Source organism: Lichenostomus cassidix, chromosome 12, assembly GCF_008360975.1.
Source record: "Lichenostomus cassidix isolate B80296 chromosome 12, HeHo_3.0, whole genome shotgun sequence".
In the NCBI taxonomy this organism is placed as follows: domain Eukaryota; kingdom Metazoa; phylum Chordata; class Aves; order Passeriformes; family Meliphagidae; genus Lichenostomus; species Lichenostomus cassidix.
This window is the reverse complement of record NC_139493.1, coordinates 4,689,709-4,805,939: the sequence shown is the minus strand read 5'-3', so window position 1 is coordinate 4,805,939 and position 116,231 is coordinate 4,689,709. Positions and strand designations below refer to the sequence as shown.

At 42.5% G+C, this 116,231-nt stretch overlaps 1 protein-coding gene and 2 long non-coding RNA genes across 5 annotated transcripts; all 3 read right to left on the bottom strand.

Annotated features, from left to right (window-relative positions):
• Window positions 1-13,315: 13,315 nt before the first annotated feature.
• Window positions 13,316-18,420, bottom strand: LOC146431562 (uncharacterized). Its single transcript, XR_014854685.1, has 4 exons — window positions 18,247-18,420; window positions 14,697-14,909; window positions 14,308-14,580; window positions 13,316-13,816 (listed from the first exon to the last, which is right to left on the bottom strand). It is a non-coding gene; the product is annotated as an uncharacterized LOC146431562 (long non-coding RNA).
• A 15,917-nt stretch (window positions 18,421-34,337) lies between these two features.
• TAFA4 (TAFA chemokine like family member 4) lies at window positions 34,338-100,963 on the bottom strand. Of its 3 annotated transcripts, XM_085072326.1 has the most exons (6): window positions 99,946-100,963; window positions 77,024-77,159; window positions 74,344-74,459; window positions 41,800-41,958; window positions 39,078-39,202; window positions 34,338-36,168 (listed from the first exon to the last, which is right to left on the bottom strand). In XM_085072326.1, exons 2-6 carry the CDS (start codon window positions 77,101-77,103, stop codon window positions 36,157-36,159), a joined length of 492 nt encoding a protein of 163 aa, XP_084928452.1. In that variant the 5' UTR covers window positions 77,104-77,159; window positions 99,946-100,963; the 3' UTR covers window positions 34,338-36,156. The 3 variants fall into 3 exon arrangements, with proteins under 3 accessions (XP_084928452.1, XP_084928453.1, XP_084928450.1); XM_085072327.1 differs by lacking the exons at window positions 77,024-77,159; window positions 99,946-100,963 and adding an exon at window positions 76,100-76,231; XM_085072324.1 differs by lacking the exon at window positions 34,338-36,168 and having other exon boundaries at window positions 39,051-39,202; window positions 41,800-41,955.
• A 1,412-nt stretch (window positions 100,964-102,375) lies between these two features.
• Window positions 102,376-109,189, bottom strand: LOC146431560 (uncharacterized). The gene is made up of 4 exons (XR_014854624.1): window positions 109,044-109,189; window positions 106,684-106,756; window positions 106,301-106,492; window positions 102,376-102,991 (listed from the first exon to the last, which is right to left on the bottom strand). It is a non-coding gene; the product is annotated as an uncharacterized LOC146431560 (long non-coding RNA).
• Window positions 109,190-116,231: the final 7,042 nt, after the last annotated feature.

The window sequence follows — 116,231 nt, the reverse complement described above, 5'->3', positions numbered from 1 at the left end:
TTATTCCCAGAACTTCTTTACCTGTCTCAAGCTGCCCTTGCCCCAGGCAGCGTTGGATTTCGAAAGGAAACGTAGCAATTGAGTCTCTGGGACAGGCATGAGCAGTCCACAGTCTGCTCTGTGATGTCCTATTTCTGTGAAAATAACAGAAAGAAGATGTTCCCTGAACCAAGTTTTCAAAGCAATGCAATTATAAAATGGCTGAATGATAAAATCCATATATATAAGAAATACCGACAAAACTCACAGCCTGTGAAGCACATCCATAAAGAATTCTGGTATTTCCTTGCTTTATTTCTGTCACAAAAATGGGAAATTTAGAAAATCTTCCTTTTTCAACATCATAATTTGTCTTCCTCTATACTCACTACAGACCTAGGAAGAAAAGAGTTGAAGCCTCAATTACAGGAGGCTTTCAAAGAAGCAAAGGAAAATCAGCTTTATGGAGCAATCCTGCATGATGAAAAACATGTGGAGCTTAGGCTGAGCCTTTCATCTCCATGGGCTCCATGGACATGTGGACAGCAGTGCAAAGTACCCACTTTGTACTTCAAGCCTGTCATTCACCACATCTGCTCAATCAAATGCCATTGAAAGGTGGAAATGCTGATTTTGTCCATGATGGCTGAAAATGGGTTTAACACCTCCCTGGGAAAGTGCAGTAGGGATTGGCAGGAATATAAACCTTGTATTTCCTGAGGTCACAGTTTGCTTTTAAAATGGGATTTTTTTGCTGCTGTAAATAGGGTGAATGCTGAGCCAGAGCCATCATTGAGGTTTGCATGTTCTTGCTGCCCATTACGACACTTGTCTACATCAAAATCTGCACATAGCAGACACAGCAGGAGCCTGATAAACCAAATGTTTCTGAATGCAGTTTAACATTGGGCTATTATTTATTTTCACCTTATGAAGCTAATAATTGAGGCAATGTGCATTAACAGTAAATCAAAAGGTACCTTCACCAATGAGGATGTGGCAAGGACAAATGCTGTTGGAATAACTGTGAATGATTCCTGTTATAGATAGCAAAGCAAAGGATAATGTGTTTAGTTCAAAGATCAGATAGGCAGTACTTACACTTCGTAACTCTAAAGGGCCAGGAAGCCCCCTTTTTTTTTAAAATGTATTTGTAATAATTGACATTAAGATGGAGCACAAGCAAATTACTTGGTGCTCATGTTAACCCAGCCCAGCTGACCCTCCTCCTCCCTACTCACCTGTTCCCAAATATCACATTTGAGCCAAACATCCTCTTCACTGCTTTGTCTTCATTCTCCATCTTCCTCCTCATCCCGTGGTATCTCCTAGAAATGCCAGCAGCAAGCACTAAGGGGAGCATTTTAACAGCAAATTCAGGAGCACTTGCCTGTAACAAGAGCAGAGCTTTATTCAGAGCTCTATGGTCCTCATGGATGTGCATTTGCTGAAAATGTATCAAGTGGGTGCTGTTGCCTTGATGTTCTCTTTTTATGCCATTCAGCAAAATGCGCTTTTTTTAATTCAGAATTTCTGTCCTTGGGAAAATGAAAAGCTTTTTTCCATCATTCTCATCCCAAAATGGAACGGAAGACATCTTGAAAAGCCGAATTTTTTGAGCATAGATTTTCAACCTGTTTTCAGGAATGAAATAATGCAGGTTGGTGCAACAACCATCCTTGCTGCCTCACACAAGGTGAAGTTTTGTGTCTCATTTAGCCAGGTTCTGTTTCCTCACATTGCACAGAGGTGCAGTTTTGTGTCTCATTTAGCCAGGTTCTGTTTCCTCACATTGCACAGAGGACAGGACAGCATGTGGTGTTTGGTGGGAATTTATGTCCTTCAGATCATCAAGATCTCCTAAGTATGTTTTCTTTAGCATAATTCAGGTTTTATACACAGCCCTTATCTAAACTTTGCAAAGTTCTTTTCCCAGAAAACTTTTTTTTTCCCCCAGAAATAACTGATTAAAAATTTAACATCTTGTGAAAAATTCAAGAAAAACTGTTCCTTATAATTAAAATTTTAATTGATATCTGCTTGAATATGTTATCCGATTCATTATTGAAATTCTATTCTTGCTAAGCTTTTTTATTAAAAAAATTGCACGGTTTCATTAAAAAAAATGTGATGGGTCTGAATGTCTTCAAATGAAAATTATTTTGCATAATGAATTGTGTGGCATTCAAGCCAACCTCATGGTCTTCTCTTGTATCTCACAATGTCACGTGGTACAGACAGCCTCTCACATCCACAGACACATAATATTTAACACCACTATTTTTAAAATTGCTGTATTAGCATGTAATTCAACTGAGTTTCACGAGGATTCAGGATGAGGCTTATGGAATTGCCCAAGGGAGTAGTATGAATGATACCAACAAATCAACCAACCTACCCATGGCTTTAACATCTAGCAGAGAGCAATACTTGGTGATAATGCCAACTCTGAAGAAAAATCTAGCAATATTTGCTTCATCTGAATATGGAAGCCACTTTATTAATGAAGAGTATTTAACTTGCTGGTTGAAGGAAAGAAAATGTTTCATAAAAATAGCATGGGAAAAAGACAATTGCCTATTTCTGCGTAAGATGGTCTGTAACTTCTAGACAGTGTCCTGCTAATTGCAAAAAACATGATGCATTCAAGTCATAAATCAGCATTTCTCAAGGCAGCCAAAATAGCCTTTAAAATTCATTGGGGTAAGACTGCTTTATTGCAGGGCTGAAACCAGAGTTTCTCAACAGCAGCTCCCTATCCAATCCAATCATCTGTTCCAAGAGTTGGTAAGACAAATAGGAAAGCTGGGGCAGAAAACAGGGAAATTATGAAGAAAACTTTGCTGCAAATTATAAACAAAATGATTTTAAGTTATTTCAAGTGTATTTTGCCTCCACCACATCTCACAGTAACTCTTTCAGGAGGGCAGTTTTCCCCACCAAGAGATTCTTTAGGATTTCACACTTGCTGCTTGACACAGTGAGCAGGACCTGACCACACAGCAATTTGGAGATGACAACTCTATTTCTGGGGATCTTTCTCCCTACTGTTTTGCCTCATTATTTCTGTCCCATCTCTGATTTGATTTCTATCCCTTTTTCTTCCCTCAGCCTCTCCCTCCTGCCCATCACCTTCCTGATGGGGAGGAAAAAGTGATTATTCTGTAGCTCCTGCTGATCCTCATGCTGACACTCACACCCCATCACTTGGAAGGTTTTTCAGGGTGATGATTTCCAGCCCTCCTGAAACTGAGTGGAAATTAACACTTGGAACCCCCAGGATGTGTGTTCTGTTGATCTGACCCCAGGCAGAACACGGCTCTGGCTGGGGCTGTTTTACATCTAATCATAGCAGAAGAACAACTCCCACCCAGCCTTATTTGTAGCTTTTTATCTCACTGTCCAGCTAAGCCAATCAATTGCTGCAAACTGTGTTGTGCTGCAGGGTAAAGAATAATAGAGAAATATTCAGCCAAACTGTACAAAAATTCCTCCTACTGGTGTGTGTCTCTGTTGGAACAGCAGCCTGGCCCCTGCCTGCCAGGTAATACCACTGATCCTTGACAAGGCTCTCACAGCTCTTCCACTTTAGGGGGAAAAACATAATAAAAGACATCATTCACCTCAGGAAGCATCCAAGGAATAATTACTCCCTTTAAAACAATTATATCTGCAAAAAGCTCCTTTCCCTCAGAGGAAAAATCCTCGTGGAGGCTGTTCCCAATTAAGGTTAATATATGCCTCCATTTCTTCAGGAAAAGGGTTGTTCTTGTCCCCACTGGAGCCACTCAGAACCTTCAATGGTCTTTGAACCAAGCCCAGTGACAATGTGTCTTCATTAGTGATAGGAGTGCTCCCTTGTTTCAGGTTTGTCTGAGGTTTGGATGCTTTTCCATCACCCTGTGGCATGCTGGGACAGGAAACTGGACAGAAACTTACAGGAAGAACTGAGATTTCCTATGACTCTGTCACCCCTCATGCCTGACTCAAGGGCTGTGTGGAGGATGGCATTTGCAGGAACATTTGCTCTGCTGACACTGTTGGGATCAGTCCCTGCCTCCAGCTTTAGCATGGCTGGGGAATCACAGAATCACCAAATGGTTTGGGTTGGAAGGGACCTTAAAGCTCATCTCATTCCAACCCCCTGCCATGGGCAGAGACACCTTCCCCTGGACCAGGTCACCCCAAAATGGGGCTGGGCAGCTCAGTGCTGGCTCTGCACATGCTCCAGTGTCCTCAGCTTCCAGCTGGTGTCCTCTAGGCCAGCATATTCTCCTGAGTCATATGCACACTGCAGCAATCCTCAGTTTTGGGGGCTGGAAGCTACCAAGGGAGGGGAAGGAAATTAATAATTATGCAGCCATCTTTCTTGCTTTATACCTCTGCTAAACAACTTTGGAGTGATTTCTTTTTCAATTGCCCCACAACAACTATATCTAATGTTCCTAGAAGGAACAGGGATTTTTTTTTATTTTTAAAAAAATTTTTAATGGAATTATTGTTTCATTTCAGTGCCATACTAAGGAAAAAAACCCACCAGACTGCTACCCTGGAGCTCTCTGCAGAGTCACTCTTACCAAATGTTGGTAAAACTGAAGACAAATTCCCTCTGACTTTCATGGGCTCTTTTATCACCTCTTCCATGCTTTCATCACCCTGCTTATGTTTTCCTGTATATCCTATTAATTTTTACAGCAAACAGGGTGCAGTTGTTACTATCGATCACCATTCTTTCCCTCACACACAAACTGACTTCTCTCCCTCTCCCTTTCATCATACAGTTGTCAATCTTAACTCTCACCCTGGTTTAGGTATTGTATAAGCTTTTCTTTCTATTATCCCACTGCTGTTCAGTAAACAACTCCTGTAGATTGAATTTCTGCTACAAAATCTCTGCAATGTGCTGCTTACCTGAAGTTCCCTCTAATTCTTCCAGTGTTGAGGTTTCCAAAGATTTGCCTTCTTGCCTTGGCTGTCTGTGCAGCATTTCCCTCTGTTCCCTCACAGGATTGCTTCTCTCAGCTCCTCCAGCAGTTTAGGGTTGCCTTCCAAAATATCCTTGCTCTTCTATGGATATTTTGGAATATAAAATATTATTTTATGGCATCCAGGTGCCTGTAGCACCTTGCAATGGATGGGGGAAAACAAGTCAGCTGTGAGCTGCAGACAGGGACCCAGAATGAAGGGGTTGTGCCAGCCTTTAAATCAGCAGAGCATCTAAATGTTTGTTAAAAACAATAATAAGCACACACTCATCAAACGGAGTACTCAAAAAACTATTGGATTTTAATCAAGTGAGAACAAAGGCAGTACACAATGGCTCCCATTCATCTCGAGGCATCTTAATTCTGGCTCCAAGTATTGCTGAAAGTGAGATGAATGGGAACTCCTGGCACCACTGGCAGAGTCAGCTCTTGGCTCCTGATCACTCTTAAAGCAGCTCAGACTCCAATGCTCACCCATCAGTGGGTTTTAAGGCAAAGCCTGTGCCTTGGAATAATAGAGACATAAACTCCTTGGTATAAATATGTAGGATTAAGCCCCCATCTTCCTCCAGTCTTAAAAACTGTTTTGATCTGTGCCTCCGTCCAATATTCCACAATACCCGCCTGGCAGGGGAGCCAGCATGATCACTCAGGTTGTGCTCCCAGGGCAAGGCTTATCCCCTGCTCTCCACTTGTGTTTTACACTGGGTCTTTTTGCAGTTGGACCAGATGAACATTGCAGGGCCCTTTCAGCTGAACCACTTCCTTTGTATTCTATTCCATTCCATTCCATTCCATTCCATTCCATTCCATTCCATTCCATTCCAATAAAGAAGGAGCTGCAACAATTTCCAAACTTTGCAGCTGACCCTGGACACCCAACCCAGGTAAGAGCACTCTTACCTCCAGATCCACCTCTGCTGACTTTAACAGGTCTGGGTTGTGGGTCTGCAGCCTCCCCTGAAATACACTGGGGAGGTGCAGGGACACTTTGGGATTTGCAGTTTGGGATCCAGGTGAAATAAGGTGAAGAGCAACCAGGCAAAAATAACACTGAACTGCTTGGACCACACTGTGCAGCAGCACAAGAGGAATCCCACCCAGCACTATGAGCTGCCTGAGGAGTCATTTCCAAAACCACTGAGTTCCTCTTTGCTCAGATGAAAGCAATACTTGTGGACTATAAACCAGTAGTTGGATTTTATAATATCTGTATTGCTTATCAAGCTTCTTTACTCTGTGAGAATTATGAGAAACACATGTGAGAGTTCCTTGTGAATATACAATGAAATTGTTCCTTTCTGGGCAGCAGAGCTGCTTATCAAATAAATGAATAAAACAAAGTATTCCTTCTTAACATGGAACTTACATCTTTAATAAATATCAGCTTCATGTTCTCGTGAGAATCTTATTATACAACTTCCTTCACTGATTCATGTATTAATACCATTTTGTATTAAGCTGGTACATAATTGATGATGTGGAAGTGTTTTCATATAACAACTCCTTCACTGCATAATATAACCCACTTATCATATTTTCAGCTCAAAATTCAGAAAGTTCATGGATGCATTATACACTAAAATGAACACATTAACTGTATAAAAGTACAGTATATCATTTGCAAATTGCATACAAACCGAAGTAAATATACAGTGCTAAATGCTGACTTTGATACAGCTGATGTTGAAAGGCATAAATCAGCTAATAGAAAAAAAATTCTGAGCTAAGTAGAATGGAAAAATCCTATGCAGGGAACAGGACCTGGCCTAGTGATTTGGGTACAGCATGGACCCTCTATGGTTGTGATTATCATGTTACTCCTGACCCAAGAGACAGGACCTTACCTCAGAAAAACAGTTCTGTCTCTCAGCACCACTCACTAGGAGCAGGTGAAACCCCTAAAGAGATTTGACTTCTAGGTTTAGGGCATTTTTTTGTTTGTTTTGTATTCTTTGGCCTGCAATTGCCTAACAGGATTCAGCAATACTTCAATATCTAATGTGGCAAAAGTACATAAGGCTCAGGAGGTTGCTCTGTGCTATAAAAGCTATTTAAAACTAAGCCCAGGAAGACAGAGAAGGAAACCTTCTTCCTGCCAAACAGCACACCAGGGCAGTGACAGCTCAGACCAACCTTCCCTGTATTGACTTACAAGGTTTTCACCCTGTGGAGCTCATTTTACAGATGCTCAGGCAAAGCCATTAATATTGGAGAGCTCTCTGGAATTAGTTCACTGATAAAAGAGATGATGGTTTGCAGGAGGAGCACGTGTCCACTTCAGCCACGTGCAAACAGAGGGAGAGCTCACTTCTGTGCTGCTGCTGCTGTGTCTCAGGTGTCCCTGGGACACAGGGAGATTTGTCCAAAGGGACCCTGTGAGATGTCACTACCTGTCATGGGCTGTGCCAGCACAGGACTGGCTCTGAGTTTTCTGATGCTGTTCAATTCCTTGCTATCTCCACAAGGGAAATGGCTTTAAACTGAAAGGGAACAGGTTTAGATTAGATATTGGGGAGGAATTCTTCTCAGTGGGGGTGGAGAGGCTCTGGCACAGAGTGCCCAGAGAAGCTGTGGCTGTCCCTGGATCCCTGGAAGTGTCCAAGGCCAGGTTGGACAGGGCTTGGAGTAACCTGGGATAGTGGAAGATGTCCCTGCCCACAACAGGGTAGAACTGGATGAGCTTTAAGGTCCCTTCCAACCTAAACCTTTCTATGATTCTAGGTTGCACCATTAAAAATACAACAGCATTGCATCTCCTGGCTCTTCCCCCTCCACCACAACCCTGACTCATCACTGCTCTGCTGTAAGAAATGCTCCTCAAGACTCTGTGTTCCCTTCCAGCTCCCCTGGGCAGGTGAAAGCCACACCACCTGACCTTTTAACTCCCTCCCCTCAAAATGACCTGTCACTTCCCAACCCCGTGGCTCCTCTGGGCAGTAAAACAAGCCTTGCTCCAGCAGCAGTGTGATCCATTATTAATCCAGCATCACTATGTCTGGGACTTGGAGTCCAAGACAGAAATAAAAAGGCTGAAGCACAAACAGACTGGCAGTGCAATCAGAACAGCGTTTGTAATTTAATAGAGCTACCTGGAGTAATGCTATAATCTCAAACAACCTTCATAAGATGTTCAGAGAGAGATTCCCTAAATCCTCGAATCAGCTACAAATATATAGTTGTATTACTACCATGGATTTAAATGCCTTTGAAGTCAATAGAGAGATTCTTATGGATTTTATACAGGCTTATGTGGTATTTACATATATATACACACACGTAGAAATACATATAGATATATATATATAGATATCCCTAGGGGTTTAATCTGAATTGAGAGACCCCAAGGAACTCACAGCTGAGACCCTAAGGAAAGGCACAGTCAGAAAACTCTCTGTCTGTAGGATTTTATTATAATGTCTTTTGAACATAGTTTTTATTCCATTAACCACCATCTTTCTTTCCTTTTGTCAAGGCAAGACTTGACTCTAGTCTGTAATGCAAACATCTCCATCTCAGAGCACGTTCCCAGGGAGGCCAATTTAAAGACTGACAAGAAAATCACCCATTCTATTTGGACAGAGAGAAAATTATATTTTTCCAGCTGGAAAAAAAAAATCCTGCTGTTTAATCTTAATCAGGTTTGCTGGACAAATCAGGGACAGATTGAGGTTTTGCCAAAATGAAGATCAAAATTATGGGAAAAGGTTACTGAGCTTTGTTTGTTTGTATCATTGCACTAATTCTCCCAAATTCCTGTTTTTTCTTGGTGCAGAAGCCAGGCCAGTTGAGTGCTCACATGCCCTGCTCAGATTCACCCATGTCCCCACTGCCACCAAAGCTGGCCTGGGTCACTCATCCATTTTCCTTCCTGGTTTTATCTTTCCCATCCCTTCCCATGCTCTCCCATCACGCAATCACCTCCTCTTCCACCTTCTATTGAGCAATGTTCCTCCTCCTGCCTTTTCCCAGCTCCTGCTGCAGGGGCTGAGGCACTTCTGAGGAAACCACAGCAACAATCCTGACAGCCAAAAACACCACCGAGAAGATCACAGGAGATACTGACAGACAGAGGGCTGGAGGAGAATGTCTGCTGCAGGGCTCGACAGACAAAGGGGGGCGAGGCGAGAGACAGGTTAAAAATAAACACAGGTGTCCTGTGCAGGGCACAGATCACATCAGAAGTCTCTGACATTTTAACTGACATCTGTGAAAGCGTTTCCAAACGAGGGAGCAGCTTGCTCAGTGCTCCAATGAGGAAAAATCCTTTTTTTTTAAATTCAGTAAAAAGGAAGGTATTAGTAAACATTTTTGTTTCATACTGATTTGGGTATGGGGAAATTAAAATCAATTTAGAGCCTGCTTTGCAGGCTAAGGGCTGTTCCTCACCTCAGTGGTCCTGCCAGTTTGGAAGCAAATCCTTTCATACAGGGCCAGGATGACTTAGCTCACCAAGTCCTGCTGCTCACTCTCAGCAATGGCCAAAAATCCCATGGAAAGCCACAGCACCAGCATGGGTTTGTCTGCCATCACTGCAGGCTCTCAAAAAGCTCTGCCTGGGAATCACAAAAGGTTTAAGCTCCAGAACTAGGCACTACTGCCATACAAACACAGGGAAAGGTTAATACAAAAATTAGCTGGAAACCCAAGTGTGTTTCTTTAACCAAATTTTGCTCTATATTTCTTTGTTTCAATCAGAAGAGAAAACAAACAAACAAAAGACCCAAAAAACCAAGCAACAGAAAGTGCAAATGTAGACCAAGAACAAAAGGTGTGAGGTGTGTCTAGTGGATGAGTAAAGCATGAGTAAGGAGTAAGAAACCCCAAGCTTCTTAAAATGTCTTTCCATTGCTAATTAAAGCACCGTGCAGAATTTCCCATGGGAAGAATCATGGAAATTGAGCCTTGTGGCACAATTCTGATGGACGGCTAGGATACAACTGCCTCCCTCTCAGAGAAAATCCTCTCCCCCTCTTCTTTCCACCATCCTGTCTCAGCCCAGCTTCCCACACCCATCTGTCCACCCCTTCAGTGAAGAAGTGTTTCCTAATATCCAATCTAAATCTCCTCTGGCACAACTGGAGGTCATTCCTTCTCCTATCACTTGTTACCTGGGAGAAGAAAAGCCCCCACCCTTCTACCATCTCCCTCTGGGGAATGAGCAGGTTCTCCCTGAGTCTGCTCTTCTCCAGGATTTACACCCCCAGCTCACTCAGCTGCTTCTCACAAGGATTTGCATAGCAATTCCTCCCAGGGGTGTGTCCTGTGCTGGATTCTGCAGGTCAGGGGTATAGGGCACCTTTGCAATTCTCTTTTGGCTCCCAAAATCCTGACCCAGTGCAGCCCCCCCAGCACAGATCCCCTCCCAGCCTTCTCCCCCCACAGCCCTGCTCACCACCAGTTTCAATGCACAAATCCCAACCTCTGCACTTGCTGGAATAATCTTGTGTCATGTTCACAGAGATCAGACAGGATTTATTTCTAGATGAAACTCGGCTGATAATATAAAGCAAGTTATTAATCCACTCAGACCGGCCATCTAACACCCAAAGCCTGTTACTCTTGCTGGCTGGAAGGAGATACTTGATTGACTCAAGAGGGGTTTTTTAGCTCTGTCTTCTTGTTTGAGTCAGAAGCTGCTTAAGAATGTGTCTCAGGGGTTTGTGCCCCTGCATCCACCACCCAACAGTTGGCTTTTACCTGTGACCTGACCTGGTCTTTGCAGTAAGAACAGGAGCAAAAGTCAGCATTCAAATTCCCTCTGCTACATTTTCATTTAGTGCCAAAATGCCAGGACTAGAAATAAGGCCAGTCCTGATTATTCATGTAAATTTTTTTTGTCTTGAATATCCATTAAATAGCTCTCCCTTTCAGGGTCTGAGCTCAGTTTCCCTGCCTCTCCCTGGTTATGTCTCCCCAACTCTCAGTTTTCCAGTCTCCCAAGCTGATATCCCCACTCCCTCTGTCTGTTTCTCCATCCTTCATCATCCTGGGATGATGGCACATCCCCAACCCCTACCAGTCCCCAAGGCAGAGCCCCATGCCCACAGGCTGGGCAGGATGAAAGGCAACACCCTTCAACATTTACTGCTCTTCTGGTCAGAAAAAAGCTGCACCTTAAGAATTTCAGGGGGCACAGGATGTTTTGAAGATTGTTGTAGCTTCTAGCACTTGTGGCTTTGTACCTCTGTGCTGAAAAGCTCTGATTTCTCCATAGGAGTGGTTTAGATCTGTCAAAACTCTGTGTTTAGCTGCTGGTTTAACCAGCAGGGACTGGATTTTCTCTCCTTTTCTGTCAGAGGGTTTGATGAGAGAACTGGTATCAAGAGGATCAGCCAGAGAGTGATGATAATGCTTTTAGCATCTGAGCCAAAGCCCTACTGCCTTTAGAGAAAGCCTTTTCATTGACTTCAGTGGGGCTTGATCAGCCCTGTGCCTCACACAGGACTGGGCAGGCTTTGCTTTGAACACAGCTTCAGCATTAGACACCAAAGTTTCCAAAGGCCACCGTGTGGCCTGGTCACAGAACTTTGAGAACAGGCAGGGCAGCCAGGGAGAAAAGAATTATTCTTTTTCCCTATGTTTTCAGTTCTTTAAACACCTTTCTCATGCCTCTCCCAATATATTTCAAGTATTCCCCAACATCTCCTAAAGCATTCGAGAAGAAAAAAGGCATTGGCTCATTTTTAACAGAGAGATGTAAAAACCCAAAAGATTTTGTATAAACAAACAAATAAATATGAGGGGAGTGAAGAAAGTAAACACCAAAAAAAAGATGATTTAATGCTTTGAGGGGTTGACAGGAAGGCATTAGTTTAACTCCTCTCTCACACAGCCTGGAATCAGCTAACTGCTCTGAACGCCATTCTCCCCATCTCTGTTTATTGCATTATGCACAATTCTGCTGTCTGGGGAGATGAGCAGATCTTGACACGCTGTGACAAGCTGCCAGAGCTTCTGCAAACAGGAGGTTCCTGAGCAGCCTCACTGAACAAGGACAGCCCACATGTACTCCTAACAAGGGAGCACAGAGCTGTGCCCACAGTCTGCCTCCCTCAGCACTCCTGGAATGCAATGAATGGTGATGGAAATGCCTAGCAATGGGAGCAGCACTGGAGCAGCTGATGTGAACTTCCACATCTCCCAGTTGGTGCTGCTTTAAATCAGAAATTAAACGAGCAGTCATCATGGGCCTGTGACCATCCAAGGTTTGGACTCATTAAGATGCTGTTTGACTCCACCTATTTTTGGGGGGTGAGACCACAGCCTCAATTCCTTCTTAGGTTTTCTGCCTCGTTACACACTACAAACTGAAAGCTAATTAGCAGCTTGCATAGAATGCAGGAGGGGTGAGGGAAGGTGTGACACAGACAGGTGGCTGTCACAGGGGAAAGTCTCTTCCCACAGATGCTGGTGCACACCCACAAGGCTCCAGAAAACCTTGTCCCTGAGAAAATAAACCCAGCTGCAAAGCACGTGGGGTGTGCTCTGCTCCTGTGCAGCAGCTTCCCCTTTGCACCCCCAGTTAATTATAACTTTGAGGAAGAGCAGCCTATAATCACGGATGTGCAAACTCATTTCTCTTTAAGTGAAACCTGGCTAGCGGTTGCATTTTACTGGAGCAATTTTCAAACAAACAAGCTCTGAAACTTAAAAGGAATCTTAAACTCCATTAAATAACACAGTTCCTTCACAGGAATTTCTCCTGGGAAGGGATGTCTTCGATTCAAGTGCCATGTTATGACAAGCATGACAGACTTGATAGCGATCTGTTCCAACTCATGACATTGCTTAAATTAGGTTAGATAGAATCTGCACAGGCTTTCCAAGGAAAGCTCCTCTGGGTGAAAGCACTATTATTTTTGTTAATGGCACTGAATTATGATTTTCTTCTCCTAGGAGTCATAAACTATGTTGCTACGCAGTAGTACATCATGTAATGTATGTAATACATGATTCCTTAGTAGGAGAGGAAACTGTTACATTTGCATACATTAGAGCCAGAGTTGTAATCAGAACGTGTTTTCCCACTTCCTTCATTGAATATTTATGCATTTCTTTCCCACTTCCCCCTCTGCTGCACATGTCTCTCCTTGACCTGGTGTCTGGCTGTGTCTCACTCAGGCTGTGGAAGGGACACACTCGTGGCACACTCCTGTTGCTCTGCCAGCACAGAGAGCCTGGCTGCCTCTCAGACTGAGCCTCTCTCACTCCATGCACAGGCAGCCACAGCCTCAGCCATGTGGAAAGACAGATGGAGGCACAGAGCAGCTCCACTCCATCGCTGTGGGCTCAGGAGAACATCAGGCCAAGCAGCTGCTGATGGCACCAAGGACACCTGCACTAAACAAGGGGATTTTAAGGTTGTAGCAACACCTGAGCAAGCTTGAAAACACCACAGCCAGCAGGTGAGAGGGTAGAGAGGCACAGGGTGATGCCTGCAGTGCTGTGCCTCTGTTCTCAGTATATTCCAGAGTTGTTTCCAAGGGGTCAGATCTTCAAGGGTGCTCTTGAGCTCCTGAGTCACTGAGGCTTTACTCAGAAATCCTGTTCAGCAGCTCACCATCAAACCCACACCTGTGTTCTTCCACACTTCTAGCAATTCACATCTCGAATTTAAAGAGAGTCATTCAAGTGCAAACACAGATGATAGACTTGAAGGATTTGTTCTGAGCTCACATGAATATGCCTGCTTTCCCATCAATACAAAGCAAGACAGGAGAAGACTGACATGCATTTGTAATTTGCAAAGAGGCACAGGAGGCCATCTGAGCAACCTGGACAAAGAGGAGCAGCAAGTGCGCTGTTTCTGATGCTGCACAAGGTCGCAGAAACAAAACAAAGCTGGAAGCCTGTGAGAAAGATCAAGAGGCAGAAGAAATTCAAATTGCTTTTGAATGCTATAAAACAGCAAGAAGTATATAAAGGTCTAAGAAAGACGCTTGGAACTCAAGTACACAAACCCACACTTGGTTCATTTTGCTAAATACAGTGTCTACAACCTGTGCAACAGCACATCTCCAGCCTGCTCTCCAGAGAGCTTTTGTGCAAGTGTCTGAGGTCAGGGACAAATGAGAGGATGGGTGACACATCCCCCCTGACCCCTGCTGGAGCACTCAGCCACTGACAAAGGCTCTGATTAGGGATGTGCTCCCAAGCACCTTGGTGCTGATCAAAACAGAGCAGACCTTCTTGATGTCCATCATGCTGGCAAGGCTCAGCCAGGTTAAGAGGAGGTTTCACATCCGTGTGTCAAAAGCCCACAGTAATAACAGGCTGCACATTCACAACTGAGTTATTGCCAGTGCAGAGAGGTTAGAGAGAAACCAGGAGCATTCCTTACCCACTCAAACCAATTTAGGCTCAGGTTGCCAGAGTGACACGTTGTTATTTCTTAGCTGAGAGATCATTCAAGGGAAATTTGAACCCTGCAGGCAGCCTGGGGGCATCCAGCACACAGCCAGGGGCAGGGGCTGGGCTGTGACTGCAGGGCTGGGGACACTGCAGGTTACAGGCCACTGCCACCAGAAGGACACACAAAGATCTCTGTGCTGCCACACTGAAATGCTCTCTGTCTCAGAGCTGATTTATAGCCAGGCTGCCAGGGAAGAGCTGCCTGTAATGAAAAGGAGCAGAGAGGGTGGTTACAGTGTGAGATTCCTGTGTGTGCAGGAGGAGGTGGCAGCACATGGTGCTCCAAGGGTTTTAATACATGACCAAAGATGTACTTACAGCTAAAAGATGTCTGGGTGCCTAAAAATGCAGAGAAACACATGGGAGAAGGTCCCTGAGGAGGCAAGTTTTTCCTGAGGTGGGATTAGTGGAATTTCCAAGTCCTCCCAGTCAAGGGAAATGCAATGACAGGAGTGTGGCACCTCTCTGCTTCTTAAAGATGCAGAAATAGCTCTGCAGAGCTGGTCTTTGTGCTGAAGAACAGTTGCAACACTAAAAGGAAAAAAAAATTTAAATAGGATGTTGCAATTGATGTGCCATTGGGAGAGGCACAAAACAAAGAGTGTCAGGTGGTTTTACTCCCTACATTTAAATTTGTGACAAGTTCATGGTAAAAAAATATATGAAAAGCATCTTGAAATAACTTTGGCCTCTCTCTTCCCACATGGGACACTAGAAACAATTATCTAATAATTGTGTTAGAGTCATGTTCCATTCTGGGAGGGACAGACAGTGTCACTCTGCTGCTGCACTCATCCTGGAAAATTCGTTTATGTAATGCAAACAAGGAAGGGACATGCTTTAAATCACTATTCAAACTCCCAGTCCCTGAAGTTGGAGGAATCACATCCCACTGAACAGACATAAGTTCTGAGTTCCCACCCAGTTCAGGGCAGATGCTCCTGCAATCCCAGTGTATGGGAAAGTTTGCTATTGTATTGGATCATGATTTTACAGCTGTTAACCAGCAGACTGCAGTGCTGTTAATCTAAGATCTTTATGAAAAGAACATTATTTTCAAAGAGAACTCTATATTTATGGTTGATAAGTGTCATTTGATCATTTTTGTGGAATTAAATTTAAGTTCATACTGCATGCTCTCCAAACTACTCAATAAAATTACACTTAAAGCAAAAATTATATAAATCATAGACAAACTGATACAGTCCTTACCCCTTAAAAGTACTGCATGGGTATTATTTAACCATGACATATGCAAACAAAATGCAAATTAAATAGCAGTGGGTGTGGTATATATGCAAATTTCAAGCCCTCCCCAGTCCCAATTTCCCCTTCATGTACTGCCTACAGCTATAACTCAGAATTTATGAGCCTCTCAGCTCCTAATGCAATCTCTGTCATGGGAATGAGGCAAAAAGAATGGAAAAGGATACAAAGTCAACCTGCAGCCATAGCCCCCATTCCTACCCAGGGCTTTGGCCACCCAAGCAAGTGTTGTCTTGAAGATTGCCAAGGCACAGGAAGGTGTGGGACTCTCGAAAAAACTCAGGTACTGTGAGCACCTGAAGCTTTCTGTGCTCTCCAGCAGAGAGCTGAGACCTCAAGGGCTGCAAGTCACCAGTGGAAATCACCATGAACAAAGAGCTGCCCCACTGCTCTGCCCAGCAGCTCCCATGGACAGCTGACCAAGCTGACCAGGAGAAACCCCTGCAGCTGCTAAGCCCCTCATCCCCACTGCTCCAGTCTGCAGCCCTCTCCTCTCCATCACATAGATCTCACTTTCCCACTGCACAAATTGCTTTCATCAGCATCTCCCCACGGTTTCAGTGCAATCTGTCTCCTTGTTTTCCAGCAATAATGTGAAATGACAAATTCCATGAAGAGCTCTATCACACCTCTACCTAGAGGGGATATTTTTTTATGTTGCTGAGGCCTAAATGCCCAGAGTTAATTTTTATAAAAACAGAGCCCAGGTGTTTGGAGAGAAAATATTCCCTGTTTCAAGGCAAATTAATATTTTGGAGTGTGTTCACCCCCAGGGTGAGAGCTGGCTATAGAAATGACTTGTGTTTGGGGCACAAAGGTCAGTATTTTTCTAGAGGAAACATGAAAGTCATCCTTCTGGCTGACCTACCTGCCACTGACACAGGACATCATCACACCCACCCAGCACTGAAAGGGAAATGCCAACAGCTTGAGCTGAGCCCTACAGATGGGTGTACTTCAAACCCAGCCTCCCCCACACTGGTCCCAAAGGGAAATTTTCCATGCACTAGACTGACAAAGCATTACAAGCATTCTCCTCCATCTCTTCTAATACTTGAAGACCCCCCCCTGCCTTTGATTCCCTTTAAAATTTTCTTTTCAAGCATTTATTTGAGCTTTCTCTCAGAGGCTGTGGGCACTTTCACCCTGTGACAGCCTCGCTGCATTTTCCTCAAGAGCCTTCCAGCAGCTCTATTTCCCTCCAGGGCACTCACCAGGGAGCCAAGACATCACATTTTGTTTCAAGGGACTCGATAACAGAGGATCTGTCTGCCAAACCTGCCAGACTCAGACTTAACAGAGTTTTCCTTCACAGTTTCAAAAGCAATAGGATAAAGCAGCCCCAGAGTCTCTCCTTCACTTTCCTCCTCTCTAACTCACACGCTATGAAGGGAAGTTTGTTATTTTTCACTCCTTTGTTGGACTCATTGCATTTGTCTTCAAGACCTTTCCCTGAGGGCAAACCCAAAGACACACCTAAAGGACAGAAATTAAGGTTTTCCTTACCCCAGTGACTGAGGACTTGGAGAGGGAACAGAGCAAAGCACACCAGACAGGTCTGTAAGTCTGTCCAGTTCAGTTCCAGCACTCCCAGCTGTGGCTCACCATTCACAGCCCTGGCCACTGAGTGAATTTGCTGAATGTTATTGCATTTTCTACTCTGATTAGACCTTCACACAGCCTTCACAGGCACAGCCATGTAGAAAGGAAACTTAATATACAGAGCAGAGACAGGTCTCAGCGAACTGAGGATTAAATAATTAATTTTGCTTCTGAGAAAGCAGCTCAAAGAGGCTCAAATGAGAGCCTGCTTTTTAGTTCAAACTCAGTGAAGGCAAACTTTCTGTTCCTGGAGACTGGGAAAGTTGCCTTTTCCCCTGTGAACACCTTTTGGAGATAGCACACTTTCTCTGAGTCCAGAGTAGCCTGAAAATTTCTGCATGAGTAAAAGGTATTTGAAGAGGAAATCAAGGAAAAATGCAGCTTTGAGCACAAGGTGCTTGAAGCCCCATCCACTGCAAATAGAACACCCTAATTTGTGACTGCAGACCTGGGAGTACCACAATGATCAAAGGCAGTGTCTGATAGTGCAGTACTTGTGACTTGTTCCTGTCTGTTCTGTTCCCACCTAATTATCCCTTCCTGAAGTGAATGGAAAATAGTTTAATCTGTTTTTACAAAGCTCATTCCACCAAATTAGTCAGTGAGGTACACGGTGGAGTTACTGCTGGTAAAACCTACACCTAGGAACTACTGCAGGCAGTAAAACCATCTCTCAGTGTCTTGTTTTTTAATTTGACAAATTTAACCAGCTCCTGCAGGGCAGGGGAGGAAAAAATTGTGCAGGAAAATGCTCAGCAGACACGAGCTCCCTCTGGCACACAGGGGCCAGGATGGTGCTGCACATTTAACACACTGACTCCTTCATCCCTACCTATAGAAAGAAACAAACCAAAAGCCCACAGCACCTTTTCCTCTCCCCAGTCCTCTCCCTGCCCCTGGGAGCACAGGATTTCCAGTACTGATGGTTAGAGCCCACCAAGGCTGCTGTCCTACAGGATGCTCTCCTCAGCCCTTCCAACATTTCATGAGGAATGCTCACTCATTCCAGGGATTATGCAGCTCTGGTGAAAATCACACAGCTCCTCAGGGATGGAGAGAGCAAGCAGTGTTTGGATTAGCAGGGTTATCCTCCATTTAGGAGTGTGTTAGCCTATCCTTACCCTGGGAAGGAATTGCTCCTTCTCGAGGCAGGGTCTCCTTGGAGCAGGAGCAGCTCCACGTTTGGGAGCTCTCATTAGCAGTCAGCACTTACTTTATCAGCTGCTGTTAGGCTGCACCTGTGCTTTGGTCTCCTGAGCCTGTCAAAGTAATAATCCACTTGACATCTCCTCAGCCTGCTGTACATTTTATGGTTTTATAGCTTATTCCTCTATACCATCACCATGCACTTCAGGTGGGCTGACCTTGAGAGGCAAAAGCTACTGTTAGATAACTACACCCATAAATCCAGCTCAGCCTCATGTCCTGCTGATCCTTCTCCACACTGAGCCTCACCCAGGTCTGACTGAAACTCCTGGGAAACCTCTGGCACTAGACATGTTTTTCTTTATCCTGTCTTCATGCTTCTCTGACCAAGTAAGCTGCAGTGTTACTAAGCTTTCCATATAAAAACAATCCTTCCTAATTTGGAAATAAATTTAAAGCAGTGAATTAGGTAATTACAGAAGACAGACCCACAAGGGGACAGAAAAGGTTACCAGTCTGTTCCCCCAGTCCCAACAGAAGACCATATCTACTTAAACTATTCATGAAAGGTCTTCTTTAAGCACTTCTGAGAATTTCCAGGGGTGAATCCTGCTGCATTTGTACTTATACACAATTGTTTAATTATTCACATGGTTTAGTCCTTGCACAAATTTTTGTATCAATCCTAGGTCCATGGAAGAATCAAATCAAAGCTCATTATTTTTGGGGGTGTCAAGGGGTGGTGTTTGCTTTTAACTGGTGCATAAAATACACAAAATACTGTCAAAACAAGCTGGGAGTCTCTTTGTCTGCACTTCTCAGTCTGACAAGATTCCAAACTACACCATGCAAAGCACATGAAGTTGGAAAGTAACCTATGGGGAGAAATAATGAATAAAACAATTTGATGCCTTTCCAATCTGACAAAACAAGGAGGCATTCTGAGCAGCAGTTCTAAGGGACAAAAATCATTCCACTTTTCATTATATGTGTTAATTTATGCTTCACATATTTTAAAAAAACAGTGAATTTTTAACTCGAGAATCTGCTATTGCATCTCACTGTGAGTGACACTCGGGCAATACACAGAGAAGCACTGGTAGATCTGAGCACCAAAAGCATTTCCAGTTACTACCAACACTTGCTGGTTTACCAAGGGATTGGGCTGTGCTGAATAATTGTTTCTCCTAACCACAGATGGCCATCTCCTTCCTTCCCCAGCTCTGGCCTTGGTGACATCAGTGGGAGGAAAGCCTTTGAGCATTTGGCTCTGTCACTCCAAAGAACATCCAACACTTTGGAGTGTATTTTAGTTTGTTAAACCAGTTGCAGCCAATTGAGGAATAAGTGCAAATATCCTCATGCAGAGTCCAGAAGAGCAGAGAGAAGCCAATCTCACCAGGGCTCAGGAAGCAGAAACCACCAGGATGAAGTTTCTGCAACAGCAGTGCCCTAAACCCTCTCAAATTGCATAAAAATATTTCTTCCAACTTCACCATTTGTTGAATCACTTCTGAAGACAGTTGCTCATTCTGCAACACCATTAAACAGAGCAGAAAGGGGGATCTTGCTATCAGGTGACTGCAGGATCAGATGCCAATTAAACAAGTCAGACTAGGTAGGATTTCAATTTGCTGTATTTAGTCATGATTGCCTCACTGAGACGTGACTTGATGCTTTGGACTCTTGAAAAGACACCTCTGTCACCTTTGCTCCTTCTTGTCAAAATTTCTAGGATACATTTCACACTCTAGGATTTATTTTAGTACACACCAGACAAATGAAGAGGAGGGGTTAGCTGTTCCCTGGGTTCAGATGCAGAAAGCATTCCTGCATTGAATAATTAGAATTAAAAATAAATAAGTGAACCTCCCCCCCCCCATACAGCAAGAAAATCAGATGATCTGCAGCATATTCTGCTCCAATAAAAAAAGACTTCTGACTCTCTTAACAAAATTATAGATCAGCTTCCTACCACCACATGGAAACTTCATATGAAGACATTCAGCTATCATGATATTATCTGGGTTTTCTTATGAGGTGAACATATTTTGAATCATATTTTCAATACAAAATCCAAGATCTTGCATTCTGGAGGCACTAGAAGTCTCACACTCTGTTGGAATTATTACCAACTAATGAGAGCAGAGATCAGAGGTTAAACTACACACCAGCATGGCTGAGAACAACTGAAACTGTTTTGCCTTTCAAAGAAGCCTCAGTGTGTCCTAAGTGAACAAACCACTCAGAAAAAAAATCATTATATATTATTTTCTACTGTTTAGATGCCCTCACTCTGCCTATTCCCTTTATCCCTACCAAGAAGGTCACTCCATGAATCTGTAAGCCAGCAAGACAAAAAGTTGTTGAGAAGTTCAGCTTATTGATAAACTACATATAGCTCTTCCTGGAAAAGAAACTTTCACCTACTACCAAACTGATGTCTGTGTTCCTCTGCTCCAGCTAAGTTCACAGTTTTTTCAAAAAAAAAGCCAGGATTCAAAATAAATATTAAAAAAAAAATCAAGTCTTCGAAGTCCTTCTTTCAATGATGAATGATTTCTTGAACCTTTTCAAAAGCTGATCCTTGACCTTGAAGATTCTGAAGATTCTTGAGATTCTCCTCTCCACAGCTCCCTGCAAGCTGTCTCACTTTGGCCACCATCCTGCACAGAACAGAGGGATGGAGCCCCTGGAACAGCACAGACAGCTCTGCTGACACCCAGACCTGTTCTTGTGGTCACCACCTGCCTTCCACTCCTGGGTCAGTCTGTAGCTTTTGACACAAAATTTGAAGAAACCATTAATAACAATAAGTACCAGCAGTGGACAGTTGGAGCCCAACATGTCCCTGGTGTCCAGCAAACCTGAGAGTGGAGGCAGATTCTATTCTCCCATCCTTGAGCATCTCATATACATCCACATAACCCTTCCTCCTCTCTTTAATTAAGAAAGATGATTTTGAGAGCTGGAGAAGGTGCTGCAGGCTTGGTCACCAGCAGGCTGCAGCTGACAGTGTCCTCATTCTCCAGGGGTGCCACCACTGACACTCACAGCACACCAGAACACCTCCAGGAACACACTCTTGGAGAGGAGCAGATGGCTTGAACTGCATCCAAGAGGGCTGAAGTGAATGAATCCAAGCACAGGCAAAACGCAGGATGAGGAGAAGGATTTCTTTAAACAGCTCGTGGAAACATCATCTGCCCCTCTGTGGAAAAGCATGCTGCTCACATTTGTCAGAGCTGTGCCTTGGGTCTGACACCTTGCAAAGTCTGGCTGCTGAGGTGGCGTCAGTAATCCATGCATTTGTCACCTCTGGGCTGGATTATAATAACTCAATGTGTTTTGAAATTCAGTGTGGAAACTGTACACCAGCTCCAGCTGGTTGGGAATGGGGAACAACTGCTTATTCCATGGCTCTTGTTGCCAAGGGCATATCTGGTTTGTGCTCCAGTCTTTCCCGTGGCTCCCAGCCAGCATCTGATGCCAGCTGAAGGCCCTGGTCCTATTTTTCAAAGCAATTAGTGTCTCAGGTTCCAACCACATCAAAGTCTGAATTCTCATCCATGAACCCCCATGGCATCTGTGAGCCTTTGAGAGCTCTTAAAGCTCAGAGCAAAGCACCTAGGGGAGCTGTGAAGAAAACAAGGTGAGTTTTATCAATAGCTGGGGAATATTTTTCTAGTGGATACCAGGCAAGTACAGATTCTGGTACACTTCAGGCACATTTCTTTAAGACAGATTTACTCCTGATTTAAATGCACCACTCAGATAACTGTTCCATGCCAGAGCTCTTCCCAAAAACCTCAACACATCAAATGCCACAAGTTTCTACTCCCATTTGGAAGAGCTGGAAGAGGCCCTACAAAGTCCATTAGCTTCTCAATGCTGCCACTGACACTGACCACAAGGCACAGATGCTCCAGCAGTTTAATATCTTTACAGAAAGTACACAAAAGAAAGAGCAGGAAGAATGTGCTGAATGCTTCAATCCATCCTTGATGTTTTTTTGGATGACACTCCATACCAGAGAGGAAGTCAGACATTATTTTCATTTGGTACACACCTACCTGCTCACATCTGGTGGTTTTGCAGCTTCATCAGATGAATTCTTTTGTTCATTCCCCTTACAAATTATAAGCAGATTTGGGAGGTTTGTTATTTACTCCCCCAGTTTAAGGACCTTGACAACCATCCAGGGTGATGCTATCCTACCTAGCACACCAGCCTGCAGGAAGTCTGATTTGTCTCCAGTATCACCTAGTGGAATTACCCGGTTTATTTCCTTTGACAGCTTGGTTTTCCAGTTCTCCATAATTTTAAGAATTACAAAGGAACATTCTTTTGCAGATGGATGGGATCTTACACTCTTTATGTGTATTAAGCAGACTTCAAAATGCAGTTTCTTCAGGAGCTGTATTTTTTTTTCCCCAGGGCTGTTTTCACTCAATAATTCTCCTGCTGTTTTTTCCCCTTTCTTAGTGCAACCCTCTCCTACTGGATTTCCCAGCACCAAGCCCTGCTAGTGGTAAATGTGATTATCTTGCTGTTCCCACCAATGTCCATGACATCTCTTGTTAAAAAACAAACCCAGAGTAGCACAGGCAAACCCCCACATTCATCATATCCTTGCCCTTACTCAGACAAGATTAAAGACCTCTCAGTAATTAAAGATGGAAGGGTGTCATTGAAAGGCACAGGGTAGCTGGGGAAGGTGAGTTATCCAAGCAACACATCCATGATTCTCTTGTCTCTTCTGACCCCTTGTTCCAAAGGCTACTGTTTGTAAATCAAGATTAATGAGAAGAACAGCACTTAAGTGCACCTGATCATAAATCTGGGAGAGTTAGTACACTCTGTGACAAGATTAATATATTTTATATCTGACACTGTCTGTGAAATGCTCTGTGTTCAATTTATTACCATCTCAGACCTGAAAGTGGAGCACAGATTTCCTTGCAGTGCAAATTTAACTTTTGCAGAGTGCTCCATTTGCCATTTTCATTCCTCTTGAGGTTATTTTCATTATGAAATAAACTTTTAATATCATTCCAGTATAATTATACATAAACCAACATGTTGGCAAAAAGCCACAGAAGAGTGCTGTTGGTTAGATCATTAAAACAATTTGGGGATTTTTTGAGGAAGCATCAGAAAATGCCATTTCACCCAATTCAAAACATTGCAAATGAAGGATTGTTCAAGAATTTGTTAGTTGGGGAAAAGAACCTGTAACCTAAACTACTTTTTAATATACTTTTTTACTTGAAACAGACTGAATTTGATATAAACCTGCTTTCTTCCTTTGAAATTTATAATGATCAGCAAATACTTCATTTGCATTTTAAAAAGTCTGAACTCAAACTGCAGTAATTGCAATTTACTGAAACAGTTTTTTTTTCAACTGAGCCAGTTCCTTCCTTTAAATTCCCTCAGCTGATGAATAAAAATGGATGAGATTTTGGGTTTCTGTCTTAATTTGAGACAAAAGCAGTTTTCAAATCTTGAATTTTTCAGCAATTGGGAAAACAACTCCCACTGCACCATAATAACCACAAGAATTCCATGACAAATCTCAGATCTTTAGATGTCCAGAAGTTCTTGAGCATGGCCAGTGAACATGGTGATGAGCATTTCCTTGAGTTGTCTCCTCGGTGGGCTGAACACATCAGGGATCAGCAGCAAACACTGCTGAGAAAATTATTTTGTGCAAGGCTGCACCAGTGACAATGACAGCTGATATAACACAAAATGAGCAGAGGCAATGCCACCAAACCTGAAGCTGAAGTATAATGGAACAAGGAGAAATGGGATTCAGTCCCATTGTAGGAACTCCTCCTCATTTGTTCCTCCTGGAGCTGTCCCTGTGGTCCCAGTGAGTGACACCAGGCACAAATCCCACATCTGCTCCCATGGCCATTCCCTGCTCCCAGGGCTGTACTCACACAATCCTGTGTGCCAGAAAAACACCTCCTGTCCCCTTCTGAATGAGACCAGAGCTGGAGAGCAGAGCAGAGACCCCAGTTTCATTCCTCTGGAGAGCAACATATGGACACAGAGCATCCATCTGTGAGATGCTCCTCCAGTTCACACCACAGCTCCCATGGCCTCCAGGCTGACATATGCCAGGGGAAGCACACAGGACAGAAGGCAATTTCCCTCCCAAGGCTCATCCCTATTCACAGCTTCTGTCTTGACTCTGATCCTCCTTTGCACAAGCAGCCTTGCTCTCACCAGTTCCTGCCCTCTGACACCTCATTCCTAAAGCCAGCACCCCACCAAAAGTTCACTTATCATCATATTTCCTGCTCTTCAGTGCCACTGTCACCTCCTCCCACCATACCATATGTTCCTCATCTCTCCCCCTCTGAGCAGTCTCTGGTCTCTGAAATGTGACAGCTGAAGTGACCTCCCCCTCCTGTACCCAGCTCTGTCTCAGCAGAAGTCAGGGACTGCGGTTGGCACTCTCTGCTCTCCTCAGGAACTGATCCACATCTGCAAACAAGGGGAAAAGCACATCCTCATTCCACCCTCTCCTGATGCTGTGGGTTTTTTGGGACACAGAGGTGTCCTGTTATTTGGCTATGGAGTGCTTAGTGAGGTTCTAACACCTGATTGAGGTCACTGGGTGCTTCATAACAGAGAGCTGAACCTGATCCCCATATCACTACAGACTATCCATTTCTAAAGCCTTTTCATCACATTTTTCTCACCAGCACCACAGAAGAGTTTCTGACATAGAGTGAACTCTCAAAGAGATTCTCAAGACACAAGGTCAGACTCTTGCCCATAAACTAACCAGTTACTCCTGTTCGTGCTCCAGCTCTGCAGCCAGGACTAAAATAAAGAAAAGTCAAATTCTCTAATCTCCCACAGTAGAAAACACCCAGCAATCAGAGGCTTATTAGCAGATAATGATTTACTTTCTACCCACCAGTTATTTGCTAAGATCATCCACTCTCCCTGTCTGAAGTATCATCAGGGTTTCTCCAAAAGTCTACTCCATTTATCATCAGGAGGATTTACACTGTAAACAGGACAGCTGCATTACTAAGTCTAATTATACCCTGAGAAGACAAAGCACCGTGTGCCTACACATTGCTCTGGAATTAGAAGTCCAGGTAGAACAGGAGAGAGGCTTTTAATTAAACAAAGTCAGTTACCTTTCACAGAAAGCCTTCGATTTAATTTAAGCACACACACAGGAAGAACAGCAGGTCAAGCACCTTCCCCATCTTGTGAACCTCAGGCCTGTGATTGCCACACACAACACAATCATTTCTATCCACCTGTCTCACATTGCTCTTTAGGAGTATTTCATTCTCTTCTTGGCTTTCTTTCCTTTAATTAGGAGTAAGGAAAAGGTTGTAGTGACTTCATAACATGTCAGATTTAATCTGCATAAGACCCCACCACACATTGGGGGGATGTGTGGCAGGAGTTTTTAATAAAGGATTACAGAATGCACCTGCTGTGGCTAAAATATTGTGAGCTTTTTTGAATCTCTGGGAGGCCTGCTTTAGGTCAGCTTTGACTTAAACATTTACTACTTATCAACCTTTGGCACTGGGATGGAGTCTGGAGCATGGTGATGATGTCAGCTGATTGAAATTGCCAAAAAACTGATCAGGTTGCTTGCACAAAACCAGAGAAGTATTTGTCTAAATGGCTGTTGCAAAGATGGGCAGGATTCCTCTGCCCCAGACAATATTGTTTTTTTTTGTTCCCAAATGTCATCAGATAATGACTTTTATGCCAACAAGTTAATTGCAAAAGCAAAACAATGAAAATATATACTGAACCATAGTCACGTATTTTCTACATTTGCTTCCAATTTAGTGTAATGAACAGAGAGTTTTGTGAAGGAAGATTGCAGATGCCATGGAAAATAAATGCTGCTTCTGAGCAAAACCATCATGCAGCCAAATGAGCTGCCAGCTCTCCCCTTTGCTTGCACTGCTCATTGCTTCACCATCTTCAGCAGGGTGTGGGACATGGGCTCAGTCACTTTCCCCTGGTGAAGGAGCTCAGCCCAGAGCTCCCCAGGACACACCTTTGGCATTTTGGTGCAGTTTGGGATGGACATCCTCACTCCAACCAGCTGGAGCAGCTCCACACTGCACAGGCAAGTCCAGGGTTACTGGGGCAGCCAGGCAGCACCATACACTCTCCCATGTGTTTGAGGAACCTCCTGCTCACACTTGCTTTCCATTTTGTGGTTTTGAGGTGGTCTGAACAAAGAAAAGCTCCCTTTTCTGGCATGTGCAGCTGCACTGCCTGGTTCAGCATCTCTGCCAGCCCAAGCAGAGCCAGGAAGGAGAAGTTACACAGATCACTTCACCAGAGCTGCAGAGCTGCACCAAACACACCTGGGAAAGAACCACCTTTGGAGCATTAGGTGTCTCCCTTAGAATAAATCACTCGTCAGTTCATTGCTCACAGCTGCCACTGTGCACCAGGCTGTTTACTGCATCCCAGCCCTTTCCCTTCTAATGGCTCACAACAGAAGTGAGAGACATCCTGAAAACACGTGGAGCAGTGACAAGTGCTAATGGGGCTTCTCCCCTGCTTTAAAGCACTTCTATTAACACATTATTCTGCAACAGAGGGTAATTATTTCCAGGGGAAATGGCTCACCATGACCCAGGATAGACTCTCATAATGGTGATTAAGCTCACATGTGACTAATATCCATAAGACATTAGCTGAAGTTTGAGGATTTATTAAGATTTGCAGAGACATCTCCAGGGCCACAGAAGAGAGTCTCCTTGGGTTGCAGAAACAAAACACAAAGTAAGAAAAGTTCTTGTTGGCTTATGAAGATGAATAAATTAATTTCAGATTTTTGGTTATACTTTCAGTTATAAAGGAATACCTCTGCAAATCTAATGTTTTGTTTAGCAAACACATGAAAATGAAATGCTTGTCATAATATAATGACACTCATAATATATAATGAAACATTACATTTTACCTTCAGGTAATACTACTTTAATCTACAAGAGTGAAGAAGAAGATTCAAGAAATATTTGGACAACACTCTCAGGCTCATGGTGTGATTTCTGGGGCTGTCCTATGCAGGGCTAGGAGTTGGATTTTGATGATCCTTGTGAGTGCATCCAACTCAGGTTATTCTATGATTCTACCACTGAATATCAAGCTAATTTAGAAAAATTAGAGAGGAGGATAAAAAGAAGTGTTTACATTCCACTCTTTCTCATCTAGCATTGTCTTTCTCTTCCTGCAACCTGATGGCAGCACAGCATTGTGCATTCAACCCTTCCCTGCCATAAAAATAAGCAAAATACTGGTGAATGGGATTCTCCTTTTTCCTTTGCAGCACCCAACTGGCTAAGCCCTTGGTGGAGAGGGATGAAAGCCAGCAGCTGATTCCTCTGCCACTGGAAAATCTCCACCTATCTCCCCCCTGACACTAGTTCTCCACTACATCCCAGTCATGTATCCATCCCAGCAGGGGCTACAAAGAGGCCCAACAGCAAAAGGGAGAATGCAAGTTAAGCTGTGCCACCACTCTTCAGCCTCAGAGTGGGACAGCCTTGGAGCTGCAGGAAGGGAAATCCTTCCGGGGGTTCCACAGTGGCTTGATGTGAGCTCTGCCACCACAGACACCTGGGAGGGTGTCAGGGAGCTCCCAGCCTCCCACACCTCTGTCAGGATGGTTCTGCTTGCAGCTACAGAGCAGTTGGCAAACCTTCAGCCCTTGATGGGAAACCATTCTGCAGCACCTGTCTGTAAGAACCAAATGCTCTTGTGGAGAGTTTCCCCGGCAGCACAATACTGTAAATGTTCCTGAAGAACAAATTGTGCTCTTTTGGAAGGAAAAACTACTCCAATCTAATTCTGTCCATGCAAAAGCAGTGCTGGAAGCTTTAATGAATCCCTCTCCACTGCCTTTTGAATGTGTGTTTATACACAGTTTGGACATAAGGAGTGGAAAGAAGAGAACAGAAATGAAGAAAATTTAGATCCACATCTCGGGCAGAGTGAGCATAGCAGCAGCTTTTACCACACAGCCAAGTTTCCCACTGTCTGCAAAGGCTCACAGTAGCTGCACACAGTCAATATTTGACAGACAAGTTGGCAAAGCTCTCCCATCTCACATTACCTGCTTGCTACACAGCAGACTGAGCTGTAGGCAGTCAGGCTGCAGGAATCCACACTGGGGAAACACCACAGTCTGGCTTCTCCCTTGGAGCTGAGCCCTGGGGACAGCATGGGAACAGCTCTGGCTTCTGAGCTCTCACTGCCATGAGCAATAAAGCAGAGAGGGACAGAATTGCTTTTAGACATTCATGGAAAACCTTTGGGCTCCATCATTCATGTAGGATTTCTATTGATGAAGGTGCACACCAGGATCTCCACTGCATTTAACAGCCTGGCTGCATTTATTCAACCAGCTTGGCACTGGTTTTGTGCCACAAATACAATCTCCATGGCAGGACTGGCTACCATCAGCACCAAATCCAGCATTCCTCTGAAGCTGGCTACCCTCTTTCCTAGCCTCCTGACTGTCTGTCATTCAGGACTGACTGTCATTCATCAAATATTGATTGGTCCTAGATTTAGCCAAGGATGCAAGGAATCACACTCCAGAACATACTGTGCAGTGGTAGAAAGCATTGAGAAAAGAAATAGTTTATAATTTCACAAGCTACTTATTAATATATATATATGTATGAAGGGCAGCTATATATATAGCTACTTATCAAACAGGGAGAACACATTTGGAAGGCCTGATAATGTCATTCCTCCATTAAAAACACCTCTAGAATCTCCAAATCAATCCTAGTTGAATTGAGACTCCCCTAAGGAAAAAAAAGTATTGTTGGAGAATACAGGAAACATTCCTGCCTCTTTCAGCTTGTCTGACAGAACATAATTCCCCAACACCTATGGATCAGCAGATCAATGATCCAGGAACATAACTCTGTTGAAATATTCTTGATGTGGCGAGCATTAATGGCTCAGAATAGGCCTATAGGGTCTCACCCATCAGTGCACCTGCAGCAATTCAGAAAACTGTAGCATCTCTGAAACTGCCATCAGCCCATTAAACCACACAGCTACAAAAGCACCTCTGTCCAAAGGAGGAGCAGAGGCTGATTTGATTTGGCAGACTGAAATAGCCTCATCAGAACTATTAACTAAAATATCTCCAAAGGTGCTTGTGGGCTTTAGATGGTGTTGAAAAACCCCACACATTGCATGCCATGAATGCAGAACTGCAGTGGATAAATCAAGATTATATTCATGAATTCATGTCAACACAACACAGAAAAACTTCCCCACACAGCCCAACCAGCCTTCCCCATCCTTCAAGGTCTTTCCCCAAAGAGAGGATGTCCAAAAAGGACAGGATTTGTGCCACCACTGCTCAAGGGTACAAGGGGGAAAAGACACAACAATCAGAGTTATACCCAATCCATATTTTAAGGGTTTCTCTGCAAAAATGCTTACAGATATTTGGATAAAGCCTCTCATAGAAACTAAAATATTGATACATTAATCATAAATAAACATGTACCACAAATGCAGCTCTGTGAGAAGAGTCCTGAAAGTATTATAAACAGCTCAAAAAATTACTTCTTGCATGAACTCCAATACTCCAGATCTGTTTCATTGCTAGGCTTAATTTTCAATCTAAAAGAAAAAAAATGCAAATATCCCTGCACTTCATAAAAGAAAGTTCCTTTTTTGACATGATTACCCTAACCTAATTAAAAACAGTGCTTGTCACATCTTGGAAAATTAACTGTCTTCACACAGGGCAAACGCTATCATTTGGAGAGGTCACAATAAATTACTTATAAACAAGTAAACAAAATTAATTCCTGATCTAAGGACCAAATTCTTTGCAGACCTAATTAAAGAGCAAAAAATCAGCATCCTGAAGTGACTCTGAGATGCTAACACAGTTGTAGAATAGAAATCTGTGGGTTTAAGGGAACAACTCAATGCATTTGGGAAAGAGATGGAAAGCACCAAATGAATAATATAAAAGATGAGAGACAGGATTTTATGCAAATGCATTATGAATATCAATACACCCCAACACTGGAAAACATCATTATTGTGGAAACTGGGGGATTGGCTTTGTTGTCATTCAATGCCAAAAATCAATGCTCAGTATCCTTTTCTCATGACACTGTTACAATTCATAAATTATTAACTGGAGTCTTTTGTAAAAAGTTCCTGTTTACAAGGTTACTCTGTAAGTTAAAATGTTTGTTTGCCCTCAGATCTCTACTGCAAAGCATCTGTGGGTAGATTTACATGATGAAGTTGATAGATTTGTATTTTGACAGTACATCTGTCATCCTTGCTTCGTGTGTCAAGAGGTCAGGTGTGCACTTGGTGTTATCAGGTGGCTCATTAGTGTCCTGTGGGATGTGCTACCTTGTCTGCTTTGCTTTAAGTGACAAAAAAATGTGCTTTCTAGCCCTTGCTGCAGGAATTCACATCCCCTCTGCAATTGTTTGTGTTTTTTCTGACTGTCAGAAGATTGGAAAAGATTCTCAGCACACCAACAGAGGATGTCTCTGGACACAGCACCTTGTGGGGGGAAACCTCAGTCCTTTTCCACACACCCTGATCCATCTGAGGGTGCACAGAACCCCCACAGCCTCTTCTTTACAAGACCCAGAATGCATATTTAAACACTCCCATGGCCACATTACAGCTTGCACCATCCCTGTGTAAAAAATGTGCATTAATCAGAGCCAGCAAGTCCTGAACTCACTGCTTACCACTAACTTGTGCCCTCTGTAGGGACAGAGCCTAATCCTCAGGCTGTAAAAGCCATGGGCTGCTGTAGAATAAAGCAGTTTTCCCATTACCTTCCAAAGGGCCTGTAAAAGCTGTCGAAAGCAGCAGTACAGTCCTCTACCCTTCCTGCAATATTCCTCATGGATTTGCTAATGCCTCCTGCTGGCTGCAGGCACATCTTCAAAAGGCAGGCAGAGAACATCATTGTGCATTCATCTGGACCTGTGTGAACCCATCAGCTCCAGGAGCTCCACAGGAATCCCAGTGACAGCAGAGTTTAGTCCTGTGAATGCCAGGGCAGTTTCACAAAGCACCGATTTTATTTTGTTGGGAGTTAGAGTAATGCATTTTACATTGATTTTACCACTGTAGTAGATTACTTTGTGAGCTACTTAATTTAAAGGGTAAGCAAACAGCTGACAATTTTGCTTGCAAATCGCTTGTTCTGGTGAATTTTAAGCAATGGGCATGTTGAGGTAAAGTTGTCTTGCTTATGTCACATTGTCACTCTTCTGGCTTGCTGTCATTGACTATCATTTTGCATAAATGATTATAATCCCAATATGCTACCAATAAAATGTGTTACCAAAACTGCTCTTCTTTGGAGTGAGCCTAATTTCTATGTATTAATGGGAATGTCACACTCACACCCTGAGCAGGGCAGAATGGCCCCTGAAGTGTTCTTACTCAACATTAATTTCTCCTGGTGGGTGACTTTGTCCCCATAACAACAATAAAGCTGTGGTGCTTTATAAAATGCAAAAGGTCTCTTGAAGGTTGGTACAGGCTGTTATTCTAACCCATTTGTGAAATTTCATCCAAAGTAGAAAAATCCAGTAACTGAGACATAGCCATACAAGGTTCTAGACTCTAAAGTACAAATTTACTGCCAAGGCACTTTTTCATTTGTTTTTCTTTTTAACTAACTTCAATAGCAAAAGACACAAAGGAAAGTAATGGGAGATATGATGCTTATTCATCAAGGCAAAATCATCATTTGGGGAAAAAAATACTCCAAGTTTTATCATTGTTTAGTTAATCCTGCCCTTGCACATGGGATTCTGATTTCTCAACCAAGCACTAAGGTAACTGAAGTGAAAAAGAGTACATGCTTCATATTTTCAGGTGTAGGAGTCTAAATTCCAGACAGTAAGAATCCATGCAGTCTTAACCTTCAAAAATCCATCCTCCAGAACATAACCAACATATTCCAAATTCCAAGGTGAGCAGATCCATTCTGAGTCTGACCAGAATTACTACCCCAATGCACTCCTGGGAGACACTGTGCTGCAAAAAGCAGACCTTTAAATGACATTACTACAGTTTAGAGGCACTAATTTATCCCAAATAGTTAAATGTTTGTTACAGGATCATCTCTACTTCAACAGAAGCATCTATTGTTATGACAGAAGTCTTAACTGTTCTCTTACCTCAGGGTCTTTTCAGTCTGCAAGCAAATTGTGAGTCTTCAAAGCCATTTTCTATTGTTGTAGGTTTGTTATAAACTAACCCTTGAGAAAATTTACAGCAAGTGTAAAAAAATTTATTCACTCTCTTCAGATCCAGATTTGAACAAAAATCCTTGAAGATAGCAGACTTAGAGGTAAATTGAAAATGGAAAAAAATCTATCATGGATTTAACAGAGCTGTAGAATGCAAGAGTAACCTTGCAGGGAGTTATATTATGGTAATTTAATTTCTAGATAAATAAAATGCCATCTATCCGGTTTGATCTATATTTCCAATCATTTCTTTTGATACTAGAAATATTTCCTTATCTAACTGGAGAAGGCAAGGATGGTGGTAAGGAAATGGCTGAGGAGGGACCAGTGGCATTTCCTACTCAAAGTGAGAGAGGATGGAGTTCCTCACCAGTCAGTCCTGGCAGTGCTCAGCAGAAAAACCAGCAATGCCAGATATCAAATAAAGCACACAATTCTGGCAATCTGTGGAAAAAAAGTATTCACCTCAACTGCAAGGGATGCAAAGAGGGTTACAAAGACAGGCAGAGGGGAGAAAAAAAGGATGTAAAGAAGCCACAGTTATTTTATGGCTGCTGAAATGTCACCTGGATGAAAGGAAAGGCATCAGGGTCATCATAATAAGGGACAAAAAGAACACAGTTAAGAAATAAGATATAGGTAAAATCAGGATATGAATCATTTCAGCTTGGATATTAATATATCATCAGAGAAGTGAGTGTCTGCAACAATATTTCTTTGAAATTGCATGGAAAGACATTGCCACTTTTAGAGCAAGAGGATTATTCTCTGAACCAGGACAGGACAATGTCCAAAAGAAACCCTGGCCATGCTGACCCACAGGATTTAGCCCCACAGAAGATCCACAGCAGGATGGAAACTGAAGTTGCTAAGAGATGGTAAATATTGCTGCTTACAAAAACTGCTCTTCCAGAACCAGGAGTTAAACATAAATTTCCAGAGAGAACACACCAAGGCTGTGAGGCACTGATCTCTTCCACTCAAAGAGCTGCTGGCAAAGACTTTAATTCTGCTTTCTCTCAGCAGAAGGGCAGTGCTGGTGTCAGATGCCAGACAACAGCATCAGAAGCATTAGCAATCCTCCAAAAACAGAGACAGGCACACATCACAGCATTGGTGCAATGAGTCAGAAAATGCTGCAAATCAACCCAAGATCCTCTGGAACAAAGCTTCTCTAGGAATATAAAATCTCGGCCATGGGCTGGGGTTCTAGGAAGGCAAGTCACTCATTTGGGCTCTGTTTCACAATCCCATGCTATCAAATTTACATTGTACTTTTCTCCCTTCCTCAGTGACAGCAAAAGCACCTTCCAGGTGGCTTTTTCAGGGCATACAAAACACTGTATCCCTTTGGGGTAGGACTGAATTAGACATAAGATTTGTTTTTCTTCTCAATTCCACCACAAATCCACTGTTAAGATCACTGGAAAGTAACTTATTTTCTTTGTATTTAGCTTTCAAAAAAGACAATTTTTCTCTAAAACTCTTTTTTTCCCACCTGGGACATCTCAGCAATAGTTTTAACTAAGCCTTGCCATAGAGCACTTAGCAAAATAAATAAATAAATTCCAGTGGGTCAGCACTGCATAAACAGCAAATGAAAATGTTCTTCCCTGATGACACCATGAATATATATGCACAGAAACAATAGAAATAGTAAAGGTAATTTTAAAATTTAATCAGAAAACCAAAACAATGGAAAAATATTGGGAATGTAAAGCTCATTTGGGCAAGCAGAGTCTATTAACTGTTCAGCTGTCCAAGCACAGAGCAGAAAATCTCTCATTTGCTTATCACTGTGTACAATGACCACTATGATCCCAGCTGTGATCAAACACATCATTGGAAGTGACCTAAACCAAAGAATTAAAACCAAAAAACACAGGGCCAGATCTTTCCACCACTGGCTCTGGTGGAATTAACTGGCTGAATGCCCCCACTCACTCCACCAAATCAGAAGTTAATAATTGTGACCCTGAACAGCTTCCCACTGCTGTGGGATCCTTCCCACACTCTAGAAAGCTTATTCACAATGACCTACATTAGTACAAGACAACTTTTTTGGTTTTCCCCACCTTTCTGTCTGTATAAAAATTAGCTGTGTGTTTTTAGCCTGGTATTTACATAAAGCAGAACAATGACTTCAGTCCTGGGTCAGCAGCAGTTCATCTGCACCACTGCACTTCAGTCTGCTGCAAGGTCAGGGGGAACAGCTTGGCTCCAGCTTCACCTCTACCCAGCACTCTGTTCAGGAAGACTGATGGCAAAAAACTCCAACAGGCAAATAAGGAAAACAGCATGAAATGCATCTACAATAATAGGGAACAATTACGTGTCTCAAAATGTAACCACTTGGAAATTCAGTCTGTCAAGGAACTGGACATTTAATTATTATAATCATTCTAAACAAGAACTAATTGAAACTGAAGATTCACTTTTATCTAGAATTTTGCTTATGAATTTTAAGTATGTTACCTATTAGGATATAACCAAAGCTATGAAAATCCAAACAAATTACTCCCCTTCCAGTAAGCCTTCTTTATGCAGTACAAGCCTGCTCTCCTTTTTTTGAGGCATCCCAATGAATATTTCTAGCTAATGGCTAAATTCTTTTCCATATCTAGATTCAAAGAGGCAAGGAATATGTATACTTTGCTATTCCCCTAGAGAATGGATTTATTTTAGGACAAGAAAAACTATGCCTGCTTTCAAATTTTATCTCTTCCTCATGCTTTCCTGCCATCACTTATGAATGTAAAAGTTAAACTACCTAGAACTATCTAAGGAAATAAATCTAATTGCACAGCTATAACCAAAGTATGCCCTACAATAATTGCTACTGATTCTATAAGTTCCATCTTTTCACCTTCATACCACCTTGATAGGTACTAAATCACAGTTGAAAATACACTAAGACATAATTTACTAACACAGTCCTGTCAATTCCTTGGGATCAGCTTTGTATTTTTATGTTGGACTGTATGCAAGAAACACCTCAGACAAATCCATAGAATCATATAGGTTGAAAAGACCTTTGAGATCATCTGTACCAGTTCTAACACCAACATTTTCTAAGATCCCCTAAGTTACATTCATGACCTAAACTCATTTAAAACAATCTCACATATCTTTGTGTCATTAAGAAAGTCTTATCCTTGGTGCACCACAAGAAGTTTCGGTGTGTGCTTCCACAGATTCCAGCCAGGTCTCAGATCCTTGGGAATCCAAGGTGCTCTTCAAGTAGAACCAAATCTCCTTAATTTTTCTCGTGAAGTTATAATGTACCACTGAATAGCAAAATCCAGGCTGAGGAACTTCAGCCACATTTGAAAGGAGAAGTGTTGTCCTTTTTCATTTTGCAAGTTCAAAGGATTAAGTCAATAACAGCATGGCAAAAAAAGGTCTCTGTGTAACAGCCAAGGAACAGTTCCACATGCCAGAGTTCTGGGAGTGACCCACAGGTTTAGCCTTTGCTACCGTGTTACCTGGAAAAGAGGGAAAAGAGTTACCCACACAGAATTGACCAAAAAAATATATCAGATGCATTGTCACTGCGAGGGAAAAATACACTTGAATAGATAATGAATGAACTTGCCTCAGCCACACCTTTATATCACACAGAGAAGCAGAACATGTAAATGTTAATTACACTGTTATTTGATAGCATGAGGGGGATTTGCAGATTAAAAAATGGCTCTTCACCATTAAATTTACCACCAACATCTCCTGGAAATCTCCTATTTTATTTTGCTCCATGTCATTTTGAACACCAATGCCTCCAGCACAAGCGTAGGATTTACATCCCAAAGGACCATTCACACAAACTGTTGCCCATTCCCAGTGGTCCATCTTAAGGGAGGGAATCAAGAACCAGACAGCACATGATAGCAGAGGGAATAAATTGTTCTTGCAGCAGCAATCTCCCCCAGACAGCACAACTCCCCCAGGACCCTGGAGGATGTGTTTTTTCAGGGGCTGCAGGGATGTTCAAGCCTTAATGCACACACAGGGCACAAACCCAGCAGCTCTGGCTGCACTGAGGAGGCTCCTGTTGGATTTCCCATCCTGGAAATGGATGAGAACAGGCAGCCTGTGAGGAGGAAAGCTTTGTCAGCTCTGCTCTGCAATGTCTAATGTGTCACAAAACTAAACAGACACTCAGCATAGAGAAGTTTTTATTTCCTTCCCTCAGGGAACTGATGGAAGATGCAAACTCCTCAGCTTTGCACATTTTAGAGTGTCCCACTCAGCCACTAATTATTCATCTAAATACTGAGTAGCATCAGCAGTCTCCTGTGCTTCAGATATTTTAGTTACGTTATTTTTACTTATTTTCGTGGAATGAAAAGATAAAGGACTTAAACTTGATTAAATGGCATTTCCTCTTCACTGTATAATTAACCTGTGGAAGCCACTGTCCCACGTAGCACTGATCCCAGGGTCTTAGAAAGCTTTAAAAAATTGATTACAAATTTAAATGGTAATGAGATCATCTCTGGTGCATAACACAGAAAAGAATTAGTATGGAATGGATCTCAACAATTGTGTTTTAGACATAAAGGAGCTCTTAAACTGGAAAAAAATTCATGTATGTTGACACATTCTGTAATTGTCCCAAAGGGTTTTGCTGTGTCTGATTTAAGCATCCCAGAGCTGAGACTCACAGGTGGCTGAACAGTTTGGACTACTGGTCTGATGGTTCAAATATTCCTCTTTGCATAAGATTTCAATAATACACTTAAGAAATACTTTGTTTATTGATCTGAGACAAATCTCTGGTTTGTTTTAAAAATAAAAACATCATTTACGTCATACTTTCCTTTTCCCTGTTACAAGGGACATTTTCTTTCTGTTCTCTTTTCCTTACAACTCCTCATAGGAAGGAAGAGGCAGCTGTATGAAAGAGGGTTTGACACCTCAGGCCTTCAGTCATCAGTGCCAATATAAAAATATTTTTTCTTCCCCTTGTCCCTTGAGTACTGTGGAAGGCATCAAGGTTAATTAACCCTCCCTCAAGGATAATTAACCCTGACTTACTCTTTTCCAATAAAGTCCTTTTGGTATAAGTTTCCAGCTCTCTTCTGGTGTGTCCAGAGATGAAGTTGCCTTATTCAATATCTGGAATTCCTAATTCACCAGTGCCACCCTTCAGTGTGACACTACAATGCTATTTCTTATCTACATATGAGTAGTTAAAAGCCAGTGCTGTGAAAAATTTGAAAGGCTGAGGGGAATTTTTTCTTGCAATAACTGAGTGCAAGATTGTGATTCCAGAGCATGCAGGACAACTTCCAGGAGTAGTGTCCACCATAGGAGAACAGCAGGACCCAGGCATGCTATAGACTACATCTTTGGCACTTGGTAAATAACACTGGGCATAGAATCAGAGAATGGTTTGGGTTGAAAAGATTCTTAAAGAGCTTCTAGTTCCAACCCCTCTGCCATGGGCTGGGATGCCACTTCCTCTGTGCTACTGAGCAGTGTCCATGGCTGGACTTTAAACCACCAGTATCACACCACAGCTGCCCAAAACATCTAATTTTCTCTCTTCCATCCAGGAATTAGTGCAGTTTTCACTCCTCAGAAGAGCCTTTATTAAACAGCATTTGCTGACAGTATTGCTTATTAACTCAGACTGTAACCTAATGAACAACATTCTCTCCCAGCTAGAGGAGGCTGTAAAGGGAAAAGCTGAGCATATGTCTCTCCTTGCTATTGCCTGCTAAAGACTCCTGGTTTATGATGTATTTAGACAAGCAGTTTGCTGTGACTTGTTGAACTTCAATGCACTGAACTCATTTTAAATTGCTAAGCAGACAGAGGACATGGTATTTTCTCTCCATTAATTAAGAAATAAGATGGTGTAGTAAAGGTTGTTTTTTCTAAAAAAAACAGGCCAGCTACAGGATGGTCTGTAATTAAGAATATTCTGAACCAACCTGATTTCCAGTGGTGCTCAGTGTTGCACAGTGGTATCAGTGCAGCTTCCCAAAAACTTCCAAGCCAGGCTGGTACCTTCAAAAGTTAAAAGGGCTTTCCAGCACAGGAATTTAACTTCATGTGACACTGGCAAAGACCTTGGATCCATGGACTCAGTCTGCAAACTGAAGAATTGCTCCTGGAATGTGATTATGCCTCTAGCACTGATCACAACGGAATAGTTTCTTTGGCTCACTAAAGACTGAATCAGGATCACTTTCAGTTTGGCTGAAGGAGTGAAGGGGCAGTTCTGACCCAATATTTCCTCTCTGAGAACAAATTACATTAATCACAGCCTTCCAAAACACTGAGAAGGCCAGGACTGGTGCTCACACCCACAGACAATGCAATAAGAGCAATCAGTAGTCACCTTTACATATAGGCATTTTTAAATATAGGTGATCTCTGTACTTGCCTTTGTGGTTTTGACTTTATTTCCACTGCTGCAAGACCAACCTGAATAGTCTGGCAGTACTTTACAGTCCTCTCCATCCAAACAGGGGTTCATATGACACCACCACTTCTGTAGCACAATGGAAGCTAGAAAAAAAAAGAAGCAGGAAAGAGAAACAATAAAATATCTTTTTTACGACTGTTGGCTTTTTTGCAGGGAGGTTGTCTGTGCCATGTTCAATTGGTTGATTTCAAAAGGTAGAACCAACAATTACTGTTCTCATGGTGAATCACACAGAGTATGTTTAAGCTAAAAAGGTGGCTAAAAACTTCACCAGCCCTCAGAAGGGTAAATGCCATATGCAAATAATGAAGACAGGCAAGCACCACCAGAGACTGACTCCAGCATTTGAATTGACCTCTAAAAGTGCCTTTCCATCTCCACTGACTACAGAAATTACTTTTCTCCTTCATTTGCATGCTTCAGTCAAGCACCTGCTGTCTTGTTTCACCCACATATAGAGAGAGACTGGACAGAGAAATACCAGTTTCTTCCTTCACTGGGTGAGAAAATAGAGAAAATTGCACAGAGATGTAAACCTGGGAGGTCTGTCGGCAAACAGTGCAGGTGAGAATGGGGAAACCTCTGGCAAGCATTAGAATATCAACTAAAAATCTACTTGCAGTTACACTGCCACTTTTGCAGTATGTTTTGGAAGACTAGGTGTACACCTTAACTGGGCAAGTTTATTATTTTTCTATCCCTAAGCCAATTTCTATTAATAAGACCATGGCTATTGTTTTTAGAAATGTAGTCATGATTTTATAAACCTGTTTTTAACAACAACACAAACATCTGCATGCATTTCTCAGTTTTGTGTTTTTTGTGGCACTCATCAAATCACAGAGAATTATTATGAGATACATCACTACACAATCCTACATAATCTATATTGGATTTCAAAATAAAAATATGGCTTAAAATGTTGATTCAGCTAGTCTGAATTATGCCACTATGTGCACAAACTATTGAACTGCCTGCTTTACAAGATAACACATTCAGAAGAGATGAACAAAAATGATGGAGTCTACTTCTTGTAAAGCACTTTTTTCCCCTTTAATTTCAAGACATATTTGTTCTTCTGCAACCTTTAAATTAGGGTGTCAAGCAGGCAAGCTGACATTGGGATATTGCTGAAATGTTCATTCAATTACTTTTGTTTTGCACTTCTTTTGAAAAACATTATGAAAAAAATATACTTCTGGAACATCAGTTTGGCTTTTATAATCTTTCAGTCTTGTAACATTATAAAATAAGGGGCAAATTATAGGCAAATTAAATAAGCCTGCATTCAGGAAAAAGGTGCTGGAAAAAGACCCTAAATGTCTGTATCAGTCTGTAATATGCAAATTCAAGATTCAAACTATTCTTGCTTTGCCAGTGTAGGAGTCTACTGAGGGGTAGGTATGGAGTGGGAGAAAACACATCAGATCCTGAGGCTAAGGAAAGAGAGTCACAGTTTCTGTGCTACAGAATCTCACTGAAGTCCCAGATGGTTGCAAAAATAAGCAAAGCCTGCTAAAGCTTTACCCTAAGGGATGAGGGGGAATCAAAGTCTTCCACTTTAAAAATCAAAATCTTACATTCATAATATTTTGTTGCACTTAATTGCAGCTATACTTGAAGAAAAAACAGCTATTAAATTCCTTCAGCAGCTATTGACTGAATCAAGCTTCTGCAGTATTCATATATTTCTGCCACGGAATGGCAGAATCGTCTTGGCAGTCTTTAAGTAAGTTTAAAACAATGCCTGACTTTTATTATCTGTTATATGTAAAAATATTTCTCTTGTTTGATGTCACCTAAAAATACAGAAGATACTACAGATGTGACAAGGAAACTCCCTAAAAAATTGCTCAGTTTGTCTGAGTACTGCTAAATTACCAAGCATAAAAAGACTAAGCATCTAAAAATAAAAATCTACTTTCTTAAATATCTGTTTTGAGAACTTCATAATAGGTAAAAAAAATCTCAAAAAGCAAATACACATGTATTTAGAGTTTTATGTCTGACACTAAATATTTCTGAATATTAGATTAGAATTGGACTTTGAAGCTTTTTGTTTTATATTTAAGTGAACTGCTTGCAATTTTATGTGCAAAAGAATGAACACAGGATCTTGCTTACGAATTAATGAAATCAGGGATTTTGGTAACTTTTAAGATTTTTTTTTTTTTTTTAAGTCTGTCTTGGACTAGCTTTATTGCATTAACATGAGCAGCAACCTCTACAAGGAATAGGCAAAATAAATGGTGAGACATTAGTCTGGAGAACAGCTCTCCATAAAAGATGTCCCAGCACTATCTGCATGCCCAGTCTTGGGTTACATTTATTATCCAGTGAATTCTTAGCCAAGCTGCTAAGTCTTAAAACATCAGGAAGAGTTAATATCATAAGCTTGAATTTCTCGGCTTATGCTGTTTTCAAACTAGCTTTAGAGGAGAATTCTTGCGCGAAAAAAATTAAGTTTTATTGGCACAGACACGAAATGGACGAGTACATATATTAAGAGGATTAATTACACCAAGATTTATGCACAGACTCATTATCACCAACGCGCAGAGATGTTTCCAAAATTAACAAAAGGAAGGATTACGCTCTGGAGGCGGCGGGAAGTCAAACATCAAGGAGACTGAAGTTCTCAAACAACCTTAATGAGCCCAGAGAGGGCAGAGCTTCTCACCTTCCACGCAGGAGGGCTGAGCCCGGGTGGTGCCAGCCACCTGGCCCGGGAAGCAGGAGCACTTCACCGTCTGGGATCGCTCCTCGATGCGGTTCTTGTTGCAGCAGCGGTGCACTGCCACCACCTCACACGTGCCCTGCTTCACCTGGTGCTGGCCTGCTGTTCCACAGGGGAGGGATGGAGAGAAAAGCACAACGTCAGTGCAGGGAGAAGGAGGCAGTGTGTGCAGTCCTGCAAGGTATTGAATCTCCCCAACACCAGCTTAAATACCAGGAATGCAAAGAAGAAAAGCACCCTGTAGGATCTTGCTCATTCTCTGAGTTGATATAAAATTAGCTTTCATAAGTAAATTTTCATATCTTCCCTAGCCCTTACAAATCTACAGGGAGAAGAAGAGGTGGGAGAACTGGATTAGAATGAAGACAAAAAGACAGGCAGACAGAGCACACTCTTCTTCCTTTTTTTTTCCTGTCTTCCATTAGGTTTTATATTTAATTCTTTCCCTTCATAAATGGACACAATGGACAGGATAATATTTAATGTAAGAGGAATATCTTAAAGAGTAGGGAAATTTTCTAACACAACAACACGTAAACACTGCTAGCTCTGCCTGTCATTGCACGCAGGCTGAGAACAAGGTAGGCTGAAAACCTGTCATGGATAGCCAAGTTTTGTCCAAAAGGAAAAAACCACACCCATGCTGTATGGATTTCTCAAGCTCCCTCCCACACCATTCTGAACAGACCTTTGATAAATATTCTATCCTCTTGCTTTCCTCACGATTCACTCTCCCCTATTTCTCCAAGTTTATTTCCCCCTCTTTCTCCTCCTTTCTCTTGCCTTCCCATCTCACCTCCCTGCTCCTTGCACCTGACCATTTTCCTCCACTGCCAAACTCATCCTCCATCCTGCCTAAACCTTCCCTCAAAAACTTCACTTCACAAGCCTCTCACCTCTTTGCATACTTCATTTCCATGTCCTCACTTTCCTGAACAGCCTTCAAGTGCTTCGTCTCGCATTTGTCTTGTCTTATTTAGAGTAGAGCCTTGGATGGCTCTTATCTGTGTTTGTAAAGCACCTTGTAAATTAACAGCACTACAGAGCAGGGTGAGTTATTTCATAAGAGAGCGAGACAGAGAGACAACACTGAGAATAATAAAAATAGTCACCATCAAAGCAGTGCAGGCTCCTGGTATGAGAAGAGAGACAGCACAGATATTGGTGTAGGTGGGGCTGATATCAAAGGCACAGAGAATAAAGAAATGCAGGGGGAAGGCAGACAGCTCTCCACAAACAGGCAATCCTCCAAGTGGCAATCTTGGAGGATTATCCTGCTTCTTCCTCACTCCATATTCGCCCTGACTGGGGGGTTTTGTTTGGCTTTTTTGGGTTGTTTTTTTCTTTTTTCTTTCTTTTTTCTGCAATATCTGTTGCTAACTAAAATCAGACACATCCTTACAAACAAAATCTTACTGAAGGATTAAGGTCACCATGGGTTTTGGGTAGAAAATGTTGTGAATTGATTAGGTGTGAAATCTTCACCTTCACAAAGAGTTAGCAATGCAATTTAGGTTTCTAAGGAGGGGGTGCAAAAGAAAAAGAGTATTACATATATGTATAACTTTTTTAAAAGTTGGCTTGGCCATGTTCCTTGCTCTGTGTGTTTTGGTTTCACAAGTATTTCAAGCACAGATGAAACACTTGTGAAAACACTTGGCTGCCTGAGTTTTGTTGCCAAATTTGTATTCATAACAACCTCAATGGACAAGAAACTATGCATATTCAATCTTGGAGTGGAAATGTAGTGTTCTACTTGTGCACTCAACTTTTAAAGAAATTATAAATACAGAGTTTTTTTTTTCTTTTTTCCCTGAGGACAAAGCTACACTGCTTTTAAGCAAAATATGCTACAGCTGAAAAATGCATAAGGTGTTTTACAGAAAGTTGGCAAGATGCTGAAGACAACATAAGGGTATCTTACAGAGCCACTGTAACAAGTTTATTGGCAGACTGTGACTTTTCATGCAAGTACCTAATACTCATATCATAATAAACACGGAAAAAAGAGAAAACAGCTACTAGTGAAGAGAACAGCAGCTTCTCTCTAAGTCAATATAGAAAACAAACACACAAAAGAAAAAGTAAATTTGCCACTTCAGCCCAAAGTATGGTTCCACAAAACACCTGACGTGACAATGCTTGGAGAAAAGGTGGCACAAGTTCTGACAGAAAGGTTTTTTTAAAAATAAGATTGTTCATTTAAGAGAGGTTGTTAATTTAATGAGGTCGTTAATTTATTTTTTAAAATAAATTTAATATTTATTTAATTATCTGTTTATTAGATCTACAGCCTGACTCAAAACTCTCTGGAGTAAAGAGGAGAACATTTCCATTGGTTTCCTCCAATGCCCACTGTGGTGGTCTTTCATTCACTGGAGCAAACAGCAAAGTTTCTATTCACTTCAGGAGAGCAAAGTCAGAGTCTGGATTGTCTCTTGAGAAGGAGATTTCATAAGGGAGGGAAGAAAAAGCAAACATTTTGAACTGCTCTGGCCACATTTTTGTGTTTGCCACAAGTCTCGTCTAAAAGACCAAGTGGCCAAGTCTTGTCTTTAATTACAGTCATTATTCACCAGCTATCAGATGCCAAGATAAGAGAAGGCTTTCTTCAGAAGATACATCATAAGGATGCTCCAGCTCCAGCCATCAATACATAGCTGCCAGCATGTCTGTTTTCAAGCTCAAATCCTGCTTCCTTTGGGGGAACAGTCCTGTTAAGCCAATACCAAAAGAAATCAAACAGGCTGGCTCTGAGTACACAGCCCCAAAACCTGGGGCTCTCTTTCAACTACCTTGTTTGAGTTTTAAGGCAGTGATGGTGCTGCCCTGAAGTACCAGGAGCCAACAGACACACTGCTCTTTGCAAGAAGGCAAGATTAAGTTTGATTCCTGTTTTGCAGCTCCACAAGCAGGTCAGGGAGGGTGCCACCTCTTCATCTGCTGGCAGGAGTGGGATGCTCAGGTTTGAAAGCCCCAGTGCCACACGAGGGAAGGCAGAGCTCCCCTCCCTTGTCCCTAATGCACAGCTCTTATGGAGTGCAACTGAAGGCACTAAAAAGCCACAGACATCTGCATGCATCATTTGCATTAATTGGATTGCCCTTGTAATAGTCTTTCCCCTCCTACACGTTCCCATCGATATTTCCTCCTGCTTGTTCACACACATCCTGACACTTTTTATGCTGTTGAACACTGTATGAATTTCTCCTTAATATTCAGACTCATCTGTGAGCAGGTGCTGAACAAATGCTGAGGGTTAACGTGGTGCCTTTCAGGCCTGTTTTTTGCCAGTGTTCAGCAATCTAGAGGATAAATACTCTGGTTTGGAGAGCAGCTTTCACATTTAAGAAAACCCACAGAAAATCTTAGCCAACCCTAACTCAGTCTATTCCTCACCACATCTACTGAAACCTGTTGTCTCTGCATTCAGGCGCGAAAAAGCAGCAAAAATAAAGAATATAAAGATTCTCTACTGCGTGTTTTAATATTCATCTTGCACTAAATAAACCTTCATCTCTGGTTTAAAGTACACTTAGGGTGCAGTTGAGATTATACTGACAGAAACATTCAAGAAACACCTTAAAGTATTTGATAATCAATGGATTCTCTGGAAGGCAGGTCATTAGAGGAGCAGGGACTGAAGAGTTTTTGAAATGTGAAGGTCACAGTAAGTGAATTCTATGCTGGACACATCAGGAAAGCCATTTCAGGGAGAAATGCAGTGAGAGAGAGAGAAAGGCTGTGGAGAGCAAAGCCCATAAATTCATAGCTCATCACCTGTAAACCTATTCAGATCTGCAACTTAAGGGCTGTCAGTATTTGCGGTTGAAATTCAGTTACATCTTCACTTTTAAATAAGAAAACTCTCCAAAGGGAGAAACATTTTATCAGCAACACCACCACAGGAATGTTCCTGTCACAGAACATCTTCTGTATATTGCAGGGAGAACATGTGCCAGTGGGGAGCAGGGGATGAGTGCTGAGAACCATGGGGCTCTGTGTTTGCTCTGATCAGGAGTTTGGCAGGTGTATTGCCATCCATATCCCAATTTCTTTACAGCTCTGTTTCCCTAGAAATATCAGTGCTGTTCTGACTCACTAAGGACACTTTCTGTCAGCACAGGGCACAGACACAATGGGACAGGGCTCACAAATGGAAGCAACCTCCAGGATACTCCCTGCTATGAACTTTGCTGCTTTCCACAATGAGATACCTGCAGATAAAAACAGCCCTCAGGTGCCTGAGTCCAGAATGCCTCTTAAAGACCTCAACGAGTGGCCACAGGTAGGTCCTGTGACCATTTCTTTGTTATCTGTAGGATTTGCAGCCCAGAAGAAGGTGTTAGGAAGTTATTAGACTCTCACATTACAAGCCAGCACAAGTGTTGTGAGTAGAGTTGACTCAATAATCACCACTGAACTGCTTTTTCTCAGTGGCATTCTTAATATTCTTGGTATTATTCTTAATATTTTTTTTCTCAACAAACATATTAGACAAGACCTTATTTTCACTTTCTTCTTAGAAGTCAGAGGGCAGGTACTCAATTAATACTTCTAAAACTCTTTGAAATGCTCAAAAGAAAAGAGGGAAATACAATTATTGTTAATAAAATATCAAACATCGTCGTGATGCACTTCAAAACTCCAAGGAACATATCAAAGAGAGCAGGAGGCTTTCAGAAGGTTGCTAACCAATTCTGTCCACATCCATTTCATCTCTGTGACTAATTCTGATCACTCCCAGGGAGTGCTGTTTTTCAGTGCAATATCCATGCAGGCAGCATGCCTCTATCAGAAATCCTGAACAACCTCCTCTTTTTTCTCATTTCTTAGCTAGGAAACATAAGGAAAAGACCGATTTAAAGTGAGTTTTTATCTCTATTACACAAGCTGCCACCTCTGCTGAAGAGAGCTCCTGTGCAGTGGAGAGCAGCAAATCTGGAGTAGGCTGAGCCCAGCTCAGCACATTCCTCAGAAAGCCTCAAAACCAGCGAGTTTGGTCTGCACAAAATCAACTGCATCATTTATTTAGAGGGTAAGAGGATGGATGTCGATAGGAGGATGAACAGCTATGGAACTAAATATTGCAGACAACATTAAGGGAAACAAATGAGTTTAGAAGTCAGCAGTGATGCTGTTTGGAAGAGGAAAGCACTTTAAGAAGATTGGTGCCAGTTCATAGTTTGCCTTCATCTCATCCTGGCTTTTGCTTCCAAATACATGAGCACACAGAAGTACACACCAAAAGGCAAATATTGTTTAAAAAAAAAAAGTATTAGAGGAAATAATACTTGCCTTTTTTTGCCAAACATATTTATGAGAATCAATCCAGCTCTCAGTGCAGGGGGTTTTTTTGAAAGGGGAAAAGTGGAAAAGGGGTATTTCTAAAGATGACAATTCTTCTCAAGAAAAGAAGCTAAAAGTCACTTGGAAAGTAAAATTTACACAACATGTTAGAAGCTGAGAATATCAGTAGAGCAGTTTCTCTACTACCCTCCCATCAGCTACTGGATTTTTTTCATAATTTCACATTCATGTCACAAGGCTCTGACTTAGATGCTCTCCTTCCTCAAGGATGTACAGTACACACGTCTTTCTCAGAAATCGTCTCTGCATATACAAATCAGTCCAGTTTCACTTTTCAAGTTCAACCTTTTCACTTTTGGGCAGTAAGGGAGTACCTAGAGATAGTCCAGGACTGCCACCAAAGCTCAGTTCAGCTGTTCTAGGAAATATCTTCCCATAATCACCTGCCCACGGTAGTGGGCAAAATAAGATGTAACACATAAAAAACACAAACAAAAAAAAAAAAAGGAGCAAGGAATCCAGTTTGTTATTTAATACTGTTACAATCCTCAAATACACTCCAGTATCTTCCAGGTGCAGGAATGGAGGTTGAAGCTTCCACAATGTGCAGGTTTCAAATCAAAGAGCTTTTCTCAAGCCCATAAAGTTACAGGGTTTTTTTCAAATCGGCATTTGTGGAAAGCAGTGGTGTGGTATGAGCAAAATCACAGTCAGGATCTTATCTGGGGAATCAGAGAACCAGCCATGAACCACTTTAACTTATTTAGGTGAGAAGTGACACCCGAGGTAAAAAACAACACTCAAAACAAGAAAGTAGAGAGGAACACCAGGGGTACAGTGAGTGTAGCTGTATACTTGAAAACAGGTGAGTGACCTCAAACCCTGATAATGAGACCCAAAGAGTTAATGAAATGAAAAGCACAACCCCTCAGAGAAGGTGGAGGAACCTGCTGACACAGCTAGAGAATCCTGTAGCACAGGGAGTTCTGTGATGAGAGTCAGAGGTCACATCCATATGGAGATTAAAGTCCCCTGGAATAAGTAGCACAGGTGACCTTAGATCAGACACAAGCACGGAGTCTTTTCCCAGGAATGAAGCATTAAATCTGAGTGGTCAATAAATCAAAACAGCTGAGAATGTGCTGTAAATGTGAGGGGGGAGGAGGGAAAAGCTGCTGCAGATGGAAAGGTGGATGAAGGGGTGACCTGGAAGCAAAAGCAAATTAAAACATGAGTGTGTCTCTCTGCCAGGGTGCTCGCTGGAGTCAATCAATAAGGACTGCTGCCTTTCTGCTGGGCACTAAAATTCATCCTGGTTCAAAAACACACACATCACTTGTGCAGATGAAATCCTAGAGTGGAAAACCTCATAAGGCACCTCAGAGTAAAGCACTGCTAATCATTTCCTACAGGGAGCTTCCTGCTGTGGGGCTATTGTAGGTGAGGCAGAGGAGAAAATGCAAAGGAAAGATTTGGTTTTCAATCATAACTTGTAGCAAATGAGCAACATTGTGCTCTGTAATATAGAAGTATTTCCCATGTGCCCCATTAACATTCACTCTCGCTATTACAAGCGGACAGCTATTTTTCTCTCATTTGTTCCTTCCTTCACAAATTTATCACAAGAATAAGGGAAAGAGAATGAAACCAGTTCCCTAGAGAGATTTCTGCTTGCCTGGAGAAAGCAGGTATACACACATCCATATAGGCCAGGCTAGTGGTTACTCACCACTTTGTAAGCAAAAATTAAATTTTCTTCCTCAATTGAGAGAGGATTGCCTCTTGAAACAGGGTTTTTCTTGACATAGGAAAGCAAAAAGAGCATATTTGGGACCACAGACTGGGAAAGGCTGTCCCATCCCCATCAATAATGAAGCCATCCTGACCATGGTGTCACTAACACAGCCCATGCAGGCACCAGGAGTTCACTGCCATTTGCTCTCCACACCCAGTCTCAGGGCTGTGCTTGTACAGCTTATTACTGCTCATCTACAGCATGACAGAAGTTCATTTAATAGTATCATAATCTTTAAGAAATTAAAAAAAAAATCCAAACAAAACCCTTTTAAATCTGTCTCATGCATGCAACAAAATATATTTTGGGGATTAAAGCCTTTTGCCCTTCTGAGCATTCCTCCATCACCTGAAATATCTAATGATCATTTTGGGCTTACTTGTGTAAAACAAACATCTGTAATCTCCCAAATACCAGAGGTATTTTTAACCCAGTTCAAGGTCATTCATCAGACAAGGATGATATTTGTTTAGAGAATGTGAAACACTAATTGTCATCTAAGTCATTAGACTCTGCAGATTAAGTAAATGGAAGCTGCCAGAAAACAAAGTAGATGTTTGGGAAAGAAGCATTTTCTTAATTTCAAGTGAAAATTGATTCTTTATTCTCATGTCCAAATACAATCAGTAAAATTGAAGAGAGGAAGCAAGGAAACATGTTCTCTGCTCCATTTCAGTGCTTAAAGCAGCTCACACTTAACAAGGCATAAAGAACTTCTGGTTTTCTGGGGTTTCTTTTTTTTAACATAAAAGTTCATTTCCCTTCTTGAATTACTTTTATGGGATTATAAAATAATAGGACTGTGCCTAAATTTGACAGTTAGATGTAGGCAAGTAAATAATTGTTCATTATTTAACCGTCATTTGAGAATCTGCTCTAGAAAGATCCAGACATAACTGTTATCATTTAATGGTGTAGTTTATGAAAGCTCTTCTGGTTGTCCTGTTTGACATTCTTCATTGGAAAGACTGGCAGTGAATCCCTATTTCCACTAATTGCTCTGTGTTTATTAAAATCATACAGCAGCATTTGTTGCCACTATTGGAATTATCTGTTGAAAAAACCAGAACCAGCAGATAAGACCGTGAACTTGAATGATAGATTTCACTGCTGAAGTGGGATGAAATTTTCCTGTGATAGGCAAATCAGGCAAATGGAATTCTGATGAATGTTACATGCAATCAGATCAGTTAATGCACTGGGCACCAGGCCATCAGTTGGTCCTTAATCCCTGGGAAAAGCCCTAGGTCTTGATCACCACTGATGAATTATTTCCAAAGTTTGTCTCATTTTATATCAGCTTTTATACAGCTGTAATGATTACCTCGGGTTTATCCGGTGGAATAGACAAGGAAAGCCTCACAGCAGTCCAAATTTAAGATCCAGCTGCCAGATAAGCAATAACAGGTCATAAAACTAAATTGAACAAATGCATTTTTAACTCTGAGTGGCATGAGGACTTCTGAGTGGTTTCAGCATGCACAGACTCTGTTCAACCTGGCTGAACAGCTAATTGAACTTCAGCTATTTCCATTGCTATATCCATGAGTGCAAAGCATCAGTGAGGTTTCTAGAAGGTCAACATATATTTTTTAGTCAGCATTATTGAAATACAGGGATTTTTCTTATATGGAAACAAATAACACTGCAGACTGCCCACCATTCATGCTGCACTGTGACAGACACAATAAAATACAGTCACTGTGAAATACAGTGAGAATCAACCTGGTAACAGTTTCCCATAGGCCCAGGTTTAAACTCCTGACCCTGACTTACACTGCTAAAGGCAGAATAATAATTTAAAAGGTCAGAATTCAGAAGTTGTGGGGGTCTGTGCATTTCCTATTTCATACTGATTGCTCTCTCTCAAAGCTTCACCATTAATACTTCTTTTTCTTTTCAAGATTCTGCAGATGTCTTGAGTGTCTCAACTTTCACTTCTTAATCTTCTTTACTTAAGAATAAAGGTGCAAGACTTAAATTTTAACACTTCAGTTGCAGGCTGTAACCCAAGAAAATCCCAGAGAGATGCAGTTCAAAGAAGCAAATGTGGAAATCTTTGCTCTCTGACTGGGCATTCACAAGTGGGTGATGCCACAACTCACAAAAACTGTGCTGATCTCTCACCTTATTTCTTTCACATCATTTATATTATTAACCCTATTGTTTTAGGCAGCAAAAGGTGGTTTTGAAGTCAGTATACAGCTTGTTCTACCCAAATTTAACTTTTTTCATTTGGCAACTTGCGACAGTAAAGATATTTCACCCAGGTTTACAATGGGAGTTGCTATGGAATAGCTATTGGAATTGGTAAAAACAGAGTGTTACCAGAGCCTTCTCAGAAATGGAAGAACTATAGGTTAAAACATTATTTTCCTGTTCCACACATCCCCTTCAAAGCACCCAAGAACTCTTCTTCCACTCTTATTAAAATTGACAGTCCTTAACAATGGTTAGGAAGATTTTCCATTTTTATTAAACCATTCAGCTTGAAGTGAAATGTTAAAATATAACTTTAAAATAGCAGAGAAGCTGTAATATCCTCTATTATGTACAAGAGGAGCAAACTGGAGAGTAGCACCAAAAGCCTCCCTCGACACCATGTCATAGGTTGACAGAAAGAAACCACAACTCCTGGAGAAAGTCCAACAGTTTGATCCTTGAATCAAATTCAGTCCTCACTGCCATCACTCAAAGGACTAAGAGAGCTCTTGACTCTTGCAGTTATTGTATTTGGAAGGGGGGTTTGGACCATGAGATGGAAATTTGCCCCCCAATAACTGAGCACACTTATTTTGTGATGTAAAAGATACAATAATAGCATTTCCCTGTGCCTGCAGGAAACCAGACAGACACTGGCTTAGCTCCAGGGCACTTGACAAAGCATATTTGGATTGAAAGCTCAAAGGAGTGAGAATTGAAGGAGAAGTCTCAAATTCCCAAGGGTTTTTAAATGTGCCATTCTTATGTTGGCACTGAAATCTATTTGAAATCAACTGAAATTAGATGTTTAGATAGCAGATAGACACTTGGATATTTTTCTAGAGGTTGGCCAAAAAAACCCAAACCATCCATGTCAGTCAGAAAAGGAGATTTACTTCATTCACCACAGGAGAGAGGGATTGCCCTTTTTAGCAGGAACACTTGTCACAACTGGGCAAGTTTCAGAAAGGATGTAGTGAGATTGTCCCTCGAAAGCATCCCAGCCAGTTTGTCAGATTTGACAAAGTTTCACTCTTACCAGAAAACAACAGGTTTCCTCACCTGGTGAATTTTCCCTTGGCCCTAATAAGACTATCAGCAAATGCAGAGATGAATTAGAATAGTCATTAAGGAGGCAGAGCATAAAAAATGAGCCACAGGAAAGGTCAGACCAACGAGGGTGAATGAAGAAGAGCACATGCCCTGTCACCACCGCTGCAGATGTGGAGGAAACAACCAAGGGAGAGAAGCAGATGTTCCTGTTAGAGCTGTGCACATTTCATGGCTGCTTTCAAGGATAATGGAGCAGCCATAGGTGGCAGGAGAGGACATGTCATTACCTTCCTCAGTGCTGGTTAGGCTCCCCCAAGAGCCATTGACTTTAACAGCAATGCTCCACCATCTCCGGTCTGAGAAAGTTTAAAGGTGACCTGGTGCAGTTGTCATTAGTTCCACTCTCTCCACAAGGATGGTACTCTGAATAAAGCAGTGGGGTTTTCCTCTTTCAGTCAGCACATTACAAAGAGAAAACTTTTAACAGGTTTCTTCTGCTTGTATTCTCAAAAAAATTTCAACAACAGTTTATACTTAGGTTTTTTTACCTTTAAAAATTGTGTTGACTTTAAGTCATTAGAAAACAGTTTCTGCTAGTATGGTTGGATTTTCTGGATCTCAAAACATATTGTCTTGCAATACAAATTGTCAGAGTGGTAGCTAACTTTGAAAATCTGTGGACATTGTGAGATTATATATAGTGTCCTGATCCTTCCTTCAAGTCAATGCCTCAGCAGGGACAGGGTGGGAAGGGTCCATTGTTTGCAGCAGCTGTCCTACAGAGCAGCAGCAGTTTCATAAAGGCACATTCCTCTGCAAGACCCCTTACTTGAGGGTCCTGAGAACCCAAGGAAAGGTCAGTTCAAACTGTAGTGAATGCCAGTAGCAGGACTCAGTGACAGCAGCCCTAGTGCCACTGTCCCTAATGAGCTGCCAGGTCCTTCCCAGTGCTGTACAACTCACCTGCTGATAGCCCTTGCAAAGATTTCCCTTCCACTCACACCTGCTCAACTCCTTCTCAAAGCTTCTTAGGACACTGTGTGGGTTTGGACAGCCTCCCTCTCACTGCTCTTAGAGCCTTTAAACATGGACTTTACCAGTCTCTCCTTTAAACACAAACTCCTGTCCTGCTCTCCCTCCAGTGCCCTCCTCACCAGCAGACTCGTGTCCAGCAGCATCCTCTCTGCCCAGCAGGCAGATCCCAGCAGCAGGAGCCTGGCTGGAGTCACATTAATCTCCCTCAGTCACCACCATCCAGGAAAACAGCAGAAATTCTGTCTCCTATCTAGATAAGAGAGAAGGAGACAGCCAGAGAGAAAACCACAGCCGCGGCAATTTTTCTTGGGAGAATTTGTGCTTATCAAGAGCCCTGAGAGCTCCAGCTCACTGCAAACTGAGCACCTGTCTGAGGACAATTCCCAACACCACCAGGCAGATCTGGATCAACAACGACCTTGAGGTAAAAGGCTCTGCATCTCATTACTAATCCATCAAATCTTCCTGATCTTCTGCCATTGCATCTCATAATTAGTTGCAAGTGCCTCTTTTGAGCATTAGAAATTACAGGACTTTCTTTGTAGTGGCTATCCACCTTCAGAGCATGCAAACCTGACCAGCTGAGATTCAACAATATAATTAACAGATTTCTTTCTGCACTACCACTTCCCTGGAGAGAACTCAATTGTCAGCACACTGACAGTCCTGGCTAGTCCAGTTTAATTCTACCTTAGCAAACAGAACTTTCAAGGAAAATAACTCACCCATTTGGACTGCCATGACTTTTCTTTAATGAAATAGTCTGAGTCCTGTAATGTAAAAATACCTACATTTCTGCATTAATAAAAATATGGGGTTTGCTTAACAAATATGAAGTTTTATTGTTAGGGAACAGGCATGGTGGTATTCAATGTGACAATGCAGAAATATGAATGGCTTTTCAAAAGTCTTTTGTTACTTCATATGTTACTAAGTGCCTGCAAGCTTTCTATTTAAATAATCCTAACAAAGTCATTTACTTTTTACTCCTGTATTACAGGTGAAATATGTAATAATTTTAATTGCAGTCTCCAACAAGCTACATCTGAGAATGCAAAAATGGCAGTACAGAAGCTAAGGTAAAATTTTCCCTTTATTTTTGGGCAAAGGTTAAGGGACAGAGTGAAAATATGGAAGACTTCAAAGATTCTAAAATGAGTATCAGAAATTATTGGGTTTAAAACAAGGAAATACAGCAAGAGATACATTCCACTGTGAATCACTGGCTGTGATAAGGCAGGGTACATCTAGACTGAACATTTTAATTCATTCTGAAATTGGTGGCAGATGGCCTGAGGTTATCATAAATATGTACACTTTGGAAGTAGCCTTAGCTGAGAAGGGATCCAGCTTCAGCAACATAACCCCTGAAGATTCACTTGCAAACAAGAAAGCAGGTTTCTCACTATCCTGTTCCAAGCACTCTGTGCTCTGTGAGGCTGCAAAACAATGATTTCTCTTTAATCACAACTCAAAACTACACAGCAAACCAGACCAATGAGCTGACAATCAACATGGTCATGATTTAACCTGGCCATGGATAGACCATTCCTAACTCCAAGTTACACAAAGCAATGGTTTACAAGGCTCAGCACCAGAGAGAATTTGACCTTCAGATATTCAAAACCTCTGACACTTCACTTAAAATATCCTGCTTTTACCTGAAGGAAATTTGCTGTGCAAGTTCCCTAAAACAGCAGGGAAGCAGCAGAGCACACACCCATTGCCAGCACCTACAGTTCCATGGAGGTGAGTAAATGGAAAGTTCCAGCACCACCTTCTGCTCAGGGAGCCTTAAGTCTAACACACTCTAGAGACAAGAGCTGGACAACAAAACCATTGCAAAGATGGGAATCCCCCAGGTGCCATGACAGCTCCAAGGAAATGAACATCCATGAGAGTCCAAGAGCCTTGGATTCTGCACTGGTGATGGATGGAACAGTTGGAGAAAAGTGTGATAATCATAAAATCATCGAATCATCGACTTGGATTAGAAGGGACCTGCAAAAATCACCTGGTTCCAACCAGGGACCCCTTTCTCTACCCCAGATTGCTCCAAGCACCATCCAGCCTGGTGTTGGACACTTCCTCTCTGGGCAACCACCCTCACAGTCAAGAATTTCTTCCCAATATCTCATCTAAACCTGCTCTATTTCAATTTGAAAGCCCTTGTAAATAACCTCTCTACATCTTCCTCGTGGGCTCCCTTCATTCCTCACAAGGATTTCTCTGCTGTCTCTCCACAGAGCCCACAACACACTGAGTTTTGATGGACCCAGTGGGCAAATAATTCCCAGCAGAAAAACTTGGAGGTGATTTCAAGTATGTCTTCCAACCTGCCTACAGCAGTTGGGCACCTGAACCATTTTATTTAGTATTAATTTCACTCACTACCTGAGTTTTAGGTATAATTACCTTAAACATCAAGTACCCCAAATATCAATAGTAAAAATCTCAGACCACCAACGCCCTCCTCTAGCTACAAAGGCTGCCCTTTTTCACTCCTCTCGAAACCTATTGAGCCTGTGAGCCAGGGTGGATTTGTTCCCAGTGTTCCCTGGCTTCACATCCATTCTTTCACACAGGCGAGGCACAGAGAGCACTGAATTGCCACCTGTGGGTATCTCTTACAATCGAATGAACAGCAGGGTGTGTCAAAAGAAGAACTCAGCTCCCTTCCCACTGAGAACTATTCCACTTTTCAGTTTGTACTCATTAAATTCCACTAACTATTAGACATGAAATCAGACGTGTTATTTAGCAACAAACCTGACATCTACTTGCAATGGTCTAGGGGAAAAGCAGCATTATTTCTCCTTCAGGAATGCATTTTGCACTCTAAGAGTAAAAGGTGAAGTCTTTTGAAAATCATAACCCATTTATCCTTTTATTTTCTTAAAATCATTGACCTTTTTTCAGGAACTTCAGCAATATATTGTTATTCAAAAAACGCTGAAACTGGGTGAGAATAGATTTCCATTTCTTTTAACATTCCTGTCAGTTCAAAGCAGAGGGATTTTTTTAATTAATTTTTTGTGTCCATCAAATTTCAGAAAAAATTCCCGTAGAGTAGAAAAATCTGCTAATCTAGGCCCCATAAAGCCTGAAAATACTGCAAATGAAGAAACAGACATATTTTTGCATGAAACACCTCTTCAAAATTGGGACTACCCCCTTTTAAAGAGTTTCTCACCTCATATTTCTCCTTCCTAGCATTACAAGAACAGAGCTATGACTGATCATGATTCACTGCTTAAAGCACAGGTGAGTTTGAGATGAGAAGGAGATGACAATTACCAGGATTAATAGATTCTGTGTTAGAGATTCAACATGCTGCTAGTCTAACACGTTACCTTTCTCAGCTTTGGAGTAATTGAAGCACCTGTACAGAGGTGGATTATTAGGTAGTTTATGTTTTATGGCATGCAGACCATTTATGGGGAGTCTGTTAGAAACTGAAAACAGCTTTGTTTGCAGGATTCTCTGAATGGTTTGCCCAGATACCTTCACACTGAAAGGTGATGCTTTCACGGGGGCTGAGCAGGGACTTTTCTCTCAGCTGCCACCTCAGACCATGCAACAACATGGAAAGTGATGAAATAAAATATTGAGAGATGATCCTGGAGCAGGGAACAACCAGGTAGGGAAAAACCACAGAACCTGGCATTTTTCAGTAAGCAATCAGGCATTGGGTGTAAAGGTAAATGCAACCATTGTTTGTGTCTTGCCTTCAGCAGTACTGAAACCAAGACAGGCAATTAGGCAAGATGAGAATGGACTCAGTGAAACAATTTGTTATTTGTTTATTATACACTAACATCTGATAGAGATTACACAGAAACAAAATCCCTTCCTGGAGGTCTTTGCCTTGCTTAGAACTCATTACCCCAGAGACTGGAGATATCACTGATGCTATTTTAATCCACTAAGCTGCTGTTGCTTAGCTATGTGGCAAGTCTTATAAAACTCTGCACTTTACAAAGCAAAATCTTCTCTCTCCTGGCAAGAAGTCCTTGAACTTGAAGGTTTGAATCTCTAGCAAGTCTGACTGTGGCAAAATGACTAGTCATAACAGCAGTGCAGGATAATGCCTTATATTTTCAAATTTTAGGTTTTGCTGTGCTGTATTAGTGCACATCCAGCAGCTCTTGTCACCAATAATTACTATCCCACAGCAACTACACTAAAGTACCCACCAATTAACTAATTTCGTTTTGACAGTTTTAGAAGCAGAAGAGGAGAAATATTGATGTCTCCGAAGCACAGTCAGCAGCTGACACACATCTTCTCTCTATCCAAAGGAGCTGCTGTCAAATGAATTGCTTAAAAAGGTGTTTGAGGTGGTTCTATAGAATGCAGCAAGGATGCACTGCAGAGCCTTCTGCAAGTATTAATTCTTGGCGCACTGTTAGGATTGGTAAAAATGAAAAATCCTCCTCGGTGGCAAGAAATGACAACTTGAGAAAAGTAGTATTTATAGATGGCCAGTATTTTAAAGGCTGAGTTTTGAGACTAGAAATTTCCTCTAAAAAATAAAGCAAATCTTGACTTTTTCAGCAGTATGCACTAAATATTTAATAAGGGATCCTGGAGCTCAGGAAGGTTTAAGACACTGTGTTAGAATATTGAACTAATAAGCTCCTCCAGTAAGCCTCTAAATACGTATAGTTAAACATTACCTAGTTTATTTTAATTATTTAACACGGAGACTGAAGGAGGTTAATGTGACCCAGCGGACTTGTTTATGTTGAAAACTATTGCCTCTCCTTACTCAAAAATCTGCCTGCTGAGCTGCATCAGAGCACAGAGCTGCAAGGGAGCCATAAGGAGCAGAGGTTTACAGCTGCCTGCTAACACCAGGATGGGAGTGTTTGCACCAGGGCTGTGACTGGGTGGAGGCACAAGCCATAAACAAAGTCAGGCCCATTGATTTTATTTACATCTCTTGGAAAACTAATATGGTTAAATTAGAGGTATAGGTGAGAACACCCTTGATTATGGGGGATATTGCTCAGGTACAAAATTTAATTTTAGAGATGTGAAATTCCCCGTCATTTACCCTTCACTAATCCCAATTGCTAGTGGTTCTTCTCTTTGTTCAGACTATGGATGATATGTCACTTGGATCTTCAGCCTGGTCCTCCAGCTAAGACACTAGAGAAAGCTGCCTTCACTAAACCACTGAAAACAAAGGAAAAATTCAAACCATCCCAAAAAACCACAAAGGATAGAGGATAGGTACTAAATAATAGGAAGAGAAAACCAGCTTTGCAGTCTTCCACATCCATTCAAAAGAGGGAAATGAGGGAAAGGCAACGCTTCATGGACCCCACCAGGGAAGGGGGGGAAATTATCCAGTTTTAAGCAATACCAGCTAAGACCCAGTGTATTCACCTGGACATCTCTTCTTTAGAAAGACTAAAAACTAGCCTTGCATAAGTAAAAAAGTGCTTGAGTTTCATTTTAATCTGGTTTATCAAAAGAAATCTTGTTCAACATTTGTTTTCATTTGTCCTTGGGAATGCCAGCACAAGCTGGGGCTTATGTTCCTTCTCATCCATGGAATGCAAAATCATCCATCTCATGCACAGCATAATGCATCAATGAACAACGTGGTTTAGCTCTGCATTTCAGAGCAATGTTCAGAGTCATCATTTGGATTCTGCAAACAGGTATTTATAAAACAAAGGTTGTTATAAATACTAAGGAGAAAAGCCTCTGAGAGCAGAAGTCAGGGAACCCATGGAGGATCAGCTGGCAGAAGGAAGGCGTTGGAGTTCACTGTGCTAATGGAGCTATATGCACTCAGAAGGGAACACATAATGAAAATTTTGCATGTGGGTTTCCTAGAAACAAAGAATCCTCTGTGCTGGAGCAATCCTAGCAGCTGATCCAAGCGCAAAGCTCTGTGCTTCTATACCCCTGGAGATCTACTGGAGATGTCAAGCCTGCAGAATTCTGCCCAAAGGGGTGATAAACACCTATTTCAGCTCCTCAGCTCAGCACTGGCACCTCGATCCTTTGTCACCACCATCACCTTCTGTGAGGTTATAAACCTGGGTGACTATGACTGCGCTTTGTTTCTAACTCATTGCTCTGCTTGAGTGAAAGGTGTGGTATTTTTAAACCTTCCCAAGATCCAGGTGCTTAAATTCCACAGCTATTCAATTTCCAAGACTTAAATAAGATGGGGTTTGTGCTTTGGGGCTTTGCCCTCTAGAAAAGAAAAAACTTCATGAAAATTACTGATATCACAGTAAAAAAAAACTGATTTTCAAGCAAAGCTGAGGTAAAATGATTGCAAAACCTCCAGGTAACATCAGCATCATCTTCAATCAACTAAAAATCTCAGTACTGGGGAAATCAGTGGGGCAGAAATGCATCCACACACAAAAACCATAATAATTAGTGATTCAAATGTTTTATCTGAGAACGAACCCAGGGGGCACCAGAGTCTTTTTTAACCCCAGTCCTGAATAAAAATAGCACACTTAAGTCTTAATTTTGTTGGCTTATTTTTCCTTTTCTGCAGGAATTTCATTAGTACTTTCCTTTAAAGCTCTCCCAGGACTCAGTTATGTGCCTGGAGAGCTTTTAAAGGGAAGGCTCTTACTTGCTTGGCATCTCCTTCCAGCCCCTCCTAGCTCTAATTACAAGGTACAGATTAAAAATACAAATAAGTTTTACCATTGCATCCTTGGCCTTTTGGGGAAAAAAAAAAACAAACAAAAAAAACCCCACACACATGACAAAAACATAAACAAAACCCAAAAGAAAGCAAAAGTCAGCGGAGCTTCCAACCTAAGGTAAAAAGTTGAAGTCAGCAGCCTGAACTGGGAGAGGGGGGAAGAAGAGATAAAGGCCAATTAATTTAAAAAAAAAAAAAGAGCAGTACAAAGCTCACATGCCCGTGGCAGTCCTGCTTGAGTACAAAGTTGTGCAGCATGCAGGTGACATAATTAGGTCACTGGGGGCAAGGCTTCTTAGAACTATTATACAAAGAAATCCATAGAAGTTCTCAAATTACACGTCTCCCAGGTTTGAAGAAGGTTCAAAAGAGCAACTCTGCAAGCAACCTGAAGTCCTTCCCGTCGACACAAAGCGCTGCAGTTATATAATCTAACTAGTTGCTTTCCATCATTATTCTGTTCTCACTGTGCAATTATTTATGGGATCCTGCTAAATGTATGCTATAACTTTGTCACTGAACACAAAACAACACTAAGGAGATTAAAGGTGAGCTACTATTGGTATTTCCCTGTCATTTGAGGATGAGGAATGGCATTGCTCGTAAAACAAAAGTGGCTAATAAGAGAATTTTCAGACAGGGTTTTCAGAAGTGTCTAAAGGGAGCACTGAAAACAATGACCTTTCCTGTTCAGCAATTTTTGTGATATCTCATGGATGGTATTTAACTCAGTGGATGATACCTAATGCGTGATATTTCAAATGGATGATATCTAACAATCAAAATCTAATGGAACTGAAAGCAGGTGTGAGTGGGACAATCACACATGAGAGCAGCACAGGTTGTGCTGGGAGGGATGGACCCCAGGGTTGGGATCACAGTCTGACCTGACAACAGCCTCTGCTGGCCCAGCACTCACAAAAATTATTGGGGAGGCAGTGTCAGGTAGAAGCACTGTAAAATAACATCTGTCCTGCTCCTTTGGAACTTTCAGTCCTTCAGGGTTAGGAGGTGTTTGAAATTCAAGATTGTTCAACACATGGTTCCCTTTTAGGAAAGCATTGTGACATAAAATGTCTCACTAAACTCAGCAAACCACAGCAATCTCCTGTTCTCTGCAGCAGTCCTAGTTCCATTTACTCTGAAGCATTTAATCATTAATTCAGAACATGCTGGACTATTGCATCGACAAGTATCATAATAAACAAGAGCAAACTGAAAAAGCACCAACTAAAGGGAAGAAATAACTTGTTTAGGACAGAAAACAAAGCACTGTCCTTATCACCTGTAGCTAATCCCAACACTTGGACCAGGACAGCAACATCAGGATATATTTAACAGCAGCTTGTCTATACAACAGTTACAATACATAAATCATCTCTTGATTATACTGCACCATTTCATAATGAATGTACAGCACCAAATCCCAGTACACTTCTAAGCTATGCCCTTAAAACTTGCACACCCCCCTAAATCTCCCCAATTTCATATGCTTTATTTTATGTTTCTGCCAGCTAGAGCTGCTCTGTCCTCTCCATGGATATTCCATCATCTGTCACCTGGAGCATACACAGCACACTCCCACAGGGCCATGCACAGACCTAGATTAATAATGCTAATGAAATATCTTCCCTGGATGGCACAATTAACCCTAACTAAGGGACCTCTTTATTTTTAAAAAATTCTCCTTCAAAGCAGCTTTTCCTTTAGGCTTTCAATCTAACCAGATAAATCCAAGAGCTGGGAGAGTCCTGTAAGTCAAACAGCCCCAATTTCCATAGTGCAGCATCAGATAATACATTCAGCCAGTGCTGGTGTTGATAAGTTTGAAACACTTTTGTGTCACTGTATCTGCAAGCAAGTTCAGAAGGAGGTGAACAAGTTGCCAAAATCTTGTTTCATTCCAAGATTAAGGGCCATAACAGAGGTCAAACCTGTAGCAGCTCCAAGCTTGCATTTTTCTCCATATAGCAATTTTCCTTACTTCATTATCTCCATATTCTTGCCTAGAAACATCACGAAGACCTGTGGCTGGGATTAAGTCTCTTCTACATACCCAAAAGGAAATACTGTGGAATTACTGTTAATAATCCAGATTTTATAGCCCTGCTGTTCTAGGGAAATAGTCTGTTTTGATCTCATATTTCCTGCTTTCAACAAGCAGTATTATCTTTATTGCAACCACTTAATGCCATATTCACACCCTAGTAAATACAAGTATTTCCTCTTAAAAGCATAACCTTCTCTAAAGAAAGCAGGTGTGATATTTCCTAAAATATATCTCATTGTCATTTCAGCTACAGTATTTACTAATTGGCCAAGAACAATTAAAAAAAATGCATTGACTCTCAATATTTACTTGCAAGAGACCAGATGTTAAAAATTTAAAAGCTCCATTCTGGTGATTGATGTTCAGGCTCTACCTAGACACCCAAAATGTTATTATCATTAGAATATTAATTTGTGGGATTTTATCACGTTGAAGAGAGAGCCTTCACTGTACAAATCTCTCTTCTCTCACAGTACAGAGTCCACACACAAATAGCTAAAAAATACAGCACTGACACTGAGGTGAACTGCCCACACTTTCATCCTAATAGACTGTTAGCCTTGGAGGTGAGGTGGATCTCATTTAAATACTGGCACACATATAAAGTATTGCAGGTCTGAGCACTCAGCATAAAATCATGACATTCAGTTATGAAACATTTAGTTGTTATGTACCTTTATGTTATAAAGGCACAATGCTATACGAGATGTTGTTACAAATTTAAAGCAACATAATTTACATTTTAAATAGACTCAGAAAATCAGATAGTCCTTCCAACATGAGGATACTAACATGAGGAATGTGGGACTGCTCAAGGTCAAACCTAATTACAACGCCTGCTAAGATGAGGATCATTTTTTAAGCAGTGGGAAATTAAATTATTTCTCAGTGCTATCAGGCAGTAAATACCTGCCTGTTTTAATTGCCGTTGATACAGCCTAATAAAACTTGGAAAGGAAACTCTCCAGCTCAATTCCATTCCCCTCCCAGGTCAAGTTCAGCCTGACAAGAAATGGGCTGAGCTGGTCCTGCCTGGGGTGTGACCACAACAGGGATGTGTCCCTTTCTCCTCCCTGGCTCACCTGACCCCCTGCTCTTGGGAAACCTGCAGCACATGAGCTCAGACACTGGAGAAATACAGACCGAGCTGTGCCTCTTCTGCACACACAGAGGGAAAGGAAAGATGAGGCAGCGAGACAATCCCGTGCACATCTGGGCGGATGTGCTCTACCTTGGAGAGCGGCGCTGCTCGGGCAGGGCGCTGTGGCTGCTGCAAACAATTTGCAATATGCTGCCATCCAGCGGGGCTGCTGGGCACGGAGAGATGGAGAATGAGCTCGGGTGAGCCCCTGACACAGGGATGCTCCTTCTGCACCTCGCCATGGAGAAGGAGAGCTCGGGTGAGCCCCTGACACAGGGATGCTCCTCCTGCACCTCGCCGGCAGTGCCAGCAAACGCTAAATTTGTCAAGAGAAAGTCAAATAAAGCAGGCTCTGGGTAAGAAGAAGCCTCTGTAAGAGTCTGCACCTTCCTCCTGCCCTGACTCGCTCCTGGGGCTGCCTGGGAAATCTCTCCACAGACCTGATCCACCTCCATCCTGCAGCTGTTCAGCTGTTTGAGGATGCTGGAATCGACAGAGGAATGGTTACACAGAGCTTTGTGACGTGCAGGATCTTACACATCTTACACCAGCACAAATTTAAAGTCTTTAAATCTAGAATTTCATTGCAGTTAAAATGGAAGTTCAGCACCTACCTTGCACAAACCCATTTGAAAAATCCTACTGGCTGCTAATCTGCTGTGATAGGTATATAAATATCTTGTTAAATCTGGCTTTAAAAGCCTGTATCTGCTTTGTTTCAGTACTCAGGAGCTCAGAATATATCTGGAGCAAAATGATGCTTTGATATTCTGCTATCTACTTAGTATCTCCTCATAGATAACAGAGGGACTCAGAATTTGTAAATGATAGCATAACATTTTCATTATCAACATCATTACTTGTGGATGATGAAGCAGAGACAGTGACAACAATTTAAAGCCGACTCAAATTGTCAGGGTACCGTCTACAGGGCAATTTATGGAGAAGATAAATTTCTGATGCTAATAGGACTCTACAGCAAAACATCGATGGCACAAACTCCTCCAAATCAAGGAGAATGGGAAGGAAGCAGGGGGGAAGGGAGCTGACTTGAGACCAGGAGAGAGGAAAAGACAAAGCTTTCCTCAGCTGCACAATCAGTACTCTGCTCTGTGAGATGCTGGTGAGACCAAGAAACAAGTGTCAGTCTCTGTATTTTTCATACCTTCATATTGCCTGTAAAATTGCTACAAGAAACATAAAGTGATCATTTAATTCAGTTTTAGTATGACTCATCATTAAATCTCACTACACAGAGTTCTCCCAAGAGCAGCACTGATTTCATTTAGGATGGTTGTGTTCTCTAGTAAACAGATGTCCTTGATTTGCCTCTACATCAAAACACAACAAGCCCATTTACCTGGTAAAAAAGTTAACTGGAGCATTAAAGCCCTGGTAATTCACACACCCATACAAACATTGCAGAGACAAGACTTGCACAGCATCTAAGATGAAGAATAACCTCAGCCTTTGAACATTTCTACCATGTTTACTGCTTAACTGCATTTTAAACTTTAGCACTTTTTTGGACACAGGACAGCAGACTTCGTTGAAAATGTACAATATATTATTTCATTCTAGTCAAGAGGTTATGTAATCATTAGTGCAGACCTATTTATCTCCCTCTCATTTCATCATTCAGAAATTTAAATGTGATTTTTGAATTTCAATTGGCTTATCAAGTGCTCAGTGACATCATGAGAGCCTGTCTCCACTGAAAGGGATTTCTGCCTTTCTTCTTCCTTGAAGACTCATGTCCTGTTCACTCTATCATCCAGTCCTTTCACAAAGCAGATGGCTGAAGTCATCAGGTTTATGCAAAAAAGAATAAGTGGCTCTCATTGCCCCAGAGAGCACTTTGCAATTGGATGCTGTTTTTACACGCACTCTTAGTGAAGCACAGTGTTTATCCTTGTAATTTTCATACTGATTTATTTTTATATTCAGGATGTCTTTGTTTCATGCTTTATTTGCAGAGTTATGACATCAATGACCCTTTCTCTGCTGGAGGTCAGTAACTGCTGCCCCTCAAATCCAGGTACCTTGGTGTCACCTGTGCTTCACACTGCCCAAAATGATTGTCAGCCAACACACCTGAGACAAAAGAGCTCCATTGATTCTCTCCCCATCCCCACAGCCAAGCAGCAAACCAATTCCTGGTCACCATGCTGATATAAGAGCAGTGGCAATTAGCAATATCCACTGTCTCAGTAGAACCCATGGCTGAGGCTGCCACAAACCAGACATCTTCCTGTGGCTTGTCCCCTGACTGAATTCATCATTTCAAATCAGGCAGTTTTCTCTTGGTCAAGGAATGACCCTGCTAATAATATTTATTATCTAACAGCTCTCAGACTGAAAGGTCATGTCATATTTCACAGAAAAATATAGTGAGCAAAACCTAATAAATAAGAATAAATGTCCTCTCTTCTCAGGGCCTTTTGACCAACTCAGCTGACAGACTCTGGACCAAGAAATGCTGGAAGTAAATTTGGGAAGGATCTCTCCAGTCACCTGTCAGCCCTGAAAGATGTGTACCTGTGCTGACCAGCACAGTGCAATCATGGTATTTAAGTTTGTTTTTTGCATAAATAGCAGCCCAGCCAAGGCAACCTAAACCTGACCTCTGGTTCTGTTCTGCAGATGAGATCTGTTTGCTCCCAAGACATGGAAGTGCTCCCCATGCACACAAGGGTTTCATCCTCCATCTCTTCAATGAGAATAATCACACTTCATTTGTGAAGCAGTTCATGTTGCTGACAAACACCTTATATTGCTTTGATTTGGATGCCAGAGATCTACTCCAGCAGATCACTATTTAGGCTGCAGAATTTGGGGGAAAGACCTTCTCTTTTTTTGAGAGAAAATACTGAGAAAATGCTGAATCACCTTTATCCCCTTGATAAACTGGTCCTTCTGCAGGCATAGTTCTTTTTAATGCTGCTTTGATGCTGTTCTTGCAACAGCCAAAAGAAAAATGGAAATGAGTTTGCAGAAAAACCCTACTCAGATTTTGGGTTTGATCCAGATTTCAGTCAACCCAAATCCCTTGATACTGGGGAAGCGTCAGGAAAATTCTTTCCACAGTCACTGCTGGATTAGATTTGTTGCCCCAGAAGAGGACATGTTTTCAGAATAAACTCTCTTTTCTCTCCAGCTTGGCACAAACTACCATGTGATACAGTCTGATAAAAGGATGTTGCACTACATTAGCATGGCAGACTTATTTGTCAGTTGTTGACTAATTATCTTGGCTGCTTGTTTGGGGACTGTGGCATCCCTTGCAGTAAATTGCATTTTACTGAGGACAGCAATTTTACTCCTTTTCTAAAGAATGTCAATACCAAGTTGGGGGGGGGTTGTATTTCCAAATAAAATATTAAAAATAGTGTGTGGTGGGGAGACAACAGCACATCTGTCACAGTATTTCCAAATGAAATACCAAACTATTCCTTTTTCCTGTATAATTCAAACAACAAAAGCCATCAAACATAGATCTGATAGTAAAATCCACTATATTGTCTCCATAATTCTAAAACCTTGGAAGAAGGACAAAAGCTGAAAAATTAACTCTATGCAAGTAAATTATTAAACTCTATTATCAGTAGCCATTCCTAAAAACAGATGCAGTAGGATACCCAGCCAAGCCAAGTGACAATGCTAAAGAGCAACTTGCAGAGCAATCAGGCTTCTTTCTAAACAATTTGCATATAGAAACACCGAAATTAAATTATCAGCTACACTTTTTCCTCAGTGACACAATAGCACTAACTCCAACAGGGTGCATGTAGAGAACAGCAAGGACTTACAGTCAAACTCTTTTAGATGAGAAATTTCAGTTGACTTAGTTTTGGTTGGGTTTTTTTTGTTTTGTTTTGCTTTATTTTTTCCAGTTGGAAAATACCAGCATCTGCTGAAAGGACTCAATAGACAGAAATCATTAGCACAGCCACAATTCATGCCAGACACTCATGTTGCTAAAGCGACTTAAGCCAACTGACATCATCTACTCTTTTCTCAAATTGTATTCTGACTCGATTTTAATATTTTCAGTAAATTATGTTTTTTAAAGACAAATCTGAGAAAACTTATGAGTAGCAAGTGTCAGTGGCTACACACAGTCTTAAGATCTTCCTGTTTGATCTCCTCACCACGGCAAGTCAGGAGACTTCATGTCCCATTCAGAGACAATCCAGGGACACCACAAACAAGGAAGGTCAGTGTCTGCTCTCTATCAACCTTATTTCCTGTTATGTAGAAGGAAACCTCCTGAGAAAAGAAAGGAAGCTATAGAAAAAAGGGTATACAGAGCACAAAAGAGGCTTTAAGGTTTTACACCCAACCTGAAAATAAAATGAACCCAAAAGGCTACTTTGGTACATTTATAATTTTGCCTTACAAACACTCACAGTTTCATTTTTGCTATCAGGCAAAAACAGCCAACACAACAGCAGCCTACAAACAGCTGTTAACACACCCCTGATCTGCTTAACACAGATCCTGCCATTCCACCCCAGATAATTTTCAACAGTTTGTGCAAAGGAAAGACAGTAAAACCAATCTGCTTATTCCAAAATATTCACTGCCTCTTAAGATGCTACTTCAAGGAAACACAGGTACAAACCAGAACTGGCATCAGGAAAGTGCAGGCAGGAAATAAAGCTGAGAGAAATACTGCCTTGCACTTACCTGGTCATTATTTCTCAAAGTAACAACATAAATCAAAAGACTAGTGACCATCCATGGACTGCAAGGCATGTGGATGATGTCCACAAGGGGGAAAAAAGGGTGAAAATAAATAAAGAAAGTAAATAAATAAAGGCCAAACACTAAGCAACAGAACTGCTGATCCTAGAATTTTCCACTCATAAGTTCTGGCATTTCTGGAGGTGTTGTTAAAGATTGCCACCCTGGATGATAATGAATGTCAGGTGTAGCTTCCATCTCCAGTGGGATGAGGAGAGATTACCCTGCTGAAGCCTACAAGACATCTTTAATCTCCTGATTTAGAATCCATTGTCCCCTATCAGTTGTCACTCTCCTGAAGGAATGCAAGGATGCTGCCAAGCACTGAAAAGCAGACAGCTGCAGCAAAGGGCTACCAGCAGCAATCCCCAGGTGCTCTGCCAACAAAACACTTAAATGTTAGTTAAGGGGGAAAAAAAATTCCATCTCCAGGTCCTTCCATTATTAATTAAACATTTTCTGGTGTCCAAGAAGAAATGCTTGCTCAAACATGTCCTTGAAGCCAGGCAGACCAACACCACAAACTTTCAAAGTTAAAGTGGAAGGGCAGCTCTCTGGAGGGGAGAACATCATGCCACCATGGAGGTGGGACGTGTTTGATGGCACAGCCAAGGATGACAACAGATTTCCTGCTCTTGAACACAGGGTGAATATTCTGTATCTACCCTCAACCAAGTGGGCAAATAACAGCCAATGTGGAGGGTCTGCCTGTCCCAGGCTGCCTCTGAACCACCAGAAAGCACAGACAAAAACAGTCTAAATCATCAAATCAACAGAAACTGCTACCCATTTCCACAGATATTTAGTCAAGCCTGTGCAGCCACTCATTTGGGATGAAATGCCTTACAATGACACTGAAATGGGACTTTAAGTTTGGGACAGGCTCTGCACTGCTATCCCAATGAATGCAGCTGCAAGGCTGTGGCAGTGCAGCCCAGGCAGTGAGCACAGACCTGGTGATCAATAGCAGAACAGGCCCTAGAACAGTTTCCATCCTTCAAAATGGCAGTGATTTGCCAAGCACTGAATGGTGAATTCTGTAAGAGTGACTGGTTTAAGCTTCAATAAAATCATAACTATGAAGTTTAACTTTTCTGCTGAGACATATCCGGAGTAGGCTGGAAACTAAATCACAGAAGAATCACAGACTCCCACTTCAGTGGGGTCAGGACTTCATCTTAGGCAGGTCTTTTAATCATTTCAGACCAAGGAACTCGATGTAAGTCCTTTATATCTCAATCTCTTGCCTTCATCACTCTGGCATTCCTCCTCCCAAGGACTCAGCCTGTTGACCTCCACATAAACCCAGAACAGAGCATGTGCTGCTTTTTGTTGCATCACTTCACTCAAATGAACACTCAGGACAAGATCTTTTCCATTCTATTTGTGGATTTACGCTCATCCAACCATTTCTTTCTCACATTAGCACAAGACTATCCATTTGCAATGTAATTTTTTTTTTCTGTTATCAGTTTTAAGTTTGGGAGATGCAGATTTGAAAGAATAGACAGAGTAAAGAAAGCTTTCCTGGTTAGAATTTTGGTCAATGGAATGTAAAGGTTGTCATTTACTGCAGATGGCAATAATATAAAAAAAAAAAATGGTGAAAATGTAAAATGAATAAAATATAGACAGTATTTTCACAAATTTTCCCTGATGGCTTTAAAATAAGCTCACTTTGATACTGCAGGAAAGGGCTTGGTTTCAGCCTCCTGCTCCACAGTCTGACACACTGGGCTTGGCCATTTGTATCAAATGAGACTCTGTCTTCTTTTTATTACAGAGTTCCACCCCCCTCCACTTTTGAAACCATGACAGTTGATACATAAACCTGCACATGTTCCAGTTTGTCTGTAATTCCCACCTCTCAAGTCCCTGGAATACACAAACCTTTTCATATGCAATAGCATTCCATGCAGTTAAAGGGTACATTCATGGAAAATGACACCAGAAGCTACATTTTACCTTATAAAAGAGTAAATCAACACTGAGTTGTTACTTTCTGGTACCATATCTATGCATCTAATTTGAAGTCATTGTCAAAATCTGTCATATATACTAAAAGTTCTCACTGTTATTTAAGGAAAAAATAAAAGAGGAATACAAGAAATATTTCTTACGCTTTTTTTCTCCTCAAAAATAAATATACCAGCAAATTTCACACAAAGAATTCTGCTCCTTTTTGTCTTAAAGGGAACCTATTTCTCAACTGAATTGCTTTCCCTACCTTATTACTTGAAGAGATTACAGTCAGGGCTGTATATTGCAGCTACCCTATATTTAGAAGCTGGGTAATAAACCACATAAATAGCACACTGAATAAAACATTAAGACATAAAAGGAGTTAAATAGAACAAAGGGCTAAAGCTTATTGTGCAGTAACCATGTCTGACCCGTTGAAATACAAAGGACTCATAATTCTAGTTCGCAAAATGCAGAGTTGGGGTTTAAATCAGGAGGCAGCCAGCAGTGGCTGAGCGCTGGAGCTCCTTGCACAGCCTTGCAGGGCCCTCTGCTGGAAATGGAAATCCATCCCAGGGCTGCCCGACAGCACTGCTGGGAAAAATGATGCTCTGACCCCAAAATAAAGGGAGAATAAGAAGCCAGGGCTTTCCCTGTTTTCTTGAAAGCAGCAATATTTCTAATACAAAGCTGCATTTTTCAGCTCTCTTTTAAGGAGATTAAATCCCTGGAGCCTGTGTAAGTAAAGAGGTTTTCCTCTGACTCCAATGGGGACAAGAGTCTGTCCATAAAGTCCTGACTGCAGAGAAAGTCCTTAAAGTTGTGGAAAACAGCAATTGATGGGGAGCATTCTGCCTAAAAATTTAGACCCTTCAGCAAAGCTGGAAGCAATTTGGGTGAGCATCATCCCATAAAACAGCAAAAAGCCCAGCTGCAGCAGTAATTCATGGCAGAAGCTGCTCAGCTGGCTGTACCAGCTCAGGGTCTGCAGGTCCAGCCCTCACACGAGGTGACCTGACAAAGTGTCTCTTCAATGCTTCTTCATTTGTGACTTAGAGCAGTGAGGTGGAAACAAATCTTTTCTGGTACTAAATGTATGTTGCCTCATCCAGCACAGCATGGAGTTGATCTTTATATTGGTATTAGGTACTCAAGAGCCTGAAATACTGCTGAGGTTTTTTTTAAAAAGAGTAAGGTTGATGCTCATGCTTCCCTTAGCTATTGTTGGGGCAAAAGACAAACCCTTCAGAAGGATATTAACAGCAAAAAAGCCAGATGAACATTCTTACATGTCTTCTCTGCACAGATACACAAGGAGGCTGCTGAAATAATCTGCACAAGCAGCATCTTCAGTGATCTAATGGTGATGAGAAGGAACATTTCTCCTCTACCTTTTGCCTTTTGACTCTGCCAGTCAAAGCAATTACAGTGTTCCAATAAAAAATGGGCTGCAGCCTCCAAGCTGGATTCAAGATCCAAAGTTCTCCAGAGAGATGGCAGGATTGGCTTGCAGGATTGAAGAGTCTCTCCCCTAACAGGTATTTGATGGGGGTGAATATTTCACAGAACAAAAGAAAGAACCAGGTCTGTCTTACACTTTATTACAGTGAAGAGGCCCCATTGTCAAAGGGATTGCTCCATGCCATTCTCTCCCACTTTTCAGGAGCAGGATGGCTATTGGGTTCATAAGATCCAGGCTCTGTTCCTGCCTGAATAGTGCAGACAGCTGTCAAATCTCATTCTTTCAGGCACCATTTAGCATGACCTAGGTCAATAATTGTCTTTTCCCAGATTAGGCTCCTTAAAAATGGCAGTGTTTTGAAAAGAAAAAGTCAATGCCCACTTTTCACCTTAAATTCTCTTGTCTGCTCTTAGTTAATAAAGTTTCTTAGCTGTAGCACATACACATTCAAAGGTGTTGATGATGTCAAGTACATCACTTGAAACATTCTGATTATCAGGAGCAGACACAACCTCTCCTTAAAAACCAGGCAGGGCACCTCATCCCTCTCAAGCAGCACCCCACCTCAGCATGGACCTGTCAGGTGACAGCTGCTGGACCTCAGGGACACTGCACAAAGCCTTTGCTGAACCCAGAGCTCGGGTTCATCCCTCTAATGTGCTTCAGGACATTTAGCTTTGAAAAACCTGAATGCTGCCTATTGACTGCAAAAATTTTATCTCAATCACTACCCTAGAACATGCTAATTTGTATGAAATAAATGAGGCTAATTATTTGCTTTCCACAAAACAGGCTCTGCTAAAAGCTCTGAATTATTTGCTTTCCTGATGAACAAGGCAGCACCTTGCTCACATAATAGATTCCATCAGAGATTTGATTATACATTAGAAGGCCAATCTATGTGTTGTGTCAAGCAGCAGAGATAAGATGAGGCTGGGAAATGCAGGTCCCTTGAGGAGAGATCCTCAAACCCTCTGGATGCTCTGTGGTGCCAAGTGTCACACCTAGGGAGCTGCAGGATCAAAAATGGGATGGTTGCTTCATCAACCCCATGGAATCAGAGTGGGATGGAGTCACCTCAGTGTACAAATGGGGGAAACTCACATCTGGGGAAGAACAAGACACCTCAGTCTAAAAAGGGACATGCAGGCTTCAGCTTCAAGGGTGTCCATTGGAAAAACAACTCCACAATCAGACCAAACTGCTGATGAGGAGCAGGACCTTCCTTTAGCTCAGCAGAGAAATCACAACACACAAATGTGCTTAAATTCAAGCAACTTGACTGTGCTTTGTGGTACCTCTTGGATGTGGTGGAGAGAATTCCTGGTGTCAGTTATAAGTACCCACTCAAATATTCTCAAATTTTATGTAGAAAATATTGTCAATTTACATAGTGTACTATCTTCATCATACAAGCCCACAACACAAGATCACTACTGCCTTATTACAGGTGTTTCCCTTCAGTATACAGGCAAAGTGCATCTTGAAAGGACAAAAATGACATTTCTTCTGACAAGACCATTCCCAAATGACAAAAGGTGCAGAAGGCTGTTCACCAGTTTTTTCTGCAGAGTCAACTCTGAAATGCTCTGCTATTAACTTGTCATTGTGCATAGACTCCCTTTCCAGTTTCTAGAACAGATACCTGCAAAGCAGCAATATGGATCACCCTCCAACACTGCATTCACTGGAATCACCCTTTGGAATTTTGCTGAAAAATCCAGTTATCCTCCACAACCTGTGGCTGTGTTTTATTGCAAACACATCCAAGTGTTGCACAGCCAGGGAGAACAGAGCTGGTGATGGAGGAAGGCAGGGAGGGCGTTTGTAGCTCTCAGACACAGCAGGTCAGTCAGTCCTGCTTGCCAGCTCTGAAGATATTTCGGTGAGCACAGGAGGTGCCTTCAGCTCCTGCCTAGACAACACTGGAAGCAGCCAGGAAAGAGATCAATAGTTTGTCTCTTATGGAGGATGGAGCCTTCACCAAAAGTATCCCCACTTCCCAGCCTGAGTGGAGTGGATGCTAACATTAGACCTGGGCCCACAAGAACCTGGCTCAGAGCTAAGAACATTGCATATGGATTTTAGGACTAACACCTTATTTAAGAATAAGACTGCAGCACTTGCAGAAATTCCCAAGGCAGCGTGAAGCTGACTGTGGTGCTGAGAATGCAGAGCCATCATGGAGTTTGCAGACAGATTTTGGCCTCTCCCAAAAAGCAGCACTGACACGTGGCATTTTGTCACCTTACCTCTCTCTCCAGAGGGATCAAAGGTGGCACAGCCTTAGCAGAACCATCCCATTTCATTTAGGTCCTGCACAGACACCTTTGCATTAGCATTGGTACATCTGTATCTCTTTCAGCTTTCAAGCTGATGTGTCTGCACAATCCTACCAGTGATGTTGCTACAAAAATCCAGTCTGGCAGTCAACCCAGCTTGTTCTCAGATTTTTCTGTCATTTGTAAAATGATAACACATTGTGCCCTGTAGATATTTCCCTACTACAATAGTACATCCCTTTAAATGCAGGATCTTTGTTTGCCTCACTATGCAAGTAAGGAAAAGAAGGAGAGTATCACAGGCTGATCTAAAGCACAGGTCAGAATTTGTGTCAGACAGTGAAAGAACTGGCTAACATGAGTCTGAGGGCTTCGATTTATTGCCCACCAAAGCAAATGACACTTTTGTAAAGTCAGTTGATAACGACAGGATTAAGAGGGTGAAGATAAAGATACATCTCAGAATGTCTTTGGATAAGGATAAAGCAAAATAACACAAACAAATCCCAAAGTCCTAGCAGTCATGAAGTCACTCAAAAAACCACCTGGCAAGCTTCAGTACATAAAATTACCAGAGAAAAGCCATGAAAATTTACAATAACTCGTTTTTTCTTGTTGGTGCTGTATTTTTAACCTATTGCACTGATTATAACATGCTGTCAACAGCCTCATCAATTATCCATTGCTAGAAAGTGGGCTCTAACATGCTGCAAGTGTATTAATTGGTCTCAGTAGCACATAATGAGTTTAAAAGCTCCTACCTGTGTGCCCCCGGGGATGGTGACTAGAGGCGGACAACAATTTACAGCAGACCATTAACACATAGACCAGAAAGAGCCAGTCAGACAGAAGCATTGATTTGGCACAGAATCTCATCCTGGAGGCAGAAAAGGAAGCAGTTGAGTGAAAGAACAATGTGAGTAGGGAATAACACAAAAATGATGTGGGGAAGGGAAAGCTGAAAAGATGCTGAAGAATAACTAATGTGGTTTATTACAAGGCAACACTCACAAAATCATATTCGTCATTTGGTTGGGATCAATTCTTTGTTAAGGACATTTTAAAATTAGAAGCAGTGTCTATCACACATCACATTACCCACAAACACATATTTATAATAACACATTATGAGTGCAATACATTCTATGAATCTGAGATAAGATTCTTCTGAGATTCTTTTGTCTTTTATTAAGAACCATCCACACTCAAATTTAAATATACGTATTTATGAATTGTGCTACTATTTTTAAAATGCACCTCCTCCAATGATAGGAAAAAAAAATACCATTTTTACTTAACACTTCCCAGGACATATTTGCTAAAGCTACTAGCTCCCCTGTAGCCATGCACAGGAATTGGCTGGGCATCCCAAACACACAATATTTGGGAGATTTCCTGGAGATCAGCGAGTTTGCTGAGGGTAAAACACCCATGAAACAGCACCTCAGTCAAATATGCAAGGACTCACTTCTCTGCCAGGGTGTTGGAAATTCCATCTCAGAAAACATTTGCTCTAAAGAAGGTATTGTTGCTCTTATTCATGTTATTTTAAGATTGCAAATCCTCAGTAATTTTTCTGCAAATATCTACAATTAAACCCCTCAATAGCTTATGTTATGCCATTCATCATATAGAAAGGGAATCTAATCATCTTCTTAAACTCAGTTATGATGATTTATTGCTTGTATGATACATAAATGGGTGTTATGCAGTTGATCCCTTAGATACCATGTTCCACACTTTCAGCAAATTCTGTAAGCGGGAACACATCAAATTAATTAAAGGCAATTTATAGATTTGCATAAATTGAACCAAATACTGTTTTCATGGCAGTGACGTTATTCTGCAGTTAATCAGCACACTGGGATTTGAGCAAGCCTATCACAAGTTTATTTGCACCAAAAAGTCTTTTGGGAACTTCTTTCCCCTGCAGATTCCAGTTCAGAGTCCTGCAGCTTTTTCTAAAAAAAAATTTTCTGTATAGCTCAAAAATACCGAAGACTAGTGAGCTAACCCAATAGTCAAGTACTGAAGAGACTAGTTTAAAAAAAAGTCCCAAGTAACACATCTTAGACACCTCTACTGTCACAACCAAGTAAAGCACTTGGATGCTGTTTAAATTTGATAAACATCTACAAACAAAACTAAGACAGAGGCCATGTTTTCTTGTTTAAAAGTGCTTGCAAAATTTCCCCTTACACACTTTGCAAAACAATATTTTTCTCTAATTGTAAATGTTGATGAAGCCCAGACAAATCAAAAATGCACTTATTGGTATCAAAAGCTGAGAGACCAAAAGCCTGCTGCATGTAAATATATTTTAGCAACAAATACTGTTTTACACTTGAGAAAGAAATACATTGGTGCAAATCCCAGCACCTTCAGCCTACAAATTTTTTTTTTATGTTACACAAATATTGTGGGACAAAAAAACCTCACCATGTCTACAGAGTTCAGAAAATTAAAAAATACACACAAAGAAGCCACACTTTAAAGACTGATTTGGGAAAATGGTACCTTTTCTGGCTTTAAGAAGATGCTCTGTTTGGAGTCCAATATGTCACCAAATACAGGAACAAACACCCTGATGGTCTTTTACAGCTGTATTTAGGAGCCTTCAGTGAGCATGACTCAAGCCCAGAAGACAAAGGTGTCACTGCTCCTCACCTACCCCACAAGTAGCCTCTTCTGGAGCACTCCCAGGCTAATTCAGAGGAGCTGAACCTAATTCACCTCTTGCATCAGCTGAACCACATCATGTCCCTCAGTTAATGGGACTGAGTCACTGTGAAACCAGCATAAATCTCATTATTGCTGTTGATCCACTATTAGCCCAAGAAAACTGCCTAGAAAGTTCTGAAATCAGTGTGCCATTTCAGATTTTGTTCATCCAAATCTTTCCCAGGTGAAAGAACCTCCTATTTTTCAGTAGAGATCTGAGCTTCACCTTAGTTTTCTTGGTCCCTCTGATTTTTTTCCCCCCAGTTGAGTTTGACTGTTTTGAGATATTAAACAAGGAATGTGAAACCAGGGCTCATCAGGTTAACAGGGTAATCTTACACCTGTGTAGGAATGTTCAAATCCAGGAATAAGTGTATCACTGCACAGCATCCACCTGGTCAAACCCAAACTAAAAGGCAGCTCAAGGGACCCAGTGCCATCCAAATGACACATTTGCAGACCTCAGTCTGCCTTGCAGGTAGACAGGACACAGGTTTTCAGCCTGCTAATGTAAAGAAGTACAAGTGGATCTTTGAGAAGGCAGGGAAAAAATGAAATTTGGCAGACAGATGCAGCAAGGGGTGCTGAGCCCTTCAGCGTCAGTGGGCTGCCGCTTTCAGAAATGTCAAGCCTTCATTCTCTGTTGGATTCAAGTGGATATTGTTGCTAACCAGAACAGAGAATCTTCAGTGTCATTTGAAAGATAAAAAGTGCTCTTACCTTGGGGACTTTGCAAGAATTTTGTTCCAGTCAAACACAATTATTTCAGTGTGTTTTTCATAGTTATTCCAGATTCCCATTTGCGGCAGCAAATAAGCCTTTCTGCATCTCAGAATTTTTCCTTCACTTCGGGGACCTAGAAAGAAAGCCACGTTACACTGCAATTAACGTCTGGAATGGTGCTGTAAAACACATCTTTGTTACCAAAATCTTAGTTTCACAGTGCCACCTACAGTGCAATCTGGGGCAAAAGGCAGCAGTTGTGTTGCTGTTTTCTTTGTGAGAACACAGAGAAGCTGTGGTGAGGCAGCTCTGAGTTATCACTGCATTAACCAAAGTCAGAGTTTGCTGTACTAGGAGTTGCAAACAGGAAGTTTGTCTTATCACCGTGTGCCCTCTCAGCACCCAACTGCTGGAAAAGCTGTGAGATCTAAGGCTGCACCATAGTGCAAACACATTTCCACCTGATTCCGTGAAACCTCCAGCTCTTTGAACCAGAGATTATTAAATATAGTGGGAATAATCTGTCATTGTCCTCATAAAGATTTGGCCCAGGCTCTGGGGCTTTCCTCGGGAGCAGAGGGTCACATCCACAGGAGTTGTCTGGGATGGATGCATTATTGCACCCTCTGACCTTTCTGCCTCTCCTCGCTTCCAGCATCACCTCTCACACCCACAGCCAGCAGTCACACTCTGAAATCTCCACCTGGAATCCCTTTTGCAGCAGCACTGACACACATCCAGCAGAATAATGAGCTCAAACACTCCGTTTTATAGACTTTCAGCCCTCATTCCTTTTGCTGTTTATATTTGTTCTCTTGCTTCCATCCCTGGGCACAACTTGACCTTCTGCTGTTGAAAACACAGCACAGAGCAATTTGTGAGAGTAATAATAATGTGGTCTTCACCTACACAGTGATCACAAACAATAACCTCTTCCCATCCTATCCACCATGCTTTTCATTTCACTCCTCCTTTGATCAATTAGAAATTTGCTTTTAAGGAACACAAAAGTACACCACCACACTGTAGGGAAGGGCATGTCTGGGGTTCAGGATAGAAAGGTCCCTGGCTCAACACACTCACAGAATCACAGAACCTTCCAGTCACAGCTTGGAAGCTTAAAGCTCATCTTGTTCCAAACCACTGCCATGGGCAAGGACACCTTCCACTAGACCAGGTTGTTCAAAACCCCATCCAACCTGGCAGTAACAGATCCTTTTTGTTCAGAATGGTATGAGAAAATAGAGTAATTGCTGGAATTAAAGAGGTGCCAGGCCAGCAATCCATAATTAATCACATTTTACTCTCTTTGCTTTCCAAGGTGGAGTTCCAGGGTGAGCCAAAATCAGCAGTTCTTTCAAATCATCAGTGGAAATCAAAACAAAATGTGGGCAAAAAGTTGTCTTAAGAAAAAGCACTACTATCCTGTATTAATCCTTTCTTCCCCAAATACACATAAACTAAAAAATAAAAATAAAAATAAAAATAAAAATAAAAATAAAAATAAAAATAAAACAACAGTGTGTCTCAAAAGGCCTATTAAGAAGAAGCAAATAAACAGGACTTTCAATACAGCATTGACTGACTGAAATGGTTATGTGGTACATTTTTACCCATTTCATAATAGGACAGGTAGATAAATACATTCTTACAGCGCTCCCTTGGAAATCAATACTGCAATACACTAACTTGGGTTTTAGTGCTTATCTGTTCCATAATTTTTATTAGAGAGGAAAATAAAACCCTGTGCAGATGCATCTACAGGTAAATACAAATAGTCAGTGTAACCTGTTCTGTAAACACATGTTAAACACTGGTAAAAGGCAAGGGAGTATTGATTAGTCCAACTCACTCTAATTAAGTGGATGCAGCAAAAGTGACAGATGATACATCCACCTGCATATCTCCAGGCTTTCTGATGCCTTCCAGGCAGTGATATTTCTTTAAAAAATAGAGTTGTTTGAGGGGAGATTAAGGCAAACTCCTGAAACCAGCTTCAGCTGGTTTATGTCAATAAAGGAGACCGATCAGAACAGAAACAAGAGGCTCACCTGGTTAATAACTGTAAAAGGAATTCCAGGCTTTTCACAGCAAAAATACGTTTTGTGTGTATTTTGTGAACAGTGGATTTAACTGCTGGTCCCTGCCTCGTCTCAGGGTGACATATTACTCTGGGAAACAGAGCTGCTTGTTTATTTTTATACAATGAGCTCCAGCCAGTGAGCAACTGAACTCCACCTCCATCTCCTGCAAAGCTGTAGAAAAGAAGGAAGAGGGAATGGGAGAGGGGAAGAGCTCCCATCTCAGTATTTATGCATGGACTGGCCATGAGCAACTCCTGTTTTGCACAGGAGTTCCCCAGAGGATGAACAACTCCCCATGGTCAGCATTTAGGGCAAATGCAGATTGTGGGTTCTGGAGGGAATTGCAATGGTTAGATCTGCTGCACCTTGGTCCCAGCACAGTCTGCTCTCTGTGCTTCTGCACTCCAGGAAAATGGGTATAAACAGCACTTCCCTATGCCAGGGAATTGTTTCAAGAACAGAAAAAATAAAGGTCTCAAGTTATTTGAAGACTGTATAGGCACTGTATAATTCCTTTGACAGATGGAATAAGATAACATTTTAAATTAGGTGCATTTCCTACCAATATTTACATGTTGTAAAATGCTTCTTATGGCTACTTTCTGCAAAGAATAAATTACTAAACCATTTTATGCCATCTTTTATAATAAGCTGTTAAATAATTTAGAAAACCTCCTTTCATTAAATATTTAAAAGGCCTTAATTTCTGCATTCTAAATAATTCCTCACTTAAAATACAACTGTGCATCCCTTAAAGACTCTTCTTGTGTAAAGCATGGGGTGAAAAGGGAAGAAATTTGGGGGGGCATGTACTGTTTAGGGGATTTGCCAGCCTGACTTTAACCTCACTGTCAGCCTGGCTAAACCCTTATCTCCTTCTGAATAAAGGGAAAAGGGAAATAGAGCAATATCTGATGTTTCTTAGAAGGGGAGGAAAAAAAGTCTAGTCTGATCACTGTGTGTAGTTGAAAAGTACTGCTGTTTGAGGGAACTAGAGACAAGAGAGCTAAAGCAAACGTCTTCCCACTGGCTGATTAACACAGAGACACATTTTGGGGCTAAATCACTATAAACATGGTAATATTCAGCAGCAGTATTTGAAAGGGGCTTATAAAAAAGAGGGAGAGTGAGCTTTTATACAGGCAGGGAAGGGGGAATAGTTTTAAACTAAAAGAGGAGAGATTTATATTAGATGTTATATGAAAGTTTTTCCCTGTGAGGGTGGTGAGTTCCTGACACAGGTTACCCAGAGAAGCTGTGGCTGTCCCTGGATCCCTGGCAGCGTCCAAGGCCAGGCTGGACAGGGCTTGGAGCAGCCTGGGACAGTGGAAGGTGTCCCTGCCCATGGCAGGAGGGGTGGAACGAGAGGATCCTTAAGGCTCCTTGCAGCCCAAACCATTCCTGGTGGTGTGTTGATGTTACCCCTAGCCTGGGGCAGCTCCCGGACCGCAGGTCACTGTCCCTGTGGGGATGCAGGTGACTCTCCCTGTCGCGATTCAGGCGATGTCCCTGTCGCGATTCAGGTGCTGTCCCTATCGCGACACAGCCTCTCCCGGCGCATCCGGAGCCATCCCAGCGTTTCCCAAGGATCCGTGTGGCGGTGCTGCCCCCTGGCGGCCACATAGTGCCACTGCAGCCCTATTCCTGGCGGGATTTGCAGCTTTCCTGCTCCTGGCAGCGCTCGGGAACTCCGGCAAACCTCACCGGCACGGCTGAGCAGCCCAGCCCGCTCCCGAGGGATCCCAGCCCCGCTCCCGAGGGATCCCAGCCCGCTCCCGAGGGATCCCAGCCCCGTTCCCCAGGGATCCCAACCCCGTTCCCCAGGGATCCCAGCCCCGCTCCCCAGGGATCCCAGCCCCGCTCCCCAGGGATCCCAGCCCCGTTCCCCAGGGATCCCAGCTCCGTTCCCGAGGGATCCCAGCCCCGCTCCCCAGGGATCCCAGCCAGGGATCCCAGCCCCGCTCCCGAGGGATCCCATCCCGTTCCCCAGGGATCCCAGCCAGGGATCCCAGCCCCGCTCCCGAGGGATCCCATCCCGTTCCCCAGGGATCCCAGCCAGGGATCCCAGCCCCGTTCCCGAGGGATCCCAGCCCTCCCGGCAGCAGCGCTCCTCCTTGCGGGCACGGCTGCCCGCCACAATTAGCGCCTGGCGTTAATGACATTAAGGCGCCGTTCAGCCTCCCTCGCAGCGTGGGATGTGCTGACCTTCACCTCCCGCTGCCCCGTCAGCCCCAGGATCGGGCGGATCCAGGGGAATAAAGTGTCTCACACTCTGGGTTTGGTGTCTTAACCCTTACCAACAAATCTCTGCATCAGGTCACGTAACTGCGGCTCGATCTGAAGGCTTTGAGTGTCAGTAAATCCACCTCGGCCGAGTTATTCCAACAGTTAATTAACCTCTCTTTAAACACTGCACCTTCCAGCTTGTGCCTCCTGATACATTCCGGTTGTTTTCCCAGCAGGTACATCCCACAGGGATGTGGCAGGTCTTTAAAGGCCTCAGTTCTGCCAATCCTTACACCAAGTAAGGGTTACACCAGCTAGAAGGCACTGTGCAAACTGAGAGGACAAAGTTACCAATGCAGTAGAATCACAGGACAGTTTGGGTTGGAAGGGACCTTAAAGAGCATCCTGTTTCACCCTCTGCCATGGGCAGGGACACCTTCCACTGCCCCAGGTTGCTCCAAGCCCTGTCCATCCTGGCCTTGGACACTGCCAGGGATGGAGCGGCCACAGCTTCTCTGGGCACCCTGTGCCAGGGCCTCTCCACCTTCACAATAAAGGATTTTTTCCTAAAATCCAATCTAAACCAACTCTCTGTTAGTTTGAATCCTTTCCCCCTTGCCCTGTTGCTACAGGCTCTTGTAAAAATTTCCTCTCCCTCCTTCCTGTAGGCTCCCTTCAAGAAGTGGGAGGCAGCACTAGACTAAGTTCACAGTGCAAGAAAATAAAATTTTTATCGTGCCCATTCCCTCTTCCCTTTACTCCCAGAGTTCACATCAGCTCTTCTGCTCCCCTGCAGGAGTCTCTGAGGGTTGGAGATCTGGTCACATCAAGCTCCCTATAACAAAGTGGAGTGAGAAGGCTCTTTGAACAGCACAAAAATCAACCAGCCAGGTATCCAAAAAACCACAGGGGCATTGCAGCAGAGCCCAGCCCTCTCAGCTCCCAGCAGACTCCCTACACACTTCATGGGCAATTTTTGAACTGTTTTTTTATCGCATCACATCCCATTTATGAAATTGGTCTCTGCTGGCAGCAGCTCAGCCTGCCACCACCAGTCAGCCCTTTCCACAGGAATATTTCAAAATCTCACTTAATAACAGCAACTGGGGGAGATGGGGAGGAAAGAAAAACAATGCCAGTGAGAGCTAAAGGAAATAAACCCACATCCTCCTAAGGAGGGAGGACTGAACTGCTGTTTTACCCACATAACATGAGGTATTGACCTCACCAGCAGCCAGACCATCCACACACAGACAGACATCCTGTGTGCCACGGCTTTTAGGGGAACTGAGTCTGTCTTCAGCAGCATTTGGAGTTGTCTAAGGTAAATCTGTCCTCACCACCTCCTTTAAACACAAGAACAAACTTTTTGCCTGTTGTGGGAATGGAAAGATGATGTCCTGGGAGGATACCCTGCAAAATATCCCTAAATCACCCTAATTTTCTGGACCAGACACCACAGATTTCCTTACTTAATAGTGCCAGAGTCACAATAGTGATTTGGGTGGATGATCTGTTAAAAAGGCTTTTCAGTTGGACTCATTTTAAGTGAGAGTTTGTGGCCTCCAAATTTGCCACAGTAGAGCTCAGGTCACACAGAAACAGAAAAAGCAGTGCACAGAATCAGGAAACAAATTCAATCGAAGGACCAGGGGCAAGGAACAGAGGAGTAACTGCCAGAAAACCTCGAGGCCACACAGAGTGAGGAGGAGTTTGAAATCAAAGCTGTTGCTTCCTCTGCTCTCTCAACACAAAGTGAGTTCTCCTCTTTCCTCCAGGATAAAGTCCACCAAGAGCAACAGGACTGCTCAGAGAGCAAAGTGCAGCTATTCTGGCTGTCAAATGGATGCAGAATAGACCCTTTTCTCCCCACAGCATTATTTATTATTCATTACCACCCCACTAAGAGCCATTCAGCCAAAGTAAACTCGTGAAAAGGGAGGTATCACCATCAGGGTTTCATTTTTAAGGTTGCACAGACTTACCAGTGCAGGCAGCCAACACAGGAGCTCTCATTACAGCCCAGCATTTCAACTCTTTCAATTACCTTCATCAGAAAGAATTTTTCCTTGTGATTATCCAGGTTCTTTCAGTCCCTCTCTGCAGCTCTCCACCTTCTCCACCCCCCTGTGCAAGCCCTGCTTAAGAGATGTGCAGGCTTCAGGCACTGTGCTCAAGGGAGAGCAGGAATTACTCCAGCCCTGTTCAAAGAGGACACAGAGCAGAGACAGTGCCCTGCTCCCCTCCCAGCTGCCCTCCAAAAAGCAGAGCAGTTCTCATCTAAGCCATGCAGCACACCAAAAAAAAAAAAAAAAAGGTGGAGAGAAATGTCTTTGAAGGGAATCTCTTCAGCAGGATGTTTCAGACCCAGCAAAAACACATTTTTCCCTGCTGTAAAATTTGCCTGCCAGGTAGCAAAGCACTGAAGTTGTTGCACAGGTTATCTTGAGCCATAAAACACTGTTTTCTACACCCTGAACCGATGGAGGAATTTAATTTCTCCCATGGAAGGAAAAGATAACTGGCATGCTGTAGAACAGGTCACTCACCTTCCTGCCCACTCACCAGGGACCCAGCTGAGCTGATAGGTTATTTTGCAGAGATGGCTCAGAGGAGGGAGGAATGGATGGAAGGGATGGAGGAGGAAAACTCTTGTCCATTTGTGCCTCTGGATAATGCACTGGGAGGTCCCAGAGCTGCTCTGGGTGAGTGGTGGTCAGCCCAGGGCTCACATGCAAGAAGCAGATACTCCCTGATTAGTGGTGGCCATTCAAATTGAGAACAAGAGGCAATCCCAGGGAAATAACATAAAATTAAGAGAGTCAGCAAGTGCATGCAGTAAAGAAGGGTTGAAGTAGCTGTATTTTAGCCAAGAAAAGAGAATTTGTTGGAGATATGTCAACTGTCTCCTTGAAGAGGCTTGGTTTGAAGAAGGGCAGGATTTAAAGTGGCTCTCAGTAGCTACTGCAAATAGCATAAAAATAAATTCAGTGTCCTGCAAAGATTAATTGGTTTGTGCATGAAGAGGAATTTTCTGTATCTAGGGGTGGGAAATTAGTGGTGCAAGTTGCTCAAAATCTCATGGAGCCTGGTTGGTGGAATTTCCTTTAAACTGGAACACCAGTGGGGTGGTCAAGGCTCCCCTCTCCATCCATAGAGTTGGATGATGTTTGCTCAGGGAATGTAAGAGGACTACATATCTTTTCTGCCCTGGAGCTAAAAAGCCACTGGAATATAAATGTGAGGTAGTCAGTCACTGTGCAGTGTCATCCTCAGCACCCTGAGCACAGACAGCCATCAAGTCAGAGGTTACTGGAGGAAAATTGTGGCAGAAACAATCTGAAAATGCCTCCTACATATTTTGGTTTTTCATGCAGGCAGGGTCAGCTGATGTTGTATTTAGATATCCTTCTGGTGGTTCTTAGGGTCCTCATGCAACCACATTTGGTTCTTTCTGGTTCTGCTGCATTAGAATATTTTATTCCCTTGTTATTCCCCAAAACACCTCATTCACAGTAAATAGTTACAGCATTGTCCACTCCTGCTTCCCTAAGCTGTATCAGGCCCTGACTGCCACAGGGTCTGTCCATTTCTGTCACCAATGTAAGCTGGTCCCTGCTTTTGTTTCAGTTCCTGACACCCTCCAAGAGGCAAGCAAAGAGCAGCCAGTTTTGCTGTTAGAGCATAGCAGTTTTGCTGTTAGGATGTTTTATGAGCCCTGGATGCACGTTGGCTGATGAAGAATCCCAACTGCCTGGGTCAATGGGATAATTGTTCCACTTGGGACTCATTAGCTAATTATTTAAAGATTCTAAGGAAAAGCATTTCATAAATACAGCACTAAATTTCCAGAAGTGTAATTACAGGCTGAACACACATTTTTTTAGCACCTGTGTTATCCACTATATAAGGCAATAGCGAAGTACCTTGTGGTGTTCTGTCCTTTCTCTCTGTCAGGCTTGGGGCAGGACAGGATAACTACTGGGAAATTGAAAGGTAGCATTTTTGATATTCCCATTTTGGTGACAAAACCAACACAGCTTGGGGTGGTTTAAAATTCTGCCCCTAACATACAGAATCTCAGTAATGAAGGGTGCAACTTGCACAGGGTGAGGGAGGCACAGACCAAAGAGTCCTTGATCCCAGGTTCTTGATCTGGTTTTGCCACTTGGCTTTGATGCTATGGGATCAGCTTTTTACTCAATGTTAGAAGACATTCTTTGCTTATCAGTAACTTCCTCAATTCACACTGGAAAAACATCACTCTACTCAGTAGAAGAATTCCACAACTGGGTTCCTGATCCACCAGTTCAGGAATTGTTACTCAAAAGCAAAAGGTGTCATATCACAGATTGACAAAACTAAGGCAATTGCACAGCATGGGGACTTGGACTTGGGTACAAAAGCATATTTAGAACCAATCTCAGAGCTGTATTTGCTTTCCTATGGTTTGGCAGCCTCAAGCTGGGTGGAAGCCCTGCCCATCACACCCCCTGTGATCCTTCATTCCCTGTGATATTCTTCATTCATGCAAAATCCTCTTCATGATGGTGTAATCGTGGGCATGATTGATGGGAAGAGCAAGGGGGAGGGTAAGTGGTGTAATTTTGATTATGCTTTGAAATGCTCAGGGTTGGAAATGAAGTATGAGATTCTTTCCTCTTCCCCTGCCTCACTTGAAGGCAATTATGATTGCCTTAAAGATGTGAGATCTGCTGAAAGTAACAAATGGTTGATTGTTTATTTTCAGGGTAGACAACAATCAGCTTTTAATCAGCTTCTCATCAGCGCTAGAGTGTTATTACCTCTCTTAAAAATAATTAGAAAACAGAAAAGAAAAATCTTCTCCAATTATTTTCGTCCAGGAAACTGTGATTTTATGGGGGAAAAGACCCTCAAGATTCACAGGAGGGAAAAAAGTTATCTTGGTGTCACATTTATTTCTCTCTTTAAGCAACAAAATATTGTTTGGCAGAGATTGGATTGTGCGTCCTGAGTTGTATGAGGTTGTGGATATTGGCACCTGAATAGGAAGTATTATTTTCAGTCACCTTTGGTAGACAGATATTTCTGCTGATTTTTTTTTTTTAATGGATTGCACAAGTCTTTCATTTCTCTGATTTCTGACTACTCACAGAACCCTGGCTTTCAGATCCTCACAGTACACATTTTTTCCATTTTTGAGTAAATAATCTGGGAATTTCTGTCCTGGGAGAAACAGCACTCAAACCTAACTACAATAAAGAGAGCAACCTCCAAATTTCAATTGTATTAAAATTAGCAACAGGTATGAAACATCTCAGATATCACCTTTCATGATTTCAGACAGCAACTGAATAGCCACTTCAGCTCACATAGAACTTTCCAGAAGCTTTCCCTACCAAAATACCACAAAAATATCCCCACAATGTGCCTCCTTTACTATTGCCACATAGATTTTTATGGACTCCAAGAGATGACTCTCTAAAGAGTGTGTGACTGCTCAGCTAATTATGTTCTCCCCCACCAGGACCCCAGTGGCTGTATCTTTTTATTTTATTTTCTCAATTGCCCATTGGAGATGAATTGTGATTACTTTAAAAAGGGATTTTTCTTGTCCATCGATCAGTGTTGTGCCCACTTGACCTACTAGTGTCTCTTTAAAGATTGATGAACTGGAACACAAAAGTGGAACTCTCTCAGTTTTACTGTTCCCACCTGAGTTTCCTGCACTGTCAGATAGTTTTTTTAAGAGGCTCATGGAGGGGTTGCACCACTGGTTCAAATTCCAGGGTTATTGCACACTGCATTAACATGGCCTGGCAAGAGGCAAGGCAGCAGAGACAGTCACAGGACTGGTTTACATTAAAAACTGCTGTCATTAAAAATGTGCTCCATCCCAGGGACCAGAGCAGCAATTTAGGTCTTCTGCTTTAATACTGCTCACTAATTAAATGAGAAACGACAACTCTATTTTTTTTTTAATATGGAAAAAATTACTTACTGTATTTAAATTTCCCCTCACCAAGTGAAAAACTCTCCTTAGAAATGATAAAAGTTTTGGACAAGATTAACAAGAGAGGTTGCAGGTAGCCAAACCTTCACTCACCAGAGGGTACCACCACATCCAAAAATGAAGATTCAGATTTTTAATTTAGAGCTGTGCCTTGCACTAGACAGACCCCACTGGTTTTCACATAGTTATGTACTGCCAATTTAGTCTACTATATCCATGGATGTATTTAAACCATGGATGAAGTCCTGTCCTACTCTATTCTCCTCTAAAACTCACAGAAAATGGTCAAAATTCACTTCTCTGCTCACAGAAACTGTTTGGTGAACCAAACCCAAATGATATTTTCCAGAGAGTGCAACCATCCTTTTTTTACCTTCTTAGTTCTTTTTTTCTAGGCTGATGGCTTTGGGCAAATAGAATAAATAGTTGGCTATTTATTTGTTCAGTTTCATTCAGGTTGTATGATTTTGAGGAGGTACTTGTGGGTATGAAGTGTCTTGTAGCAGCTGTGTGTCAGAAAGACAGAAGAACCCACTTGGAAAATTGACTCTGCTGCATAAACCTGAATAAATGGCCAGTGGAAGGTGTGGTTTATCATTTTAAATTATTTTTGCTCTCCAGCCAAAGACAGTTGGTTTCTTAAACCATGATTTCATCCTTTCTAATTTGACTTCTCAATTGCACCAGTATTCTTAATTATTCCTCTGCTTGCAATAGCACCATCTAATTTATTACCTGAGAATAGCAGCATAGCATAAATAATCTATTGCCTTTTTAACCTGAAGGTCTCAGCATTTAGTCTTCAAGAATATGAAAAATTTCTAATTTAATAAAGGAATATTCCTGTGACAGTCACCCTCACTGAAAAGTATTGCTTTCTGAAGTTTCCTGTTCTCCTCTGAGGAGAAGGCAGCTGAGCTCTCTGAGCACAGAGCTCAAGGCTGGCTGAAGATCCATTCCTGCAGTCTGGACACAGCTGGAGGTTGTGTGGAACCCTTTGGAGCTCTCACCCACCAGAGACCTCTGGCCACTCATGTCCTGCAAGTCCCAAAATGCAGAACCACAGCCAGGTCCTGTCTGTGTGCTGTACAGGGTTGAGCAAAAACAGTTATAGAAAGGGAAAATCCACAGGTTGCTCCCCTGGCACAGAGGACCATGAACAATCTCTGCTGTGAGGAAATTGCAGCTGAACTTGCACAGGGAACAGGATTTTTTAAAAAATCCCTAAGAAAGATCTGCTAAACAACATGTAATAAAAATACAGACAGACTGTTCTTGACAGGTTTGCAATTAATTTTCTTTGCCTCTCATTTACATCTCTGATTCTGGCAGTGCTGTTTTGGACAAGAAACACTGATTCCCATCCATTACTCCTACTGGAGAAAAATCCATAGTGTGGCAAACCGTTTGTTACTCATCTCAGTGACAAAAATATTATGTTTAATCAAGAGCTGAAGTAAGACTGAATGAATGAAACAAGTTAAAGTAAAGTCTGGAGCACCAGAGTATCCTCAACACTTTGCAGTTCACAGGGCATTGCTGGGTGGAGCAGAAAAAGTAAAATTTGCTGCCTAAATCACACACTTTATTGTCAAACCATCCTGTGGCAGAGACATCCTGGTCAAGTCATGTCCTGTCTGCCAAGCAATCCTTTACTCAGAGGTTCTATAAAGTCTCCCCAGTCATAGGTGTGACCCACCTACAACTTGTCCCTTTTCTCAGCACCCAACTGAGCCACTCCAAACATGACAGCCCTGAGCTCAGCGTTAGGGGAAGGCAAAATCTGCAGATCTTTGTGAAGCTTCTCTGTCCTACCCTAGAAACCAAAGAGAGATGAATAAAAAAGACAGGAATAACTAAACTCCAGCCCAGCCCCTGGACAATGCATTTGCCACAGGGAGGCAGTGACCCAAGGGTCTGAAGCAGAAGCTCAGCCGTGCTTGTCAAATGATGCATTTGCTGCTGCACTGAGATTTCAGATTCAAGCTTGAAAACCAGCATGACTCGGGAGTCACTGAGAATTGAAGCACGAGGACTGAGAAAGTGTGATTCCAGGTGCAATGCATCATTAAAATATCATCATTCCCACCAGAAAATCCACCCGTGGGGCTCGAGTGGGTGTCTGCTCCATCAATGTGAGACCAAAAAACCCCAAATGTGAGACACAGAGGAGCCATTCCTGCACAAAGCTGTTTGTCTCCCCCTTTAATGACATCAACCACCACATCTTAATGGAGCAGCTCCTCCTCACAGCTCCTCCTCTACCCTGAGCACCCTGACGATGCCTCCTGGATATTAAAAGCAACGTCGGATGAAAGACGGAGGACCCGAGACGTCCCTTTTCCTCATCATGTATAATTTGTAAAGCTAGGCAAAAAATAGCAAGCCACTTAGCCTGGAATTTCGCCAGCTGGGATATTCATAGCACATGTGATCAAACAGGAGAATTTGCCAGTCTGGAATTAGTCACTGGAAAAACAATCAGGCTCCGTAACCTGACTTCACCGCCGAGGACAGAGCCTGTAAACATCATTATTGATCAGGGCAGAACTATTCTCATCAGGCTGCACCACTCTGGACATTAAATATCTGCAGAGTCAACGCCTACACAAGCTCCAGTTAGGGCAGATAGCCCCAAGAATTTAACATTCCCGAGATATAAACGATTTCCAAAAGAATTAGCAACCGAAGACACTATGGAATTAGACTGGAAATTGAAGAAAAAGATATCATAAATGGATTTTATGTAAAACTCTGGGTTATGGTACAGCTTATTGACATGTACAACAAATTAAAACAGTTAATTCATCTTACTACCTTCCACTGATAATTTTTTAATTAAGTTACTTATCTTTATCTACATATTTAAGAATGTAGATCTTTCATTATTCATCTCCTAAAGAAAATCAATGTTGTCCTGATTTGTTACAGCTCAAACAAGGGAGCAGTTCTATCTATGCTAAGACTGAGTAATAGAAAAAAAATTCATTAACTTTAGTAGCAAGCCCTAAAAACATGCTATTGAGCACATTTTCATACTCCTACAAGTCTGAATTATGAACCAAAAGCTTAACAGTACAACTCAAATATATATAATGATTTTTTTAAATGCTTAGAAACAAAAAAAGGAAAAGATAGAAAATTATTAAAACAGTCTAATGAAATGTTTTAGAAAGTTCATCCCTAATTCTGGATTATATTCTAAAAACCATTCACAAAAAAGCTTCGTATTCTGGTTTTTATTATGTATTAATTATTATTCTGCATTTTATTTATACTAAGAGACTGGAAGCTGATCTGTAGCACTGGTTAGATGCAAGTGTCTAAATGCCTATCCACTGCACAGTTTTGAAATATTTGCACATCAAAACAGACTCTGGTTTTACACTTGGGATTCTAAAGCTTTATAAAAGACACCGTGAAAAGAGTAAACTTTGAATCTCAGTTTCTGGAGGAAACAGACTTTTTCTAGTCATCTACAGTGTCCTTTTCTTCTCAAGGTGACCTTAAGTTTCAGATTTGTAAAATGGTTTCCTCTTGTGTTCAATCCTGCTGTGTAACAAGTTTTAAAAATGACTATTTATCTTCTTTAATATATTAGTCATATAGAGCAGGAGAAGCCTCAGTGGGAATTTTTGCTATCGGGTTTGCTCAAGCCGAAGTCAACGCTGATTTAGAAAACATAACTTACCCTCAGTAACAAACAATCATGGATATATTTATTGGAATAACATCTTTCCATTCTCCTGCAGCGGCGTGGTTCGTTTATCAGTTGCAGTGCTGCAGATTGGGGGATATTTACAGTGACCAAGGCAATTTGAAAGTAATGCTTTTATGTTGCCCATCTTATTGCAGTTTTACAAGCCTGAATCGCTGGCATTTGGCAAAGCAAATGGATCTGATGGTTCTGAAAAATGTTAATGAAATGCAAATGAGCCAGGCAGGTATAAGTTTTATTTATGTCAGGGAAGTGAGAATTGGTGCATTGCTCAGAAACTGCCTATTGCAGAAGTTATAGTTAATGAAGTTTAGATTTTTTTTAGATTTTGCCTTGCTAATCATGACCTCGGCTGCCAGCACCATGTAATGACAATAATGAATAAACATGCTGTGCTTATGAAGAACTAGGACCTAACAAGCTGATCAATTGTTAATTCTATAAAGTGACTAAAACGTGTCTCCACTATCAATAAGTAAATCAGCTTCTATTTGCAGTATTAATGCACCTTGTACATATCCTCCAGCTATCCTGCCCTTCTCTGTAATAATGTAATTATCAGTTTGGTCATATTTAAGTGCAACCTGAATGAGATTTGATATTATTTTTGTCTTGAGGGTGGAAAAAGAGGAGGAAAAATTATTCAGATATTTAGAGACACAATACATTTATTTGGAGGATGCAGATTTTCCACTTGCCCTCCAATTAGTTATACGAAATTATTCGTTTGAAAACCAATTATTTTACATCATTATTCTTAAATCATACAGGCTATTATCAGACAGACATTCCAGAGAAGAAGGCCTTTTTATTATTAAAGCCCTTTTGCTCCAAGCCTCTGTAACAAAGACTTTAAACAAAAGACAACAGTGCTCATTAACTGGAACAGAAGATGTTTCTTCTGTAGGGGAAAAATAATAAAGCATTTAAAATAAGACTAATTTGGCCTTATTCAGGCTTTATTTTTCCTCTTACATGAGGAAAACACAAAAGGTAGATGAGATTTTCAGCCATGATACAATTATGTATATTCCAAATACCCTAATTACAAATAGCTTACTGTCTCCACTACATTTCCAAGCAAGATTTAGCAGCAAGTTTTTAGAAAACCAGTAATAGTTTATCCATTGCTGAAGAAAAGGTTCAAGAAAAAGAATGTTTAAGGCATGCAAAACCCAGGAGTTTTGCTTGCATTTTCTGTTTTCCTTCTGTGTGCAAAGACACTGGGAGGAAGCAGCTCCCTGTTCATCCACTCAAAACCATCACCCATCTCAGGCTGGGGTGCAAGCAGTGAGCAAAACCCACCTGGAGCATTTCACAGGTGGATGATACACACTGGCAGGGTGAGTAATTCTGTTTAAAGTGGCTGCAGTAATTCTATTTGAAGTGGCTGCACCTTTTTCAGAGTCATAAACAGTGATTATTCTTAATTATTTACAGCCTCTGTGATTATTCTTCTATTGTAAAAGTGAAATATATGTCACAAAAATACATTAGGAACATCTACAAGGAGGAAATGCTCTGGAGGGAAATGCTCTTAAGTGTGTGGATGAGCTCAATACACCAATTAATTTCTAACACTTAACAAAGTGTCATTTCTCAGGTGGAAGGTTACACTCATTGTGCCACAAGTTGTCCCACTTCACCTCAGGTCCATCTCTCCATGTCAATTTGGTGTAGAAAAGGAGGGATAGTCCTTTTTACCTGCTACTCTTTTAAATTAAGACAATCAGTACAGGTTTTTAAAAGGTGTTTGATCTAATAAATGTTTGTGCTTTAGTGGTCCCTGAACAGAAACAGATCTATTATCAAACAAAAGCAGAATTAATCATTTCAGCAGCACACCAAAAATATGGGGATAGTTTAGCATTAAAATAATTATTTTGGTTTTTTCCTCCTTCAGCCCCATACACCACATAACTAGCAGGTATTTCCACAGTTAAACTGTTACTCCAGTAGTACTTTTCAGTTAAATAACCCCATTTCAAATACTCTGATGTGCTTCCAAATAATGGATATTAACTCAGAGGTTCAGAGGCACTGTTTAACTGAGCAATGTAACAGGAGCACACAGATTTAACAATTACTCTACATTCCACAAAATAATCTTTTTTTTTTTTCAGATTCCATGGCCCGTTTTATGTTCAGGTCCACTCACTGCAGGAGATCTGTGTTTGGGCAAATTTTCATAGCACTTGACTTCTAAGCATGGTGCTCCAGAGCCACTGAAGTGGCAGTGCTCAGCACAAACTAACACAGCCACCAGGAGCCCCTCAGACAGCCAGGAGCAGGTTTGAACCTCCCTGAACCCATGCTGGGCCAATTCCAGTGGCATCCCAGTTTTCCTTGGGGAGGAAGCAGTGCTGTGACCCCAGAGCAGGGCAGCCACACCACCTGCTGTCATTGAGATTATGAAGATTTTCTCAAGATCTCTTACTTTTTCTAGAAATAAAGCAAATGGATATCCTAAGCACAGCCCTGGCAATGGGCAGAGGAGGAGAAAACAGCAAAGGGGAAGAGATGAGCCCTCCTTCCTCCCTAGTAACCCTGTCTGCTGAGCATTTGCTGGGAAATAAGGAAACCAGCAAGGACCATGTGCTGCCTGAATGCCCAGTGAAGAGACCATCAGAATTATCCTAGGATCATGGACTGGTATGGGCTGAAAGGGACCTTGAAGCTCCAAATCCCTCCTCCTGCCATGGCCAGGGACACCTTCTACAATCCCAGGCTGCTCCAAGATCCTTACGACCTGGCCTTGGACACTTCCAGGGATGGAGCAGCCACAGCTTCCCTGGGCAACCTGTGCCAGAGCCTCACCACCCTCACAGTAAAGGGTTTTTTCCTTGAATTCAATCTAAACCTGTTCTCTTTCAGTTTAAAGCCATTTAAAGCCAGCCCCCTCATCCTGTCACTGCATGCCTGCTAAATTATAGGGAACAGAGTCCCAAAGACTAATTTAAGCAGGGCTCTTTAACCCCCCTACTTCTGCCATAGAATCATCCTTCTATTACAGAACTCAACCACACCTGTCTAATAGTTTAAACAGAACAAGAAGTTTCATTTAGAAGTCCAAGCTAAGTTAATTTTGCCAGGAAATTGTAATATGGAGGCATTACATTAAATTCTGAAATACAGCATTTCTCTTCCTGTCTCCAACATTATTAGCATCTTACAGTGGCTTGAATTAAAAAAGAAACATTTATTTTATCACCCTGATATCAGCTTGCTGCACTATAACATTTTTGAAACAGGAAAATATCACAGCTTGGCATCATAAATTCCACCCTGCAACAAGATAAATCCTTCCCATTAATGTAAACCGCTGTACTTCACAATATATCTGCATCTGCACCACACTTGTGTTTGCTGATCAGACTATCATAAACACACATAACTCTCAGTGAGTAATGGAAGCAGCAAGAAAATCCGAGGGTAACTGCTCTCCAGACTAAAGCAGCCACAGCCTGGTCCTTCAAACAGATTCACTCACTCAGGGATGCTCCTGCTTGTGTTTGACAACATAAAATACCATCGTCCTCACCACTGGAATCCACATCACACAGCAAATGACATCGAGGTGCTGTCACTCCTTAATTACACATGCACAGAATGAGTGCTGGAAGCTTTATTAACTTGCAATGTATATAAATCCCAGAGATGCACAAAGGAGAGACTGGGTACCCTATCAATTAAGAATTTCTGAATTTCTCACTAAATACTTAAGGTGCCACTGAATTGACTCAGGAAAAAACAAAAAAAAAAGCTCATTTAATTTTGTTGAATAGAAAAATCACTAAGCATTTAGTGCTTCCTACAACAACTCAGTTTCCACCTTTTCCCCTTTGCACTTAGATCAAGACTCTGAAACTTGCGCCAAAAGGGAATTCGGCACACAGTTTAGGAAATGCAAACACATGAATTAATAACCTGAATTATGCAAATACGAACCTGAAATTTGCAATTTGTTTTAAGAAGCTGAAAGAACTCCTCTTAATTGGTTTATCCAAGTCTAGGCATTACTCAAATGCTTCTGGTTTAGTTAGCAGCATCTCGCAGGCTTGGGAAAAAAAGCCTAAAAATGCTTTAAGAGCTAAAACACCTGAGTTCTGCTCTTTATAAGGAAAAGATTTGTTGCTTCCAGAACCAGAAAGTCCAATCTGATTCCATGTTCTTCACCTCAAAGAGATACAATATATGACTGAGTCATGCTTAGCAAGTGGCTGGAGAGCAGAAAGAGGAGAGAGCTCTGCACTGAGGGCTGGGGAATAACATCTTTAACCCTCTTTCACCATCCTGTAACACCAAGGCTGGGATTGCTGCCCCTTAGTGTATTTATCCTTGTTTTTTCTCACAGCACATGTAACACAACTGTGGAAAGAGGGACAAAACTTGTGCTGATGGTGTGCAGAGGGAAATATCCTTCCAGGAGAAAGACCTGACCCCACCAGAGTTTTTATTCCACAGATGTTCCCTGTAAAGTGTAACTGAAATTGAAACACAACAGCAAGGGGAATAAAAAAACAGCGGGTCACCTTTGGAATCACAGAGATACTCAGTACCACTTTCCCTCATTTGAGCTTTACTCTGGCACAGTTGTACCTAGCCTGAGAAAATCAGCCTTTCAGCTCACAGCCTTTCCAAACTAACTGCTGGAAAATATAAAATGGAGCAAAACGGGTGAAATCCGCAGCCCTTTGTTCCTCCTTACAAGCCTCTTCGGAATAGCAAAGAGGTTTCAGTGCCACAGTCGGACAGAAATCCTCATCCTTGCAAGCACTCAGGATGCTGTGGCACTGCAAAGCAGCTCAGCTCGAGCTGCCTGACCCCAGGTGAAAGTGTGCTGTGATCTCCTGATCTGCAGGGCTGGCTGAGCCTTCAAAGCAGATGGTTATCGCATTTTCAAAGGGAAAAAAGAGATGCTGAAGGAGTTCTACTAGACCTTGAGAAAAGGAGTCCCAGGGCCATAAACTCTGAGAGTGAGACAAATCCAATAGCTTGGATGAAAAGTATTTATACGGGAGAGATCTTTATTCTGAGTGTGCCTCCAAAATCCAGGACAAAACATTATGTTCAAGATTTTCCTCTGGAGACTGGAATGGGGCTTAGGACTCAGAGGTGTCTTGTTGCTCCATATTCATATTGATAGTGAGTTTAAAAGAATAAAAGATTGGTCTTAGAGTATTATAAAACATTGGTAGCCCAAAAAAACCCCATTTTTTGCACCCAAAAATTCAAGTTTAGTTATAGATTAAGAGCTTGTTTTTTCAATGGCCAACAGGGGTAGCTGGCACTACAAAAACACAATAATTTCAAGATTTCATAAGAAACTTCATTTTACATGAGCCCGAGAATTAACTGCTTTTCATCAAATATTTTACTGTTTACATCTTTATGTACATTTTTTCCTAACTCTTAAGGAATACTGGCCAAATTCTGCCCTTTTCACTCTCAGCCCAGTCCTTAATTGGGCAGCTTTGGCTGAGAGAGGACAGCAGGTGCTGGCCTTCAGTTAATAAAAGATTGGCATGGGGACATCAGGGGCTGCTCACAGGTACCACAAATCAGTTGCCAATTCAGATCCAATCTAGAGCAGTCACCTCTGGAAGGCAATACCAGGTACCACCTGCACCTGAGCTGTGTGACCAGGAGAACTGGGGGATTATTAGGAATTTATATAAAACTCAAGGGAGTCAATGTGAAAATTTTTATGCAATTTAAATGATATTCCACAACCACCAGAGCTGGAGCAGCCTTCTAGACAGCTGAGGAAAAGGGCCATGGAATAAGTGGCACAAACCCAGACAATCTCTGCACCCTGGCAAGGCAAAAAGCTCTTCAGTATTGGGCTAAAATCTATCAGGAAGACTCTTGTTTCATTTTGCCTTTCATTTTGTTTAATTTCTTCAATAATTAGGAGCTTTTAGCTATCAGAGTACATCAAATCTGTACCTTCCACAAGCACTGAAGTCACTCAGACAAATATATCAAACATCAATGTGAAACTAGAAGGGAAAAAAAAAAAAGAAGAAATCTGCTACAGCATCATCTAAACATAAGACACTAAGTAATAGCATTTAAAAAAAAATCTATTTCACACAGATGAAAATCATTACAGTTCTCTAGAGACCCTCTCTCTCTCTCTCTCTCTCTCTCTCTCTCTGCAGCTCCCCATGTCATTTCCTAGCTGGTAAAAATGTGCCACAGGATATCAAAAGACGGTAACGTTCTTCTAATTTTAATATTCCTCTAATCCAATAATGGCTTGTTTACTGCTTTCTAATTTAAAGGTAATTCATTAGACGTATCCTGTCACGTCTTATTGGCAATGAAGGCATAAGGATCTTATGCTCTGAGGCATGTCAGTCATATTGCTAATATTCTGTGTGGCTCCCTCAGTGCAAGGGGCTATCGATGCAATGGCACTGATAAGGGACTCTGTGTGTGTACCTACATAGAAATCAAAACCAAAAATGTTAGAAGACTTCAGGGATTAAGTCTGGACCCAAAAAATTTTTGTTTTAGCATTGAGAATTCTAGCAAACAGAAACATAAGTGATTTGAGCGCAAATATTTGTGATAGTGGCGAAAAGGATCTTGCACAGCCCGGGGGGAAGCCCTGCCTGACCTGCAGGGGAATTGGGTGAGTCTGCAGCAAATGATGAAGGTTAAGGAAACATTAGACAGAAGAGGCAGCCTGAACTCCGAAATGCACATCTCAGGAGCCAGACCATGCCAGGCAACATCTGTGGTGATTCTGCAAAAGCCACCCTGAGTTTTTGAGTAACACTAGAGCAAAGAGAGAGGAACTGAGGCCAAGGGCTCCAGACCTGCTGGACCTTGGCAGCACAGAGGCACCGAGGGGAAGGTGGAGCACAGCAGGAACCACTGGCACAGCAGGGCAAGGCACTTTCCTGCCTCTCCAGCCACAGCAGCACCCAGCTGGCTGCACGGTGTCCCTCCTCACTCCCTGGGACTGGCTCTCTGCACCTCCACGGGAGCAGCTCTGCCCCAAGTAATCGGGCAAAGGAAAGCAATTTATTACAGCTGAAAGCCTGGAGTGCTCAAGCACACTGCTCGGGCAGTTCTCCTGCCACAAGGGCTGAGAACTCGTTGGCTGTTTACACTCTGCCAGCAAGCAGCTCAGTCACATCACCTCTCCCCGTGCCAGGAGGGCACTGATATGTCCATTTGCAATAATCTCTTCCCAAGGAGTGAAACCTGTGACCAACCAGACTAACCACACACGTGTGGCAGTTCAGTGAATTGTGATTATGTCAGAGGACACAAGGCTGAGAAACACTGCGACACGGAGCTGGGAAATCACGGCGTTTGCACAAACTGGGGTTATTCCTCGGGAGCACGGCAGGATCACCAGTTTGGCAGACAGTTTGGGTCAGTTCGTGTCCAAACCCATCCCCTCATTGGCTGCCGGTGATGTCATGCCCGTGCATTAATCCCCGGTGACTGCAGGTTTAACATCACTCGGATCACCACATCCTCTGCTAACGATAATGACCGCGGCGCCTTGGAGGAAATTACTCGAGCAGAGAACAAAGCAACTTGTTGAAACAGGCAAAGTCGCATCTCTTAAGTGATTATTTCCAGCTTTTCTCCTGTTAAAGTGAAGTTGCTGGGGTCAGGAGACGACACGTGCCTCGCTGAAAGCAGCGGGTATTGTTAGAGATCTGTTTTAAAGAAAGTAAATCTTCCCACTCAAAAAGGCGAAAGTGCCAGTGGTGGGAAACCAACTGCTCTGGGAAATGAAAGTATTTCAGGAGCTATAAAATCGGTAGCTGAAATTATAAACACTTTTTAAAGAAAAAGGAAAAAAAAAACGGGTGTTATTTAGGGAGCAAGCTTGACCCTTTGCTATCAACACTGTCATCCCTGGAGTAACGGGAGCAGTTAAATTAATTTCGCTCACACACCTCAGTGCAGAGATAGATTTAACTACAGGAGCAGTATTTGGAGCGTTCCGGACTCACACTCAGCCACTTTCCGGAGCCTGCCCAGCCCGGGGGATTCGCTAGACACGTTCTGGGAAGGGCGAACCCCGCAGGCACTGCCGGCTCAGAGGTGCCCCGGGCGGGGGATCCCGGGATGCCGGGGGTCCCTCTGCCCCCGGCCGGGCAGCCCCCGTGGCCTCTTGGGGAGCAGCTAAGTCACTGTTCGCCACCACACTCGCGGTCATTGCGCTCCGAAATACAAGTTACACGGCAGCAGAAGCGATGCTGCTCTCCCAGCTGCCTCCCCCCGGTGTTCATCGCACACCCCGACATCCAGCGGGCATTCCCGGCTCCATCCCGGCCCGGCACCTCCCGCAGGGAATCCCCAGCTCCAGCCCGTCCCGCAGCTCCAGCAGCGAGCAGCAGCCGGACAGCCGGAGGGGAGCCCCGGCCGCACCCCGCCCGGCCCGCCGCCAGCAGTGCCCCAGCTCCGCTGCCCGGCCCCGCTCACCTGGCCGCCGTGTCGCCCGGGGAGAGGCTGCGGAGGCAGGAGCAGCTTGCGGGGATCACCCTCGGGGGAGCGGGGAGAGCACCCCGGGGTCGGGCTGCCAGGAGGATGCTCCGCACACTCCTGCACGTAGCGGCGCAGCGCCCAAAGTGGCTTTGGAACTCCCTCCCACTCCTCCTCCTCCTCAGAGCCGGGGGAGGAAGCACGGTGCTAAAGCTTCGCTGTCTCTCCCAGCCCCGCCGAGCATCCTCCCTTGGCTGGTCCAGCTCCTGACCCCACCGCGCCCGGGGAGCGCAGAGCCGGAGCTGTGGGGCGAGGTGCCTTCTCCTCCCTCCCTCCCTCCGCCCCGGGCAGGGGGATGCTACCAGGGAAGATCGCGCTGCCTTCCGGAGGCAGAGCCTCCCCTTAGCCCGGGCTTTTAATCGCCTGACGGAGTCCTGACCTTATTTCAGCATCCGAGTGGTCGCTGCTCAGCCGAGGGCAGAGACGGGAGATGTTTCCTGGCTCGCAGCCGGGCAGGAGTTCGCAGCATCTTTGGGAGACAGCCGCAACTTGAGAAGGGTGCGGGGGATCAGGTCATGGCCTCCCCACGCCTCTCACCGCATGTCCACAGTCTGCGGGTTAGCGATAAATCATCATCCTCACAAATTTAATTTGAATGGAAAAAATGAAAGCTCGTGTTTCCCTGGCTACAAAGTCGGGGTCACTCCAGCAGCCTTTCCAGCAGCTACTTGGAAACTGAGCGTCCTCTTTGCTCTACCGCTGACTCTGTACAGCCTTTATCACCTCCCTTTGCACCCTCAGATCCTCCCGGAGCTCTGCTGCTTGCCTAAACAGTGACGTCCGAGCAGATGCTTCAGTGGAAGTCAGGCATTTAAATATGTGTAGAGTCGAGTCTCGTCTGTGTGAGAGAGGGCAGTGTCTCACCGGTGAGGAACCACAGGGCTCGGTGCAACAGTAGGTTGATCTCGGCTCTATTGCCCAAATCCTGTTGTGATACAAATCATCATCCTCCTGGACAAACGCTCCTTAAATTGGAAGGATCACTGAAAAAAATGTCTTGTGGAACAGGGCAGGCTACTCTTATCGCAGAAAAACACTCGTTGGCTAATGATGTGGAATTGCAAATTGCGTTTTTAGTTGTATTTGTGCAAGTTCTCTACTGCACTCGTGAAAAACAGTAAAAATCTCAGCAGCTTACATACCACCCTTCACAGTGAATTAATACTCCAGCAGCAGACTCTCACATCCTGGATAAATTCACTTAGCCTGAAAGAAAAGGTCCCAATCCCCAGCCTTAGCTCTCCCTCACCTCATGTTAGCACAACTCAGCTATGCTCTTTTAATCAGCAGGAGTTGCAATATAGTCAAAACAGGAGGGAACAAGCCCACAGCAGGAGATCACATCTCTCCATCTCATTCCTTGTCACCTTCTTGCCTACTGTTCCTGAGACTTAACACCCCTCCAGACCTCCAGCGAGCCTAGAAAAGGGGAGAGAGAGAAGGCAGAAATGGGAAGGAGCTCCAAGGTTGTATAAAGCAATGTGAGAAGCACATCTGGGTAAAAGGGAGGGAACTGCATGCACTGATGGGAAAGGGAAAGATTTAGAGGACAAGAGACACAAATTAGCAGGAGAAAAGGTCTCATCTTGCTGTCTGGGGTACAGTTTGCTGAAAATAGTCTGGTCAAGATATCAGACAGGGATTATGTAGGATCAACAACCCCCTGATACGTGTGGATGGAGCAGTTCACCATCTGTGGGTTCTCTTTCTGGGCTGCTGAGCCACAGGAGACAGGAGTTCACAGCTCTCCCTGGCCTGCTGCTATCCTGTGCTCACAATCCCTTCCCATCTCTGAGCCTCAGCTTTCCCATCACACAACAGACCCCATTTCCAGCCCAGGGTTGCTGTCAAAATGAATTAAGAGGTCCGAAGAGTACTTTGAAATGCAGATATGATGCTCACTAGTTTTAATGTCTCCAAAGCGGTCTCCAGATATCTCTAAATCCTCAAGATATCCCTGATCAATTCCTGTTTTGCATACAAGGAAGCCAAGCAGAGGGCTGGATGCTTTAGTCCATCCCTTTTATGCTGTGTTCTGAGGGTGCCCTGACCTTGCCATGGCTCAGGTTCCCAGGTTTTGGCCCTCAGTGTCCAATCCCCATCCAAAGTCACCAGAAAAAGGTGACACAGGACAAGCTCCACACATGCAGAGCCTCCACACTCGACTATTAATTATTACCCAATTAGTAAGAGATTACTAACCCCCCATAAAGATATTTCCTCTGACAAGTCAATGCCCAGCCTTGAGCTGCCATCCCCTCCCACACCCTGGAGTTACACCCATATTTCTGTGTCCTGCAGGACTCTCCAGAAAGCCTGGCTGCTGCAGGGCTGGATTAAATCTCCCCCTGCATTTTCCTTGCCTTTGCAGGTGCACTGGGAAGGAGCAGGACAGAGGAGCTTCTGGTCCCCAGGCCTGTGATCAAATTATCTCTCCCTCTGCCACACATCCTAATCATCACAGCTGGCGGTCATGCCAACAATATTAACGCTGCTGAGTAGCTTTCAGTTTTGCAATTAGCAAGGTTTTCTGCTTCCCTCAAATAAAAAAAAAATAGGCTGGTGCTTCTTAACACTGCATAAATGATACAGAGACGTTCAAGGCCCACGTCCCTGCCTTGTTGAGATGAACTGACATTAGAAGTGCTGGAGATATTTTAAGTCTTCTGAAGATTAAAATGGTTACAAAGCTTATTATTTCTAAACATGTTTATCCTGCCTCTCTTTTTTGTTTGCAAAATTAGGCAAAGCACAGTTTAAATAAACAACTATTGTACTATTAAACATTGATTAAAGAAAAGGGTTCCATTTAAATTATTAAGTGGTAAGATAAAAAGCATCCCTTCTCTTTTGTACGCTACTTTATTCTGAAGTCAAACTTCTGTAGTCTCACTGAATGCTAATGAGCAGAATAATAATGCACAAGGGCAAGAGGGGGCTGAGTAATTAAAAACAGAGGCCAGGAATCAAAGGGCTTGAAATACACTTACCAAAATAATTCAATTATACATTAGAAACCTGGGATAATCAAGACACATCCCACAGTTTCATTCATCATTATGGCCCAGTTTTATATCTCTACTGGTTTGCTGTACTCAGGAAGCAGCAGTTGGGACTTCCATGTGCAATGCCTCAGCTGGAGAGACAAAGGCAAAGAGCACTCAGGTCCCATCCTCATCACTGCTGCTGGAAAACAGCTCCACTCGAGTGAGTAGGTTCTCAGTTATCCGATTTAGGGAAATACTTTTGGTCACAAGATATTTCTGTATTGGTTCTATCTTCCTTTTCTCTGCAGCTTTGCAATTAATTAACACAAATCTCTGTACCCACCATTTTATCTTCCCCTGTTAATCCATCTCCCACCACTCTCCTTGGCTTCACCTCTTCTCATGGCTTCAGGCTTGCCTGGTTATCCACAAAAATCTCTGCCAAGCAAAGCAGTGGGTAGGTTTTTTCAGCAAAACATGTATTTAGCTGGAGTGGCATCATGAGCTTCTGAAGTTTTCATGCAACACGAGCTGGGTCAATATGTCCTGATGTAGCTTTGCAATGTCACTTTTATGGGCCAAGGAGTCCCAGCACAGCTCCTGGTCTGCAGGACAGCAAAGCAGACTGTAACATTTATAGGGAATTCCAGTGCCATGTGATAAAACAAGGAAAAATGAGACAGTTTGGTCTTGTTCAGTGGCTTTGGAGATAAGCAGAAGATTTAAGTGATTTTGCCTTGTGCAGCCTTGATGTGATAAGCAATTATCAAACTTGGACTCATTGCACTGGCTGCAGCTTAAAGGAAGGAACTGTAAGTGATGCATTGTCAGGAACCATGGAAAAAACACAAACAGTAAACTGGACTTCCAGCTGACAAAGGAGAGCACTTTGTGCAAAGGGTTTGCAGATGCACAAATTGTTGCCTCCATTTTGGTACACAATTAAGGCAACAACAGGAGAAAAATGTTGGAAACAACCCAGAAGAGAAAAAATCAGGAATTTTAGCAAAACCGACACTCAGCTGCATATCAGCAAGATAGAATTTTTAAAGATTTAAGCACAGAGACTATGAGTTGTCTCTAATGAGATACAAAGTCAAACCAAACACTGCTGTGCTCCACGAGGCCAGAAGAGCCCAGAGCCCAGCACAGGTCACAACTTTAAACTGTGAAAGGGGAAACAAGAACCTCGGGTCAAGTTTTCCAAAACTAGGGGTCTCAATTAAAATGAAGGTTATGACTCCAGCAGATGGGGGCTGTTTAGTGTAGTCCCAGCTATTACTGAGCTTTGCTGCACCTTCCAGATAGGAAAAACAGAAGATGCATGTGAAGAGCCATACTTAGCCAGTGTACGACAGCAGCTAATGTGCTTGTCTCAAGATTTCTCCAGCCCTATCAGCTACATCTTCCTCAATCACAAATAAAGGTCCTTTTGGGATGATTCAGCTTCTCCCAAAAAAAATATGCACACTCATTTGTTAAAAGGGAGATCATTAAGACAAACAAACCAGCCCATAATGTGACTGGAACAGTGTTTGCCAAAGGTGGAGAGGGAAATGTGTGAGACAGATATTAAATTTCAACACGCAGTGAGGTAGAGAGCAAAATATCCACTTCCCCCCATTTTTCTAAAGAGGAATTCATTTTTAGAAGAGAAGACACTGACAGAAAAAGTTGCTTGATTCTGCAGAGGGAGTGACTGGAAGTGGGGAGCTGCACCCAAGGGCAGAGCCTGAGCCACACAGCCACCCCACTGCTCAATATTCATTTCTCAAGTTTGTGGTTGAAATACTCTAATAGATATCTTAGTGACATCCTTTGCCGAGAAACAGTCTGGGGCAGTAATTCTGACAGGACAAGTCAGCTGTAATGAATCTCTTTCCTCAGCACAGATGGGGCCTCACTTTACTCACATGCATTGCTCCTTCCACTCCCTAAGACTATGTGGAGACAAGAGAAAGTAGCTCTGGCCTCTTATCTTACCTGCCTGAAACAATATAGTGGCAATCAATAAATGAACTGCATTTTCTTTAAGTATGCAATTACATGGAATAGATTATAGAAGTGACAAAACCCAGAACAACTCCACAAACACAGAGCTGGGCTCTGATTTCTATCCATACGAGATGAAAGCCATGTAGTTGCTCATTTACAGCTCAAAGCTGCATTATTTTCCCTCACTCAGGCTCTATTGGTAGTCAACTGAGCACTCCAAAGCAGAAATACCTACTCATCTTGATATTCCTTCCACAGTAAATAATGATTTACAAAGGAGGGGGGGGAAATCTCCCTTCCCCTCCCTCTTTCAATTCATTAAGCTCAACTGTGGTAACCAGTGAGGCATACAGGAAAGGGTTAGGTATCTCTGCCTCTGAATATTTAATTCAGGACTAAATGTAATGCACAGCATCCTTGCACCCTTGGGAGTTCAGCAGCCAATATGCCAATGAATATATCCTGACAATAGTGATTTTTTCTGCACTTTGGAGGCATGAGTGACATTTGCTCACCACATATGTTCCATCGGATGCTGAGGTCTACACTTGTGAGAAATTAATCAGAATCCATCTGTTTCCTTCTCATCCTGGACAATTTCATTACAACTTAACCAAAGATTATAGGATTCCCATGTCTGTGTCCCCAGCCCCCAGCCCAGTCTTGGTGTTTCTATCCTGAATGATTAAAGCTGCTTAGTTTAAGTAAGGTCAGAATCAATCTTCCTTCCTGTAGGGAAAGGCATAATGCTCATGAGCAAGGTCCAAAATCTGCTCTAAATTACATGTAGGTAAATCCAGAATATCCCTACTGAACCAAAGGGGGCTCAGATTTATCACAGAGCAGGTTGTGGACCTTGATCTATCAATATGTCTTTCTGGTGGCTGATTTTAATGGATATCAGGCTCAAAATGGTACAAAGTCAGTCAGTGCAGATCCTCTGTCACATTTTTACTTAGCTGCCTGGGTGGTGAGCAGAGGGATGGCTCAGCCCTTCTGTGGGGCTGGGAGATACTGAGCCACTGTTGGGAAAAGAAAATGTTCTGTCTTAAAATCCTGCCTGTACTCACAGAAGCAGCTCAGAAAATTCTTTGCTAGTATTTCATAGTTACTGGTGCCTCTTTAGTTCGATGTAACAGCAAAGTAGAACTGGACAAAAAGATTGCTTGGGTTTTATAATGCCAAAATTTGCACAATGATGAATGAAGAGCTTAAAAGTGGGGTTTTCCAGGAGTTCTTTGGACAAGGCACAAATGGCTTAACATACCCAGAAGCAGCAATGTCCATGGGATTGTGGTACTTAATTACTTGGGGACAGTGGCAAAAGTGAGGCTTCCTGACTGACAGAGAAGCCAAAGCCGTGAACCAAAAAGTGAGGTTTCCATTAGAGAAACTGTGGGCAGAAAGACACAGAATGGGAGACCTGGGAAATCCCAGAAAAGAGGGAAAAGAACTGCAGTGATAGGGATTTGAGGGGCAACTTTAGCACTTGGGCTCTGAATATCAGGGAGGCCAAGGCTGAAGGGCACTGGCTGCACACAGCAATTCCAGGTCCCCAAAACCTTTTTGCCACTTTCCTGTGGCTGTGGCAGTGAGACCTCAAGCCCAGCAATCCACCCAGCAGTGGGCAGGTGGAAGCTGAAGGAGGAGGAGATGTGCAAAGCAAAATCCCATCAGCAGCCTGAGATGGGAGCAGGAGAAGCTCCCTGACCTCCATTCTCCCAGCCATTATTCCAGCTGACTTGCAGATACCTGATAGTTATTTTTGAGATGAAGGTGCGTTGGGATCAGACTGTCACAGCCTGTCTCTTCAATCAGGAGTTACTTGATCAGATGCTTTTTTGCTGGAATATAATCACATGATATCAGTGAAGCAGGGCCTGTATTGCAGCTCCAGGGCTGGATAATGCCTTGCCAAGAAGATATCGACACGTTGGGAGATAGCTGTAAAAGAAAAGGAAGATCTTGCATAAATTAACTTCTGCTATTTATAGACGTGGAGAGCAGTCTATCCATGGGACCATCTGCTAATCCATGTCCCATGGCAATTAAAGTCAACATTTCACTATATCTTCTCCATCAAGGGCTGAGATTATGCATTGAACTCTTTTCTTTTTTTTTGGTGCAACACTAACCTTGCATCTGTGCTGTTTAGTGTCTCTTTCCAACTTTCCATAGCACTTCCCATGTCCATTCTCTGAGCACCTGCTACAAGAAAGAAAAAACTCAAATGGGTTATTTTTATTAATTTACAGTGAAGGGGCGAGTATGTTTCTCATGTTTCTCAAGAACTTCTGTTTTGGTAACAAAAAACAGACATTATGCACTGAAATAATGAATTTATATATTTGATTCTAAGTGATCTTAATGTAGTTAAATCTTATTAATGCTCCTTGTTACAAAAAAACACATAGATTTTGAGAAGTAAATTATGATTTTAGACATTATGTTTTTAAACTTCCAACCCAAGATGCTTCCAAAAATCATTAAAAACCTGAGAACAGACCTCTTACAACCCAATTTTCTTTAAGTGAAGCTGGAAGCCTGAAAATATGGCATCCAAACATTATGCCTTAGAAAACATGTAAAGACAAAACCCATCTGTAGTTACTGTACCACTTGTCCAGATTCTAGATATAGAGAATTTTCTGAAGTAACTTAAAAGCTTGAGTCCTACTGCCTTGTTCTGTTTCTTTTTATACACAACACATTTTTATTACTCCATGTGACTTTAATTATTTATACTGGCAACATCACTTTAGCAATTGCATTCACTACATTTAGCAATAGGAGTTTCTATAAAAGCAAGGAAGAAAATACTTAAGATTCGATTAGCAGGAGGATCTGCAGAAAAGCAGCCTTACAGCAGGACTGCAGGGCTCTCCCTCAGGCCAAAGATATTATTTTAGAGAAATGATTGCAGAAATACATGTTTCATGGACACTAATAGATTTGGTTAATTAAAAAAATAGCAAAGGCTTTTTTAGCTGGTGAGTCGATCAATTACACAAATAACAACTCAAGCAATGCTCCACCTCTGTCACAGCTGATATTACAAAAAGCTGCTCTTTCCCAGCTGTGTGGAGATGTGTATGAGGGAGAGAAAGAAATGCAAACATTAAGCAGTGACACAACCAAACCTCATCCTCATCCCACTGTTGGTCTGAAACCTCACTGCAGTCACAAGGCAATTAGAAATTACGTGAGATGATCACCTCCCAAATCTCCCTTCCCCTCCCCTCTCTCTGGTTTCCACTTTCCAGCCCAGGATACAAAAACTGAGCTTTACATCCTCAACTGTCTTCCCAAAGGAGCTCTGATCAAAGGTTCTTATGCAAAGTCCTGGAGGAGAAAACTGGTGTAATACCTTCCCCCAGCAGCTAAAAAGACATAACAGACCATTACTGGCTACGGATATAACATACACAGAGTATACCAGGGCAGAGATGTAAGTATTTGTGGAGAGGTTTTAAAGCCATTGTTGTCCATTTTTGCACATTAAAACCCACAAAGAGTTTTATTTAGAGCACTAAATCCTTTCATTTCTCTCTGGCTAGATTTTTAACTGTTAAAATATTCATCATGCTCTCCAAGAATCTTGATGCCAAGTATTTATTTTCTTTTTAAAATGGTTTCTTTCAAATATCTTCAGGTGTACCTATTGGTCTTTTAAAAAACACTGAAAGTAGGGGTTAATTGTAAAACAGAAAATAGAGAAAGGAGGCATCAGGCACTGCTGAGACCTCAGTAAAACAAAGGGTAGATTCTACAAAGTTCTGTGCTAAGGGCAAACAGAGAGGGCATTTTTTCAAAGTTGAAAATTTTCAAAGTGAAAATTCTTCAGGTTCCACTTTCTAACCTTCTATTGCCAGTGGGGTGGGGGTGAGGATGCCTTTAAAGGGTATATTTGTGTCAAAGCCTTACATTTAGATTTCCCCTTCAGATGAACAGTATTTTTTGTGAGGTGGGTGGCTGGCACTGAGAAAAATCAGTAATTCCACTTTGAAAACTCCCCCCTCATCTCGATACCCTGGAGGCTCAGCCCACCTCCTCCTATGGCTTTTGGGATGGCAAATGAGGAAGCTTCTGGCTGGAGCCTGTGCCAGAGAGCTGAGCCAGGGCTGCCTCAGCCACCTTCACACTTGGTGCTGTGCTGCTCCTCACCCTGCAGCTCCTCAGCCAGCCATGCTGCCTGTGATCAAATGCGACCTGGCAGCTGTGAAGCTCGGTTACAAATGCCTGGGAAGAGATTACCTTCAGCTTCCAGAGCATTGCTTTTAATCTGAAGAGAGGCAGACACCTCCCCTCTCCTCCCCGTGAAGCCTCTGCTTTATGCATGGAGTCAGCCTCATCCTCGGCTCTGCAATTTGAGCCATTATGTTCCCTTCTCTATTCCCACGTGGGATTTGGCTTCTTCCACATGGAAAAAAAAATATATTTTATCTGTCCTTCCTGTTTTTTCTCACAGAGGAAGGAGTGAGAGTGAGGCACAAACCTGAAAAATTATACCACATTTTTACCAACTGCTTTGGCACCTCCTCCAAGAGCTCTCTGGCCACTGGTGCTCCTCAGAGGACACAACATCATCTCCAGGTGGCTTCATACAGACTTTTTGCTTCTCTGTCCAAAGGGCTTTCACTCTGCATCCATATAAATATAGAAAGCAGAAGATAATGTTTACCAGCTACAGTCTCCAAGGAGCAAGGGATGTGCTTGTACATAGTTATTCCACTTGTTTTCTCTCCCAGACACTGAGATTAATGAAAAAAAGGCAAGGCTGCATTTGTAGACACTGACTACACTATTGCTGAACACAGAACTTAACACTGAATGTCTGGGTCATTTAAAAGGTGACATGCATTCGTGAGAAAAAGCATTTGGTTTATTTATGGACAACAGAGGGACACACTGAATTTACTATATCATAGGCTTCCCAAGCAAAATGCTCCAGTCAAGGCAGAGTAAGTGATGATATCCTAAAACCAGGGAGGAAGCTTGTTTTTTTTCAGCAAATTGCTGTTTTGATGGCATATTAGGTATCATTAATGGATTAAATAACTCATGAAACATGACCTGCTATATCCACAAACAAGTCTCTTACCTTCACCACAAATATTTCCTCCAAACTCTTTGATTTTCATTTAATGTCTATCTAAAAGGCTAAAGACCCGGGCACTCCACTCATTTGCACTGACATTATCTTTTAATTAGCAGAGGTCACTTAATGCTTTTAGTGCAATCAACAGTTGCTTTCTTTCCATGTTCAGCTACAAGAGCATCACAGTTAATGCAGACTGATTAAAACTTGAAAATGCTTTAGCACAGAAGTATCTCAGGACAAACATAATCAAGCTACTGCCTGTAGATCATTTTCCTTGACAGCTCTGATTGCAGCACCACCAGGAAGAACAATCCAGGAGCTGTGGGTAAATGGCCTCTCTTGTACCCTGGGTCTCACTGAGCCCTGATAAAGCCATGGGTGAATTAATCCCCACCTGGGTTATCTCCACCTGCATGTGTTGGACATCCATTAAGTCCAAAACCTTGTCTCAGAAGGGGGAAACTAAACTTAAGGCTCACATGTGGTTGATAAGGGAGAAATAAAGCTCACACTGGAGAGATTTACACAACTCACTGCATGGCACTGAGGCTGTAAACACACACAAAAATGGAACCAACCATATTATGTCTTGCAAGTATAAATCAGCCTCCTCATATGGAGATGGAGCTGGGATCCTTGTCTGATTTCAGCAGAGAAGGACCTATTGGGTATTTGGTAGAGAGAGATTTGTCTGAAATGACCAAGTTTCCTGAGAGTGGTGACCAGGTTTAGCTCAAGAGAGTGGAAAGTCTTCTATTCCAGAGTCACCTGCCCTGTTAAGGGACAGATTTTAAAAGCTAAAAGCAAACAGATTGGGCTATTGTCTCCAATACCTAATAATTTTGTTAATCCTTATTCTTTTGACCCATACCCAAAGAAAATTATTCCAGGAAGCCAATAGCAACCATTCCTTTTTAATCCCTGCATTATATCTGTTACAGAGGCTGCAAAGTCAGTACAATAAGAAGAGCTCTTACTATGCCAGTTATAAATGAATGAAGCTTTTAAATATTGGTAGCTTTTTATTGCTAGACAAGGAGCATATGTCAGAGGACATATCACAAACAACAAAACCAGGAGGAACCAAGCAAAAAAAAAAATTGAGCAAGCATGTCCATTTAAAAAACAATTACACAGAGCTCCCTTGGAATGGCCATATACATTCCCAGACCAGCCGCTTTCATCTCCTCTGCTGCATTTAGGTTATGAAAGGATTTAGTCTCCCAAGAAAAGAATTTGAGACACAAGGAAGGCAGGGCAATTTTAAATTAAACAGCATGACTATGGTAACATCTGCAATAGATTGGATGCTCTAAACACAGTGCAGGAGAGATCTGTCGTCTTATCTACGGTTTGGTAAATAATTTCTCCCACTTCAAGGGTCATTACATCTTCAGCTCTCTCTGTCATTTGTGATTCCACTGAGGGGCTGGAGAATAAAGTCTCTACAGGTGCTTGTGGTGCAAGTGAGCAGCTATAAATAACATCCCAGTGTTCTGCTGCGTGGGATATAAAAACCTCATTCCCAGCCTGACGTCCCTTCATTAGGCACTGACTCTCAGCCCCACAGATCCCAGCAGCTCCTGACATCAAATTTGGCAGGTGGTCACTAAGCAGCAATATGAGCCGTTAGGGAAAAGGTTTTGCTGTTCCCCAACATCCCCAGTGCTCTCCTGAGAGAAATGGGGGTTTGGACTGAGGGTAGAAATCCCATCAAGCCCCTGTTCCCAAATGGAAGATTCGGCATGTAAACCTCCCTCTCCAGTCCTAACGCCTGGCCTGGTTAGCTGGGGGACAGCAGCCCATGGGGTGAGGGCAAATCCCCACTGTGGGGCTGCTCTCCCACATCTCCCCCCAGCCCCCAGGCTGTGGCTCCAGCCAAGCAGAGCAGGAGAATCCCAGGAACCACCCAGCCATGAGCTGCCCGGGGAGCTGCAGGGTTCCACTGCAGGCTGAGGTGAGCTGAAATAAACCCTCCGTCTGGCTGGAGACTCACTGGGAAAGAGATTTAAGGCTGGGGCTGGTGCAGCAGCATCTCCCTGCTAATCCCCAGAGAGACACAGGCTTGGTGCTGCACCAGCACAAAGAGGAGTTGTGAAGGTAAAAGCTCTGAGGGATCTCATTGTGTGGGTGCTGGTTTTTGGGGAGTGCCAAAAATAAGAGTCAGCTTAATTAAAGAGAAGGGGGGGAAATCCCAACCAGGTTTCATACACAAGGTATTAAAACTAAAAGAGCTGAGGAGAAGGTGAAGGGGCAGGAAGAGCTAGACATGTATGTGATGCACAGAGACCTCGTGGGACAAGGTTAGGACAGAAGTGACAGCTGGTCTGAAGAAATAGCATTTTAAGATCCAAAACTCTGTCTGGAAAACCCAGCCGTGCGGCCGATAGAGAAGTTCAATAAAAAATGGGCAGGCAGAGAAAGGACACAAGGTACATAAATACATGCTTATTCAATAAAGCAAGAAATGGAACGGCAAAATTGAGCAAACAAGGCTGCCTGGTGGTGGGAGACAGCCTGATTTATTTGCCTCGCTGAGACACGGCAGCGTGGAAAACACAGCGGGGAAACTGTGTTGTCTCGGCAGGAATTATTCAGCAAAGGAGGGTTAGGTCATGGCTAGAGCATCACAAAGAGCCTCTGGAAGCCAAGTTTGCACAGGAAGAAAAATCACACAGGCGATGCATAATTGATGCAGATGTACCAGGAGCGCTGAAGGCTCTGGGGACAGGGAGGGAAATTATTTAAAAGGGGGAAAAAAAGTCAACAAACAGTTAATAATGAAGCAGGAGTGACTTCTAATTACCTGTACGACTGCCTACAGCCCATGCCGCGGTGACAAGCTGTTTCTTAGCAACTCAGAGCAGCTTTTGGGAGAGCTCCTTCCAAGGAGGGAAGCTCCCTGCTTCTGGGGACCGAAGTTCAGCAGTAAACTCTGGCTGCGCCATTAGGTTTTAGGGGCTGTGGGACATTGTAGTGATGTGTTTTACCTCCCATAGGTAGAGTGCAGACATAAAAAAAAAAGGAGACCTGGGAATGTGGGCAGAAATCAAGCAGTCCTGTAAAGGAGGATATTCAAATCATGGATTTGGCATGAGGGACAGGAGTTTCTGTCAGAGGAGGGTGCAGCATTACCTGAGTCAGCAGCACAGGGAAAAGTGCAGATTCTCAGGGCCAGATGGTTTCACCCAAAAAGCTCTGCAAGGAGAGAGTAACAGAGCTGTTAGCACAGAGACTCCTTCCCATCAACCCCCTTCTCTGAGAAATGCTCAAGACAAGTCCATAGCACAGCCACAATTTTTTTTTCTTTGCCAAAGTTATTATTTTGGGAAGTCAGCAAAAGTTACACACACCTTGCTGAACAACACATTTCTGTAGGGCAAAACTGCACCTTTCTGCAAGCAAATCTGAAAATAATATGGGAAACCCATAAAAAATCACATGGTTTTTTGAAATCATCCCAGGCACAGGCACTGGCAAGGGTCTGCTGATGAGCCAAAATACCCAGGAGAGAGATAATATCACCATGGCTGAGGAACTAGTTAAGAGACAGGCGTAGTTGGTTAATTTTTAAGTGGATCAAAGACCTGCATCACCGTTGGTGTTTAATAAATTAATGAGCTGGAAAAGCACACAAGGAGTAAATGTCAAATAGCAGAGAGGAGCTAGGAAAATTGCAGGAGTTCAGGAAATCTGCATGAGCAGACATATAGAAAAATAAACACACTCAGAGCACGATGCAGCCCTACTCCTCAACAGATGAGAGGATTTTAATTCACTGGAAACTGCTTCCAGTGATAATTAATAGTGAAAAAGGACAAAATTAAATGGAGCTGCCTCAACAGCCCTGCCTAAACTTTTCTCCAGGGAGTGCTGGCTGGGAGAGTGGTGGGCAGAGGTGTTCCCATGTCCAGTGACATCTGATGTAATCTTAGTGACACTGAACTCCCAGGAGGGATGAGTTGTGGATTTAAGGGTGGGCAATGCCAGCCACCACTGCCCATTCCAGGCTGATGGCAAAAGTCCAAAGGACAACAAAGAAATAACATCAAAAAGAAGCAGTTGGGGTCTGGTTAACTCCAAGAGTAACAGAATATACTGGAGGTTAATTAACATTTGCCCCCAAAGGAGAGAAACTTGGGATTTCTTCTCAGTAATGAGAAAAAGGAAAACAAAAAAATTTAGAAGTTAAATTGGATTACAGGAATTTGAAAATGATGTAAAGATAATCTGAGGGATGAAAAAGCTCCATGGAATGTGCTGTACTTACTTCACAACATGTCCATGTCCAGCAAGACTTCACCCACGGTGGGATTTGCACAAGGATCTACACAGGATCTGCAGTCACATTCCTTTTCATCCCTTTTCATCTAAATGTTCCAAGCACAAAATTTGATAAGTAAGTCACTGTAGTGGTGCACTCAGGAGAAGCCCTTCTCACACAGCAGTGCTCTGACATGCATTGCAGTGCAAATATTCTCCTGAAAGACGCTTTAATAAAGTGCTCTATTAAAAATAATCTGCCAGCAGAAAGGTATTGACTGTGTAAATATGATATTGGAGAGCTGGGAGAAAGTAAATATGAGAACAAGTAAACACTGTTTTGTCAGGAGGGGGGCAAACCCCCAAAGCCATAGAAACAAGCAAAATTGTTTATTATTTGGTAAACATAAGGTAAAAGTGTTTAGCCAAGCACTGAGTCAGTGGGATGTGGGATGGTCTCAGCCAAGTCCCTCCTGCTGGGAACAAACTCCTGCCATGCAGGGATTGTTTTTCCTCCTGTAGTCCCCAAAGTGACAGCAGCATCCTCAGCTGATGTCATTGCACAAAGCTAATATTAAATGCTTTCAAATCTGATCAATAAAACAGGACTTACATTAAATGACCAGAAAGCTGTCAGCTCTGGTTTTTAGCCCTAGACTTTCTCCTGAGCTCCTGACTCAAAAAGAAAACACCGTGGCTATTAAGTAAGCAGAGATTGATTTATTACACAGAATTTGAAGATGTTTTCTTTGAAGCATGCATTAACAGGTCAAACATTCCCAACTTTTTCTTTGGCTGGAATGTTAAAATCATTGACTAGATGACATCCATGGCATTTTTGCTATTGAGGGTGTAAGAAGGAGGTTTGGAACATCTGCGTTCCTCTCCATTTACTTAACCTTTACTTCTTTTTCTGAAGGGAATGTTATAATACCCCGCACTGAACTTTTTCCTTTTGTTAGGGAAAGGCAGAGCTAGGAACACGACACCTTCCCGACCCAGCGCTCCCGGATGCAGACATTACCTACCCGTGGAATCAGGGCAGGAATTGCACATTTGGCAGCATTTCAAGCGCCGCGCCCAGGGAGCAAACAGATTGCTGCAAGAATCCCAATCAAAGCAGCGCTCGCACTTCACAATGTACAGACACGTTTTTCAGCTGCAAATGTTCCTGTTGACAGCTATCCAACTTTGTAATTAGTGACAACGCAGGGAATACTTTGCACTCCAGGTGCACCTCCATCAAAGGGATCCCCTGCCTCTCACCAACGCGGAATCAAACCCTTCTGTGGGGTGGGATGTGCTGCTGAAATGGATTTTCGTGGAGCCCCAGGAGGGGAACTCGAGGTCCCAGCAGGAGTGGGGGCTCCATGCAGCTGTCTGGGCACTGAGAGATGCAGTGTCCCGTTCTCCCAGCCTCCCTAAAGTGCCACTGAGCCCCTTTCTCTCTCAGGAGAGCTCTGAGGCTTCAAAACAGCACATGTTTGAGCATCACTTCAGCACATCCTCTAGTGCTTTGCTGGAGTTGCAGCACTCAGGCTCTGGCCCAGCTCCTTTCCCTGCCAAACCCTCTTCTCCTCCCCGAGCAGGGGAACTGGGGTGGGTGCAGGAGACAGGACTGGGGGATCAGCATCCCACCCTGCCCCTTCCCTTGCCCTGCTGGAAAGCTGCTGACATGGATACACGAATAACTGATAGCACTGAGGTACAGGGAGGAGGGTGTTGTGTAAAGCAGAACGCAGGCTGCTTAAATAATGAATTAAGAGGCATCAAAAATGCGTATGTAAAAGGACAGAGAGGGAAGGGCTGATATTTTAGACTATGCTAGACCACAATGAATAAATTATAAGAAAGGCTGAATACTTTACTAAGTATAAAGATGTCTAGCAAAAGAAAAGTTCTTCCTCTTCTCATCCCCTGCTGGGTCCCAAATGAAGACAGAACTGAGAGGGCTCAGCTGGTCCATGAGGTTTTTCTTCCATGTACATTTTCCTCTGGACTGAGGCATTTTTATTCAACAGCATCCACCCTGTCTTTAAGCCTTTCACACCAGAGACAAGCTTGCTTATTTTTCTGACGCCGCTGAAGTTCTCCCAGTCATAACAAACTCAGAATACCCAGTCAGCCTGACAGAGATGAAGTGAAGGGTAGGAAGCAAATCTCATTGTGTTATCGAAGCCTCAGTGCAGTAATTGGTGAGGAAACAATTGGGAGCTGTCAGCTCCAAACACGCCTTGGTGCTGACTGATGTGCAGAGCCATCGATGGGCAAGGAATGATGTTCACTGTGGTCACCACTGCCTCTCACTGGTGCCAGGAT

What these genes read in the sequence shown, in the direction of transcription:
- TAFA4 (XM_085072324.1), bottom strand. Translation starts at nt 77,103, where the DNA reads ATGGGAATCTGGAATAACTATGAAAAACACACTGAAATAATTGTGTTT. An exon ending in ATTCTTGCAAAGTCCCCAAG is followed by an intron (nt 74,460 to 77,023) that starts GTAAGAGCACTT and finishes TTCTGCCTCCAG; the next exon opens with GATGAGATTCTGTGCCAAAT. An exon ending in CCATCCCCGGGGGCACACAG is followed by an intron (nt 41,956 to 74,343) that starts GTAGGAGCTTTT and finishes GTGGAACAGCAG; the next exon opens with GCCAGCACCAGGTGAAGCAG.